Source organism: Aegilops tauschii, chromosome 2, assembly GCF_002575655.3.
Source record: "Aegilops tauschii subsp. strangulata cultivar AL8/78 chromosome 2, Aet v6.0, whole genome shotgun sequence".
In the NCBI taxonomy this organism is placed as follows: domain Eukaryota; kingdom Viridiplantae; phylum Streptophyta; class Magnoliopsida; order Poales; family Poaceae; genus Aegilops; species Aegilops tauschii.
This window is the reverse complement of record NC_053036.3, coordinates 41,275,335-41,383,350: the sequence shown is the minus strand read 5'-3', so window position 1 is coordinate 41,383,350 and position 108,016 is coordinate 41,275,335. Positions and strand designations below refer to the sequence as shown.

General features: G+C 47.7%; 3 protein-coding genes across 3 annotated transcripts; 1 reads left to right on the top strand and 2 right to left on the bottom strand.

The window, feature by feature from the left end:
* Positions 1 to 57,696: 57,696 nt before the first annotated feature.
* LOC109775702 (omega-3 fatty acid desaturase, chloroplastic-like) lies at positions 57,697 to 58,101 on the bottom strand. Its single transcript, XM_020334413.1, has one exon. It carries the CDS (start codon positions 58,099 to 58,101, stop codon positions 57,697 to 57,699), a length of 405 nt encoding a protein of 134 aa, XP_020190002.1.
* Positions 58,102 to 88,383: 30,282 nt separating this feature from the next.
* On the top strand, positions 88,384 to 91,579 carry LOC109748184 (omega-3 fatty acid desaturase, chloroplastic). The gene is made up of 8 exons (XM_020307218.4): positions 88,384 to 88,917; positions 89,031 to 89,120; positions 89,249 to 89,315; positions 89,430 to 89,522; positions 89,649 to 89,834; positions 89,983 to 90,063; positions 90,723 to 90,860; positions 90,959 to 91,579. The coding sequence occupies exons 1-8, from the start codon at positions 88,442 to 88,444 to the stop codon at positions 91,145 to 91,147; spliced, it is 1,320 nt and encodes a 439-aa protein (XP_020162807.1). The 5' UTR covers positions 88,384 to 88,441; the 3' UTR covers positions 91,148 to 91,579.
* A 4,676-nt stretch (positions 91,580 to 96,255) lies between these two features.
* LOC109748186 (uncharacterized) lies at positions 96,256 to 97,284 on the bottom strand. The gene is made up of 2 exons (XM_020307219.4): positions 96,846 to 97,284; positions 96,256 to 96,732 (listed from the first exon to the last, which is right to left on the bottom strand). The coding sequence occupies exons 1-2, from the start codon at positions 97,126 to 97,128 to the stop codon at positions 96,407 to 96,409; spliced, it is 609 nt and encodes a 202-aa protein (XP_020162808.1). The 5' UTR covers positions 97,129 to 97,284; the 3' UTR covers positions 96,256 to 96,406.
* Positions 97,285 to 108,016: the final 10,732 nt, after the last annotated feature.

Sequence of the window (108,016 nt, the reverse complement as noted above, 5' to 3'; positions counted from 1 at the left end):
ACGTCTTGACCATATCACATCACAGCAAGCCCTGCAAAAACAAGTTAGAAGTCCTCTACTTTGTTGTTGCAAGTTTTACGTGGCTGCTATGGGCTTAGCAAGAACCGTTCTTACCTATGCATTAAACCCACAACGATTTTTCGTCAAGTGTGCTGTTTTAACCTTCAACAAGGACCGGGCGTAGTCACACTCGATTCAACTAAAGCTGGAGAAACAGACACCCACTAGCCACCTGTGTGCGAAGTGAAGGAAATATGCCCTAGAGGCAATAATAAAGTTGTTATTTATATTTCCTTATATCATGATAAATGTTTATGATTCATGCTAGAATTGTATTAACCAGAAACTTAGTACATGTGTGAATACACAGACAAACAGAGTATCACTAGTATGCCTCTACTTGACTAGCTCGTTAATCAAAGATGGTTAAGTTTCCTAGCCATAGACATGAGTTGTCATTTGATGAACGGGATCACATCATTAGAGAATGATGTGATTGACTTGACCCATTCCGTTAGCTTAGCACTTGATCGTTTAGTATGTTGCTATTGCTTTCTTCATGACTTATACATGTTCCTATGACTATGAGATTATGCAACTCCCGAATACCAGAGGAACACTTTGTGTGCTATCAAACGTCACAGCGTAATAGGGTGATTATAAAGATGCTCTACAGGTGTCTCCGATGGTGTTTGTTGAGTTGGCATAGATCGAGATTAGGATTTGTCACTCCGATTGTCGGAGAGGTATCTCTGGGCCCTCTCGGTAATGCATATCACTATAAGCCTTGCAAGCAATGTGACTAATGAGTTAGTTACGGGATGATGCATTACGGAACGAGTAAAGAGACTTGCTGGTAACGAGATTGAACTAGGTATTGAGATACCGACGATCGAATCTCGGAAAAGTAACATACCGATGACAAAGGGAACAATGTATGTTGTTATGCGGTTTGACCGATAAAGATCTTCGTAGAATATGTGGGAGACAATATGAACATCCAGGTTCCGCTATTGGTTATTGACCGGAGACGTGTCTCGGTCATGTCTACATAGTTCTCGAACCCGTAGGGTCCTCACGCTTAACGTTCGGTGACGATCGGTATTATGAGTTTATGTGTTTTGATGTACCGAAGGTAGTTCGGAGTCTCGGATATGATCACGGAAATGATGAGGAGTCTCGAAATGGTCAAGACATGAAGATTGATATATTGGACGGCTATATTCGGACACCGAAAGTGTTCCGGGTGATTTCGGAGAAAACCGGAGTGCCGGAGGGTTACCGGAACCCCCCGGGGAACTAGTGGGCCTAGATGGGCCTTAGTGGAGAGAGAGGGGCTGCCAGGGCAGGCCGCGCACCCCCTCCCCCTGAGTCTGAATTGGACTAGGAGGGGGGTCGCGCCCCCCCTTTTCCTTCCCCTCTCCCAGTCCTTCCTTCCCCCTCCTAGTAGGACTAGGAAAGGGGGAGTCCTACTCCTACTAGGAGGAGGACTCCTCGCCTCCTTGGCACGCCCTAGGGCCGGCCGGCCTCCCCCTTGCTCCTTTATATACGGGGGCAGGGGGCACCCTAGAACACACAAGTTGAATTGTCTTAGCCGTGTGCGGTGCCCCCCTCCACCATAATCCACCTCGGTCATATCGTTGCAGTGCTTAGGCGAAGCCCTGCGCCGGTAACCTCATCATCACCGTCATCACACCGTGGTGCTGACGAAGCTCTCCCTTGACACTCAGCTGGATCGAGAGTTCGTGGGACGTCACTGAGCTGAACGTGTGCAGATCGCGGAGGTGCCGTACTTTCGGTACTAGGATCAGTCGGATCGTGAAGACGTACGGCTACATCAACCGCGTTGGCATAACGCTTCCGCTTACGGTCTACGAGGGTACGTAGACAACACTCTCCCCTCTCATTGCTATGCATCACCTAGATAGATCTTGCGCGTGCGTAGGATTATTTTTGAAATTACTACGTTCCCCAATAGTGGCATCCGAGCCAGGTCTATGCGTAGATGTTATATGCACGAGTAGAACACAAATGAGTTGTGGGCGATAATAGTCATACTGCTTACCAGCATGTCATACTTTGATTCCGCGGTATTGTTGGATGAAGCGGCCCGAACCGACATTACGCGTACACTTACGCGAGATTGGTTCTACCGACGTGCTTCGCACACAGTTGGCTGGCGGGTGTCAGTTTCTCCAACTTTAGTTGAATCGAGTGTGGCTACGCCCGGTCCTTGTTGAAGGTTAAAACAGCACACTTGACAAAAAATCGTTGTGGTTTTGATGCGTAGGCAAGAACGGTTCTTGCTCAGCCCGTAGTAGCCACGTAAAACTTGCAACAACAAAGTAGAGGACGTCTAACTTGTTTTTGCAGGGCATGTTGTGATGTGATATGGTCAAGACATGATGCTAAATTTTATTGTATGAGATGATCATGTTTTGTAACAGAGTTATCGGCAACTGGCAGGAGCCATATGGTTGTCGCTTTATTGTATGCAATGCAATCGCCCTGTAATTGTTTCTACTTTATCACTAAGCTATAGCGATAGTCGTAGAAACAATAGTTGCCGAGATGACAACGATGCTATGATGGAGATCAAGGTGTCGCGCCGGTGACGATGGTGATCATGACGGTGCTTTGGAGATGGTGATCAAAGGCACAAGATGATGATGGCCATATCATATCACTTATATTGATTGCATGTGATGTTTATCCTTTATGCATCTTATTTCGCTTTGATTGACGGTAGCATTATAAGATGATCTCTCACTAAATTTCAAGGTACAAGTGTTCTCCCTGAGTATGCACCATTGCGAAAGTTTGTCGTGCCGAGACACCACGTGATGATCGGGTGTGATAGGCTCTACGTTCACATACAATGGGTGCAAGCCAGTTTTGCACACGCAGAATGCTCGGGTTAAACTTGACGAGCCTAGCATATGCAGATATGGCCTCGGAACACTGAGACCGAAAGGTCGAGCGTGAATCATATAGTAGATATGATCAACATAGTGATGTTCACCATTGAAAACTACTCCATCTCACGTGATGATCGGACATGGTTTAGTTGATTTGGATCACGTGATCACTTAGATGATTAGAGGGATGTCTATCTAAGTGGGAGTTCTTAAGTAATATGATTAATTGAACTTTAATTTATCATGAACTTAGTACCTGATAGTATTTTGCATGTCTATGTTGTTGTAGATCAATGGCTCGTGCTACTATTCCTTTGAATTTTAATGCGTTCCTAGAGAAAGCTAAGTTGAAATATGATGGTAGCAATTACACGGACTGGGTCCATAACTTGAGGATTATCCTCATTGCTGCACAGAAGAATTACGTCCTGGAAGCACCGCTAGGTGCAACACCCGTTGCAGGAGCAACGCCGGACGTTGTGAACGTCTGGCAGAGCAAAGCTGATGACTACTCGATAGTTCAGTGTGCCATGCTTTACGGTTTAGAACCGGGACTTCAACGACGTTTTGAACGTCATGGAGCATATGAGATGTTCCAGGAGTTGAAGTTAGTATTTCAAGCAAATGCCCGGATTGAGAGATATGAAGTCTCCAATAAGTTCTATAGCTGCAAGATGGAGGAGAATAGTTCTGTCAGTGAACATATACTCAAAATGTCTGGGTATAACAACCACTTGATTCAGCTGGGAGTTAATCTTCCCGATGATAGTGTCATTGACAGAATTCTTCAATCACTGCCACCAAGTTACAAGAGCTTCGTGATGAACTATAATATGCAAGGGATGAACAAGACAATTCCCGAGCTCTTCGCGATGCTAAAAGCCGCGGAGGTAGAAATCAAGAAGGAGCATCAAGTGTTGATGGTCAACAAGACCACCAGTTTCAAGAAAAAGGGTAAAGGCAAGAAGGGGAACTTCAAGAAGAACGACAAACAAGTTGCTTCTCAAGTGAAGAAGCCCAAGTCTAGACCTAAGCCTAAGACTGAGTGCTTCTACTGCAAAGGGACTGGTCACTGGAAGCGGAACTGCCCCAAGTATTTGGCGGATAAGAAGGATGGCAAGGTGAACAAAGGTATATGTGATATACATGTTATTGATGTGTACCTTACTAATGCTCGCAGTAGTGCCTGGGTATTTGATACTGGTTCTTTTGCTAATATTTGCAACTCGAAACTGGACTACAGATTAAGTGAAGATTGGCTAAGGACGAGGTGACGATGCGCGTGGGAAATGGTTCCAAAGTCGATGTGATCGCCGTCGGCACGCTACCTCTACATCTACCTTCGGGATTAGTTTTAGACCTGAATAATTGTTATTTGGTGCCATCGTTAAGCCTGAACATTATACCTGGATCTTGTTTGATGCGAGATGGTTATTCATTTAAATCCGAGAATAATGGTTGTTCTATTTATATGAGTAATATCTTTTATGGTCATGCACCCTTGAAGAGTGGTCTATTTTTGTTGAATCTCGATAGTAGTGACACACATATTCATAATATTGAAGCCAAAAGATGCAGAGTTGATAATGATAGTGCAACTTATTTGTGGCACTGCCGTTTGGGTCATATTGGTGTAAAGCGCATGAAGAAACTACATTCTGGTGGACTTTTGGAATCACTTGATTATGAATCACTTGGTACTTGCGAACCATGCCTCATGGGCAAGCTGACTAAAACTCCGTTCTCCGGAACAATGGAGCAAGCAACAAATTTATTGGAAATCATAGATACTGATGTATGTGGTCCGATGAATATCGAGGCTCGCGGCGGGTATCGTTATTTTCTGACCTTCACCGATGATTTGAGCAGATATGGGTATATCTACTTGATGAAACATAAGTCTGAAACATTTGAAAAGTTCAAAGAATTTCAGAGTGAAGTGGAAAATCATCGTAACAAGAAAATAAAGTTTCTACGATCTGATTGTGGAGGAGAATATTTGAGTTGCGAGTTTGGTCTTCATTTGAAACAATGCAGAATAGTTTCGCAACTCACGCCACCCGGAACACCACAGCGTAATGGTGTGTCCGAACGTCGTAACCGCACTTTATTAGATATGGTGTGATCTATGATGTCTCTTACTGATTTACCGCTATCGTTTTGGGGTCATGCTTTAGAGACGACTACATTCACGTTAAATAGGGCACCATCTAAATCCATTGAGACGACACCTTATGAACTGTGGTTTGGCAAGAAACCCAAGTTGTCGTTTCTGAACATTTGGGGTTGTGATGCTTATGTGAAAAAAGTTCAACCTTATAAGCTCGAACCCAAATCGGAGAAATATGTCTTCATAGGATACCCAAAGGAGACTGTTGGGTACACCTTCTATCACAGATCCGAAGGCAAGACATTTGTTGCTAAGAATGGATCCTTTCTAGAGAAGGAGTTTCTCTCGAAAGAAGTGAGTGGGAGGAAAGTAGAACTTGATGAGGTAACTGTACCTGCTCCCTTATTGGAAAGTAGTTCATCACAGCATCAGCTCCAGTGATTCCTACACCAGTAAGTGAGGAAGCTAATGATGATGATCATGAAACATCTGATCAAGTTACTACTGAACCTCGTAGGTCAACCAGAGTAAGATCCGCACCAGAGTGGTACGGTAATCCTGTTCTGGAAGTCATGTTGCTTGACCATGACGAACCTACGAACTATGAGGAAGCGATGATGAGCCCAGATTCTGCGAAATGGCTTGAGGCCATGAAATCTGAGATGGGATCCATGTATGAGAACAAAGTGTGGACTTCAGTTGACTTGCCCGATGATCGGCAAGCCATAGAGAATAAATGGATCTTCAAGAAGAAGACTGACGCTGACGGTAATGTTACTGTCTACAAAGCTCGACTTGTCGCAAAAGGTTTTTGACAAGTTCAAGGAGTTGACTACGATGAGACTTTCTCACCCGTAGCGATGCTTAAGTCCGTCAGAATCATGTTAGCAATTGCTGCATTTTATGATTATGAAAGTTGGCAAATGGATGTAAAGACTGCGTTCCTGAATGGATTTCTGGAAGAAGAGTTGTATATGATGCAACCCGAAGGTTTTGTCGATCCAGAGGATGCTAACAAAGTGTGCAAGCTCCAGCGATCCATTTATGGACTGGTGCAAGCATCTCGGAGTTGGAATAAACGTTTTGATAGTGTGATCAAAGCATATGGTTTTATACAGACTTTTGGAGAAGCCTGTATTTACAAGAAAGTGAGTGGTAGCTCTGTAGCATTTCTAATATTATATGTGGATGACATATTGTTGATTGGAAATGATATAGAATTTCTGGATAGCATAAAAGGATATTTGAACAAGAGTTTTTCAATGACAGACCTCGATGAAGCTGCTTATATATTGGGCATCAAGATCTATAGAGATAGATCAAGACGCCTAATTGGACTTTCACAAAGCACATACCTTGATAAAGTTTTGAAGAAGTTCAAAATAGATAAAGCAAAGAAAGGGTTCTTGCCTGTATTACAAGGTGTGAAGTTGAGTCAGACTCAATGCACTACAAAAAAATACACTTCCGTGATGATACATGTTTGTCACAGCAGGTCGCGTTCTTTGTCATGCATGTACATCCATGACAAATTTATGACAGAATCAAGATAGTCATACTTGTGTTGTCGTAGAAGTGTTCCATGACATTACCAAAATTATCATCACGAAAGTGTCCACTTCCATGACGATAAATCGCACGTCACAGAAGTGCTTTCGTCAAGGGTGACCGACACGTGGCATCCACCGTAACGGAACGCCGTTAAGCTATCGGGTCGGGTTTTGGATCCGATAACCCGTTAACAGCCCCGACCAATGGGGATTTTCCACGTGTAAAATCATCATTGGCTAGAGGAAACATGTGTCGGCTCATCGTTGGGACAGATGTCATCCACTCACTGGACAGAAGGCGCCTATGATACGTCGACACGTGGCACGGCCCAACAGTGGCCCATTCATGTGAAAAGGCCGGCCCGTTTGACTTGGTCAAAAGCTGGCGGGCCGGCCCATGGAAAGCCTGTTAACGGCCTGTTCGCATATAGCCCATTTACAGCCCGCTAACCCAAGGCCCATTACGCCCTATCCGAATTAGGCCCAGTAGCGTCATCTGGGCCATCCAATATGATTCCAGCCCGTTTTCACTTCTGGCCCATGTATAGCCCATGACGTCTTTCGGCCCATATGAGGCCCTTTGTAACTCTTGGCCCATTAGCGGCCCGTGCTGAAACTGGCTCGTAATGAACAGTGTATTACTTTACACCCATTAACGGCCCGTGGTGAAACTGGCCCGTAATGAACAGTGTATCACTTTATACCCATTAACGACCCGTTATTCCGTTGGGCCGTTTCCAACCCAAGTTAACTTTCGGCCTTCTGAGGGCCCATTTATTCTTGGGCTCATTTGCAGCATTCGGTTACTTACGACCCGTTACTGTCATTTTCTGCTTGTGGGCCAAATTCAGCCCGCCGTTACAGTCGGCCCATTTGTGGACCGTTAGTCTGTTGGGCCATTTTTATAGCATCACCAAATACGGCCTATTAACGATGGCCCGTTATGGTCGGCCCATGAACAGACGATTCCAACTCTAGCCCGTTTACGGCCATAATGCGATCTGTTTGGCCCATGTTTGGCCAATCGATCATACGGCCCGTATAAGGCCCATTGATGATACGACCCGCAGAAGGCCCATTGTTTCTACGGCCCGTAGAAGGCCCATTGTTTCTACGGACCATAGAAGGCCCACTGTTTCTACGGCCAGTAGGAGGCCCAGTGTCACTACAGTAAATATTAGCCCATGGTTATTGTGGCCTAGTTTTAAAAAATAGGTTATTGCAGCCACTAGCTAACCGCGGAAAAAGAACTGCAATGGCTACAAGCAAACAAATAAACAAGACAACAAGGAAATAAATAAGCAAGCAACTAATGCTAGGCTATCACGGCTATTACACATATTACATCCACTGGGCATCAAAGTTCGCCACCAGTGCAAATATAGGGAACAAAGCAGCATATCATATACACTGGTTGTCAAAGTTGGTGATCAGCGCAAATAAACGCCGCAGCAAAACAAATCCAGAACTGAAACCACTTCAGAAGATCTCAAGAAACAATATCATGGGTACCCATAATGCTGGCAAGATGCTTAGCAAGCTTATTAACTTTCTCTTGTTTGGCGCTTAAATCCTCCAGCGCTTGCTGTTGCACCAGAAAATATGCATCTGAATTCTGCAGGGACTTCCTCAGTCCTTCAGCTTCCTGTCGCAGCACATCTGATCGATGTCTTTCAACTTGAAGTTGAGACTCAAGAAGACGAACTGATTCAGGCAGCGAGTTCGAAGAGCTTGTGCCAGCAGTAGTGGCCAGTAACTCGAACACTACATCAAGACAGGACTTTTGGGTTCCCTCACTGTCGTTAAGATAGTTTTTATCAGCTTTCTTGGAGACCAACAGGGATGTCTCACTATCTTGAACCTTATCTGCATTACTTCCTTTACCATTGGATAACGCGGTACTGTTCTCCAATATTTTGTCCGCATTCTAAAAGAGAAACAAGCAGACACATCACATGTTTACCATGTTGTATATGAAACTCATTTTGGTAAATGAGTTCAGTAGTAAAGTGGACAGGATAACAGCATGAAACAAACATATATCTATGTACCATGGTCACTTTATGGTCTATATCATTCTAGTTTTTGTTGCCAAATCAAGATAGAGACACAGTTCAAATAATATTTGTTCAAGACAAAGCAAAATAGACAGAATATAAGTGTGGGTAACTATAGAGCAATAACAACACTTGTAATGTGCATGACATGAGAACATAACTGTTTATTCAACTGAAACTGAAATCAACATAGAGTAGGTTACAACAACAAACCAGTTAAAGAAACAGGTTTAAAACATACCTGTTGCGCCATTGGAGTTTCAATTCCATCATTCAAATTTGAAAATAGTTGGTATGAGTAAATACAGTAATGCAAGAGCAAAGGAGTATGAACCATAGCTACAGAACCTGACCTGAGAACAAATCTTCTTCTCTTGTAAGCGTTGAGTTGGGATTCGGAGTGGTGGTCCTCGTGCTTTGGGCACTGCAGTTCCCTTACTAACTGCTCGTGTTTGGGTGCTCTGTGGTGGAGACGGTGATGTGTCAACTGGAACTGGGTTACTATCTGCCGGGGTTGGGGTTAGATGGGGTGTAGCTGGTTCTCTGTCCAACTGGGTAGGGGTACAATCTGCGAGAGTCTGGGTTATGTGTGGTGGATCTGGTCCTTGGGCAAGTACAACCGTGGTTCTATCTGCATCAGCTGGTAGCACTATCTTTTTTGAAGACCGTGTTGTTACTCCCTTAGATACTGCCATCACGCTCTCCAATTCAAATGGCTAATAAACAAGAAAAGTAATTGAAAGTATAGACATTGTATGATAGACAGGTGCAATGGTTAGTGGGGAATAAAAGAGGGCATGAAATAATTCATATTTATGTTGTCTAACCAAACAGGATAGCATGACACAATTTCACATATATGATGGCTAACTAAACAGGATAGCATGACACAATTTTACATTATGATGGCTAACTAAAAAAGATGGAAAGACATAGTTCAAAATATGAGACTATGTAAACAGGATGACATGACATAACTATATAATGTGTTTATTAAATAGGTTGGCATGCCACAATTCACATACATTCACGGATAGAATGCCATAATTCAAAATATGATGACTGTAAACACTAAACAGGATGAGATGATATAACTATATGATGTCTTTATTAAATGGGTTGCCATGCCATAATTCAGATAGATGATGTGTATGTACTATGTAAACATGATGACATGATATAATTCAAATATATGATTTATATAGTAAGCAAGTAAGCAGATGGCAATCCATATATGATGTAAAAACTAAGCAATGCAAGACAACATGCATGACATGGGTAATATAACCCTGCCAAGTTTGAGCATAGACCTCAGGGGGGGAATAGGACTGGTCATCAGTCTCTGAATCCTCCTCTGAGGAGCTCCCTGTAACCAGCAAGATGTCTGCTTCAGCAGGTAGCATTGTCTGCTCTGAATACCTTGTTTTCACTCCAGATACTTCCATCACCGCTTCAAATGGCTGATGCACAGGAAGAGTAGTTGAATATACAAACGTTGTCGACAAATGGAACACGTAATACAAAAAAATGATAGCATGATATAATTCACATACATGATGATTGGCTAAACAGCATGGCATTGCATAATTCACATATATAATGCCTTTGCAACAAGATAGCATTGTATAATTCACATATATAATGTCTTGCAACAAGATGGCAATGCATAATTCACATATATGGTAATTAGACACTGAACAGGTGGCATTCACACAAAGCATGTCTGAACTAATCAAATGACATAGCAATGCGAGACACCATACGCACGATATGAGCAACATAACCCTGCCAAGTTAGAGCATACACCTGGGGGGGGGGGAATAGGACTGGTCATCTGTCTCTGAATCCTCCTCTGAGGAGCTATCCGTAACCAGCGAGATATGTGCTTCGTCAGATAGCATAGTCTGCTCTGAAGACCTTGTTTTCACTCCAGAATTTGCCATCACCGTGTCAAATGGTTGATGCACACGAAGAGCAGTTGAATGTACTAACATTGTTGACAAATGTAGTATGTAACAAAAAAAGGATGGCCTGATATAATTTACATATAAGATGACTGGCTAAGCAGGATGGCATTGCAAAATTCACATATATGATGCCTGGCTAAACAAGATGGCATTGCATAATTCACATAAACGATGAATAAACTAAACAGATGGCATTCGCACAAAGGATGTCTAAACTAAGCAGATGACATATTTGATGTATAAAGTAAGCAATGCAAGACACCATATGCATGATATAACCAACATCAGCATGCCAAGTTAGAGCGAAGACCTCAGGGGGTAAATAGGAGTTGTCTTCTCCTTCTGAATCCCCCTCAGAACAGATATCTTCCTCTCGATTACAATCCGAAATGCGTGGAGGGGGGGCTGCCTTTGCGCCTACCATGGAGCGACGTCTGCATGAAATTTTACTGCCACGCAAGGCTCGTCTCTTTGCTCTACATGTTCAGTTCCATTGTTTACAATAACTGTCATGCATAGGAATAAAACATAGTGAGATTATGTAAGGAGTGCATGCAGAAATCCAGAGTGATTGTAGCAACCTGTGGATAGACCCAAAACCAATAATAGCAGGCAGATAATGGCTTCAGTTAAAAATACAGATAATGGCTTCTTTACTGTTTGTTTCCCACCCAACGTGAAACTCGTAGTAGACACCGGAGATTAACCAGATAGTAGATAGATACTATTGATAGCGGCCCCGATATGTACCCCACAACCATTTAAAAAATCAAGTTTGACCATTAGTTTGGAGCTGACTCAGAGTCTAATCGGTGAACAGGACGATAAAGTAGCATGTAATATTAAGCGATGCATAACGTAAGCAGACACAAAAGAGTGCGACCTCTCTTGCGGACCCATGTAGTCCTCGAGGTCATCTGCTCGGTTGATGATGGTAATGCAGTTTTCATGGCTGCCAGCGGCGGGGAAGAAGATATGAGGTGGCGAAAGACAATCTGGAGGCCGGATCCCTGCTGTGCTGGACCCTTCTGTCGTTGGAGCAGCTGAGCTGGGGTGGACGACGGCGCAATAGGAGCGGGACAAACCACGCAAGGTTTTCTTTGACAACTATCTGTAAGAGAAGTTATTCTGTAAGGGCTCGTTTGAATTGGAGGATTCCAACAATGCAGGGATAGGAAATAGACAGGAATAGGATAGGAATGCACGTGCAAAACAGAGAATTTAAAAACACAGGATTTCTGCCAATCTGGGTGTTTGATTCACAATAATTGGAAGATCACAGGATGCAAAGAAGCATGGTGATTAAGTCAAACCACAAGAAAATGTACGGTTATAATGCTATTATGCTACTATCTCTTAGTCTTGTGCTTCATGAATAGGAATTTGAAAAGGAGGACAAGTGAAAATTAAAATTCCTACGTTTTTTCTTTCAAGGAGACACTAAAGGAACAAATCCGTGTGCTCAGTGGAAAATATATATAACATGTAGAGTAAAAAAGAGATGCAACAAGTGTACAACCTCTTTGGCGAAGCCATGTCGATCTCAGCGTGACTGGGTTGGCCGGTGAGGATGCTCCGGCTGACTTTGCTGTCGGAGGAGGGGAATAAGATCTTAGGCGTCTGGAGATGGAGCCTGAGGTACTGCTCCGCTGTGATGGAGGGTTTCGTCGTTGGAGCAACTCCGGTGAGTTGTACGACGCCGAGGCTGAAGCAGGACAAGAGAGACAACGAACAACGTTAACCTGAGTGGAATTCTAATAGCATCTCCAATACATGACGTAAAATACATAACCACAAAGTGCTAGATGTAAAATACATCAGCCGCTCATCTCTGAACTTAACTGTCGAAACTGAACTTAACTGTCGAAACTGAATTTTGCTGTCGAAACTGAATTTTGCTGTCGAAACTGAACGCACTAGCAAGGTGAGGCTACACGTCGGTCGACTGACTTTTTCATCTCTGGTCAGTCGATTTTGCAGCCGTTGGATACAAAATCAAGGGCCTGCGGTTCATCTTCAACCTCCACCCCCCTGAGCCGCCAGCCACCACCGGCCAAACAGCAGCCCCCCGCCGCCCGCAGCCGGTGGTGCACCGCCCCGTCCGCCCCGAAAACACTCCCCACCGCCGGTCCGCCGCCGCCCCGGCCATCCCTCTAGGCCCCCACGTGCCGAGCTTTTTCTCCGGCGATCCCCACGCCACCGCCCCGCCAACGCCCCGCCACCGCCGGCGAGCACCGCTCCCATCCTGAACCCTAAGATAGATATTGGGGTACCTCTCCGGCGAGCCCCCTCCCCGCTGCGGCTGGTTCTTCCTTCACCCCGGCGAGCCCCCCCACCCCCTGAAAATCGACTGACCCAAAAGTCCATTCAGTCGACTGAAGTGTAGCTAAATCGGAGCAGCATCGCAAGCAAGAGCAAGAGCGAGAGCAGCAGCGCGAGCAAGAGCAATAGCAAGAGCAGACCAGGCAGGGGACCGAGAGCAAGAGCAGAGCAGCAGCGCGAGCGAGAGCTAAAGCAGCAGCAGCTCCTACTGATGTGGACGTCACCGCCGAGGGAGCGACGCTGTGGAGGAAGTGGCCGGCGACGCCGCCGTGGATGGAGTCGCGCCGTGTCGGCTTGGGACCGAGCGCCGACAGCACCGTGAGATCGAATCAAGAAGAAAATGCGGCGATTATTGTACAACCTCTTTGGTGGCGCCGATTAGGCCGCAGGTTCATCCGAGGAAAGGGTGATGATGATGCTCTTCCGGTGGTGCAGGTGAAGACGGCGGTGTGGGAATGGAGGTGGCGCAAAAGACGAGGGGAACGTCGGGGCAGCTCCTTGGAGGTGGAGGACGGGGTGGCTGAACCGGCGGGACGATGAGATCGACGACGGATCCTCATCCGGTACGGTGGATGAGGGACGTCGAGGTGTTGTTATGGACGACGTCGTCGGGGAAGAGGCTCCGGCTGGGTGGCGGATGGAGCAGGCTGTGGGGTTTCGTCGCGGGTTTTCGCGGCCTCGGTGTACGAATGGGTGGGCGGATGGGATGGCAGTGGGGAACCATGGCTTAGAGACGCGCTTGTCCGAAATGTGGGGTAAGTTACGAAAGTACCCCCACCGATTTGAGGCGGTTCTTTCGGTTCAGGGGTACCACGGGCATTTCGCATGTCGGGATTTCACAGGAGGTGGGAGTTTTCGCGCGCGTTGTAATTTCAGAATAGCAAGGCGCGGGTTGAGATGGAGGGAGTTGTCGGAGCACAACGAGACAAAGATATATCTTAAATATTTCGGGCTAACAAGGCGCAGGTTGAAATTTCCGGACAAGCCTAACGTGTACTGTACCAAATCAATGCGCACTACGAATGTCATTCAAAACTTTGAATTCATGTTATGTTCAATTAAAATATTTCACTACGTGTATAATGCATGCAACCTACTACTCAAATGAACGTTTTAGTGCATTCCAGACGTATATACTACTGCTTCAATATGAACTAAATTTGAATTCATTTCTCTATTTGAATAAGATCTACAGTAATGATTGTTGTGAATTCAAAGCATTTGAATTCGTTTCGTTGTTTTAATAAGATCTACAATCATCATTACTGTCAAGTTAAACCATCGTTTGTGTATTATCTTCACAGCACACCACATGATTAGTCTCGAGTTACATATGAACTATGTGTACTATATGAACTCAAACTAGATTTTTTGAATCCACTTTATTTTCATTTCAAATCACATTACATTTCTAGCTCTAGCTAGATCTTCATAATCTAAACCATGTCTCATATGTATAATGTGTTTATCACATTATGTATGGTGCCCCGCCCCCTACGCCTACAAGTATTTAGATGTGAGTTGCAAACACCACACATTACCACAAATTCAAATAAAATGTGAGAATGTTCGATATATAGTATTGTTTAGATTGTTCGATATTTAGTTGTAAGCTGCAAACGCCACACATTATCACAAATTCAAATAAAATGTGAGATTGTTTGATGTATAGTATGGTTTAGATTGTTCGACATTTAGCTGTGAGTTGCAAATGCCATGCATTATCACATTATGGTATAACATGTGCACAACACGTGTATCACCGCTATATTCATGCATGCAATGTTTAAAACACTATGATCTCCTATTCAAATATATGAATCCGCTTTCATATCAAATTATGATCTTTGTTAGTCTCTTACACCCACACAATCCTCTAACCTTTGTAGCTACCACTAACTTTCTCTCGTGCATGCACACGCCCTCCTCGCCCTTCCCCTCCCTCGGCATTCTATCCACCGGGCACATTCATTTTTTTCTTTAGGTCGTTCTCCCAGAGTCTCCACAACTCCTTTCTGACACACATCGATCGATAAACCTCTCCAGCGATGCCTGCCTACAACATACACACACACCTTCAATCTCCTCCTTTATGTGTCCTTGCCTCGTGTCTCTCATACGGTCAGACACATGTGTAAACTCTCGCCCCTCTTTTCATCGATCTCACAACCACACACTCCTCCCCCTATCTAGCTAGTAGTTGGGCCTCTCGCACCACCTCCTAGCTCCATTCTCTCTGTCTATCCGTCTCGCTGGGCCTTATTTGCCTCTAACAAATGGATGTACACCGACCGATCTCTCGCTATACATATAGCTAGCTAGGTCCTTATAACTCGTTTTTACCCACACGTCAATCGATCTACCTCATTAGTTGTGTCTCTGCCTTCCTCCGACAAACAACAATTGATCTACCGATCTAGTTAGGTTTGCTTACCAAACACATGGTTCCCCTTCATCATCCATGGACGCGTCCCGACAGATCTATCACGCACAGGCACACACAGAAACACATCCCCACTCTTATTGATAACATTGCAGTTCCACCCTCAGTTTGTCTAGTAGGCCTCTCCCACCATCTTCGAGAAGCAACTCCATCACCCATCCAGCACTCCCTCCCTCTCCCTCCCTCTCCCTCCCTCTCTCTCTCCTCTCTCTCTCTGTCCCATCATATTTCCCGTCCTTCAGTTATGTATGGATGTCGACCGATCTCCCTCAAGACATAGCTGGGTCTCTCCTTCTCAACACATATACGAGTCGTTCTACCTCTATAGTTAGGCCTCTGCCTACCCCTCCCCCCACCCCCTCCCCCCCCACACACCGATACATCGAGCGCTCTAGTCATGTCTCCCTGCCACACACAAACTTGACATGTGCCCTCTAACGTTCCGGTAGGCCAATCGCCCTATATCTTTGACTTGCACACACACACAATTTCGATGGCTCTCTTCATCGATCTCGCACCCACCCACTTGATCCTCTCTTCGACTCTATCGATAGCTATGACCGCTCCCTCTCTTCTCGTGGATTGCCCGACCCTCTATGTATGATATGGATAGGCCTCCATTTCACACACACTGCATGCAAAATTTTGTTTGAGATATCATCGACACATATCCCCACAAATAATTCACGAAATCAACCCCCACCCCAAAACAAAAAACACTCACGAACGCGGTTTGTATCTCTCACACACACCCACGTAGGTGGGGGACGTGCACGAAGAGAAGAGGTGCATGCACGGCGCACGTACTCCCGTCTCTTTCCCAACCACACCCGCGCGGGTACACGGTGGAGCTCATTTCTGTACGAAAAAGGCAGCCCACGTGGTAATTTGGCACGTGTACTGGTTGTCCACTTGGTGGAGGGAGGATCATCTACCACGGGTGAACAAACAAATTGCGACTTGACGTGTTATGTTAAAAAAAGAGGCAAACCATGTGGGGCCTACCTTAGAGGCAAGGCTCTATACACTGGAGTACTTTTGATGTGTCCCGTCAACTCGCAGAACGAGGATAAGCTTGCTTATTACGCCGTCTCCCCCGCTCACGGGCGCGGTGGCTCGCAGGATGAGGTGAAGCTTGCTCCGCCTTACGCCCGCTCCCTCGCCCATGGGCGCGGTGGCTCGCAGGACGAGGAGAAAAATTTACTACTCCCTCCGTTTACTCCTCGTCCCTACTACCTTGGTTATAGAGATTATATCATATTGTTTGGAATATATATGTCCTTTAGTAGATTTCAATATGAACTACTAGTACATACTCCAAACACTGATGTATATAGACGTATTTTAGAGTGTAGATTCACTCATTTTGCTCCGTATGTAGCACTCTCCCTCGCCCCTCGACCCTCGCCCACGTGGTGGACGTGCAGCAATTCATTCGGTCTCATATAGCCAGAACGATATATACTGCACTACCATTATTGCTCGACTTCCCGAAGAGGCGAAGAGCTAATCGCAAGGTTAATATTTTGGAGATGCCAAGTGCAAGGTTATAGGAGAACGAGTAGTAGGTGCCGCGTCATTTATAAATAAAGTTTTTTCTTCTTCAGTGGCACGTACGCAATATGATAGGTTCATATGGAGAGAAAAGGAAACCGCTCCACTATATACATAGTCAGGACGGGCCAGCCTACACGGTTGCTTGCTGGGGTTGCTCTCTTCACACTCTCTCGCACAAAACGACTGTGGCCACATCTCTAACATCCCGGCGGATCACGTCCGCTTGGGGAAGGGGTGGATGCTTAGTGTAGATGCGGTGGCCGTCGCCGACGGCGAAAACCCACTGTCGGCACGTCCCGATCAGGGGTCCCCGCCGTTCTCTCTCACAAAGCCGGTGAGGTTGCCTTTGTCCCTTGCTCACTGCCGCGACGTGGGCAGTTGCCGCCTCTCGCTGCCCTCCTCAAGGTTGAGCTACGTCCCTCATGTACAACTCCCTTTACAGCCGGCTTGCACCACTGCTCTAGCTGCCCACATCACTCCCTGTGGATATTTCTCTACTTCTTTGCCCCGCACATACCTCTACTGGCTTCTACGTACTGTATTTGTGATGAGTTTATGTCTCATCAACTAGTCCCAGTAATCTTATTCTAATCACGCTTCTCAATTTCTTTGCCACAGGGATGCTTATCTCGATTTTGGTGAAATTGCACAAAATGATCCGATGGTCAAAAGGTTGCAAACTTCATTGATTAGGAAGCTCGAACGTTGCCAGCAAATTGAAGCCTGGTCAGGGTTCACGGTTCAAGGGCTAGGGACTACATGGATCGTTTTTTCTTTAGCTGCCTCTGTTCCAAAATAAGTGTCAACTTTAGTAGTAGTACAACTTTGTACTAAAGTTTGCACAAAGTTGAGACACTTATTTTGGAACGGAGGGAGTACATATTTGCTATGATCTGTCAATCATTGAGATGCAATAGCATGCATGTTAGTCTCCTTTGTATTTGATGAAATGTTGCAACGGGCAACCTTGGACGCAAGATACATGTAACAGAAGCTGGAAGCTTCATAGCATTGTACAAAATTATCTCGCTGATAAATTACAGTACGTACTATACTAGTACTTCCTCCGTTCCTAAATATAAGTCTTTGTAGAGATTTCACCATGAACCACATGCGGATGTATATAGATGCATTTTAAGTGTAGATTCATTCATTTTGTTCCGTATGTAGTGGAATCTCTACAAAGACTTATCTACTAGATAGCTAGCCCCCACTACTAGGAATTCTCTATCCTCTCCTTGAGCTACATCATCAAAATTGATGTAGCCGTTAGATGAAGTAAATCAGTCCATAATAGCCGTCTGATCTAGACGTTGAGAGGCTCCACACTAAGCCACATGCAAGCATGCAGAAATACCGTGGCACATGCATGTGAGTGGGTTTTAAATCACATCAACATGTCTGCATGCAAGCATGCACCGGTTGCATGCATGTAAGTGAGCTTTTAAGTCCCATTAACATGTCAAAAAGAAAAATATAATCCCATTATGCAGTAGGAGTTGGCTGATCTTTTTTCCTTACGTGGGATGATCTAAATGATGATGGGAGTTTAGTTAATTTGGTTACCACATTTGTCATGTGGTTATAGAGTTTTTTTAGTTCTATGAAATCGATAATTTTGCGCAGAGAGATATACCGCTGTTCCGCGGCAACGCGCGGGGACTCATCTAGTAATATTTAGGAACGGAGGGAGTACTATGTAAAGAGTTAGGTGTCGCACGGTGATAGTGTGAGGTGGGCCATGTAATCACTGAGCCTGCGTGTTTTCACTGCTCTTGCACGCCTCCGCTGTAAGAATGGAGAAAATTGTAATCTAGTAGTAGTACCTCCTTTCGCCGAAAGCGTGGGACATCCAGCAGTCCTACCACCTCAGTAATAAAGACCAATGAGCCATCAAATCACATAGACCCAACAGTAAGTTGGACGGATGAAGCAACCATCACTCTTGCGCCAGTGAGAGGTCGCGTCCGCTCTGCCCAGGCATGAATGCGGCACCGATTCTTTAGAGCGGCGCTAACCGTTTCAGGCGGGAAGCGCGCGTGGGCGATGGAGGGGCTTTGGGTGGGCCAGGCTGGTCAGGAGCGGGCGTGGCAGCTGTCCGCATGGCCCTACCGGACACGCCCGGAAACGAGAGGATGCACTGACTCTCGCGGCTAAAATCGTACACTACACAACATCTCTCTGTAGGAGTAGGTCGATCTGTCGCTCTCTCTAACACACACATGCTGTTAAACACACACACACACACACACGCACACGCACGCACCTTGGTCCCGTTGCACCTTCTAACGTGACTTATTACACCTAGACGGAGGGAGTAGTAAGTATACGAGATACGGTGGCACACTGACTTAAGTCGAATACAAGTGCCCAAAATTTGTGTGCATGTTATAATAAGGATTCACTTAAAATAGTACGTGAGCGAACAGAGGAATCAATTGGACAGTGTTCCCGAGCAGTAGCGAGATGTGTGAGGTAAGATACACCGCTGGCGCTTTTAATTTTTCTTATTAATTTGTTTGTTTCACCCTCTGACTGGTGGGACCCAGCGTACTACATGGAGAGAGGTAAGGTGACTAAGGCTGCATTATTTCTGCACCACTGTGGATAGTCTTACCACCAAAGCCACATGACACGATTATGATTGAAATCCCAATGACTCCCACACAAAAAAAACACGGCATGCTTGTCACACGAATGCAGGAATGTATAAAAGCTTATTTCCCTCTCGTTGAACATAACGGGAGGGTTGTGTAGCTGGTTAGCCTGTTCGCTCATCAAACTTGAGGTCTCGGGTTCGATAACTACACTTGAGCATAATTTGTGCCAGGAGGATTCTTTGACTGGTCAAAAATGTTTTCTAGGGTTTGCACGCTTCACACTCTCTCTCAAGTATATATATACACGCCGGAGCCTCAGCGCTTGTAGTTGCTCTCTTCACACTCTCTCGCCCTCTCCAGATCTAAACAAGACTTCGTTGGCCTCTCTCTCCCCTCACTGCTGCTCAAAGAGCCGGCAGGATCCGTCCGCCGGGAAGGGAAGGAGGCTTAACGCTGTCGCCGTCGGCGAGGGACTACCGGCGCAGCTGTTCACTTTCCACCCAGCGGCGGCGCGGGAGGGCCTCCGACCCCTTCTTCTTCGCCGCCGTCCCGTCGCCCACCGAACCACGCCCCAAGAACCTTAAGGTATAATTTACTTACTCCACATGCATTGCTCTAGCTGCATGTATACCATGAATCTAGGACGTGGTTCAAAGAGGAAAGGTGTGGGGGAAAGTAGTGGGAAAAGTTGTATATGGCATGAATCTAGGACGTGGTTCAAAGAAGAAATGAAGGGGGAAAGTTGTATAGCATGAATCTAGGACGTGGTTCAAAGAGGAAAGGAATGGGGGAAAGTAGTGGGGAAAGTTGTATCGCATAAATCTAGGACGTGGTTCAAAGAGGAAAGGAAGGGGCGAAAGTACTAGTTCAAAAAGGAAAGGAAGGGACAAGGCCGTAGAGTTTGAGCAGGACTAGATTTGCTGCGCTCACATAGGGAAAGGTGTCTAATGATAACAAAACTGGGACCAACACAAATATGCTCCTTGGTTGTTTGTTCTTTGTTGCAACAGACAGTGCATGACCACAGTACATCGGTAGATGCACATGGTGCTGGTGCGTCCACTGTCCCGTGCAACTCATTAGCTGTTGTTAATCTAAGGCCCTGTTTGGTTAAAAACTCCCTAGTCCCTACCTGCTTGGTTCCAGGGACTAAACATGGACTAGAGGTTATTAAATGACATGCTAAAAGACCATGTTACCCCTAGTAATGAACTAATAGAGACAAGGTGCGATGCGTGGCAGGGGCAACTGTTGGAAAAAGTCCCAAAAAGACTCCCTCAGGGTCTTCTTTCTTTAGTCCCAAATGCCCACTTTTAGTCCCTAAAAGTCCCTCCTGTTTGGTTTAGATGGGACTGACACGGAGATTTTTTAGTCCCTACACCAAAATGTCCCTGTAAACAAACACCCTCTAATAATGCCGCTGGAAAATTGATGCAATGCCACAGTTAAAATGTAACATCCCAATTTTTATTAAATTTGGATGTTAATAGAATCATTCAATGCATACCATATTTCTTTGCATTTTGGAGTTTTTGGAAATATTCAAATAATATTTTTCCACTCGAGAAAAACAAATGGGAGGGGATAAGATGACTTCCTCAAATTTATAAAAGAGTGGGAAATTTTATTTTGAATATTATTTGAAGTTTTGGAGTTTATTGGTATTTATTTTATTTGCAAAAAGTGCATTAATTGCATTAGCAAAATATTTTCAATATATTATGTGCTTAAGTTAATGTTCATTAGGTTCTAAATATTGTATAGTTATTTTAGAAATTATTGTGGTGTTTTTATTAATTCATTTGAATTATTTAGGGCCACTTTACTGTTCGGTTAAAACAACGCACGCACGCACTCACCGCAGCCTGGACCGAAACTGGGTTCGGCCCAGGAGCGCCCCAACCGGCCCAGCTGGCCATTTGGCCCAAGGCCTGCGCCCGCGCGCCCGACGCCTTCGCCCGGTCGACCGCCCGCGCCCGCCCTCTCTCGCCTCCTCTCGCTGCCGCTGCCAGGCGGGCCCCGCCCGTCAGGCCGTCCCCAACCTCCCGCACCGCGCGGGATAAACATCCGCGCCTCGCCGCCCGCAACCGCCGGCCGCCTCGCGCTCGGATAGAGCTTATTCGCAGCTCTCGTGCCCTCTGCCCTCGCCTATAAAAGCCCCTCGACCCCCTCTTCCACCCTCGCTGTCCCGCTTCTTCCCACGCCGCTCACAGCCGCCGCGCTGCTCGTTCGCATCTCGCCGGAGCCACGCAACTCGCCGGAGCATTTCGTCGCCCGTGACCACTCCGACCCTCCTTTTTATGTATTTTTTCTTAGCTCGCCGAGGCGCATCCGTTTGACATAATTTTTTCCCCTAGGTCCCGTCGGAGCCGCCGCACCGTCGACGCCGGAGCCGCCGGAGCACCGAAGGCCGCCGTCTTCACCCCGCCCCGTTCGGACGCCGCCGACGCACGCCACCACCACCATCCGGACGCCCACGCCACGCCGCACCTCCCCGTCTTCTTCCCCGACGCCGAGGACCGCCGTAGCCGCTGCCCCGCCACCGCCCGACGCCGCGCCGCCGTCCTCTACTCGTCGCCGACGTCGCCAGCCGCTGTAAGCCGCTGCCCCACTCCCGCCCGTTAGATCGATCACCGACGGCCCAGATTAGATTAGGTTCGTTTTTTTATTTTGCGAAGAGGTACGCGGTTAACCGCGGTTTCCTTAGACCGTGCGGTTTTATTTAAACTGAGCGTCGGTTTTTCTTTAGTTAGCCATCGCCGTTGTTTTTTCTATTTAGCGGCCGTTCGCCGTATAGCCTCCGCAGCGGACGCTGCTCGGCCAGCCAGGAGCCGCCACGTGGCCAGGGACTTGGTTGCGATAGTTTTCTTCTCTGTTTAGTCCCTGTAATTAGCAGATTAGTCCCTGAACTTCAAGTAGCCATAACTCTTTAACCGTAGATCCAAACTTGATGAAACCAGCGGCAAATTCTTCGTATTGTTTAGATCTATCCAGTGGTATCCTTTTTGCAAACTTTTGTCAGATTCAAATTTGAATTTATTCAGATTCGAATTCGAACTTCAAATGGCCATATCTCTCAAACCGAAGCTTCGATTAAGTTGATTCTTTTTGCACTTTGTCACCATAGCCAAACCCTATCACCTGGACCTTTGTCACAATAATTTTCACACACTAGAATCTGTCCATTAATATTTTTACTAGTATGCATAGTATGCACTATAGTTCACATCACTTCTTGAACCATAGGCCTATGTTGTTTTGCACTTAGAATATTTTCGTGCAAATTAAGTGTTGTTTGTTCATTTGGTTTTTCCGAGACTTCTTGCTTTGCACGTTCTTCTTGGTTCTCTAAAATGTTTGCTTATGTTTGTTTATCTTCTTTGCGATAGATTGCGTGGAGTGCGAAGCAGAATATTACCAGTCTTTAGAATTCAACCAGCAGTACCAAGGCAAGTTGCATCTTGATCATGTTTCATTACCTATGTTTTTGTTATGCACTTAGTTCTTTGCGGTAGGACTGCATGGTAGGAATTGATGCCGCCTGACTATGCTTTTCACCCAGTAGTTCATTGAGGTAGGTCTGAACCTTATAACATTGTCGTCATCGTTTTACATATGTTGCTTCGCTAAGTAGACGTGGATTGGCGAGTGATCATTGTAAAGTATGAGTGACAATGTAGTAAATAGGACCTAAGATAATTAATGAACTACCTAGGCGGAAACTTGTTGGAATGGTGGCGAAGTACAGTGGGGCACGCATGGGAAATCCATGGTGGTGCACCACTAGTGGACCGTCCGCTCAGGCTCAAAGAGATCAATCGTATTCTCATGTCTAGAAGCTTACGTGTGCAGCCACAAGCCAATATGGGCTCTGGCTTAGTTGAGTAGTTAGTGTGACCCCTTCCGGGATGGGCTAGCAGATGTAGAATGATGTAGGTGTACCGGCCTATCCGTGGGTTAAGGGGGAACATTTCGAAAGACTATGTCTTGATCTTCCGATCATGGAGGTGGTCGAGTCTTGTGGGGAAAAGTGCGCAACCTCTGCAGAGTGTCAACCTAATCGATTAGTCGTGTCCCCGGTTACGGTCAAGTTGAGCATCTAGTAGTGGAAATGCCGGGTGATCTCCTCACCTTTAATTAAACAGTTGGGTTTTAAATGAAACTTGGGAACGGATGAAGTTGGATTTGCCAACTCATCCTATGCAAATGTGTAGTAGTAGAATAACATCTTTTCTAATAGGGAAAAACTAGCTTTATGCAAAAAACTAAACTTAGAGCTTTCCACCAGCCAAATTGCATGTACAAGTAGGTTCTTTACACTTATGATGTGACTTGCCAGTACATTCAATGTACTGACCTATATGGCTGCAACTTATCACGTTGCAGATATATCCGACGAGGATTAAGGTGCGATAGGTCGATGTTCTACACTCAATGTTGCTCGTGGAGTTGGACTCATTTACTACTTTGCTTCCGCAGTATTTGTTTATTTTCTCTATGCCCTATTTTGTAATAAATGTATTGCTCCTGGACTATCGATGTAATAAAGAGATGTGTGTTATTTCTGTTATTTCATCGAGTACTGTGTGTGCTAGCAAGTCGATCCAGGGACTAGCACGGTAAGCACAGAGACTTCGACTCTTACCGAGTCGGGTCGCTACATGATGGTATCAGAGCACACGTTGACTGTAGGAGGCAACCCCTAGAAAATGGAAAAGCCATAGGATAAAAAGCTATATTTTTCACTTTCCCTATATATCCTTTGGTCTCGTACCTTCTCTACTTCGGTACTAATTTCTTCTCTCTTTCAAAATGTAGATGTCGTCCGCCATTGTTGAGTTTGAGCAGCCCGATGAGACCATGCCCTTTGTACGGCAGCTGATGAAGATCATGAAGCACCTGAAGATTGGGCTTCCCACATTCACTGGAACTTTCACTGCCACCTTGCCCGAGGAGACGCGTTGGAGGATTGATGCCCATATCCCCGGACGTATCCTCGGAAACCGCACCAAGCCCATTGATTTCCATGTGGATACTTCAACATGGGGCTTGGGCAGGGGCATCGCTGCTCACATTGCTCTCGGACGCATTCGGGAGGAGTATGACGAGGACCTCAAGAAGACCTCCTTCGTGATGTACGGACGCCGCGACGCAAATGGAGATGTGGTGCGTACCCTGGAGGACGAGACGATAGCATCCCATATCCAGGACATGGAGGATCACATTCGTATGATGGAGCTGGAGCTGTCTGACAACATGATCGTCACCAAGAACCTCATGACTCGCAAGGCCGATCTCGAGGAGGAACTCCAGGACGCTCGCATTGAGCATGAGGGAGAGCTGGACGCACTACAGGAGAAGATCGACGACCTGAAGCTTGAGCTTGAGGAGGCCAAGGAGAAGCTGGATGAGGGAGAAAACATCCAGGAGGATCACTCTTATTGAGATTACGTCAGCCAGGACAAGGACCAGGATGATGAGCTTGGAGATGACGACACAAACAGTGATGCAAGGACACCTGATGTCAACATGGTTGACCGCTCTTCATCCGATGAGAGTTAGATTTTATACCACCATGAGAGTTAGATTTCGTTATCCGATTAGTTTTACTTCATTTGTAAGACCTTGTCAAATCTTGTGACATGGCTTACCTTAGGTTTGATTATTTGTGTGAACCTCTTTGTTTGAAATTGAATTGGGGTGATTTGAGGTTTTATTGCTATCATGTGCATATGGGTAGTGTGATTTTACTCACTAGGCCTTATTCTATTCTAACTCCTCATCCACTCTAAACCCATCAGATGCCTCCAAGACGTGACCCCGGATTCAACTTTCCGCCGGAGCTCACGCAATTGATCCAGTGGCAGAATGCTCTTATGCAGATGCTCATTCAGAACCAGAACCAGAACAACAACAACAACAACAACAACAACCCACCGCCGCCACCCCCAGTTGACAGTCTTACCCGTTTTCTGAGGCTGAACCCACCCGTGTTCTCCAGCAGCACGGAGCTGATTGTCACAGATGACTGGCTCCGCAAGATAGGAAGGGAGCTGGCCACGGCAGGATGCAATGATGCTGAGAAGGTGAAGTTTGCCGCCCATCAGCTGGATGGCCTGGCCGCTGCTTGGTGGGAGAACTACACCACCACATACCCCTTGGAGAGTGTGACTTGGACTCAGTTCCAGCAGGCGTTCCGCACTGCTCATGTCTCAGCTGGAGCCATGAGTCTGAAGAAGGAGTTCCGCAGCTTGCGCCAGGGAGGACGCACGGTATCCCAGTATGTTGATGAGTTCAGTAAGTTGGCCCGTTATGCCCCAGAGGACGTGGCCACTGATGCAGCCAAGCAAGAGAAGTTTCTGGAGGGACTGAACGATGAGTTGGGAGTTCAGTTGACTGTGGCGACCTTTGCGAACTATCAGGAGCTGGTTGATAAGGCTACCATTCTCGAAGGCAAGCACCAGCAGATGGAGAATCGTAAGAGGAAGTACGGTCACGGGAAGTATAACTCTGGAGTTCAACAGAAACCCCGCTACAGCCCATACTCAGGAAGTTCTGGATCAGGCACTAGCAAGTTTGGAGGGAATCATCATAACCATGGAGGCCACATTCAGCATGGAGGAAATGGACACAACCACCATGGTCACAAGCATGGAAATGGCAATGGAGGGAATGGCAACCAGCAGCATTTCAACTCTTCTACACCAATGAAGAAAGATCTGAGTCACATCACTTGCTTCAAATGCAAAAAGACAGGGCACTACTCCAATGAGTGTCCCGAGCAGCAGAATGGGAATGGAAATGGGAATTCTGGAGGCAAGAAGCCTAATCTTTTCACTAAGGGGCATGTGAATCATGTCAATGTGGAGGAGGTTTATGAGTAGCCTGACACAGTGATTGGTAAGTTCTTGGTTAATTCATTTCCAGCACTCATTCTTTTTGACACTGGTGCATCGCATTCAGTCATATCAAGGCGATTCGTGGATAAACATAAGTTGCCTACCATAGCTCTCAAGTCACCCATTCTAGTGAGTTCCCCAGGAGCCGAGTCTATGGCTAGTCAGGGATGTTTCCAGTTGCCTTTGAACATAGGGGGACATGTTCTTCCCATAGACATGATCATACTAGAGTCGCAAGGGTTGGATGTAATCCTAGGGATGGATTGGATGTCCAAGTATGAGGGGAACATTGATTGTGCTAGTAGATCAATTTTTCTCACCACCCCAAAGAAGAAGAGGATCAAGTATGTATCTAGGCTTAAGCCTAAGAGGACTCAGGTGAACTCTCTTACCGGAGTTGTCCAGGAAGAAGTACCAGTGGTGAAGGATTATCCCAATGTATTTTCGGAGGAGTTACCAGGTATGCCGCTAGATTGGGAGATTGAGTTGCTGCCAGGTACAGGACCTATCTCCAAGAGGCCGTATTGGATGCCCGCTATTGATTTGGAGGAAGTCAAGAAACAGATTAAGGAGTTGCTAGAGAAAGGGTATATTCGCCCGAGTTCATCACCTTGGGGAGCCCCAGTACTCTTAGTGGAGAAGAAGGATGGAACCTTGAGGATGTGTGTGGATTACCGCTCTTTGAACGAGGTGACCATCAAGAACAAGTATCCCCTGCCGATGATCAATGACTTGTTTGACCAGCTAGAAGGAGCTAGTGTTTTCTCCAAGATCGATCTTCGACCGGGTTATCACCAATTGAAGATCCGTGAGAAGTATATACCCAAGACCGCTTTTACCACAAGGTATGGGCTTTATGAGTATACAGTCATGTCCTTTGGTTTGACTAATGCCCCTGCTTATTTTATGAGCATGATGAACAAGGTGTTCATGGAGTTCTTGGATAAGTTCGTTGTGGTATTCATTGATGACATATTGGTTTTCTCCAAAAATGAGGAGGAACACGCTGAACATTTGCGCTTAGTTTTGGAGAAGCTCAGAGAACATCAACTTTATGCCAAGTTCAGCAAGTGTGAGTTTTGGCTCAAGGAAGTCAGATTCCTTGGACATGTAGTGTCAGGTGAAGGGATTGCAATGGACCCTACCAAGGTAGAGTCAGTCACAGAATGGAATGCACCCACCACAGTTGGCGAGATTCGTAGTTTCCTTGGACTTGCTGGATATTACCGAAGATTTATTGAAAATTTCTCCAAGATTGCAAGGCCCATGACAACGTTGTTGAAGAAGGACACCAAGTTCGTTTGGACTGAAGAGTGTGAAGCCAGCTTTCAAGAGTTGAAGAAGCGTTTGGTCACAGCCCCAGTGCTAATCTTGCCTGACGTGCACAAGGACTTTCAGGTGTATTGTGATGCTTCACGTCTGGGACTTGGAGGTGTTCTTATGCAAGAGGGAAAGGTTGTAGCTTATGCTTCACGACAGCTTCGACCTCATGAGTTGAACTATGCCACGCATGATTTGGAGTTGGCAGCCGTAGTGCATGCGCTCAAGACATGGAGACACTATCTTATTGGGAATCGTTGTGATGTTTACACGGATCACAAGAGTTTGAAGTACATTTTCACGCAGAAGGAGTTGAATCTCAGGCAAAGGAGATGGTTGGAACTTATAAAGGATTATGACATGAGTCTGCATTATCATCCAGGAAAAGCCAATGTTGTGGCGGATGCTTTGAGCCGTAAGAGTTATGTTAATACCCTTACAGCAGGAGGTTTACCTCAGGAGTTATGTGATGAGCTTAGAGACCTTCAGTTGGAAATAGTTCCAAGAGGTTATGTTGCCGCACTCGACGTACAGTCCACCTTGTTGGGAAGAATCAGAGAGGCCCAGAAGTTGGACCAAGGTATTGCTGAGATAAAGGAGACGATGAGCAAAAGGAAAGCAGAAGGATTCCGTGAGGACGAACATGGAACCATATGGTTTGAGCAACAGATTTGTTTACCCAATGACCCGGAGATCAGGAAGTTGATTCTTCAGGAGGCTCATGACTCACCATATTCGATACACCCAGGCAACACCAAGATGTACTTGGACTTGAAGGAAAGTTTTTGGTGGGCCGGTATGAAGAGAGAGATTGCCGAGTATGTGGCAATATGTGATGTATGTCAGAGAGTAAAGGCGGAGCATCAGAAACCAGCAGGTTTACTTCAGCCGTTGCCGATACCTGATTGGAAATGGGATAAACTTGGTATGGACTTTATCACGGGGTTACCCAGGACCCGTTTAGGTTATGATTCCATTTGGGTGATAGTGGATCGTTTGACCAAGGTTGCTCACTTCATTCCAGTGAAGACCACCTATACAAGTGCTAAGCTGGCAAAGATATATATGAGCAGGATCGTATGTCTGCATGGAGTTCCGAGGAGCATCGTATCATATAGAGGAACACGGTTTACCTCAAAGTTTTGGAATCAGTTGCATGAAACTTTGGGTACCTTGCTAGAGTTCAGTATAGCCTTCCATCCACAGACTGATGGGCAGACAGAGAGAGTCAATCAGATTCTGGAGGACATGCTGAGAGCTTGTGCGCTAGACTATGGGTCTAGTTGGGATGATAACTTACCCTACGTAGAGTTCTCGTACAACAACAGCTACCAAGCCAGTTTGCAGATGGCCCCTTTCGAGGCATTGTATGGCAGGAAATGCAGGACACCTTTGATGTGGGATGGAGTTGGAGATCGCAAATTGTTTGGACCTGATTTGATTAGGGATTCTGAGGAGAAGGTCAAGTTGATTCATGACAGACTTAAGATAGCTCAGTCAAGGCAGAAAAGTTATGCCGATGCTAAACGCAAGGAAGTGATCTATGAAGTGGGAGATAGAGCATATCTTCGAGTGTCTCCACTCCGAGGTATTAAGAGATTTGGAGTCAAAGGAAAGTTAGCACCACGGTTTGTGGGACCGTACAGACTTCTAGAACGTAGAGGAGAGCTTGCATATCAGCTGGAATTACCAGAGGCTTTGTCGGGAGTTCATGATGTGTTTCATGTTTCCCAGCTGAAGAAGTGTCATGCAGAGATGGCGCACATTTTTTTGAGAGATACAGTGCCACTGGAGGCAATTCAGTTGGAGAATGATCTGACTTATGAGGAGAAACCTATTAAGATTCTTGAGACTGCAGAGAGAATCACTCGTACCAAGATCATCAAGTTCTGCAAGGTTCAGTGGAGTCACCACACCGAGGAGGAAGCTACTTGGGAACGAGAGGAAGATCTTAGACTGTTGGAAAAAGTTCCAAAAAGACTCCCTCAGGGTCTTCTTTCTTTAGTCCCAAATGCCCACTTTTAGTCCCTAAAAGTCCCTCCTGTTTGGTTTAGATGGGACTGACACGGAGTTTTTTTAGTCCCTACACCAAAATGTCCCTGTAAACAAACACCCTCTAATAATGCCGCTGGAAAATTGATGCAATGCCACAGTTAAAAGAAAATTACATGTTTAATGAATTTTATTGTTAATATAATCTCTATGTTAATATTAATCAATGCCACCGTTTGAGAAATGCTATTGTCTTGCTTTCTTTCCCATTTAGATAAGGTAGATGCTTCTTTTTGTTGGCTTCTGTGTCATCCACCGTTATTGACCACTAATTGTTTCCTTTGCACCTCTGTGTAAACAGGGTTATCTACTTCACCTCGTTGCCATTGTGACCTTTTGTTGCACTTCACGAAACACTTTTGTTTTAAGAGTGTTTTGTGCAGTTCAACCAAAATGTCACACCGACAATGTTGCTTGATTGCTTGATCTTAGTGGAACTGCACAAGAGGAGATCTTACTTCCTATCCGTTAAGGCGAATTTGGTTCAGATCTTCTTCTTGTGAGTTGTTTGAATTCCACATCATGAGAGGTCAGTACTAGCCTTCTTTCACATGATTCTGCAGTGTGCTTTCATATGTTGTGCTACTTGTACAATAATGTTGCTTGATTTTAGTGAACTGCACAAATGGAGACAAGACTTCCAATCTGTATGTGCACCGTAATATCCCATTGAGGTAAGATAAGGATATTTCACAACTGCTGGCCTGTATTTTGCCACTTTCATCAGAAAATTAAGTTTAGTACTATACTTGTGCTCCCTAATTGACATGCCAAATCTTACATTGAAGGCGAAGCTTGTCTGTTATTGAACCAAGTGATGAAGGGGAAGAACAAGCGGAAGAAAAACAAAAATCAACTCCCGGTGCTGTAATGAAGCTCTAGAACTGTGATGACACAAGTAATGATATAGTTTTGCATCTTAATTTATTGCTATGGCTGGAACGAGCAATTGTTTTGCCACTGATTTGATGCCACTCTTAATGTAATATGTAATTATCTCTACTTGTGCAAACAGGGATCTTCTTTGAAGATACCATATATTTTAGTGGAACTGCACAAGAAGATGTTGGAAACATTAATCTAATCGAGGAGTATATAGTAAGCATGGCCACCACCGTAGATAGCAATAGATGGTTCCGGAGAAGTGCTTCATCTGTATGCTCTACACAATAAGCCTCCTGACAAAGGTTGGTACTCGCCCACTGATTTCATCCATATGATTGAGCTTTGTCATCTCTATTGGTGTTGTGCTACTGTTTAGATACTGTCATGAAAAAGTGGTATTGTCCTTGAGAAGTGCTTCATCTGTGCTGTTTTAAATATTTCCTTTCCTTTTTTTTCGAGCAAACAGGGATGCTAGCATTTAGTAGTCCTCTTGTCTTTGCACAACAGGATCATCTTCCTCTGAAGAAGAATATGGAGCACGTGAAGTGACTAGTTCCGATTATGCCAGGATGAAGAAGCCCTGTCTATCTTCTCATCAGAAGGAGCAGTTGAAGGATGGTTACATTACTCCCCACAAGACCAAACTAACTTCAGCTCAGAAGAACTGACAAATCTCCATTTTTTTGCTGTGATGCGCGAGTACAATGTTGTTCTAGGATTCTTTCTGGTGAGTTCCATTTTTCTAAAAGTGTGCTCTACATGGACCATGTATGTACCTGTTGAAACTGTCAATTCATAGTACAGTTTGCTTTATACTAATCACTTTTTTGTATTTGTGCAAACAGGGGTGCTCAGCTTGATTTCAATGGGAACTGCACAAAATGTTCATGAATACATCGAATCATTCATTTCCACCACAAGAAAGGAGGTGCCGATAAGTTCAAGGCGTTGCAACATATAAGGGCGAAATCATACAAGCTACGCGCGAATTTGGTTGATTTTGGTGGAACTGCACAAAAAGAACAGCTGGTTTATTTAGCACGAGGTGCCATGTCAATGTCCGAACTAATAGCAAACCCTGCCCATTCCACAATCGTAGGCATTTGATATTTTGGAATGGGACAACCTTGTCAAATTTTGCTCATTGATTTTAGCAAGACATGCGTTTGATATTTTTAAATGGGACGCCCTTTGCTGTCAGCAGCGTCGATCAATTTATTCTTTATTCTTTAGTTGTGAAGTAAATATTGCCTCTGACATGTGAGTCGCTGAGATGCATAATCATCGATTGTTTTGAATGTTCTCTATGAATTGTCAGGCTTGTGTGTTTGATTGCAATGTACAGAAATGCTAAAAAGCTGCCCAAACTCTTTGTACTCCTTCTGTTCCTTTTTACTTTGCACATTGTGAAAGTGCATACTTTTTTGTATAAGATTGGTCAAAGTAGAGATACTTTGACTGCAGACAAAACTTGTATGCACGACTAGAAAGGACTGGAGGGAGTACATGTGAAACTGCTGCAAACGAGGTGATCACCCTGGGAATAATGCTAGTATGTATTGTTTTGCATGTTCATCCAATGCCAGTGATACAGGAATTCGAACTAATCGAAATAAATTCATTCATACACGGTCGGATTTCATATAAACATGCCGAATTTCATTTCATACATTCTTCAACTAAAAAGGGGTGCGCTGGAGGTATAATTAATTAACCAAAGCTACCCACCTGTGTCCCGCTGAGCCGAACAAAAGCTTCAGTGACTTAACTGCAGGTGCAGCTGCGTAACTGACATGTGGCCTGTTGGGCCCACGTGTCAGTCAGCCAACTGCACCGGCAGTTAAGTAGAAACAGTGTTCTTCTCCAGCGCAGCTCTCCGACTCCACGTCGCCGCCAAGAAGCTAACCGGCCGTCAATGGTCAACCCGCCTAGCTTGGCTTCAACCGGAGGGTAGCAGCGGTGGCCTTACTTGGACCCGAGCGGCGGCGACCTACCATGTTCTACTCTTCCTCGTTTTCTGTGTGGCGCGGCCTCGTTGGTAACGAGGCGGGGCCTCGGCGGAGCCGGCGATGTCCTCTGTCTCGTTGCCGACGGGCGGCGCCTCAGCGGAGCGGTGGAAATCCTCCCCCACGTTGCCGGCAGGGTGGGGCCTCGGCTGAGCCGGTGATGTCCTCTGCCTCGTTGTTGGCAGGGCGGGGCCTCGGCGGAGCCGGCGGTGTCCTCTGCCTCGTTGTTGGCGCCGCGGGGCCTCGGCGGAGCAGGGCCTCGTCGACGCCAGCGGAGCGGGGACTCGTCGGAGCCGGCATTGTCCTCTGCCTCGTCCTCGAACTTGCTAAACAGCGCCTCGCCCGCTTCATCGCCCTCTTTGCTAGCCTCTTTGTAGGCGGCCGCAGCCTCCGCCACCCGCATGCGGTACCGCCAGCGCTCGAGGCGGCCCTTGCGGGCAGAGCGGTATGAGTCGAGCAGCGCCTCCTGCTCCGCCCGCTCCGTGGCGATCTGCTCCTCCGCCTGCAGGTGCTCCTGGAGGAGATGGTGGTTGTAGGCGGCGTCGGCCTGCGCCTCCCGGAACTGCTCCTCACGCATCTGCCTCACCCTGTCCATATATTGGGCACGGGCCTCGCCGATGGTCATGGTGCAATGCACCAGCGAGGATGGCGTGGATGAGGGGGTTGGCGCCGGATCGTCGACTACCATGTTCTCCATTGGGACGTCGTCATCCTCCGGCTGCCTGCCGGCCAGCCGGTCGGCAGCAATGGCTGCCATCTCTTTGTGGTCCGTCGTCCGCCCGTCCCGAAGAGCGCTGGAGCGCGAGGAAGCCATGGTGGGCAGATAAAGTAATCACGTGTTTGGTGCATTTTTTATAGTTACTGCCCAGTTTTTATAATTACATCCCATTTATTATTTCTTAAAGCCCATTTTCTTGTTAAGTCTAATGCATCCCTCCTAGGAAAGATTTGCAGCCCAGCGGGGCGGAGAATAACAACTTGACCTTGCCTGGGTATTCCTAAAGAAAAGTATAGCTGGGCTAGCCATTTTCAGCTTGAAAAAAATTAATATCTGGGCTGGATATCTGGCCTGGGCTAGACGGGCCACAGCCCGCCCAGTTAATACCTGCAACGATGTTTTCGTTGTTGTTCAGAGGAGAAAAATTAATATCTGGGCTAAACATCGAAAAACTCTGCAGTGCTCACACCTCAAAAACACAAATACAGCTCGAGCTGCTTGGTCCCAGTTGTCGGCCGCTTCTTGTGCAATTCTCTCGTTTATTGACTACTACATAGGTTGACAATGGTGTGGGACCGTGATGTCAGGAAACCAGGAGGAAGCAAAATAAATTATAGTTATATATATATATATATATAAAATTAGGAGGCACTTGCGTACGTGAGGCTATGGACCTGGTGGGTCCCCATTGTCATCCTCTCCAAGTAAAGTCATCTCCTCGCCCGCGCGCGCTTTCTACCCGAAACAGTCAGCGCCGCCCGCCCCGCTTCCCGGTGCAGGCGATTGCTCCGCCTTCAAACGACACAAGTGCCGTCCGTCCGTCCATCTGCCGCCCACATTAATGATACGCGGTTGCCGAGGCGGCTACTCCGGCGCCACACGTCCGTCCCTCCGCCCGCCCAGCATTGCTATATAAACTGCCGCGCCGGCCATAGCCGCAGTCATCCGCATCCGTTCCCTAACATGGCCAAAGAAAGTTCATCCCTACAAAATCATATAGTTTAGTCATGCTCCATTTTCGTCACACAAGAATGCTCTCATCATGCACAACCCCGATGACAAGCCAAGCAATTGTTTCATACTTTAGTAATCTCAAACTTTTTCAACCTTCACGCAATACATGAGCGTGAGCCATGGATATAGCACTATGGTGGAATAGAATATAATGATGGGGGTTATGTGGAGAAGACAAAAAAGGAGAAAGCCTCACATCAATGAGGATAATCAATGATCTATGGAGATGCCCATCGATTGATGTTAATGCAAGGAGTAGGGATTGCCATGCAACGGATATATGCACTAGAGCTATAAATATATGAAAGCTCAACAAAAGAAACTAAGTGGGTGTGCACCCAATTTGCTTGCTCACGAAGACCTAGGGCATTTGAGAAAGCCCATTGTTGGAATATACAAGCCAAGTTCTATAATGAAAAGTTCCCACTAGTATATGAAAGTGACAAAACAAGAGACTCCCTATCATGAAGATTATGGTGCTAATTTGAAGCACAAGTGTGGTAAAAAGGATAGTAACATTGTCCCTTCTCTCTTTTTTCTCTCATCATTTTTTTGGGCCTTCTCTTTTTTTTGGCATTTCTTCTCTTTTTTTTACCTCACTTGGGACAATGCTCTAGAAAATGATGATCATCACACTTCTATTCATTTACAGCTCAGTGATTACAACTCGATACTAGAACAATGTATGACTCTATATGAATGCCTCCGGCGGTGTACCGGGATATGAATGAACCAAGAGTGACATGTATGGAAGAATTATGAATGGTGGCTTTGCCACAAATACTATGTCAACTACATGATCATGCAAAGCAATATGGCAATGATGAACGTGTCATGAGAAACGGAATGGTGGAAAGTTGCATGGCAATATATTTCGGGATGGCTATGGAAATGCCATAATAGGTAGGTATGGTGGCTGTTTTGAGGAAGATATAAGGAGGTTCATGTGTGAAAGAGCGTATCATATCACGGGGTTTGGATGCACCGGCGAAGTTTGCACCAACTCTCAATGTGAGAAAGGGCAATGCACGGTACCGAAGAGGCTAGCAATGATGGAAAGGTGAGAGTGCGTATAATCCATGGACTCAACATTAGTCATAAAGAACTCACATACTTATTGCAAAAATCTAGAAGTCATAAAAAACCAAGCACTACGCGCATGCTCCTAGGGGGATAGATTGGTAGGAAAAGACCATAGCTCGTCCCCGACCGCCACTCATAAGGAGGACAATCAAAGAACACCTCATGTTTCAAATTTGTTACATAACGTTTACCATACGTGCATGCTACGGGACTTGCAAACTTCAACACAAGTATTTCTCAAATTCACAACTACTCAACTAGCACAACTTTAATATCACTATCTCCATATCTCAAAACAATCATCAAGCATCAAACTTCTCTTAGTATTCAACACACTCATAAGAAAGTTTTTACTAGACTTGAATACCTAGCATATTAGGATCATTTAAGCAAATTACCATGCTATTTAAGACTCTCAAAATAATCTAAGTGAAGCATGAGAGAATAATAGTTTCTATAAAACAAAAGTTACCACCGTGCTCTAAAAGATATAAGTGAAGTACTAGAGCAAAAACTATATAGCTCAAAAGATATAAGTGAAGCACATAGAGTATTCTAATAATTTCCTAATCATGTGTGTCTCTCTCAAAAGGTGTCGGTGTACAAAAAGAGGGGCGCACTTTTGTACCCCTTTACATGTGCACGGGCAGTCGAAGCCGCGCCCATGGTCACACCAAGTAGAACAGGGGAGGTGAGACAAGGTAAGACCGAAGCCCAAGATACTCAGAGCAACGCCAAGGCCAAGACCACAAAGAGCTGAGGGACGAAGCAGGTTCCCCCGGCAAGACCCTTGCCGGGGTAGCTCGCCCCACACCAACAGAGCGAGCCACCCTTGAGCCCACGGTCTCCAACATCACGTTGGGCCAGGGCTCGGGAGGCACCTCCATGATGGCATGCAGATCTTTGTGAAGACAAGGAACACTCAAGATCAGATGAGGATTAGAAGACGACGATCCTCGGCAAGATCCTTGCCGAGGAAGGCCACCAGACCCCCGGCAAGGTCCTTGCCGGGGACGACAGCGCGCCACAGCAAGACCCTTGCCGGGCCACACGGCAAGACCCTTGTCGAGCCACCCGGCAAGGCTCCCACCAAGGACGCCAGCGGGGCCACCGCCAGGCCCGCGCCAACCAAGTTTCTACCGCCGCTCACATGCAGCTGCCATCCCAACCAGCTGGGCAGGCACCTGCGTGGCAACATGCAGCTCGCAGACCAACTCATCAAGCACCTGCGTGGCGGCATGCAGATCTTCATGGAGGCTCCACCACCGCGCCACCTCAGCTGCCTGCCTGCCTACGTGACGCCGCATGCGTCGCTGGCCAGGGCGCGTGTCGAAGCAAGGAGGAGCGGCAACGGACGGGACGGGCCTCGCCCCCGTCCCCAATAAAGCAAGGGGACACCTAAGCTACGCATTAAATGCGTCTTGTCCTGTAATACGAGCGATAAGCTCATAGCACCGTACGCCTTTCCACCTCCTGTGTGCTACTATGGCAACCCCTTTCGACTATAATAGGAGGCCATGGCATACTGGAGAAGGATTCGGCTTTTTCGAACCACGCACTCACCACAACTAGTTCGAGAGCTCAAGAACTCTCTGAAATACACCCACCAAAGCAGGACTAGGGTTTTAGGCATCCTCGTGGCCCGAACCTGGGTAAACGATCCTTGTGCTGGTTACTAAGCCTGCTCTTCTCCCAACCCCGCGCCCCGGCAACCGTAATAGGGATTCTTGTGATCCCATAGGTGTCGTTCCACACCGACATCTTTGGCGCGCCAGGTAGGGGGGCGCAATTGTGAGAATCTGGTCTAGTAGTTAGCCTAGCAGTTCTTCGTCGCCATGGCTCCTAAGAAGAAGACGGCCACGGCGATCGGCTCGTTGGGAGCCGAACGGCCCGTGCCGGTGCGGACAAGCAGTGGACCGGTCGCGGACAGGACCCGGGCCGCGGTCCGCGAGCACCAGCATCGCCCTGGCGGTCAGAGCCTGGCGAGCGGCGTCGTTCGCACGCCAGACGACTGGCCGCACATTGCTGGATCCGAAGACAGAGCTGGGCCCCCCGCAGGCGGCGCAGGGCCCTCCAGGGGTGTCGTTGTGCCACCTCCGGGCGGCGCCACGACCTCCAAGATGCCCACACCGGCGACCACTCCGCGCTCTTCCCATGGTGTGTGCGCCGAGCAGCGTCACCACGCTGGCGACCCTGGGCACCGCCGTGGGAAGAGCCCTGTGCGTCATCCGCGAGATGAAGGGGTTCAGCATGCCCGCCGAAGTGCTGGCGAAAATGGCACGCAGCCGCGGGGTCGTAACGGAGCTCCTTCTAACGTAGTTAGAAGTCGAAGCGCGCCGCGATCCACGCAGCTGTCGCTGCCGCCCACACCAGCAGAAGCTTTGGCATGCGCGCAGCTGCTCCTCGACTTCCCTCCTGCTGCAGAGAAGCTCGACGAGTGGAGGGCCACCATCCAGAGCCTTGTCGCCATCGCCAACAAAGACGATCCGCGGCCGGCAGGGCCCTCGGGTCGGCACTCCACCGAGCCACCACATGCTGGCACTGGGAGGACCGGGGGAGCTGCGGCCACGGTGCACTCTCCTCCTCCTTGCCAGCCGCCGCGGGCGTCGGCCCGTCGTGACGACGCTTGTGATAATATCTCCATAGCGTCGTCCGACCCGCGGACCCCCCGCGACCAGCGCCAGGTTCTTCGGGAACGAGCTCACGAAGACGCTCGGACCACCGTCGAGCGCCGGCGCGAAACGTGCTGCTAGTCGGACAAGCGGGCGGGACCCGCTATGGACCACCCAGCACCGGGGGGATCCTGCGGCCTACCTTACGAGGTGGGCTGCCCGGCCTTCACCCGTGAGCTGCGGAAGTTCCAGTGGCCGTCCCACCGCACGTTCAAGCCCGACATCGGCGAGAAGTACACTGGCAAGACCCATCCGTCCGAGTTCCTCAGCATCTACACCATCGCGATGCGGGCTGCTGGAGCTTGCGACGACAAGGTGCTTGCCAACTATTTCCCGCTGGCGCTGAAGCCCAATGTTATGTCTTGGTTGATGCACTTGCCGGTGGATTCCATTTCTTCTTGGTCGGATCTGTGCCATGAGTTCATTGGCGCTTTCACAGGAGGCCACCAGGCTCATGGCCAGGCCAGTGATCTGCATATCATTCCCTAGAAGGAAGGGGAAACCCTGCGCAAGTACATCCAGAGATTCAGCCGGGTGCAGTACAACATCCCCGACGTTCATCCCGCCGCTGTGATCAGTGCGTTCCACCAGAACGTGCGCAACCGCAAGATGCGCGAAGAGCTGGCGATGACCAAGGTTAAGGATGTGGCCGAGCTCTACGTTCTGGCCGATAGGTGCGCTCGGGCTGAAGAGGGAAGGAAGTACCCCGGCGAAGACGCCGGTGCGGAAACCGACTCTACCGATGAAGACGCCGCCACCCCGACGAAGAAGGGCCGGCGTCGCAACAGGAAACGCAAAGACAAGGCCGTGCTTGCCGTTGAAGGATCTGATGACACCGGTGCCGGCAAGAATGTCAAGGCAGACGCCCCCAGCAAGGAGATTGCCGGGTGCGCCGCCTGCTGGGCCTTGGCGGCTACCGACAAGCCAGGAAGCTCCGGCAAGCAATACTGCAAGATCCACCGCACCAAGGGCACGACCTCCAGAACTGCCGACAAGTCGAGCTGCTTGCTGAGAAGCAAAAAGCTGAGTACGAGAGGCGGGACAAGGAGAAGGACCAGGACAGTACTGAGGGATCCGGCAAGAAGCGTGGCAGCCAAGGAAGCCGCCCCGGCAAGGACAACCAGCAAGAGAGGCCCGCCCGGGGCCGTGACAAGAAACAAGAAGACGATGATCACGACGAGGACGATGAGTCCGGTGAGCAAGGGTTCCAGAAGGCTACGAAGGTCATGTGCGTCGATGGCGGCGCCTCGCTGCATACTTCTCACCGCCAGCTCAAGCAGTGGGCGCGTGAGAGTACAGCAGCGGAGCCGTCGTTCAACGCTCAGAAGCCGCTGAAGTGGTCCAGCACGCCCCTCATCTTTGACGCCGAGGACCACCCTGACCGCACAACCGCGGTCGGGTGTTTTCCATTGTTGGTCTCGCCAATGATACGCAACCTCAGGGTGAACAAGATGTTGGTTGACGGCGGGGCCGGCCTGAACCTGATCATGCCTGTCGTGATAAAAAGATTGCAAATCCCTGATGGAGACCTCGAGGAAACGGGCACGTTTCAAGGGGTCAATCCGGGGAGGAGCCAGCCGAAGGGGAAGGTCACACTGCCCGTGACGTTTGGAGGGGAGTTGAACTAGAGAACGGAGAGGATCACCTTCGACGTGGCCGAGATCCCCTTGCCCTACAACGGTATCCTCGGCCGCCCGGCACTAGCCAAGTTCATGGCAGCATCACACTACGCCTACAACATGCTAAAGATGCCCGGGCCGTTGACCATCATCTCCGTCCCCCCCCCCCCCAACAAGAAGGACGCGCTGATCTGCGCCGACCAACTCTACCGGGAAGCAGTTGCACCAGCTGCCGTCAAGGCGCCTGCTCCTGCCGCTGAAGGCCCAGGAGGGAAGAAGAAGCCCGGCAAGACCTCTCGCACCCACTCCGGCAAGCGCACCTCCTCGGAGTGTTGTGCTACCGTCAAGGATGTGCCAGAGAGCTCTACCGACAAGAGCAAGAAATCCAGAGTTGAGCCGCCGCAGACCAAGAGGGTGTCCGCCAGAGAGGATGGCACGGGAGGGGCCTTCACCATAGGCTCCACCTGTCGTGGTATTCTCACGGGGGGGGGGGGGTGCGAGTCGACAGATGCCACAAGGGCTTTGTGTGAGGGTAAGACTGCTGCTGATAGGACCGGGAGCGGGTATGCGAGTAGCACGCGCTAGTTTACCCAGGTTCGGGGCTCTCCGGAGAGATAATACCCCTACTCCTGCATGTCTGAGCATATATATCTGGGGTGTACATCGGGCAATACAAAGTGCTCCTAGAGCTGTATCTGGGGGCAGTGCCATGGGCATCTGCCTCCATATATGTGTGCACAAGGCACGCTTTAGTGGCCGGCCATGAGCATGGCCGTATGTGTGCTTGGGCATGCTTGCCCGTGGGAATGGATGGATGGATGGCTAGCTAGCTCTCTTGCTAGCTAGCTTGCTTGTTGTGTACGTGTGAGTCCATCCATGGATGGATGGATGTGTGTCTCCTTTTATAGGAGAGGGTAGCTTAGTATGTAAGCTAGCTAGTGGGCATGGGTAAGGCATGGTGCATGTCATGCTTGTCCCCTGGGTCACTTCATAAATAGTGCCAGGAGACAAGTGACACTATACATGATGGCGGGGATGACACGTGAATAGTGCTCGGGTACGACCGTCTCGTCGGTGTCTTGTCGATGCCGGGTCGGACTGCAGTCGGCAGCTGGCTAGTCGATGCAGTCGGTCAGCTGGCAGCCGGCCGGGTGGAGCAGTCGGACTGAGGAGCCGGCAGGAGCGGCCGGGCAGTCGGACTGAGGGGCTTTGCTAGCCCCGATGTCTTGAAATGTTGTCTTGTCGTCTTCGGGATACCCATGTCCAATTACTCCGACAGTAGCCCCCAAGCCTCCGGGCAACTTGGCAAAGTCGGGCGGAGGTTTTTTCGCGAGTGTTCATGGAAATGATCATGCAAAAGAGAAAGTTAGTCCATGCAGATATGTCAAGTGATTGCTTTTTAGCACTGCAAGTTTTATGCGGAGGGTGCCGACTCGGTTTCGTCCGAGCCCCCTTTCATCTCTTTCATGTTCCCTCCGCTCTTTGGCTTGTGCTCTCGCTTGCCGGACAGCCGCTCTGCGGTCTGTGGCTGAGAGTGGGCCGCAGAGTGGAGTGTACAATACTCAGACTCTGGGAGCGAATTTAACCGAGTAGATACTCATAAAGAAAACGGTCGGGTCGCCCGAAGCGTTTTTCTTCCCGGACGTTTTTCGCGTGGGTGGCCTTCAGCTTTCACTCTTGCCAGTCGGACAGCCGCTCTGCGGTCTGTGACTAAGAGTGGGCTTTTCATACCACGCACGCTACTAAGCCGTCTGCGGGAACTAACATCTCAGGCCAAGCGGCCAGCCCCCGGGCCAACTCTGGCTGGCGCCGGGGCGAATAGTGATGCAACTGTAATGAAATGCGGAGATAGCCCCCGAGCATCGCTCGAGGTTATCCGTGCTCTCGCGGTGAAAAAACCTGCGGGTGAGGAGCTCACATTGGTTTTCGTGTAGCCGAGGCGGAGTTTGCCGAAGAGAGCCAGCGCACCCGCTGGGTGTAGCCATCACACCCAGTGGGTGTAGCCTTCGAGCCCCCGATCGCTCGAAGGAGGGTCCCGGCCGGTCAGGCTCGACCGGCTAGGCGGCGAGGCGTCTTACAGCACCCGTTTTCTTCTTCTGCCGGCTGCTGGCAGCCGGACGAAACTCTTCTCTTGTCTCTGTGGGGGCGCGCCAGCGCACCCACTGGGTGTAGCCCCCGAGATTCGGGCCGACTGCTGAGCAGTCGGGCCGGATCTTCCGGCAACTACTTTGTCTTCTTTCCTCGCGGGGCGCGTCAGCGCACCCGCTGGGTGTAGCCCCCGAGATTCGGGCCGAGTGCTGAGCAGTCGGGCCGGATCTCCCGGCAACTACTTTGTCTTCTCTCCTCGCGGGGGCGCGTCAGCGCACCCGCTGGGTGTAGCCCCCGAGATTCGGGCCGACTGCTGAGCAGTCGGGCCGGATCTCCCGGCAACTACTTTGTCTTCTCTTTCTTCGCGGGGGCGCGTCAGCACACCCGCTGGGTGTAGCCCCCGAGATTCGGGCCGACTGCTGAGCAGTCGCCGGATCTCTCGGCGACTACTTTGTCTTCTCTCCTCGCGGGGGCGCGTCAGCGCACCCGCTGGGTGTGCCGTCGGAACAGGAGCCAGACCAGCCGGCTTGGCACTACCGACAGCGTGGGTCACGACTGACCGTCCGAGTGGCGAAGCAGGCGGACGAATCATCCGGACGGGTGTTTCTTTTCTTCTCTTTGTCCCAGCCGACTTCTTTCTCTCTCTTTTTTTTTCTATCTTTTCCTTCTCTCCAGCCGGCCAGGGGAACTCGCGGTATACAACCGGCGTGGGCGCGGCGAGAGGCGGAGCAGTCGGCGCGTGGCGGCATCCCGGCGGGCGGAGCTGGCGGGGCGCGGGAGCTGAAGCCGGCAAGGGGCGGAGCAGCGGCCGGGAGCTGGCGCTGCGGCGCGAGGTGGAGGAGGAGGCCTGGAGGGGCCGACCCGCGGGGAACAGGCGGAACCGGCCCATGGGGCAGCGAGGCCGGCCAGCGGCGAGGCGGCCTCGAGGCAAGCGAGGCCGGCCAGCGCGGGAGCTGGCTCTCGGAAGAGCGAGGCGTCGCCGAAGCGCGCTATGAGGGCCGGATGCGGCGGGGACCCGCAGCATGGGGAGGCGGCCGTAGAGGCGCGTGGGGGAGCCAGCCCGTCCAGGTGGAGGCGGCAGCTGGGTACTGGAGCCATGGGGATGGCGGGCCGGCGTCGGAGAGCTCGGACGCAGGGGCGGGAGGCGGAGCCGGCTACGGGCGCGGAGCACCCAGCCGGAGCGGCGAGGCACGGGAAGCCGGCCACCGGACGGGAGGAGCCTGGCGCGCAGGCGAGGCCGAGCGGAGCGGAGGCCGGCAGGCGCGGCGGGAGGCGGCCAGGCACGGGCGAAGGCGGAGATGCCGGGGCGCGGGGTCGGTGCAGCGGGACGGACGCCGGCTAGCGGGGCAAGGCGGCCGTGGCAAGGCGAAGCCGGCCCGCGGGAGCCGGCGGGCGGGCGAGGCGGCCTGGCAGGGGCGGAGCAGTGGCCAGCACGGGAGTGGCGGTGCTCGGGAGCCGGCCGGGTCGGAGCCGGAGCCGGCGCGGGCGGTAGGCGACCGGTCGGAGCCAGCAGCCGGCCCGGGCGGGGAGCCGGCCACGAGCACGGTCCGGGTCGTGGACGCGCGCGGGGCGGCCGGACGGAGGCGCGGCGCAGCGCCTGAGAGGCGCGGGGGCGCGAAGGGGAGAGCCGGGCGCGAGCTCGGCAAAGCCGGCCAGCTCGTCGGAGCCGTGGAGGAGCGAGGCGGCGGGATGCGCGGCCGCGGGACAGAGCAGGCGGAGGGCGACGGGGCCGGCGCCGTGGTGCCGTTGGAGGAGAGGTGGCCGGAGCGGTGCAGAGCCGGCGCACTCGGGCGCTCAGGTGCGGAGCGAGGCGTGCGGAACGGGAGCCAACCCCGAGCAGTGCCTGGCCGGAGGCGGAGGCGCGAGGCGCGCGGTAGAGGCGTCCGGGCCTGCAGGCGGCCGGAGCCGGCCAGCCGACCAGCCGGCGTGGGAGCTGCGGGTGCGGACCCGGCGGTGGCGGAGAGCCGGACGAGCGGGATGCGGCCGCGGCGGGAGCGGAAGCCGGCCACCGCAGCGGCGGCCGACGCGGGCGGGGAGGCACGCGAGGGGAGCAAAGGCACGGCGCGCTGCGGGGCTCGGGAGGGAGAGCTCGCACGCAGGGGCGGGTAGTGTACTTCTTGTATCCGGCCAGTGTCTGACTGCCGTCCGGCTAGTGTGTATGCTGTGTACGAGCAATATCTGGGACGTGTTTGGCCATTGACTGGCATTATCTGACCATAGGTAAGGAAGTGTACGACCATGGTATGAGGATTGACTGGCTTGCTGGCTAGCGTGTATGAAGGAGCGACCGCGCACTACGGCCACAGCTAGACGAGCATGGAGGGGAGCAGACGCGAGCGACGTGGCACGGCGCGCGCACCGATACGGCCGACCGAAGCGAGGCACCGCACGCGCGGCGCGTGTGCGGACGGACGATCGGCGTTGCAATGGTGATGATGACGGAGGCGGCGAGGCCGACGACGAGGATGCGCCGTCCCTCGCGGCCGCTCCGGGGGCGGGTCGAAGTCGAGCCCCCGAGCGCTACCGGAGAGACGGCGCGACGCCGCGGCGGTGATGGCGAAGATGGTCCCGACGGCGAGGACGCGCCGCCCCTCGCGGCCATTCCGAGGGTGTGTCGATATCGAGCCCTCGACCGCTATCGGAGGGACGGCGCGACGCCGCAGTGATGATGACGAAGGCGAGGCCTACGGCAAGGATGCGCCGCCCCTCGCGGCCATTCCGAGGGTGTGTCGATATCGAGCCCTCGACCGCTATCGGAGGGACGGTGCGACGCCGCGGTGGTGATGGCGAAGATGGTCCCGCCCGGACTACGAAACCAGCAGCAGCGCGGTAGCATAGTACCGCCCCACGGTGGGCGCCAACTGTCGTGGTATTCTCACGGGGGGGGTGCGAGTCGACAGATGCCACAAGGGCTTTGTGTGAGGGTAAGACTGCTGCTGATAGGACCGGGAGCGGGTATGCGAGTAGCACGCGCTAGTTTACCCAGGTTCGGGGCTCTCCGGAGAGATAATACCCCTACTCCTGCATGTCTGAGCATATATATCTGGGGTGTACATCGGGCAATACAAAGTGCTCCTAGAGCTGTATCTGGGGGCAGTGCCATGGGCATCTGCCTCCATATATGTGTGCACAAGGCACGCTTTAGTGGCCGGCCATGAGCATGGCCGTATGTGTGCTTGGGCATGCTTGCCCGTGGGAATGGATGGATGGATGGCTAGCTAGCTCTCTTGCTAGCTAGCTTGCTTGTTGTGTACGTGTGAGTCCATCCATGGATGGATGGATGTGTGTCTCCTTTTATAGGAGAGGGTAGCTTAGTATGTAAGCTAGCTAGTGGGCATGGGTAAGGCATGGTGCATGTCATGCTTGTCCCCTGGGTCACTTCATAAATAGTGCCAGGAGACAAGTGACACTATACATGATGGCGGGGATGACACGTGAATAGTGCTCGGGTACGACCGTCTCGTCGGTGTCTTGTCGATGCCGGGTCGGACTGCAGTCGGCAGCCGGCTAGTCGATGCAGTCGGTCAGCTGGCAGCCGGCCGGGTGGAGCAGTCGGACTGAGGAGCCGGCAGGAGCGGCCGGGCAGTCGGACTGAGGGGCTTTGCTAGCCCCGATGTCTTGAAATGTTGTCTTGTCGTCTTCGGGATACCCGTGTCCAATTACTCCGACACCACCCTTGACAGCAAATAGGAAGGCGCGCTCGTCACCTTCCTGCGGGCGAATGTCGACGTGTTTGTGTGGCAAGCATCTGACATCCCCGGTGTTCCCAGGGAGGTGATCGAGCACCACCTAGCTGTCTGCCCTCATGCGCGGCCCGTCAAGCAGAAGGCCAGAAAGGAGGCTCTGGAGAGGCAGGAGTTCATCACAGAGGAGATCAGGAAGTTGGAAGCGGCAGGTTTGGTGAGAGGAGTGCTCCACCCAACGTGGTTGGCCAATCCGGTAGTGGTGCGCAAGGCGAATGGGAAGTGGAGGCTGTGTATTGATTACACAGATATCAATAAGGCTTGTCCCAAGGACCCCTTCCCGTTGCCGCGCATCGACCAGATTGTTGACTCCACGGCCGGGTGTGATCTGTTATCATTCCTCGATGCCTACTCGGGCTACCACCAAATCTTCATGACAAAAGAGGATGAAGAAAAGACAGCATTCATCACCCCATGTGGTACGTATTGCTTTTTACGGATGCCTTTCGGCTTGAAGAGTGCTGGCTCCACGTTTGCAAGAGTAGTCCAGATTGGTTTTGAACCCCAGCTCCATAGAAATATGAAGGCATACATGGATGACATAGTGGTCAAAACCAAGGATGGGCCAACTCTTGTGCAAGATCTGGAGAGACATTTGCCAACCTGCGCAAGATCAACCTCAAACTGAACCCTGAGAAGTGTGTCTTCGGCGTTCCGTCCGGCAAGCTTCTCGGGTTCTTTGTGTCACAACGCGGGATCGAGGCAAACCCAAACAAAATCAAGGCTATCGAGCAGATTGAGGCGCCCAAGCGGATCAAGGATGTGCGTCGGCTCACCGGCTGCGTCGCCGCCATGAGCTGATTCATCTCCAAGTCCGCCGAGAGCGCCCTTCCTTTCTTTAAAATCTTGAAGAAGGCAGGCCCAATGGAGTGGATCCCAGAAGCCGAGGCAGCATTGCAGGATCTGAAGAAATACCTTTCCTCCACGCCAATACTGGTTGCGCCTAAACCACAAGAGCTGTTGCTGCTGTATCTAGCGGCGACGAATCAAGTGGTCAGTGCCACACTGGTGGCGCAGAGAGAGGTTGACGAAGAGGCAGTGGTGGCGGCAGAACCAGCGGATGGAAAGCCAAAGATCCCCCCGGCAGGGCCTGGTGCTGGCAAGGCAGGGCCCTCGGCAGGATCTGGTGCCACCGAGGCAGTGCTCGCGCAGTCATGCGAGGTGGTGCAGAAGAAGAAGATGATGCAACACCCAGTTTACTTTGTCAGCTCCCTCTTGCAGGGGGCTAGGTCGAGGTATTCCGGTGTGCAAAAATTGCTCTTCGGCCTCCTTATGGTCTCGAGGAATCTGCGTCATTACTTCCAAGCCCACGAGATCACTGTTGTCACCCGCCCCCCATTGCAACGGATACTGCATAACTCAGATGCGACCGGAAGGATTGTGGAATGGGCCTTGGAATTGTCAAGCTTTGGTTTAAAGTTTGAGAGTTCCTCGACAATCCAGAGCAGATTCTTGGTGGAGTTCATTGCAGAATGGACCTCGACGCCTAACGAAGAAATCCAGGAGACCAGTCTCCCCGGCAAGGAAGCAGACCGCGACTGGATCATGTACTTTGATGGGGCTTTCTCGCTGCAAGGCACCGGTGCTGGTGTGCTGCTCGTCGCACCCACTGGAGAGCACCTCTAGTACGTGATCCAGATGAACTTCCCCAGGGAGATGTCCACCAACAACACTGCTAAGTACGAGGGATTGCTTGCCGGTCTCAGGATCGCGGCAGACCTCGGGGTTCAGAAGCTCATCGTCAGGGGTGACTCGCAGCTCGTTGTCAGACAGGTCAACAAATATTATCAGAGCCCATTGATGGAGGCTTACGTAGATGAGGTGAGGAAGCTAGAGGAATGCTTTGACGGTATCCAAGCGGAGCACGTCCCCCGAATGGAGAACGACATTGCCGATTACCTGTCAAAGCGTGCCGCATTCAAGCTACCTATGGAACCAGGTACCTTTTTGCTCCGGTTAACTCAACCATCCGTCGAACCATCAACAGGGCAGAACAAGCGGAGGAAGTCAGGTCCCGGCAAGTACTTTCCTACCGAGCCCCCTGGGGCCACCGGCAAGGGTGCTGCCGCGGACGCTGAGCCTGCCCAAGAGCAACTGGCTCCGGCAGGGCGTCAAGCCCTGGCCGCAGAGACAGCCGCTCCCATGGCGGGAGAGATGCCTTTGGTCCTTGCCGTCGAGCCCCAGGCTCCGGCATGGGCGCAGCATACTGTCCAATTTCTCCAAACAGGGGAGCTTCCTGAGGAGCAGGAAGAAGCGGAGAAAGTAGCCCATCGGTCCGCCCTGTACCAGTTCGTCGACGATGTCCTGTACAGAAGAAGGCCGAATGACGTGAAATTGAAGTGCATCCCCCGGGAGGAAGGACTAGAGCTGTTGGCAGAGATACATGGAGGCATATGTGGCTCCCACATAGGGTCGAGGGCCCTTGCCGGAAAGGCGTCCCGGCAAGGTTTCTTTTGGCCCACCGCCCTCCAGGATGCGACGGCACTAGTAACCAAGTGTGAAGCGTGTCAGTTCCATTCAAAGAAGCTTCATCAACCAGCTCAAGCCCTTCAAACAATCCCTCTCTCCTGGCCATTATCGGTCTGGGGGCTCGATATACTGGGCCCTTTCCCCTGCGCTGTTGGGGGCTTTGAGTACTTGTACGTTGCAATCGACAAGTTCACAAAGTGGCCGGAGGTGGAAGCAGTGATAAAGGTGACTGCTCAGTCAGCTGTCAAGTTTTTCAAAGGACTGGTCTGCCGTTTTGGTGTGCCAAACAGAGTCATCACCGACAACGGCACGTAGTTCACAAGCCACACCTTCATGCAATACATCCAAGACCTCGGCATCAAGGTCTGTTTTGCTTTTGTGGCACACCCACGGAGCAACGGCCAAGCGGAGAGGGCAAATGCTAAAGTGTTGCAAGGCCTAAGAACAAAGACTTTTGACAAGCTGCGCAAGAGTGGAAGGCGCTGGATTGATGAATTGCCGGCGGTTCTTTGGTCGATCAGGACGACGCCAAATCGAGCCACCAGCCAGACACCTTTTGCCCTGGTATACGGGGCAGAAGCAGTTCTCCCCACGGAACTCATATACGGGTCACCTCGAGTGCTCACTTATGATGAGCTTGAGCAAGAGCAGTTGCACCAAGATGACGCAACGCCCCTTGAGGAAGATCGTCTTCGGGCGGCTGTGAGAGCAGCGCGCTACCAGCAAGCCTTGCGCCGCTACCATAGCCGCAAGGTTCATGCCCGAAGCTTTGAGGAAGGCGACCTTGTTCTTCGGCGCACGGCCAAGAATTCCACCAAGTTGACGCCAAAGTGGGAAGGCCCTTATCGGGTAATACGAGTCACCAGGCCCGGCGCAGTCCGCCTGGAGACCGAAGATGTTGTCCTAGTGAGCAACTCCTGGAACATCGAGCATCTTCGCAAGTTTTACCCGTAAGGCGCGGCTTGCCGGGCCTCCCGGCAAGCCACCTTTTGTACAAGCTTTGCCGGCAAGGCATGTAACCCTTTGTACAAAGCCAGGCGCAGACCCTGAGCATAAATAAATGAAGCGCTGGCACCCTAAGTTATAGCATGCATGCTAGGTCGAGTCTCTTCCTTGGTTAGGGTTGATAGTGCTTAGCGGCGACTAACCCCTAGCCTAGAGGTCGAGTGCACGTCTATCTGTTTCTTTTCTGTCCTCCTTTGGTTCGCAGGGCACATGAGCACTTCTGCTGAGCTACTTGGAAGAAGGGAAACCGACCGGCGTCCCGACCCCGGCAAACCAGAGTTGCCGGGGGCTGCAAGCACAAGGATCCAACCGCGGCAAGACAAGGTTGCCGGGGGCTGCAGATCCAGATAAGTCTTTCATCCTCTATCATGCATTTCGGAACGGAACTGGGGTATGTGAAACCTCGTTTTATTTCTAGGCCACCGTGCTCCCCTTTTCTATACCCAAGGATTATCTCCTGGGCCTGGATTTGGTTGTAGTCACGGTGGCAAGGAAGTAGAACGAGGAGCCTAAGCCCGCTTCATCCGTGCCTCCGCCAAGGGCGCGAGAATGGTCGAGCGAAGTAGGGGGACGGCAAGGCCTGTTGCCAGGTGAAAACGTTTATCTTAAATTGTAACAAGGATTCGTTCCTTGTCGCGGGGGTTTGCCCACGAACGAAAACCCCGGCAAACATCCCTTTTTCATTAAAAGCATCCCACACAGGTATAGTCCGTACGGAATGAAAAACATGCACAAAGGGGATTACAAGCTTTAAAACTTAACAAGGCCCGAAGGCTTACAGATTAAAAAAGAGATAAGATGCCCGTGATCCATTTCTTGTCTCTCTCCTCAGGAGGCAGGTTAAGAAGGCGAGAGGGCAAAAGGGGCGCCTAGGCGAGCTACGAGCAGCAGAAAGCACCAAGAGAACACCTCGGTGGCCGCCCACGGGTGGGCCGGTGATGACGGTGCCGGGAAATGAGGTGGAAGACGAGGCGGCAGGACCGACAGTACGCGACGAAGGCGTCGGTGCCCGCGTACTCCGAGTTGACAGCCATGCCGCCCGCCCTCTTCCTCTTTAGCAGCCTCCCGACGCCAGCCGCCCAAGGAGACGGCCCCGAGAAGTTCAAGGAGCTGGCCCCACCCCCGGCAAAACCCTGCCGGAGGAGCGGCCAGGTGCAGATGCTGCTGCTGCCGCACCCGCCCAAGCGCGGGGCGTCCGACGCCTAGTCGGACTCGTCCTCGTCATCTGCCCCGCTGTCCTCCTCATCACTTTCGCTCGAGGAAGAGCTTCCATCGTCGGAATCTCCATCGAAGGAGCTCTCCACGCAGCACTTCAGGCGAGTTCCGAAGTCTCCAAAGACCTTGACGGAGAGCAGGCCGTCCTCCATTAATTTGAAGTAGAGGACGAGCCCCGCCGTCAGGCTCTGGATGCGAGCGAACGTCTTCCACCTGCGACGAAGGTACATGACCCGAGGAGCCGGGAAGTCGACGTCGACCCGCGTGCCCCCATTCCCACAACCCGTCATGTGCAATCTGAGGGATTGGGGCGGGTCACGCTCCATCTCCCGAGCAAACGGGGCGGGAAGACGAAGACGGCGACGTGGAGGCCGGCGTAGCCTGATGAAGAACTCGCGGGGCTGGTCTCCAACATGGCCTTCCATCGGAAAAGGCATCATTGGCGGGGGCAAGGCCGGCGCGCCGCCCCGTCCTCCTCTTCCCTGAGCACTACGACCTCTGCCCCGGCCTCGCCCCCTCCCCCTTCCCCTCGCGGCCGGTTCCACCACCGCGGGCTCAGGAGGAGGAGGGACGCGCTGTCGTGCGGTGACCCTCGCCGCCACCGTCGAGGGACCAGGATTCCTCTTCTCCATGGCGAGTGAAAGGAAGAAGCAAAAGCGAGAGGAGATAGATGACAGAAGAGTGCGGGACGCCATCCCCCCTTCCCCCTCTTTATAAAGGGGCGGGGTCGGGGCTCGGCCGCCCCGCTCGGCCAATCCAGCCACCAAAGGCGCAGGGAATTAGGACCGACCCGCTGCCCCAACCAGCGACGGCCCGGTTTCCCGCCTCCACCGCTTGCCACCCTAGGCGCATGAAGGACGCGTGGGGGACGTGCAGAATCGAGGGGACGGGTGAAGCGACCTCTCCCCACCCCGTGATCTTGGGGAGTGTATGCCTTGAAGACCGCGACCCGGCCCAATTCAGTAAATGAGCCGCGCCTCCACGCCTCCCTCTTTTTACGGGGAAGGCGTGAGCCGCCTCTTTACTGCGATGTGACGCATGCGTGTGGAAACCGCCCCACGCATGCCGCCCACGTCACGCGCACCCCTCCATGCCGCGCCGCGCGCGCGGGTCATGGAAAGCGCATCGCGCGAAAAGTTTTACCGCGGTAAAAACCGCCCCGCCTGCCCGCGCACCGTTTTGGGCCTGGCCCAACAACGTGTCGCGCTTATGTGTGGCCCAGGCCCGGGGGCTCCTGTCGGTGTACAAAAAGAGGGGCGCACTTTTGTACCCCTTTACCTGTGCACGGGCAGTCGGAGCCGTGCCCACGGTCACACCAAGCAGAACAGGGGAGGTGAGCCAAGGTAAGACCGAAGCCCAAGATAATCAGAGCAACTCCAAGGCCAAGACCACAAGGAGCAGAGGGACGAAGCAGGTTCCCCCGGCAAGACCCTTGCCGGGGCAGCTCGCCCCACACCAACAGAGCGAGCCACCCTTGAGCCCACGGTCTCCAACATCACGTTGGGCCAGGGCTCGGGAGGCACCTCCATGATGGCATGCAGATCTTTGTGAAGACAAGGAACACTCAAGATCAGATGAGGATTAGAAGACGACAATCCTCGGCAAGATCCTTGCCGAGGAAGGCCACCAGACCCCCGGCAAGGTCCTTGCCGGGGACGACAGCGCGCCACGGCAAGACCCTTGTCGGGCCACACGGCAAGACCCTTGCCGAGCCACCCGGCAAGGCTCTCACCAAGGACGCCAGCGGGGCCACCGCCAGGCCCGCGCCAACCAAGTTTCTACCGCCGCTCACATGAAGCTGCCAGCCCAACCAGCTGGGCAGGCACCTGCGTGGCAACATGCAGCTCCCAGACCAACTCATCAAGCGCCTGCGTGGCGGCATGCAGATCTTCGTGGAGGCTCCACCACCGCGCCACCTCAGCTGCCTGCCTGCCTATGTGACGCCGCATCCGTCGCTGGCCAGGGCGCGTGTCGAAGCAAGGAGCAGTGGCGACGGACGGGACGGGCCTCGCCCCCGTCCCCAATAAAGCAAGGGACACCTAAGCTACGCATTAAATGCGTCTTGTCCTGTAATACGAGCGATAAGCTCATAGCACTGTACGCCTTTCCACCTCCTGTGTGCCACTATGGCAACCCCTTTCGACTATAAAAGGAGGCCCATGGCATACTGGAGAAGGATTCGGCTTTTTCAAACCACGCACTCACCACAGCTAGTTTGAGAGCTCAAGAACTCTCTGAAATACACCCACCAAAGCAGGACTAGGGTTTTACGCATCCTCGCGGCCCGAACCTGGGTAAACGATCCTTGTGCTGGTTACTAATCCTGCTCTTCTCGCAACCCCGCGCCCCGGCAACCGTAGTAGGGATTCTTGTGATCCCATAGGTGTCGTTCCACACCGACAAAAGGTGTGTACAGCAAGGATGATTGTGGTAAACTAAAAAGCAAAGACTCAAATCATACAAGACGCTCCAAGCAAAACACATATCATGTGGTGAATAAAAATATAGCTCCAAGTAAAATTACCGATGGAAGTAGACGAAAGAGGGGATGCCTTCCAGGGCATCCCCAAGCTTTGGCTTTTTGGTGTCCTTAGATTATCTTGGGGTGCCATGGGCATCCCCAAGCTTAGGCTCTTGCCACTCCTTGTTCCATAATCCATCAAATCTTTCACCCAAAACTTGAAAACTTCACAACACAAAACTTAACAGAAAATCTCGTGAGCTCCGTTAGCGAAAGAAAACAAAACACCACTTCAAGGTACTGTAATGAACTCATTCTTTATTTATATTGGTGTTAAACCTACTGTATTCCAACTTCTCTATGGTTTATAAACTATTTTAGTAGTCATAGATTCATCAAAATAAGCAAACAACACACGAAAAACAGAATCTGTCAAAAACAGAACAGTCTGTAGTAATCTGTAACTAGCGCAAACTTCTGGAACTCCAAAAATTCAGCCAAAATAGGACGACCTAGACAATGTTTTTATTGATCAGCAGCAATTGGAATCAATATTTTATCACGTTCTGGTGATTCTTAACAATTATTTTCGTGAACAGAAAGTGTGTGGAATTTTCTGCAAGATCAAATAACTATCATCCAAGAAGATCCTATAGGTTTAACTTGGCACAAACACTAATTAAAACATAAAAACAAGTCTAACCAGAGGCTAGATCAAAGATTATTCCTAAACAGAAGCAAAAAGCAAAAAACTAAAAATAAAATTGGGTTGCCTCCCAACAAGCGCTATCGTTTAACGCCCCTAGCTAGGCATTCAGATTTCAATGATGCTCACATGAAAGACAAGAATTGAAGCACAAAGAGAGCGTCATATAGCATGTGAAAAACACATCTAAGTCTAACATACTTCCTATGCATAGGCATTTTATAAGCAAACAAAATATCAAGGCAAGCAAAAACTAGCATATGCATGGAAGAAGGAAGAAACAATAGCAATCTCAACATAACGAGAGGTAATTTGGTGACATGAAAATTTCTACAACCATATTTTCCTCTCTCATAATAATTACATGTAGGATCATAAGCAAATTCAACAAAATATCTATCAGATAACAAATTCTGAACACGATCCACATGCATGCAAAGTTGACACTCTTCCAAAATAGTGGGATTAACATTAACTGAAGTCATGACCTCTCCAAACCCACTTTTATCAAAAACGTCATAAGATTGAACATTCTCCAAGTATGTGGGATCTAAAGTTGACACTCTTCCAAACCTACTTTCAATATCATTGCAAACACTATTATCAATCTCATATTCATCATGGGGCTTAAATAAATTTTTAAGATCAAAAGAAGAATCACCCCAATCATGATCATTGCAACAAATAGTAGTCATAACAAAACTAGCATCCCCAAGCTTGATGTTTTGCATATCATTAACACAATTGACATTAAGAGAGTTTATAATAACATCATTGCAATCATGCTTTTCATCGAAGGAACTATCAAGTATGGGTGCAATAGCAACGATCTCATGTTTAACGTAAGGAACTATAGCAAATTCATCTTCATAAATATTTGCATCATGGCCACAAGAATCGCAAGCATCATGTTTATCAAGGGATATTTAAATCAAATCACCGGAATCATAATTATCCATAGATTCATGCATATCATTATTTTCTTCCAAAGCAACGGTCATTCTTTCAATAAATTCTTTGACATAGACATTATGAGCATAGTTTTCATAGCAATATTTAAGTATGTAAAAATTTTCAGATTCGTAGAGAGTAATATCATACTTTTCAATCAAAGAAGCAACTTCATAAGCACCCTTAAAAGCAACAAATTCTTCAATTTGTTCGATATCGTAGTAACTATAAACACCCCTTGCATAAGAAGATAAGATTTCATTATCATTAAACTCACATAGGTAGGGGAGGTGTTTTTTAGGGTTCTTAGAGTAACAAGTAAAATTACAAATTTCACAAAGATTCCAAGCATAACACAACAATCTGTTTATTTGACCCCATAAGAGTCTCCCTTTTTCAGACAAACGGTGACGCACAAAATGAGCATGCTCGTCTAAAGATTTCCCATCAACTAGGCTAGTTGGGGTTTCAGCACGAGCGCATAAGGATCGAAGATGATCCAAGTAGAACAATTTAAGTGGATCCATAACAATAGATTTTCAGCAAGCAAATAGAAGGCACATGGAACATACGGGAGAAGGCGAAGAAAAGAGGGCGAATAAAGCGGCAAGGGTGAAGTGGGGGAGAGGAAAACGAGAGGCAAATGGCAAATAATGTAATGCGAGGGATAAGAGTTTGTGATGGGTACTTGGTATGTAGACTTTTGCGTAGACTCCCCGGCAATGGCGCCAGAAATCCTTCTTGCTACCTCTTGAGCACTGCGTTGGTTTTCCCTTGAAGAGGAAAGGGTGATGCAGCAAAGTAGCGTAAGTATTTCCCTCAGTTTTTGAGAACCAAGGTATCAATCCAGTAGGAGGCCACGCACGAGTCCCTCGCACCTACACAAACAAATAAATCCTCGCAACCAACGCAATAAAGGGCTTGTCAATCCCTTCACGATCACTTACGAGAGTGAGATCTGATAGATATGATAGGATAATATTTTTGGTATTTTTATGATAAATATGCAAAGTAAAGAAAGTAAAATAAAAACGGCACCAGAAATAGCTTGTTGTCAGGAGATTAATATGATGGAAAATAGGCCCGGGGGGCATAGGTTTCACTAGTGGCTTCTCTCAAGAGCATAAGTATTTACGGTGGGTGAACAAATTACTATTGAGCAATTGACAGAATTGAGCATAGTTATGAGAATATCTAGGTATGATCATGTATATAGGCATCACGTCCGAGACAAGTAGACCGACTCCTGCCTGCATCTACTACTATTACTCCACACATCGACCGCTATCCAGCATGCATCTAGAGTATTAAGTTCATAAGAACAGAGTAACGCTTTAAGCAAGATGACATGATGTAGAGGGATAAACTCATGCAATATGATATAAACCCCATCTTGTTATCCTCGATGGCAACAACACAATACGTGCCTTGCTGCCCCTACTGTCACTGGGAAAGGACACCGCAAGATTGAACCCAAAGCTAAGCACTTCTCCCATTGCAAGAAAGATCAATCTAGTAGGCCAAACCAAACTGATAATTCGAAGAGACTTGCAAAGATAACCAATCATACATAAAAGAATTCAGAGAAGATTCAAATATTGTTCATAGATAAACTTGATCATAAACCCACAATTCATCGGTCTCAACACACCGCAAAAGAAGATTACATCAAATAGATCTCCACGAGAGAGGCGGAGAACATTGTATTGAGGTCCAAAAAGAGAGAAGAAGTCATCTAGCTAATAACTATGGACCCGAAGGTCTGAGGTAAACTACTCACGCTTCATCGGAGAGGCTATGGTGTTGATGTAGAAGCCCTCCGTGATCGATGCCCCCTCCGGCGGAGCTCCGGAACAGGCCCCAAGATGGGATCTCACGGGTACAGAAGGTTGCGGTGGTGGAATTAGTTTTTTGGCTCCGTATCTAGTAGTTTGGGGGTACGTAGGTATATATAGGAGGAAGAAGTACGTCGGTGGAGCAACGTGGGGCCCACGAGGGTGGAGGGCGCGTCCAGGGGGTAGGTGCGCCCCCTACCTCGTGGCTTCCTGGTTGATGTCTTGACGTAGGGTCCAAGTCCTCTGGATCACGTTCGTTCCGAAAATCATGTTCCCGTAGGTTTCATTCCGTTTGGACTCCGTTTGATATTCTTTTTCTGCGAAACTCTGAAATAGGCAAAAAACATCAATTCTGGGATGGGCCTCCGGTTAATAGGTTAGTCCCAAAAATAATATAAAAGTGTATAATAAAGCCCAATAATGTCCAAAACAGAATATAATATAGCATGGAGCAATCAAAAATATGTTGGAGACGTATCATGCATCTTTTCAACATTATCAATATCTTGGCTAACACTTGCTTGAATTTTGTGCCGTTCATCCTAACCGAGCTACTGCATAAGCCTTTACTTGTAGGTGTGAGAAAACAAAACCCGGTACCAATTCTCCTATTATAGCATTTTGTTGAGTGATACTCGATACATCCTCAATCTTCGGAAAAGTTAACGTTGGTATTGTTCTCTCATTTTCCTACTCATCACCATTTGGTTATGATGGATAGGACAAGTTCTTCGGCGAACCCACTCTTCGAGGATAAAGATGACGAACGCGACTACGTCACCAAAAATCACTTCTTCGTCGCCCAATGAGCTCTCCATCAAGAAAGTGAAGCTTTGAGCTATCGCATCGAGCAACTCGCCACCGACCTATGCCAATCACTTCGGGACTATCTTGATGCCAAGCTCAACACTCAAATGGAGGAATTTCACAACATGATTGTGAGCCGCGCATCCTTCACAACTTCTTCATCAAGACGACGCCACTCAAGTCGACACTCTTCGGCCTACTCTTCTTCCGATGCAAATCCTCCTTGAGCTCGCTCACCTCTTTGCAATGAAAACCAAAATCCATTCCATGGCAATGGTTTGCGAGACCGAGTCCGAGCACATGAAAAAGTGTGACACCAAGAACAAGACGCCGTGGACCAAGAGCAACCGCGACAACCACAACGTCCACGTCAAACACCTCAAGACGACAACACACTGCGACAAGAGCAACAAAGCCGTGAAGAATAAGCACTTGAAGCACAACACGCACTCCACGAGGCCACTTGAGCCGTCAACGAACGCAGCTGTCAAGTGCGTGAACAAGAAGAAGCGCTTCACAAAGAACAACAAGATGAAGCCGCTCGCCATGGAGAGCAACAAGAAAGAAGGAATCGAGCACAGATGCATCAACCTAATCGGTGCCCTGGGCAGCCCAGTAGACGGGTCAGGCGAGCCAGCTGTCGAGGCGGGCGGCGGCGGCGGCGAGGGCGAGCACAGCGACGACGTCGCGCACTACGTACCCCATGGAGCGCCACGGGTCCTTGACCCAGCAGCGCTTGGGGATGGCGGCGCGGATGTCAGCCAGCCCGAATGGCGGCGGCACCCCTAGGTCGAACCGGCCGGAGGTCTCCTCCCCTTTCTGAGCCGCGACGTCCCGGGAGGAGGAGCCGTCGTCCTCAGCGGTGATGAGGCAGGCGGGCGCGACGACGGCCACGCGGAGCGAGAGCGTGCGGGGGGCGCGGTGGAGAAGGTGAGGAGGGACGGCGGGGGAGGGAGCGCGACGGCGCGACACAGGAGGGGGCAGGGGCATGAGGCCGCAACAGCATTGGTGGAGGAGCAGGCGCACCATTGTTGCGCCAGCGGGTTTTGAGGATTAAGCCAGTTTTATTACTCAAAGTCCACAGAGAGTGGATACAAGCTAGGTCATGGGGTTGGCCAAGCCAAACATGGCGCCCTGGACCCCTTCTGAGACAATCTGGCTAAACTATGTGCTTCATAATTCACAGCACGACACTCAAAAGAAAAAATACATTGAAATTGAGTAGCTCGGAGATTGATCTCGTTCACTATTGCACCATATTTGCCCCCGACTGCCTTTAGTAATATCCGAGACGACTTGCTTGCAATCAGAGGCAATCACAAAGTTGTTAAGGAGAAGATCCTCTGCCAAAGCCATTGCCTCCCTGCATGCCATTGCTTCCAGTGAAGCTGGGTCATCAACGCCTTCGACCACTAGGGCAGAGCTCCCCAAATAATTGCCGCTGGAGTCGCGACATACCGCTGCGGCAGAACCTCCCCTCCCTTGCCTGACTGCAACATCGACATGTATCTTCGCATAGCCCATCGGAGGTGCTTTAGGTCGCTGCGGCGCTGCCTGGCCAGAGTTAGATACCACCTCATGCACCACCTTTGGCTTTATCATGTTCATCTCATCGCAGTATCTTCTGCTAAAATTTTGAACTGCTTGAGGGCTCTGAAAAATTCCCTCATGGATCGCCTTACGCCTCGCATACCATATCGACCAAAGTTATTGATAGGAGGACAAACTGATCATGTGTAAGAGATTCCATCAGTGCAAAAAGCCATGGCTTCGCTTTTGGTTCTTCAAGCACCAACATTTTATGTGCGAGGTCTTCATCCACCAACGCCCATATGCACCTAGACAGTGTGCACTGCAAGAGGGAGTGTTTCCACGAATCCGGCATTCCGCATAAACCACATGTGCTAGTAGTAGACATATGACGGCGGGCCCGCACATCCTCAGTAGATAGCGAGTGTTTCGAAAGCCTCCACATGAACATACGAACCTTGACTGGTACCTCGGTGTTCCAAAGTTTCTTCCACATCCCCTCCTCGGCATTTAAAGTTGACGTTCCTGGCAAACCCTCAAGCCATGCCTCGCGGCGTTGCTTGGTCGTGACCAACATCCTGCATGCAGATTTTACTGAGAAAGAGCCATTGTTCTCAAAGTTCCAGCACCAAAAATCATATATATTGCGTGTGCATAGAGGAATGCCCAATATGATCTTAGCGTCCATAGGCATAAAAACTTCGCTCACCCTTTGTCTGTTCCAACTGGCCGAGGCTGCGCCGGCGGGTGAGGCTGTCGTATCCGAGCATATAGTAGTAGTGGGTGGCCACGGCTCGGTGGGCCGGGCTACGTGGGCCTCGGCATCCCGCGACCACGAGCCGGACACGAGGGCCTCCCCGGTCTGTGTGGCTCACACCGGTGGTGGTGCTGGTTTGGTGTTGGTATCTGAATCCAAATATCAAAGCTAGTCACAACAAATGGAATGGACCAAACGCAACTGCTTGGAGTGGAAACCATGGCATTTTATTGTTTTCGTCCTTGTCGACGACGGAATAAGATGCAACTGCACCCACACGTGAAGATCGACGAATTGGGGGGAAACGACAACATGCGCATCGCAGCTTGAGAGCCAACAGTGCAACATGTTAGGGAAAAATGTGTCAACATCAGACACAACCAACTACCCCAATGCATGTCACCTACTTTGCTCGAGAGGGCTCTTGAGCAATTTGATTAACCCTGCACTGCACAACGATGCTTTCGCAAAATGCGAGCAGTTCAATTTGTTTTCTCCTTTTATCTTTTCTTACAGGAAAGCCAAACGGAATGACCACGGAAGAGAAAAATCAATCTACGGTAAGTAGGCTGTAGGTTGCGCCTCATTCTTCCACCCTTGGTCGCTCAGCTTGCTCTATGCTGCAAAGCGATTGGCTAATGAGACTGGTCTTGTTAAAGAAACGCTTGCGGAAGAAGACGAGCGTTGACCAAAAAAGTAAGAAATTGTTGTGCGTAAGAGCGCGTTATGAAATTCGTTCTTTTACCTCAAGTTTTGTCCTGCCGATATATTAAGAAATCCATTAGGGTGGCTTATTCTCCCGTAGCTTTGCTTCACTACCCCTACCCTTCCGCCACCCCACCCCTCCCCCCTCCCCTAAAAGCTTTACGGATTAGTGGTCGACATAAGGGTAGTATCTTTTTGTTTAACCAGTCCGTTTATCTCTCCCTTTCTCTCTCCTAAACTCTCATTTTCTTCTTCTCATTCGGCACAACAGCGGCAAATCACCACATATTCTTCCACCGCCGACGTTGCTCACACAAATTAACTAATTCTAGCCCCCTCTCATTATTGGGAGTGGTTCTTAATCTTGGATTCCTTGTTTATTACTACCTCTGATCCATTGTAAGTGGCGTGGTTTTGAACTAGGAGTTTTGAACTAACCCCACTTCAAAACTGCGACACTTATTTTGGATCGTAGGGAGTACTAAGTTTATTTGGGCATCCATTATTTGTGTCTTCTGTCGTTCCCAATGCCACTGCTAGAGGAACATGTTGTTTTAGTAGAAAAATAAAATGTTTCATCAAATGAGAACAGATAGGATTGTTGCTTCAATCATGTTAGAAGAAATCTCTAGCCATAGCTCGACGGGTCTTGACCCTTAGTTTGGTGCCTTGCACGGTCGTCGGCACTCGTGGTAGTGGGATATCCGAATTTTAAGGCAAAATTTGTAAATACACAATTACTATTTATACAGTGTATTTTGAGATCCCTAAACTTACTTAGGGGGAGGGGGTTGAACAAAAGCAAACCTCATCTAATAAGACACTAGAAAGCATATCACGATATTTTTGCTAGACTGTAAGCATTGGAGGTCGCAACCGAGATAATTAGGGATATCAAAATACACACACAACACACACACACGCGCGCACGCACGCACGCGCACGCACACACACACACACACTTATATATATATCTACCCTCAAAGACCGACAGACCTCGGGTAGGGGGCCCCCAAGCTATGAGATCGGATCGATGGGTAACAGGAGACAATGGACACAGCGTTTCTACCCAGGTTCGAGCCCTCTCGAAGAGGTAAAACCCTACGTCCTGCTCTGGCTTATATTATGTATATATCAATGTATAGAGTTCATCTACCTCAACATCGTAAGTTGTGGACTAAACCCTAAGGCTAGTATGGATGATGGTAATGAATGAATGAGATCACCTTTACGGGCTCAACCCTCCGGTTTATATAGGCACCGAGGGTATCTAGGGTTACATAAGATTGGTTGTCGACTAGAGATCACATGCCGAACGTAGTAGTTATCCTTGGAGTACACGTCAAGTCATCGGCGGTGTTCGATACATCGCGGGTTTGAGGCCTCCGAAGTTCTTTCTTTATCATGGGTCGTCAGCTTGGCCCAGGGCCAAGATCAGCTAAGCTAGGACCCCCTAGTCCATGACACCATCACCAGCCCTCCCTCGTCGCTCGGCGGTTCGCTCGTATTCCCATGCAATACAGTTTGAGTCGACGTAGGTCCCCACAACCTTCGTGCCTACATGCCGGCCGAATCTTCGGCCAGTCGCACCACGTCGCTCGCTTAAGTTTTCTCTCCACATTAGCATTTGGGCCCACCCACCGCTTATCTCTTCACGATGCAGTACAACCATTCATTCCCCTCACAGCTCTCTCCCCTCAATAGCTATCTCGCCAGCCATGGGCCACGACACAACAATCTTCCCGGCGAGCGGCTCCTGCCATGGTGCTTGTGCGACTCCTACCTCCCGATGGCTGCGACGCTCACGCGGCTCCTTCCTCTCCCACGAATACGGGGGTAGTGTGGTGGGCAGTGCTGCAACTCAAGGGCGCCCGCATCCATGGTTTGTTTTGTGACAGGCGGTGCAGCGAGGTAGCAGCTGCAACGGTGTTGCAACTAGCAGTAGCTTGTGATGGAGATGACGACCCCTTGTGAAAGGATCGATATAGTTGACTAGAGGGGGGGTGAATAGGCAACTAACAATTTTTAGCTTTTCTTTACCAAATTAAAATTTGCATCAAAGTAGGTTGTCTAGATATGCAACTAGGTGAGCAACCTATATGATGCAACAACAACAAGCACACAAGCAAGCAAGGAATACAACACAATATAAGCTTGCACAAGTAAAGGTAAGAGATAACCAAGAGTGGAGCCGGTGGAGATGAGGATGTGTTACCGAAGTTCCTTCCCTTTGAGAGGAAGTATGTCTCCGTTAGAGCGGTGTGGAGGCACAATGCTCCCCAAGAGGCCACTAGGGCCACCGTATTCTCCTCACGCCCTCACACAATGTGAGATGCCGTGATTCCACTATTGGTGCCCTTGGAGGCGGCGACCGAACCTTTACAAACAAGGTTGGGGCAATCTCCACAACTTAATCGGAGGCTCCCAACGACACCACGAAGCTTCACCATAATGGAATATGGCTCCGCGGTGACCTCAACCGTCTAGGGTGCTCAAACACCCAAGAGTAACAAGATCCGCAAGGGATTAGTCGGGGGGAATCAATTTCTCTTGGTGGAAGTGTAGATCGGGGCCTTCTCAACCAATCCCTAGAAAATCAACAAGTTTGATTGGCTAGGGAGAGAGCTCGGGTGAAAATGGAGCTTTGAGCAACAATGGAGCTTTCGGGAGGGAAGAGGTAGTCTTCTTGGGGAAGAAGACCCTCTTTATATAGTGGGTGAAAAGATCCAACCGTTACCAACCCACTCAGCCCGCGACACGTGGTACTACCGCATACGCTCGCGGTACTACCGCAAGGGGTTGTGGTACTACCGCTTGAAGTTGCGGTAGCACCGCTCGCACGACAGAGACCAGTCGAGGCCCTGTTGCGTATAGCAACGAGCGGTAGAACCGTCGGAGCAGTACTGCCGCGCACCCTTGCGGTACTACCGCAAGGCCGGGCTCAACTGGGCTGGAAAGGCACGGACTAAATAATTTACGTCTGTGGCTACTTCCGCTGAGTTTAGGACTGTGCGAAAATCCGGCACAGTACTACCGGTCGCAGGGAGCGGTACTACCGCGTGGGGGCGGAAGTAAAAAAATTACTTCTGCACCTACTTCCGCACGCGCTAGTGTCAGGGCCAGAGCTAGTGGTACTACCGCTCACCAGGAGCGGTACTACCACTGGACCCTGCGGTACTACCGCTCCCTTGAGTGGTACTACCGCAAGGTCCTGTGGTACTACTGCTCCCTTGAGCCGTACTACCGCATGCCACAGACACTAAGCATTTGGAAGCCTTCATTTCGCAGAGACAAGGGTAAACGACCGGTGCTCCAAAGAAGCAAAGGAAAGGTGGTGCAAAGGAACAATGTGTACATGTTGATTCCACCCTAACCTTTCCGAAGCGGACCCCCTCTTAATAGTACGGCTTTCCTACGACTCGAATCCACCGAAAAGAAACATAGAAAACCGCCGTCTTCGATAGGCTCTGAGGGGCACCGAATCATCTTGTACCTAGACATGAGATCTTTGAAATGCTCAATGCACATGATTAGTCCGCAAATTCATTGTCATCAATCACCAAAACCACATATGGAGAAATATGCCCTTACAACTCCCCCTTTTTGGTGGATTGATGACAATACTGGATTTGCACATAAGGAAATAAAATGAACATAAGCAAACCCAACATCTATAAAATATAGACAGGCTCCCCTTAGATGTGTGCACTCTATAGATATGCTTTGGACTGCACGGCACACATACTAGGATCAACACTCCCCCTATATTTTATAGACAAGGCAAAACTTGCAACAATATAAGTGACAATAAGCATGGAGGCAAGGTAAAGTAAGTGAGCATGAAGTCAAGGGCACAAGATAGCAAAAGCTCACAATCTACTAAACATACTAGACAATAAGATAAGCATGGAGGCAAGGTAAAACTTGCAGCAATATAAGTGACAATAAGCATGGAGGCAAGGTAAAGTAAGTGAGCATGAAGTCAAGGGTACAAGATAGCATAAGCTCACAATCTACTAAACATGCTAGACAATAAGGTAAGCTTGAGGGTATATGTCTCACACCATATGATAGTCTCCTGGTCTCACACGAACACAACCACAAACCAACAAACAAAAGCAAAGCGACACAAGACTCGACACAAGACTCGCAAATCCTACACTCTCCCCCCCTTTGGCATCGAGACACAAAAAAGGCAGAGAGGACACCTACAACACAGGTGGTAGTAGAACTCCAAGGCATCACCAGTCATGTTCCTCCTCCTCACACTCCTCTACAGCACGGGATGAAGAGCGAACTCCAGTATCCTCCTCAGACTCACTCCACCGGCAGTGCTGTCTGGTCCTGAAGGAAATATGCCCTAGAGGCAATAATAAAGTTGTTATTTATATTTCCTTATATCATGATAAATGTTTATTATTCATGCTAGAATTGTATTAACCGGAAACTTAGTACGTGTGTGAATACATAGACAAACAGAGTGTCACTAGTATGCCTCTACATTGACTAGCTCGTTAATCAAAGATGGTTAAGTTTTCTAGCCATATACACGTGTTTTCATTTGATGAACGGGATCACATTATTAGAGAATGATGTGATTGACTTGACCCATCCGTTAGCTTAGCACTATGATCGTTTAGTTTATTGCTATTTCTTTCTTCATGACTTATACATGTTCCTATGACTATGAGATTATGCAACTCCCGAATACCGGAGGAACACTTAGTGTGCTATCAAACGTCACAACGTAACTGGGTGATTATAAAGATGCTCTACAGGTGTCTCCGATGGTGTTTGTTGGGTTGGCATAGATCGAGATTAGGATTTGTCACTCCGTGTTACGGAGAGGTATCTCTGGGCCCTCTCGGTAATGCACATCACTATAAGCCTTGCAAGCAATGTGACTAATGAGTTAGTTGCGGGATGATGCATTACGGAACGAGTAAAGAGACTTGCCGGTAACGAGATTGAACTAGGTATTGAGATACCGACAATCGAATCTCGGGCAAGTAACATAGCGATGACAAAGGTTTGACCGACAAAGATCTTCGTAGAATATGTAGGAACCAATATGAGCATCCAGGTTCCGCTATTGGTTATTGACCGGACGTGAGTCTCGGTCATGTCTCCATAGTTCTCGAACCCGTAGGGTCCGCACGCTTAATGTTCGGTGACGATCAGTATTATGAGTTTATGTGTTTTGATGTACCGAAGGTAGTTCAGAGTCCCGGATGTGATCATGGACATGACGAGGAGTCTCAAAATGGTCGAGACATAAAGACTGATATATTGGAAGGCTATGTTTGGACATCGGAAACAGGGGCGGGCCTAGGAATTGAAGACTGTGTATTCAAATTTTGAATTTCTTTTTGAAAGCCTATAGCCTTCCTTTTGGCGTGTATAACCGATTATAGTACGTAGTATATTGTACTAGTTCTAAACTATATAAAAGATATTTCATAATATTTTATATTCATCAAAATTGATCATAACTTGTATTGGTCAACATATAAAAGTAATTGTTCAACATATTGTGGCAAAATCTAAGATATATAGGGGATAGAAAATAGAAAAGGATAAGAAACCTTACAGATTACAGGAGTACTATTCTTTATAGATAATGTTCACTGTAGCAAAATCAAAATTTATAAACATTCCCACATTACAAATTTAAATGGGAAATTGCAAATTCTCATGTCTAAATAATTCACAATCGACTGCAAACAAGTTCTAATTTCACTATAATTAAATAGGCAGAGAAGTGTTCAAACTAACTTACTTTTGTTTGTATGTACTGTAGTGCATCCTCCTTAACAGCACGAGAAGAAAATTCTGCTCCTGCCTGCAGCGATATATTATTCAGTTGGACTGAATTGGCATGAGAAGAGAGCTCCCAATTTCAGAAGTGAAGGATTAATATATCTAATTAGCAATTATACCTGAATCTGTGGGTTGTGCCTTTGAAACTGAACCAATGCCTGCTGGCTGCTGCCCGCTGCTGGATCAGAACGAGGGTAAGCGGGGGATGAATTCGTCGCGCCGTCCGGGCCGCCGTTCGCACATCCAATCGCCGAGCAGGCGATGGCAACCGCCGTGGCCTCCTGGCGGCTCGCCGCTCGCGTGGGAAGAGAACAGGGCAAGGTGTCAGTTCGTCTCCGTCTGACCTGATCGATAGATTTTTTTGAGGGCCGATGGTCGACAGATCGATGGTCTGCATGCGTGCGCGCGCTACAGCCACTTGGGCCAATGGGCCAAGTCGCGGAGTCGTGGAGTTTTGGGCTGAAATACTTAACTAGCAAGTTTGACTGTACAGTTTCGTTTTTCCTTATATATACGCAGTATATACATTATATATATATATTTTGGCAAAATTAATGGGTATTCAACTGAATACCCTTGAATTGAGGTGGGCCCGCCCTTGGTCGGAAAGGTTCCGGGTGGTTCGGGCATTTTTTCGGAGTACCGGGAGGTTACCGGAACCCCCCGAGGAGTTAATGGGCCTTAATGTGCCAAGGTGGAAGAGAGGAGGCGGCGGCCAAGGTGGGGGCGCGCCCCCCACAAGCCCAATCCGAATTGGGAGAGGGGCCGACCCCCCCTTTCCTTCTCTCCCTCTCCCTCTTCCTTCTTCTCCTACTCCAACTAGGGAAGGGAGGAAACCTACTCCTACTGGGAGTAGGACTCCCCCCTTGGGCGCGCCATGAGAGGGCCGGCCCTCCCCTCCTCCACTCCTTTATATACGGGGGAGGGGGCACCCCATAGAGACACAAGTTGATTGTTTAGCCGTGTGCGGTGCCCCCCCCCCACAGATTTCCACCTCGGTCATATCGTTGTAGTGCTTAGGCGAAGCCCTGCGTCGGTAACTTCATCATCACCGTCATCACGCCGTCGTGCTGACGAAACACTCCCTCGACCTCAGCTGGATCTAGAGTTCCTGGGACGTCACCGAGCTGAACGTGTGCAGATCGCGGAGGTGCCGTACCTTCGGTGCTAGGATCGTGAAGATGTACAACTACATCAACCGCGTTGTCATAATGCTTTCGCTTTCGGTCTACGAGGGTACGTAGACAACACTCTCCCCTCTCGTTGCTATGCATCACCTAGATAGATCTTGCGTGATCGGAGGAATTTTTTTGAAATTACTGCGTTCCCCAACAGTGGCATCCGAGCTAGGTCTATGCGTAGATGATATATGCATTAGTAGAACACAAAGAGTTGTGGGCGATAATAGTCATAGTACTTACCAGCATGTCATACTTTGATTCGGCGATATTTGATACGTCTTCGTCGTATCTACTTTTCCAAACACTTTTGCCCTTGTTTTGGACTCTAACTTGCATGATTTGAATGGAACTAACCCGGACTGACGTTGTTTTCAACAGACTTTTCATGGTGTTATTTATGTGCAGAAACAAAAGTTCTCGGAATGACCTGAAACTCCACATAACATCTTTTTGGAAAATATTAAAAATACTGGAAGAAAAATCCATGTCAGGGGCCCACACCCTGTCCACGAGGGTGGGGGCGCGCCCCCTGCCTCGTGGGCCCCCTGACGCTCCACCGACCTCAACTCCAACTCCATATATTCACTTTCGGGGAGAAAAAAATCAGAGAGAAGGATTCATCGCGTTTTACGATATGGAGCCGCCGCCAAGCCCTAAAACCTCTCGAGAGGGCTGATCTGGAGTCCGTTCGGGGCTCCGGAGAGGGGGATTCGTCGCCGTCGTCATCATCAACCATCCGCCATCACCAATTTCATGATGCTCACCGCCGTGCGTGAGTAATTCCATCGTAGGCTTGCTGGACGGTGATGGGTTGGATGAGATCTATCATGTAATCGAGTTAGTTTTGTTAGGGTTTGATCCCTAGTATCCACTATGTTCTGAGATTGATGTTGCTATGACTTTGCTATGCTTAATGCTTGTCACTAGGGCCCGAGTGCCATGATTTCAGATCTGAACCTATTATGTTTTCATGAATATATGTGAGTTCTTGATCCTATCTTGCAAGTCTATAGTCACCTACTATGTGTTATGATCCGGCAACCCCGAAGTGACAATAATCGGGACCACTCCCGGTGATGACCATAGTTTGAGGAGTTCATGTATTCACTATGTGTTAATGCTTTGTTCCGGTACTCTATTAAAAGGAGGCCTTAATATCCCTTAGTTTCCATTAGGACCCCGCTGCCACGGGAGGGTAGGACAAAAGATGTCATGCAAGTTCTTTTCCATAAGCACGTATGACTATATTCGGAATACATGCCTACATTACATTGATGAATTGGAGCTAGTTCTGTGTCACCCTATGTTATGACTGTTACATGACGAACCACATCCGGCATAATTCTCCATCACCGATCCAATGCCTACGAGCTTTTCACATATTGTTCTTCGCTTATTTACTTTTCCGTTGCTACTGTTACAATCACTACAAAACACCAAAAATATTACTTTTGCTACCGTTACTTTTGTTACCGTTACCACTACTATCATATTACTTTGCTACTAAATACTTTGCTGCAGATACTAAGTTATCCAGGTGTGGCTGAATTGACAACTCAGTTGCTAATACTTGAGAATATTCTTTGGCTCCCCTTGTGTCGAATCAATAAACTTGGGTTGAATACTCTACCCTCGAAAACTGTTGCGATCCCCTATACTTGTGGGTTATCAAGACCATTTGCTGGCGCCGTTGCCGGGGAGCATAGCTCTATTCTTTGAGTGACTTGGGATTTATATCTGCTGGTTACTATGAAGAACTTGAAAGACGAGAAACCAAAAATCTATCCCTCAACTACGAGGGGAGGTAAGGAACTGCCATCTAGCTCTGCACTTGATTCACCTTCTGTTTTGAGTAAGCTTGCGACACCTAAGCCTACTTCTGCTATTCGTTCCGATATGTCGCATGTTATTGATGATGCCACTTCTGCTATGCATGATACTTATGATGAAACTACTTCTATGCTTGATACTACTGTGCCACTTGGTGAATTTCTTGATGAACAACTTGCTAGGGTTAGAGAGAATGAAATTATTGAAACTGATAACATTGATGAAAGTGATGATGAAGACTCTCCCCCTAATAAATATGAATCGCCTGTTGTTCCTGAGGGTTATGTTTTGGAAAAAGAAGCTGCTATAGCTATTTTAGCTTGCAAAGATAGATACGAGCTCAAGAGGTTATTAGCTAAATGGAAGCAGCAATCTCTTAATGCTAGAATGAAACCTGACCCTGCTTTTGCTACTTCACCTATCTGTGTTACTGATAAGGATTATGAATTTTCTGTTGATCCTGATATAATTACTTTGGTTGAATCTGATCCTTTTCATGGCTATGAATCTGAAACTGTTGTGGCACATCTTACTAAATTAAATGATATAGCCACCCTGTTCGCCAATGATGAGAAATCTCGCTACCTTTATATCCTAAAAATATTTCCGTTCTCATTAAAGGGTGATGCTAAGATATGGTTTAATTCTCTTGATCCTGGTTGTGTGCGTAGTCCCCAGGATATGATTTATTACTTCTCTGCTAAATATTTCCCTGCTCATAAGAAACAAGCTGCTTTAAAGGAAATATATAATTTTGTGCAAATTGAAAAAGAGAGTCTCCCACAAGCTTGGGGGAGGCTTCTCCAATTACTTAATGCTTTGCCTGATCATCCGCTTAAGAAAAATGAAATATTTGATATCTTTTATAATGGACTAACCGATGCTTCCAGAGATTACCTGGATAGTTGTGCTGGTTCTGTTTTCAGGGAAAGAACACCGGGTGAAGCTGAAATTCTATTGAATAATATGTTGACAAATGAAAATAATTGGACACTTCCTGAGCCAATTCCTGAGCCTATTCCTAAATCAACTCCGAAGAAGAGGGGTGTTCTATTTCTTAGTCCTGAAGATATGCAAGAGGCAAAGAAATCTATTAAAGAAAAAGGTATTAAAGCTGAAGATGTTAAGAATTTACCTTCTATTGAAGAAATACATGGTCTTAATTCACCGCATGTTGAAGAAACATATGATCATAATCCATTACCTATTGAAGAAACTCATGGTCTTGATAACCCGACACAGGTAGTAAAGGTAAATTCTCTCTATAGATATGATAAAGCTGAAATCCCTCCAATTAAGTTTGCTAGCCAATGTTTGGATGAGTTTGATAACTTTATGGTTAAGAAAGAAGATTTCAATGCTTATTTTGGTAGACAGTTAAAACAAAATGCTTATATGATTGAACACTTGGGTGATTATATGTCTAGAGTTAAAGGTGAAATTAAACTTATTAGTAAACATGCTTCTATGGTCACCACTCAAGTAGAACAAGTACTTAAGGCTCAAAATGATTTGCTCAATGAATTGAATAGTAAAAATAATGATTATGCTGTTAGAGTGGCTACTAGAACTGGTAAAATGACCCAGGAACCTTTGTATCCTGAAGGCCACCCTAAGAGAATTGAACAAGATTCTCAGAGAAATAATATTGATGCACCTAGTCCTTCTAAAAGGAAGAAAAAGAAAATTGATAGGACTTTGCATGCTTCTAGTGAACCTATTGCTGAACCACGTGAGAATCCAAATGATATTTCTATTTCCGATGCTGAAACACAATCTGGTAATGAACATGAACCTAATGAAAATGCTAATGATGATGTTCATGATGATGCTCAACCTAGCAATGATAATGATGTAGAAATTGAACCTGCTGTTGATCTTGATAACCCACAATCAAAGAATCAATGTTATGATAAGAGAGACTTTGTTGCTAGGAAACATGGTAAAGAAAGAGAACCATGGGTTCAGAAACCCATGCCTTTTCCTCCAAACCATCCACGAAAAAGGATGATGAGGATTTTGAGCGCTTTGCTGAAATGATTAGACCTATCTTTTGTGTATGCGATTAACTGATATGCTCAAAATGAATCCTTATGCTAAGTATATGAAAGATATTGTTACTAATAAAAGAAAGATACCGGAAGCTGAAATTTCCACCATGCTTGCTAATTATACTTTTAAGGGTGGAATACCAAAGAAACTTGGAGATCCAGGAGTACTTACTATACCATGCTCCATTAAAAGAAATTGTGTTAAAACTGCTTTATGTGATCTTGGAGCCGGTGTTAGTGTTATGCCTCTCTCTTTATATCGTAGACTTGATCTGAATAAGTTGACACCTACTGAAATATCTTTGCAAATGGCTGATAAATCAACTGCTATACCTGTCGGTATTTGTGAGGATGTGCCTGTTGTGGTTGCAAACGTTACTATTTTAACGGACATTGTTATTCTTGATATTCCCGAGGACGATAGTATGTCTATTATTCTTGGAAGACCCTTTTTGAATACTGCAGGGGCTGTTATTGATTGCAACAAAGGCAATGTCACTTTTCATGCTAATGGTAATGAGCATACGGTATACTTTCCGAGGAAACAACCTCAAGTTCATAGTATCAATTTTATTGGAAAAATTCCATCGATTATTTTTGGAGGTTTTGAATTTCCTCTTCCTACTGTCAAGAAGAAATATGATATTCTTATTATAGGGGATGTGCATATCCCCGTTGAGGTAACATAGTGTCATTCGAAATTTCTCCGGTTCCATGTTATTCGGAATGAGTTTGTTAACAAGACTTGATCAACCTTGTTAATGGATTCCTTTTGATGAGCATGAGATGGATGAAACTAGAAGGCACAACCTTCTGTACCCTCTTTCTACTTTCTGTTATTTAGTTGAAATAAAGTAAAAATAGTATTTTTCTGTCTGTTTTCTGATTTATCCGTGCAATATAAAAATACCCCGAAAATAAAAGTTCTCCAAATGCCCTGAAAAATGGAATATGATTTTTTATGGAATATTTGGGAATATCTGGCACTGAGAACACAGCAGGGGGAGCAAGCACCTGGCCACGAGGGTCCAGGGCGCGCCCACCCCTACAGGGCGTGCCCCCTGCCTCGTGGGCCCACGGTGGCCCCCTCCACTTATTCCTGCACCCACACACTTCTTCTTCCTCCCAAAAAATCACCATCCAGCTCAAGCACGAGTTCTAGCTCATTTTGCTGCGATTTTCGATCTCCTTGCTCAAAGCACCTCTCACAAAACTGCTTGGGGGATTGTTCCTTGGTATGTGACTCCTCCATTGGTCCAATTAGTTTTTGTTCTAGTGCTCTATTCATTGCAAATTTGTGCTGCCTAGGTGACCATGTTCTTGAGCTTGCATGTCAAATTTATATGGTTCCAAGTAGTTATAATGCATGATATAGCCTCTAGGCACTTGTAGGAGTAGTTGCTATCAATTTTGTTGAGCTTGGTTCACTTTTGTTTGAAGTTACTAAAAATTTCAGAAATTTTTTAGAGGAAGAAATATGCTTAGGAAAATGTACCAAGGTGGTTCTTCAAGGAAGCAAGGACCCAAGCCTGCAATGCGTGATGCTGACGATGAGCCACCAAGGGACGCTCCAGTGCGGCCCTGTGAATGGCCTTCAGAAAAATATATGGATCGAGCGGGAATCAAGGAAGAATTTAACGCATATTTACGTAACGCTGATCTTGTGAGCTTCGAGGAAGAAAAGTGCCCTCAGTACCACTATCTCACCAGTTCCTTTGTGAGGAGGTTTGAATTTTCATCTTCACGTAATTCTCCAACTGTCCTGTTTGATCTTTATGAAAAATCCTATACGATGGACTTAGAGGATTTTACTACTGCTTGCAAACTCCGACAATGGGATAGAGCTAGTGAACCCCGCAAATCTGAATTTAGAAATTTTCTTGCTAGTACAACTGTGGGGGAATCTAGAGATATAGCACAAGCTACCATTGGGAGCATTCATTTTCCTGCTATACATTAGTTTGCTCTCTTCATAGGTAGGTGCATAAATGGTAAAGATGAAGCATGTCATATGTGTGTCCCCGACCTCAGTATTCTTAGGAGTGCTGTGTTAGGAGACAAATCTTATAATTTGGGAGCCATTGTTGCACGTAGGTTGCATAATAATAGATTTAATGGAGATTTCTTCGGTGGAATTTATGCAACCCGCTTAGCTGATTTTCTTGGTGTAACCATACGTAATGATGATATTGAATTGCCCCCTGCTTACCTAGACTTTAATGCTATGGTTCACCACCAGTTTGTCGAGAGGAATGAATCACCTCTCCAGTATCGCTTAATCTTTGACAGACGTCGTGCTGTCCGTATTACTCTCCCTGCTCCTGCCTTCTTTGATTATCAGGCAAAAGGAAGATATGTTATTACCAGAGAGGAGGCAGATGAGTACGAGAGGAGGGCGAAGGCAGCTCGCCGCCACGCTGCAGCTCAGGAGGCGATAGCCGCTGCATCTCAGTACGACCCCGACTACAACTATGGATATGCGCCAGGCCACCCGTGGCAATAAACCAACTTAGGCCAAAAGCCTAAGCTTGGGGGAGTACGTATTTCCCACCGACATTACATTCATGTTCACACACACTCATTGCTAGATGTCGGTGCTCATACTCTTTCACTATAATATCGATGCTAGTTTATTTTCTTTTTCTTGCTTTCCTCTTGTGTGTTTGATAAACCTTAAGAAAAACCAAAAAAAATAGTGTAGCTTTTATCTAGTTTACTTTTCTTGCTGTAGTAGTAATAATTAAAAGAAAACCCAAAAAGATTTCCCGTTCTTCTTTTGCTTGTTGGGAGCTTTCCCGTGTAAATAGTTTTATTTATTTTCTTTTCTTTGGGGGTCAATAGGAGAAGACCATAATTAAATTGTTGAAGTGGCTCTTATATGCATTATTGTTGATTTAACCAAGAGCCCATATTGCCTTGTCTTCTCCTGTTTATTGAATGCTCGCAGATTCCAGCTTAGTCCAATGCACGTGCACTCTTATTATTATTCACATCGTTCGGTCGTGCAAGTGAAAGGCAATTATGACGATATATGATGGACTGACTGAGATGAGAGAAGCTGGTATGAACTCGACCTCTCTTGTTTTTGTAAATATGATTAGTTCATTGTTCCTCATTCAGCCTATTATGAATGAACATGTTTGCAATGACAATTAGAGATTAGAGTTGCTCGTGCCATGCTTGATTAGCTATGAGTTATAATGGTTTACCTTGCGTGCCAACATGCTATTAAAATGGTTGTGATGTGGTATAGTGGGGTGGTATCCTCCTTTGAATGAATTAAGTGACTCGAGTTGGCACATGTTCACACATGTAGTTGAAACAAATCAACATAGCCTTCACGATATTTATGTTCATGGTGGATTATATCCTACTCTTGCTTGTACTCAATGTTTAATTTTAGTGCATGTTCATGACTGTTGTCGCTCTCTAGTTGGTCGCTTCCCAGTCTTTTGCTAGCCTTCACTTGTACTAAGCGGGAATACTGCTTGTGCATCCAACCCCTTAAACCCCAAAGTTATTCCAGATGGGTCCACCATACCTTCCTATATGCGGTATCTACCTGCCGTTCCAAGTAAACTTGTATGTGCCAAACTCTAAACCTTCAAATGAAATTCTGTTTTGTATGCTCGCTCATGTATCAACTAGGGATGTCCGTATCTTTCATGCTAGGCGGGTTATTCTCAAGAGGAGTGGACTCCGCTCCTCATTCACGAGAAAATGGCTGGTCACCGGGATTCCCAGTCCCATGCTTTATGCAAACTAAATCAAAATTAATTGCAAACAAAACTCCCCCAGGGCTGTTGCTAGTTGGAGGCACTCGTTGTTTCGAGCAAGCCATGGATTGATGCTTGTTGGTGGAGGGGGAGTATAAACTTTACCATTCTGTTTGGGAATCGCCAATAATGTGTGTAGCATGGAAGATATCGCCATCTCTTGGTTGTTATGTTGACAATGAAAGTATGCCGCTCAAAATATTTTTTATCTCTATTTCAAAATCGAGCTCTGGCACCTCTGCAAATCCCTGCTTCCCTCTGCGAAGAGCCCATCTATTTACTTTTATGTTGAGTCATCACCCTCTTATTAAAGAGCACTAGCTGGAGAGCGCAGCTGTCATTTGCATCCATTATTATTAATTTATATTGGGTATGACTATGATTGGATCTCTTTTACCATGAATTACAATGTCTAGTCAGCCCTTGATCTTTAAAGGTGCTCTGCATTTATGTTTTGTGGTCTCAGAAAGGGCTAGCGAGATACCATCTTATTATATCATATCATGATTGTTTTGAGAAAGTGTTGTCATCCGAGATTTATTATTATGGCTCGCTAGTTGACTATGCCATTGATATGAGTAAACATGAGACATAAGAGTTGTTGTGAATAAGGTTAGTCATAATCTTTGCTGAAAACTTGAATGCTGGCTTTACATATTTACAACAACAAGAGCAAACAGAGTTTGTAAAAGTTTTTCTTTATTACTTTCAGTTTATCAACTGAATTGCTTGAGGACAAGCAAAGGTTTAAGCTTGGGGGAGTTGATACGTCTCCGTCGTATCTACTTTTCCAAACACTTTTGCCCTTATTTTGGACTCTAACTTGCATGATTTGAATGGAACTAACTCGGACTGACGCTGTTTTCAGCAGACTTTCCATGGTGTTATTTATGTGCAGAAACAAAAGTTCTCGGAATGACCTGAAACTCCACAGAACATCTTTTTGGAAAATATTAAAAATACTGGAAGAAAAATCCACGTCAGGGGGCCCACACCCTGTCCACGAGGGTGGGGGCGCGCCTGCCCCCCTGGGTGCGCCCCCTGCCTCATGGGCCCCTTGACGCTCCACCGACCTCAACCCCAACTCCATATATTCACTTTCGGGGAGAAAAAAATCAGAGAGAAGGATTCATCACATTTTACGATACGGAGCCGCCGCCAAGCCCTAAAACCTCTCGAGAGGGCTGATCTGGAGTCCCTCCGGGGCTCCGGAGAGGGGGATTCGTCGCCGTCGTCATCATCAACCATCCTCCATCACCAATTTCATGATGCTCACTGCCGTGCGTGAGTAATTCCATCGTAGGCTTGCTGGACGGTGATGGGTTGGATGAGATCTATCATGTAATCGAGTTAGTTTTGTTAGGGTTTGATCCCTAGTATCCACTATGTTCTGAGATTGATGTTGCTATGACTTTGCTATGCTTAATGCTTGTCACTAGGGCCCGAGTGCCATGATTTCAGATCTGAACCTATTATGTTTTCATGAATATATGTGAGTTCTTGATCCTATCTTGCAAGTCTATAGTCACCTACTATGTGTTATGATCCGGCAACCCCGAAGTGACAATAATCGGGACCACTCCCGGTGGTGACCATAGTTTGAGGAGTTCATGTATTCACTATGTGTTAATGCTTTGTTCCGGTACTCTATTAAAAGGAGGCCTTGATATCCCTTAGTTTCCATTAGGACCCCGCTGCCACGGGAGGGTAGGACAAAAGATGTCATGCAAGTTCTTTTCCATAAGCACGTATGACTATATTCGGAATACATGCCTACATTACATTGATGAATTGGAGCTAGTTCTATGTCACCCTATGTTATGACTGTTACATGATGAACCGCATCCGACATAATTCTCCATCACTGATCCAATGCCTACGAGCTTTTCACATATTGTTCTTCGCTTATTTACTTTTCCGTTGCTACTGTTACAATCACTACAAAACACCAAAAATATTACTTTTGCTACCGTTACTTTTGTTACCGTTACCACTACTATCAAATTACTTTGCTACTAAATACTTTGCTGCAGATACTAAGTTATCTAGGTGTGGCTGAATTGACAACTCAGTTGCTAATACTTGAGAATATTCTTTGGCTCCCCTTGTGTGGAATCAATAAATTTGGGTTGAATACTCTACCCTCGAAAATTGTTGCGATCCCCTATACTTGTGGGTTATCAGTATTGTTGGATGAAGCGGCCCAGACCAACATTACATGACCGCGTTTATGAGACTGGTTCTACCGACGTGCTTCGTGTTGGGGAACACAGTAATTTCAAAAAAATTCCTACGCACACGCAAGATCTATCTAGGTGATGCATAGCAACAGAGGGGAGAGTGTTGTCTACGTACCCTCGTAGACCGTAAGCGGAAGCGTTATGACAACGCGGTTGGTCTAGTCGTATGTCTTCACGATCCGACTGGTCCTAGTACCGAAAGTACTTTCTTTACTTTGCATCTTTATCATAAAAATACCAAAAATATTATCCTATCATATCTATCAGATCTCACTCTCGTAAGTGACCGTGAAGGGATTGACAAGTCCTTTATTGCGTTGGTTGCGAGGATTTATTTGTTTGTGTAGGTGCGAGGGACTCGTGCGTGGCCTCCTACTGGATTGATACCTTGGTTCTCAAAAACTGAGGGAAATACTTACGCTACTTTGCTGCATCACCCTTTCCTCTTCAAGGGAAAACCAACGCAGTGCTCAAGAGGTAGCAATGCACAAATCGCAAGTAAGACAAATAGACCAAACCCACAAGGTATCACTAGGAACTCTCACACGGAAGATAAGTGGGATCCACACAACGAATGAATGAGCTCAAAATGTGGAACCTTGGAAAATGCTCTTGTTGTACGGATACTAGAGAGACGCTAGCTCGATTGCTCAAATGGGCTAGATATGCTTGTGCACCAACCTATGAGGGAAACGTGTCGTCTACAATCCCAAGTATGCTTATGTATGAATTGACCAAGATGATGGAACTATGCAAAATGGCTCAATGCTATGGCTTGCAAGCTCTTTGTTTCTCCTTTCTTTTGCTTAAAAGTTTTTTTTCACTATGCCACGATGCTTGATGCGCGAGCCGGAATATGAGACAACAAGTATGATATGCACGGGATAGATTTATGGCACAATTATGATAGCAAGATGATTGCACGCTAAATGTAGCTATGCGGGATAGGCATATCACTAAAGGTGCATAAATAGCGTGGCCCGGCAACTTTCAACTCGCTAGTCTCAATTGGTAAGTGACGCAAAATGGCTCGAGGCTATCAATGTAATGTCAAGGTGAGGTTACCGCCCATGCTTACGGTTAGTATGAAGATGAAACGGTCGATGTTGATGTGGACTCTGAGGCAATGATGAGTGGCGGTGATGTCAAAGTCGAACCGTCCCTAAGTAGCCGAAACACCTTAGGACACGGTGCACCGCGACCCAAAATCTCAAACACCAACGGGGTGTAATGTGGTGCGGCTTGAACTACGTCGGTATTTCCCCAAAGAGGAAGGGATGATGCAGCACAGTGACGGTAGGTATTTACCTCAGTGATGAGACCAAGGTTATAGAACCATTAGGAGAATCACGCAACACTACATGAATGGCACCTGCACACAAAGAACAAATACTTGCAACCCAACGTAAAAGAGGGGTTGTCAATCCCTCCCGGGTAAAGGATATGTAAAAATTGTAGTAGATTGGATAAATAGATCTCGCAGGAACGCGAGATAAAATAAATAACAATAAATTGCAGCAAGGTATTTTTGGGTTTTTGGATTAATAGATCCGAAAATAAACGCGAATAAAAATATATCTCAAAGGCAAATATGATAAAGAAGAGACCCGGGGGCCGTAGATTTCACTAGCGGCTTCTCTCGAGAAAAATAGCATATGGCGGGTAAACAAATTATTGTTGGGCAATTGATAGAACTTCAAATAATCATGACGATATCCAGGCAATGATCATTATATAGGCATCACATCCAAGACTAGTAGACCGACTCCTGCAAGCATCTACTACTGTTACTCCACACATCGACCGCTATCCAGCATGTATCTAGTGTATTAAGTTCATGGAAACGGAGTAATGCAATAAGAACGATGACATGATGTTGACAAGATCTATTTATGTAGAAATAGACCCCATCTTGTTATCCTTAATAGCAACGATGCATACGTGTCGGTTCCCCTTCTGTCACTAGGATCAAGCACCGTAAGATCGAACCCATCACAAAGTACCTCTTCCCATGGAAAGAAAAATCGATCTAGTTTGCCTAACTAAACCAAAGATTCAAAGAAGAAATACGAGGCTATAAGTAATCATGCATATAAGAGATCAAAAGAAACTCAAATAACTTTCATGGATAAAAATATAGATCTGATCATAAACTCAAAGTTCATCGGATCCCAACAAACACATCGCAAAAAGAGTTACATCAAATAGATCTCCAAGAGACCATTGTATTGATAATCAAGAGAGAGAGAGAGGAAGCCATCTAGCTACTAACTACGGACCCATAGGTCTACAATAAACTACTCACACATCATCGGAGAGGCACCAAGAGGATGATGAACCCCTCTATGATGGTGTCTAGATTGGATCTGGTGGTTCTGGAACTTGGGGCGGATGGAATTGATTTTAGTCGACTCCCCTAGGGTTTCTGGAATATTGGGGTATTTATAGAGCGAAGAGGCGATGCGGGAGGCCACCGAGGTTGGCACAACCCACCTGGGTGCGCCTGGGCCCCCAGGCGCGCCCTGGTGGGTTGTGCTCCCCTCGGAGCCCCCCTCTGGTACTTCTTTGGCCCAACAGGTGTCTTCTGGTCCAGAAAAAATCTCCAAAAAGTTTCGCTGCGTTTAGACTCCGTTTGGTATTGATTTTCTGTGAAGTATAAGCAAAAAACAGCAACTGGCACTGGACACTATGTCAATAGGTTAGTCCCAAAAAATGATATAAAGTTGCTATAAAATGATTGTAAAATATCCAAGAATGATAATATAACAGCATGGAACAATAAAAAATTATAGATACGTTGGAGACGTATCAGCATTCCCAAGCTTAATTCTTGCTCGTCCTCGAGTAGGTAAATGATAAAAACAGAATATTTGATGTGGAATGCTGCCTAACATGTTCATCACATATTCTTTTCTTTGTAGCATGGGCATTTGGACTTTTATATGATTCAAAGCAATAGTCTAGTTTTGACATAAAGATTTCAATACTCAAGCATATCAACAAGCAACCATGTCTTTCAAAATATCAACACTAAAGCAAGTTATCCCTAGCCCATTATGCTCTATCATTGATCCATTCATGAAACACACTCGCATATTAGCTACACCCAATGCTCAAGTACGATCATAGTGCCCCTTAGTTGGTGCTTTATAAGAGAAGATGAAGACTCAAATAAAAATAAAAATTGCATAAAGTAAATACAAAGGCCCTTCGCGGAGGGAAGTAGGGATTTGTAGAGGTGCCAGAGCTCAAAGCAAAAAAGATATAGATAAAAACATTTTGGGTGGCATGCCTTTCCTGTCAACGAAAATGATCGAGTAGTTCCCAATACTTTCCATGCTAGATATATCGTAGGCGGTTCCCAAACAGAAAATAAAGTTTATTCCTTTTTCCACCATACTTTCACATTCCCACGGCTAACCGAATCCACGGGTGCCGTCCATACCAACACTTTTCAAGGAATTTATTATTTGACAACATAAACTAAATTCATTTTTTTTATTTTGGGACTGGGCATCCCTAATACCTTTAACGTACTCTCGTGCAATGACAAGTGAATAAATACTCATCTTGAGAATACCACATCTAGCATGGAAAAATATCAGCCACCCCCTACCATTTCATGAGCGGTACGAGCATACAAAAGAGAAATTTATTTTGAAAATTTAGAGATGGCACATACAAATTTGCTTAGAATGGCAAAAGAATACCGCATATAGGTAGGTATAGTGGACTCATATGGCAAAACTGGTTTAAGGATTTTGGATGTACAAGTAGTGATCATACTTAGTGCAAATGAAGGCTAGCAAAAGATTGAGAAGCATCCAACTAAGAAACAAAAAATCTCATAAGCGAGCATTAAACATAACTAACACCGAATAATGCATCACAAGTAGGATCTAATTTCATTGCATAACTATTGACTTTCGTGCTTGCATAGGGAATCACAAACCTTAACACCAATATTCTTACTAAAGCATAATTACTCATCAATATGAGTCACATATTATATCATCATATCGCAAAACTAGTACAAGGGATCAAGTTTATTTTGTCCAAGGATCTTCATGAAAGTTTCATATATCATGTTGCACAAGCTAATACGTTGAAGTACCTTCGAGCCAATTTTATATATCATGTTGCACAAGCTAATACGTCAAAGTTGAGTGGAAAAGGATTGGTTTTGAGGCCTAGCGAATAAGAAGAATGAACATTTTTAAACCTTCTCGTGATTCCTCCCGATTGAGGACCCACAATATAACATTTTTAACTTCCTCATGGCATATTTCCTAGATTTTTGTAATATATGTGTTGGCGGGGGGGGGGGGGGGATCCAACCCTATTGTTTTTTCTAGGGAACATTTGAAATAATACATGCTTCACATCCTCAAATGATGCAGCAGCAATAAGTCCTACCTAGGTTATTCCGATGCAGCGAAAGCACCAAGCCCCTCACTTCCAAGATTCTTCCCTAGGCAGCAGCAACCTTCAACTTCCACCCATCAACAACAACTTAGTGCGGAAACTACGTCATATTGAGAATTTAAGTAACACACATCAAAAAATCTAACCTAAAAAACATGTTCTCAAAGGAGACTATCGATTGTGAGAAGGAGGGAGCTAAAATAAATATTATTTATACTAAACTTTTATATTTTCTTACAATTTATTATCAACCTATGATCTTACTGGTATATTTTTTCATTCTTAGTTGGCATATTTTTCCATGTAACAATACTACTAAATATTAGGATACATCTATTTATATAGTATCATTTTAATGTTTTATTATTAACAAAAACTAGAAATATACCTGTGCTAAAACTATATTTATAGCAAACCTTATGTAATTTTTTCTATTTTGAGAGGTTGCAATTTAAAAATATATTTAAACCAAACGAAACCCTTTAAATGTGAGTGAAATCAACGTGGCATGCATTTTGTGGATCAATTTGTGACACTTCCATGAATAATGATGTGTGTGTGTGTGTGTGTGTTTGTTTTGATATCCTTAAATATCTCGACTGCGATCTTCAAGACTTATTGTCTAGCAAAAATATATTCATATACGTTTTAGTGTGTTATTATACAAGGTTTGTTCCTGTCCAACTCCCTCCCCCCTTAAAAAAGTGTATGGGTCTTAAAACATACTCCTTCTATCCGGAAATACTTGTCGGGGGAATGGATGTATCTAGATGCATTTTAGTTCTAGATACATCTATTTTTATCAGAGTAGGCTCACCTTCCACGAATAGTGGTAAGGTCGAAGTGTGACAAGTCCCCCGCAGAAAAAGTGTCAAATGTCATGTAGGGCACCACACTAAAGGGTCAAGACCCGTCGAGCTATTGCAAGAGAATTTTAACATGGTTGAAGCAACAATCCTATCTATTGTGAGTTGTCAAAACATTTTCCTTTTCTAATAAAATAACATGTTCCTCTAGCAGTGGCATTGGGAATTACAAAAGACAAGAAAAGTGGATGCCCACACAAATTAGAAATTAGTAAAGAAGGAATCAAAGATTAAGAACCATTCTCGATATTAAGAGAGGGCTAGAATCAGTAGATTTGTGTGAGCAACATTAGTGGTGGAAGAATCCATGGTGATTTGTTGTTGTTGTTGTGCCGAAGGAGAAGGAGAAAACGAGAGATTAGAAGAGAGAAATGGAGAGATAAACGGAATGCTTAAACAAAAAGACTATACTACCCTTATGTCGACCACTAATCGATATGGAATACCGTAAAGCTTTATGGGGGGGTAGGGGTAGTGAAGCAAACCTACAGTGGGAGAATAAGCCAACCTTATGGATTTCTTAATACATCGGCAGGAGAAAACTCAAGGTAAAAGAATGAATTTCATAATGCACTCTTATGGACAACAACTTCTTACTTTTTTTGCCAACTCTCATCTTGTTTCGCAACCGCTTTTTTAACAAGAGCAGTCTCATTAGCTAATCTCGTTTGTACCATAAAATAAGCTGACTGGCGCAACCTACCTATTGTAGATGGGTTTTCTCTTGTGTGGTCATTCCTTTTTGTTGTAAAAAATGATAAAAGGAGAAAATAAATTTAACTGCTCACATTGTGAAAAAGGAAAGCACAGCGGGACACTGTTATACTAGTTGATTGTGTCTCATGTTGGCACATTTTCTCCTTTTTAGGGTTGTTGACACATTTTCTCTCACATGTTAAACTGTGGCTCTCAAGTTGCGATGCACTCATGCACATGTCGTCATTTTCCCCCGATTCCTCGATCTTCACATGTGAGTACAATTGCATTTTATTTCATCAACAACAAGAACAAAAATAAAATAAAATGCCATGATTTCCACTCCAAGCAGTTGTGTTTGGTCCATTCCATTTGTTGTGACTGGCTTTGATATTTGGATTCAGATACCACAACAACACCACCAAGTGCTCCTCCGGTGTGAGCCACACAGACCAGGGAGGCCATCGTGCCCGGCTCGAGGAGGGCTTGCATCGGAAGAAGAGTAGGCCCAAGAGTGTCGACTTGATTGGCGCCGTCTTGACGAAGAAGTTGTGAAGGATGCGCGGCTAACGATCATGTTGCGAAATTCCTCCATTTGAGTGTTGAGCTTGGCATCAAGATAGTCCCAGTGTCTTGCTTCGGATTGGCGTAGGTCGGTGGCGAGTTGCTCGATGCGACCGCTTAAAACTTCACTTTCTTAATGGAGAGCTCGTTGGGCGACGAAGAAGTGAATTTTGGTGACGTAGTTGCGTTCATCGTCATCTTTATCCTCGAAGAGTGGGTTCGCCGAAGAACTTGGCCTATCCATCATAACCAAATGGTGGTGAGTAGGAAAATGAGAAAACAATACCAAAGTTATCTTTTCTGAAGATTGAGGATGTATCGAGTATCACTCAACGGAATGATATAATAGGAGAACTGGTACCGGGTTTTGTTTTATCACACCTACAAGTAAAGGCTTATGCAGTAGCTCGGTTAGGATGAGCGGCACAAAATTCAAGCAACTGTTAGCCAAGATATTGATAATGTTGAAAAGATGCACAAATTGCAGGTAAGACAAATAGACCAAACCCACAAGGTATCACTAGGAACACACACACAGAAGATAAGTGGGATCCGCACATCCAAGGAATGAGCTCAAAATGTGGAACCATGAAAAATGCTCTTGTTGTACGGATACTAGAGAGAAGCTAGCTCGATTGCTCAAATGGGCTAGATACGCTTGTGCACCAACCTATGAGAGAAACATGTCGTCTACAATCCCAAGTATGCTAATGTAAGTATTGAACAAGATCATGGAACTATGCAAAATGGCTCAATGCTATTGCTTACAAGCTCTTTGTTTCTCTTTTCTTTTGCTTAAAACTCTTTTTTCACTATGCCACGATGCTTGATGCGCGAGCCGGAATATGAGACAAGTATGATATGCACAGGAGAGACTTATGGCACAAGTATGATAGCGAGATGATTGCATGCTAAATGTAGATATGTGGGATAGGCTTATCACTAAAGGTACACAAATAGCGTGGCCCGACAATTCTCAACTTGCTAGTCTCTATGGGTAAGTGACGCAAAATGGCTCGAGGCTATCAATGCAATGGTAAGGTATGAGTACAAGATGTCGTCGAGGCTACCGTCCTTGCTTATGGTTAGTATGAAGATGAAACGGTCGATGTCGATGTGGACTCTGAGGCGATGATGAGTGGCGGTGATGTTGAAGTCGAACCGTCCCTAAGTAGCCGAAACACCTTAGGACACGGTGCACCGCAACCCAAAATATCAAACACCAACGAGGCGTAATGCAGAAGGCAAATGGCAGTGGTACGATGGCAAAAATATGCAAAATGGCATATGGCCGAACTGTACAGAGGGGGCCGTGCACACGGGGTAAGTTGTGCCCGTGTGCTCGGGGTCCCGATGGCCCGCGCGCATGCGGTGTTCTGCCTGCGCAAGAACACTCCCGGATCCGAGGGTAATCTCCAAAATTCCCCCAAATTCAATGGTGGGATGGCTAGGGGATGGTGGTAAGGGGTAGATCCACTTGTCAAACACGGAATTCGCGGACCAAATCAACAAAATCTCACAAGATCCAACAAATTGCAAGAAAGTTTTTGGGGCTATTGTTGTGGGGATTTTTGAATTGGGACAAAAAGCAACAAAATTAGGCTAGAATATGGGGGGTAGGGACTCCAAGATGTGAATCAACCATGGCTCATGATACCAAGATGTTGTAGGGTGGAACCATAAGTGAAGATCTTTTCACACTTGGAGGGGGAGAAGGGATGAACACAAGAACACAAAGAGGAAATTCACTCAAACAAAATCCAATCATACATCCACTAGAATAGCATAGTTGAGGTCCACAAGAATACAAGAGCAATCCAAGGAAACAAGTACAAAGGTGAGGTTCTTCCCACTCCTATGGAGGTGAGGTCTTGATGATAGTCTTCTCCAAGAGGAGGTCTTGATATCCACTTGCGGTCTTCCCCTAGGAGGTCTTGATCTCCAAGAGGAGTGGTAGAAGGAGAAAATCTCTATCAATGTATCACATATACTTTGCTAACCCTAAAAAATGTCTTAGACACAAAATATATAGCTAGAGGGAGGTAGGGGATGACTTGGGAGGCCAGACAGGGCATCCTCGGCTGAAACCTGGGAGACCCGTGCGAACGGGGGTCCCGTGTGCACGGTACACGCCCTTGCACACGGGGTGCTACAGCGGTGAGGGCCCGTGCGCCCGGGTTCTGGAGGTCGTGCGCACGGGGGTGTGCGTGTCGGTTACAGAAGCCTCCTGGGATGCCCGTGCACACGAGGTCTTGGGGGCCCGTGGGCACGGGGTCGCCTGGGAGGTGCTGAGTTGATCTTGCTGGGCTCCTCTTCTTCCTCGTGGCCTTGGGTCCTTCTCCTACTCCTTCGGGGTGTCCCTTAGCTGCTTGGTGGCGTTCGTCTTCGTACCTAATGACACATAGCATGTTTTGGTGAGGTAGCATCCAAGTTCCATTCATATCCATATCGATCTCAAGTAGGAGTGAGTTCACCTCAGTTTCGATGGCGCGTGCTCAAGCTCTTGTCATAGGTCCACATGGTGCTTGATGAGTTGTAGTAGAGTCCATGGGGATGATGGTAGGATGCTCTGCATCACTGATCTTCAAAAATAATCTCTGGAAGGATTAGTATCAACTGCTTAGCAAGTACCTTCGAGCCAATTTTATATATCATGTTGCACAACCTAATACGTCGAATTTGAGTGGAAAAGGATTGGTTTTGATGCCTAGCGAATAAGAACGATGAACATTTGAAATAATACATGTTTCACATTCTCAAATGATGCAGCAGCAATAAGTCCTACCTAGATTATTCTGATGTAGCCGAAGCACCAAGCCCCTCACTTCCAAGATTCTTCCCTAGGCAGCAGCAACCTTCAACTTCCGCCCATCAACAACAGCTTAGTGTGGAGACTATGTCTTATTGAAGCTTTAAGTACCACACACTGAAAAATCTAACCTAAAAAACATGTTCTCAAAAGAGACTATCGATTGTGAGAAGGAGGGAGCTAAAATAAATATTATTTATACTAAACTTTTATATTTTTTTTACAATTTATTATCTATCTATGATCTTACTGGTATATTTTTTCATTCTTAGTTGGCATATTTATCCATGTAACAATACTACTAAATATTATGATACATCTATTTATACAGTATCATTTTAATGCTTTATTATTAGCGAAAACTAAAAATATACCTGTGCTAAAACTATATTTTATAGCAAACCTTATGTAATTTTTTTATTTTGAGAGGTTGCAATTTTAAAATATATTTAGACCAAACGAAACCCTTCAAATGTGAGTGAAATCAACATGGGCATGCATGTTGTGGATTAATTTGTGACACTTCCATGAATAATGATGTGTGTGTGTGTTTTGATATCCTTAAATATCTTGACTATGATCTTCAAGGCTTATTGTCTAGCAAAAATATCTTGATATACATTTTAGTGTGTTATTATACAAGGTTTGTTCCAGTCCAACTCCCTTCCCCCTTAAAAAGGTGTATGGGTCTTAAAACATACTCTCTCTGTCTGGAAATACTTGTTGGAGGAATGGATGTATATAGATGTATTTTAATTCTAGATACATCCATTTTTATCAGAGTAGGCTCACCTGCCACGAATAGCGGTAAGGTCGAAGTGTCAAAAGTCCCCCCCAAATGAAAAAGTGTGAAAAGTCGTGTAGGGCACCACACTAAAGGGTCAAGACCCATCGAGCTATTGCAAGGGAATTTTAACATGGTTGAAGCAACAGTCCTATCTATTGTCAGTTGTCGAAATATTTTCCTTTTCTAATAAAATAACATGTTCCTCTAGCAATGGCATTGAGAACTACAAAAGACAGGAAAAATGGATGCCCACACAAATTAGAAATTAGCAAACAAGGAATCGAAGATTAAGAACCATTCTCGATATTAAGAGAGGGGCTAGAATCAGTTGATTTGTGTGAGCAACATTGGTGGTGGAAGAATCCGTGGTGATTTGCCGCTGTTCTGGCGAAGGAGAAGGAGAAAATGAGAGATTAAGACAGAGATAAACAGACTGGTTAAGCAAAATAACTATACTAGTCTTATTATACTACTCTTATGTCGACCACTAACCGATATGGAATACCGTAAAGCTTTTAGTGGGGTAGGAGTAGTGAAGCAAGCCAACAGGAGAATAAGCCACCCTTATGGATTTCATAATACGCCGGCAGGAGAAACTCGAGGTAAAAGAACGAATTTCATAATGCATTCTTATGCACAACAAGTTCTTATTTTTTTTGCTAGCTCTCATCTTCTTTCACAACCGTTTCTTTACCACGAGCAGTCTCGTCAGCTAGTCGCATTTGTACCAGAGAGAGAATAAGCCAATGGGCCATAGGTGAACCTGCTCTTTTTTGTGTGTTGACAAACAGAGACGAACCTAGTCACTACAGATGGGCTTTCTCTTCCGCTGTTCATTCTTTTCCGCTGTAAAGATAAAAGAAGAATTCCTTTTTGAACTGCTTACATTGGGAAACAGCAAAGAGCGGTGTGACATTGTTATGGTTGGTTGCATCAGATGTTGACACCTTCTCTCTAACATGTTGCACTGTTGGCTCTCAAGTTGCGATGCGCATGTCGTCGTTCCCCCCGATTCGTCGATCTTCACGTGTTATCAACAAGGATGAAAAGAAAATGCCATGGTTTCCATCCCAAGCAGTTGTGTTTGGTCTATTCCATTTGCTGTGAGTGGCCCTGCCACAATATTTTTGGATTCAGAAGATACCACACCAACACCACCAAGTTGTGTGAGCCACACAGACGGAAAGGAGCCCTCGTGTCCGGCTCGTGGTCGCGGGATGGCGAGGCCCACGCAGCCCGGCCCACCGCGCCGTGGCCACCCACTATTATATGCTCGGATACGGCCGCCTCACCCCACCCGCCGGCGCAGCAAGCAGAGCGGCAGCAGCAGCAATGGCGCGCCTGCTCCTCCCCCAATGCTGCTGCGGCCTCACGCCCCTGCCCCTCCCGCGCCGCGCCGTCGCGCTCCCTCCCCCGGCCCTATTTCCCTCCTCCTCCGGCGCCGCCGCGTCCCGCCGCGCGCTCTCCCTCCGCGTGGCCGTCGCCGCGCCCGCCCGCCTCGCCACCGCCGAGGACGACGGCTCCGGCTCCCGGGCCGCCGGGGCCCAGGGTGGTGACGAGGGGCCCGCTGACGGGTTCGACCCGGGCGCGCCGCCGCCGTTCGGGCTGGCGGACATCCGGGCCGCCATCCCCAAGCACTGCTGGGTCAAGGACCCCTGGCGCTCCATGGGCTACGTGGTGCGCGACGTCGTCGTCGTGCTCGCGCTCGCCGCCGCCGCCGCCCGCCTCGACAGCTGGCTCGCCTGGCCCGTCTACTGGGCCGCCCAGGGCACCATGTTCTGGGCGCTCTTCGTCCTCGGACACGACTGGTGCGTCGCCTCTCCGGCTTCAGTTTCTCCGTCCTTGAAAAATTAAATCTCGCTGTCCAGAGGAGCTCACCGTCTCTGTCTCTCTCTTTCCATGGTGGTGGTTGCTGCTGCAGCGGCCATGGGAGCTTCTCCAACAACGCCAAGCTCAACAGCGTCGTGGGCCACATCCTCCACTCCTCCATCCTCGTGCCTTACAATGGCTGGTACGCGCGCATCAACACCTTCTCACACCTTACACCTCGATCCTCTTCTTGCTGATAATAAATGTTCCAATAGCTGTGAGTTTATTATGGTGTCAGTAAAAATGTCTCTTTTCCAATCAAACCTGCAGGAGGATTAGCCACAGGACGCACCACCAGAACCACGGCCACGTCGAGAATGACGAGTCCTGGCATCCGGTATGTGGGCTGCATAGATTCCAAGCTGTTGCTGCTTACTTTGCTCATGTTCTTGAGCAATTTGATTAACCCTGCGCAACGATGTCTTGAACAAATTTTTGCTGCAAATTGCAGCTCCCGGAGAAGCTGTACAGGAGCCTGGACAGTTCCACCCGGAAGCTTCGATTCGCGCTACCGTTCCCGATGCTCGCGTACCCATTCTACTTGGTGAGACCAAATAAGCCAAAAGAATTTTTGATCCTACTTACTTCTTCTGATTAATTTGCTCATGAGGTAACAGATGTTTGGTAAAATCTGGTTGCTGACTGTATTGTTTGTGTTCAACCTGTCCAGTGGTCGAGGAGTCCAGGGAAGTCAGGCTCGCATTTCCACCCGAGCAGCGATTTGTTCCAGCCGAACGAGAAGAAGGACATAGTGACGTCGACGACATGCTGGCTTGCCATGGCTGGCCTGCTCGCTGGGCTCACCGTCGTGATGGGGCCTCTTCAGATACTCAAGCTCTACGCCGTACCCTACTGGGTATGTGTGTGTGGTATCTGCTCTTGTTGCATCTGTAGCCTTACTTCCTGCCAAAAGTTCTGATTCTTGTGGATAGGTGGATTGGGTTGTGCCCTGTTGTGGGGGTGGCCAGCAGCTTACCAAGTTTCCTTGCTGAATTTTCCTGCAGATTTTTGTTATGTGGCTGGACTTTGTTACCTACCTGCACCACCACGGCCACAACGACAAGCTTCCCTGGTATCGTGGAAAGGTAAAATCAACAGAGCTACAATTCGTGGAATTGCAAGTCACATCGCTTAATCTGCATACCATTGTGCTAAAACTAGTGCGTTGATATAGTGTGATGTTTGAATAATTGCTGCTTGAAGATAACTCTTTAAGCTGTCAGAGTTGACCACAGTCCATATCAGATAAAAACTAGGATTGAACAGTCTGAATAAACAATAAACGTGGCCTCCTTTCCTTCATAAAAGTGGTTTTTTGGGGACAAGCATAAAAGAGGTGAAGTAGTCAAAATAGCAAAGTTACAGAGTTACAAAGTTTCAGAAGCCACCTTCTCAGCCTTCCATGACAATTGGAAGATAACGTAAGGCATATCTAGCCACAGAAATCACCAACTGTAGTCCATACGTTTGGCTGCATCTTTCACTGTCCATTTTCTGTATATATCTGTGATGTGTACATGTGTGGTAGTTATTGAAAGTAATACACTTTTTGTGTGGAAAAGACATACTTTACCGCCTTCTGTCACAGGGAAACTCTGAGCATTTCCATCTTCTCCCAAAAAGGGATGCCAGCTTCAGACTGAAAAAAAAAACAGATTCATATTTGTCATTGCTCAAATCCTTCAACTATTACTGCTCCTGTATGTGATCACTGAGATATTGTCTGTGTTGCTATGTGAACCAGGCATGGAGCTACCTGCGCGGGGGCCTGACGACGCTTGACAGGGACTACGGGTGGCTCAACAAAATCCACCACGACATCGGGACTCACGTGATCCACCATCTTTTCCCGCAAATCCCACATTACCATCTAGTGGAGGCGGTAAGAATCGAACCCATTGATGTTCCCTGCCTGCCTCGTTATCTTATCATGAACCTTGCCTAAACAAATCCATGGTCTTGGTTGTGCTTGTCTTGCAGACCGAGGCGGCGAAGCCAGTGCTGGGGAAGTACTACAGGGAGCCAGACAAGTCCGGCCCGTTCCCGTTCCACCTGTTTGGCGCGCTGGCACGGAGCATGAAGAGCGACCACTACGTTAGCGACACCGGAGACATAATCTACTACCAAACTGACCCAAAACTCGCCGCCGGTGCACACACATCCGATTAACAACATCAATCATACTCTTTGTGGGGATGCTGCTCTCTGCTATCACCTGACCGATTAGCCCTCTGCCGCCTCAGCTTGCCAAGTTCCTCAGCATCTAGCAAATCAAGCAGGTGGACGGCGCGGATGCTAGCCCGGCACACTGGATTTTTGGTTGTACAATAGGCTTGAAGCCACGGTAGAATAGATTATGTGCTTGAAAGAAACAAGTGATTCTTCGGACAAGAGCCAAAGCAGCTTGAAAGATTGGAAAGACTTGTCTGATTCAAGGGGCATTCATTGTTCGATTCTACATCACTGTTATTACAACTATAGAGCAGTATTTGTTTCAGCTGGTCCTTATGCATATACTACTGCAGTGAAGATCGCTGCTTAATTCCAGATCTTTGCACGGACATGTGAAATAGAATTTACGCGTGTTGTCGTTGTCGTGAATTTTGTTGTATCTGTCCTAGTGATTGGTCAGTTGTCCTCTTCAGAATGCAGTGTTGGCTCATTGCCGCCCACATGGTGTGGCTGTCTGCCTGCAGAAGTGGTCATATGGGTTCTGTGATCCTTGATCTTGGTTCTTGACTCTCTGTGGTCCTCTTTTTCTTCTTCTTAGAACGATCATCAGATTTATGTTGAAAGCTCACCATGCTCCCATTGAAATCCTAGCTGAGCTCTGTTTTATCAGTGAAGCCGAATTATTGTCGGAAACTCCAGATCTTGTAATGGTGGAGATGGTGGCAGACCCAATAAAAGTCTCCTGCGGTTCTTTTGATCCCGTCGGTTGTAGATTTCACGGACTGTCGTCTGGTGCTCAGACTTTCTTTGGTGGCGGCAGTTGTGGTGCCGAGTTTGGTTTGGTTGTATGGAATCCTTCTATACTGCTGAATATCATGCATTAAGCAAGCAAGATGAAAATGAAAATCATTGACATTAGGTTTTGCACAATGTTCTGCAAATTAAGCAATCTAACTCACGGTTCCGAAGATTGTAGGCAGGTGACAAGACCCCAGCCACATAACAAGACCAACGGGTTGGATGGCTCGTGTACATCTTTTCAAACCTGTTGATGTTAGTTTCTTCACCGGCCGTTTATTTTCACCGTACTATTTTCTAAATGAAAAAATACAGTGAATACAACCTTTTCTACTAATCCTATATGATAATGTCATCTTCCTAACAAGTAGAAGGCATAGGAAAACCATGCAACATCGCAAACGATTCCACAGTCAACAACAACACCACCAACGACAACAAAAGGTTAACAACATTATGCATTTATATAAGGTATAAATGATCTAATCCGACCGACTGATCTGCGTATCGAGTCTGCGGGGCATGCGAGCCTCGAGCATCGCTCTCTCCTTCACATCAGAACCGCATTTTTCTCTTCCCCGTCGAGACCATCCATCCGTGTGACGCATCACGTCGGGCCTGACATGTGGGACCACCTTTGGAAGAATGGCTAGAAAATTAAAAAGGCAAGACATTGCATAGGTGTGGTCAAAAGGGGGTAATCCTTGTAAAAATGACAAAAAAAATGGATAGTACTAGGATTAACTCTTAAACAAGTTTAAACGTATACAGGCAGTCAAAGAATTATTTGCATCTCGTCAAGATAAATGAAGGGAGTAATTGCTAGCGGTGCACCCATCAGTTTGTCATTGTTGAGCGAAGATTCACTGGTATTTCGACATGCTGGAGCTAGTACTAGTACAAGTTTGAATGGGGACTCGCTAGTATATTCAAACTGCCGGAGAGAACGATTTCCGAGGCTTTGTAATTTTAAATTAAAATAGGGGATCACTGTTTTATTTTTCACCATTGACCAGGCGGTCTGACCACTCATCTTGGAGAGGAATGAACTAGCTAGCATGCCTACCACTGTTCCCTCGTTCATGACCTCCCTAAAAGAATTCCTTATAACATCAAATTTGAAATAGTGCGAACTGAGAAATCTGAAGATGAGACTACCCTCAACCATGAACCCATGATACGCTGCTCTTTTGGTCTTTTCCGTCACCTTTTTTCAGGCTCTTTAGCCGTCATCATCACTTGACACCCATGAACTCCGCTAGTTAATTAGGCAAAGCACGCGTAAGCTTCACGGGTCAAGGACGGAAGGAGATCGGTAGCTAGGTTTTACTGCTTCGGGTGTCCACACAACGCCTTCACACACGCAAAAAAACGAAGCAAAATCATCTCATTCCTAACACACCCACAACTAACAAGCCCCGCCCATCATCAACCCGTGAGACCGCCGAGAACGTGCAAAAGAACCAACGCTTGACCGAATGCCAGCGGCAAAAACCAGTGAACAGTACAAAAATCGCATGCCAAATATCCGTACCGATTCCGTTGTTCTTTCATGTACTAGCAATTTTGGAACACAAATTTTCTTGAATCTGCGAAAGATCCGTTGGCAGTAGGCACAATTAATAGGTTTGCAGGAATGGATTCCTCTTATACTTCCCTCCGTCCTGAAATATAGTGCGTAATAGATTCTTTTTCAAAGTCAACTCTTTTAAACTTTGACCAAATTTATAGTAAAATCTAGCGACATCGAGAATACCAAACAATACCATTAAATTCACAATGAAAATATTATCGTATGATATTCGTTTGGTAATATAGGCATAGATAATTTTCTTACTCAATAAACTTGGTCAAAGTTTATGAAGATTGATTTTTATGAAAAACCAGTGTTCACTATGTATTATGAGATAATTTTCTCAATAAACTTGGTAACAGTTTATGAAGATTGATATTCGTTTCGTTCCTATCCTTAACATTTCCAAGGGAAAAACACTACTCCCTCTGTTCCTTATTATAGTGCGCATAGACTGTGGCTCTCATACCAACGAATGTGCTGGCCATTGTACTTTGGACAAGAATGCCCAGCCTTTACCGCATGTGACCCACCACCCCACGTGCATGCTGCTGCGGGAGTGACTCCTCCAGCGATTTGAGTGGAGTTTAGTTTGGTCCAAAATTGCAAACGCGCACTACAATATGGAATTTTAGCAAAAAAGTTATACGCACTATAATAAGGAACGGAGGGAGTACTTCAGACCTAATGAAAAAAAATACATCATATGAACCAAAGGACGTCTCTTTTCCTATAAGATTTAAGATACATATCATCCCCCTTCAAGTTTCTATTTCTTGTGATATTTCTATCCTACAAACCGAAGGAGACCTTATACTTGTCAAGAAAGTAGGGCGGAAAAATTTATGGAGGCACAATAAAAGAAATCTATTAATCATCGATAGATTTCTAGCAACGTTCACAGAGAACCTGCATAAATATATTTGCTCAAGAACCAAATAAAGGGGGCAAACATAAATTACTAAGCTTCGGGGGCCAATTAGAATTATTTTTCTATTTTCATATGTAAATTTGAAGGGTATATGAAGAATTTTATCAAACATGTTGGTGTGTGTGTGTGTGTGGGTGTGTGTGTGTGTGTGGGGGGGGGGGGGGGTGTTGGCGGGAGGATTGCCCCCTGCCCCTTGCACCTTCACTACATTGGCCTAAATCAAATCAAGTTGCCGAGAGGTAGAACCTGGCCTTATTTACTATCTGGTAATTTACGGTCACGTTCGAGGACATGGGATGGGAGCCAGGAGAGCGCACTTGATATTCTTGCGAACTAGCTGCCACAGCAGCACGAAACTTGAGGTATACGATCATGATATTCATTGCTTCGTAGGATTCACAACTAACGATTATTCTCTTATGGTAATTAGACATGTCGAACGCCATGAATATGTGAGGTGGGTGATGATGGTGCAACGCAGGGGAGGGGGGTGGGGGTGATATGTGCACTTTCTGTTTTGATTTTTTTTCCTTCCATCTCTGAATTTTTCCACCGGTTTGTCTTGAAAACCAACTCAACTATCGGACACCTTATTGACTTACCAAATAATATTATGTTTTCTTTAGTGAGGCAATAAGTTGCTTACCAACTAAGTATATACCAAATAAAATCATATTCTTTTTATACTATCACATTAATATGGACAAATAAATCAGGGGCTAGCGTACTAGCATATTTATATCCCCTTTGCAACGCACGAGCAACTATCTATCTTTCTTCTTTTGCGATAAATTACCTATCTTATTAATATGTAATGTTGTGCAGTCCTCTTGTCTTTCGTCCTAACGCCCCCTTTGCAAACGCTCTATTTATGCACATTATTTTTAGGAAACATGTAATGTACGCACGATGGATACCATCGATTCAAATACGAATGTGGAAGTATGTTCATAAATAAAAGCCTATGGGAGTATGTTTTTCCTTTTTGTCACGTGAAAGAGAGAGGCCTGAAGTTTTACTGGTTAGCAGCACAATTTGGTGGGCCATAAGCGTTGGGTTTTGCCCAAATTGAGGACCAAGTGGCGCCATGTGTCAAGGTGGCCCATCCGGTTGAGCTCATGTCAACGTACTCGTCATCATATATCCCTGCTTAAAAAATGGAGCAGGTAGTCAAAGCATGGGGTTGCGTCTTGCCAAAAGAAATGGAGGGAATAATCAAATCGTTAGCGGCGTGCCCATCAGCTCGCAGTTGTTGAATGGAGACTTGATCGCTAGGAGTACTATTCAACATGATGGAGCTAGTAGTAGTACTCCATTACAAGTTCCATAAGTACAATTTCTGGAATAAATTTGCTTGGGAAAGCGAATTCTTAGGCATGGCACTTTTAAAGTTTTTCAATCCATTGACCCGGCGGTCTGACCATTCATCTTAGTGAGAAACGTGCCCGCCACTTTGAAATCCTGAACTGAAAACTGAAACTTAAGTTGAATGGTGATGTACCGCGGGGTTCAGTGTCGGACCTGGTCCTGCATCAATGTAATGACATTTCTGCATCGATGTATATCCCCAATGAGCACAATAAAGACACATTGTAGTGACATATTTGAAACTGGAAACTTGTAATCTAGCAGTAAGGTAACACAATGAGCACACATCCGGCCTCCGCGTGACCACGAATAGCGCGTGCCGGATGGCGCGCGACCTGGATAAACCATTCGATCTCAACAGCAACTAGCCAGCACACTTGGCGATTCGGCGGCGGCACGAGTAATGCATGGTGCTGCATCACCAGAACGGATTCAGAAAGCAGGGCAGAGACCGATGGATGTATTTTCACGCACGTTCAGATCACTGTTCCATGGCTACAACGAAAGGGCAACTCTCTGGCGACGACGCCTTGCTGCTCCTCTCGCAAAATGTACACATTTCTAGCTCGCTCCTACCATTTCTGGCTCATTTAGATAGTATATCCTCGCAGTCGGCGTGTCCGCTCGACGACGACGACTCTGTGATGCTCTGCAGCGCCGGCCGCCAGTGCCGGCCTCTGCCTCCGCCGCGGGCGGCCGCCATGCTCCGGTGGTGCCGGTCCTTCTCCAGCCGCTTCCGTTCCTGGTGGTCGGCGGGCTGCCTCTGTTCTCCGCTGGCTGTGGTGGCTGGGTTGTCGCCTCTCGGCCTCGGCGGCTGCCGCCGCCGGTGCAGCCGCGGCCGCTCCTGCTCGGTCGCCTCGTCGCAGCTGCGCGTCCTCTCCTGCCTCCTCGTCTGCACGGCCTTGCTCACCTCTGCACGCACAAATTGATCGACTGATTAATCTCTGTGAGTAAAAGAGGGAACCGGAGAAGAAGCGAAAGGACCCAATCCAATGGCGGATTCAGAATATCAGGCACTGACTGACCTTGGGAGGTGATGAGGCGGTAGACCTGGCCGAGGTGGAGCGTGTCCCGGGGCTTGAGGAGCTTCACCTTGGTTATCCTGGCACCTCCTCCTTCTCCGACAACGGCGGGGTCGGGGTCAACGCCGCCAGAGACGTGATGGAGGACGACGAGCGCGACGTAGTGGCCGGGGTTCCTGCGCATGACGTCCGCCGCGGTGGCCGGCCAGTGGAGGCGCTCGACCTTGCCGTCACCCGGGTGCTGGATCACCACGGCCGCCCCGTCCGCCGCCTGGCAGTTCCCCATGCCCGGACGCGCGTTGATTCCTGTACCGCGGAGACCGCCGGCGGCTAGCTAGCTTATCGGCCCGTTGCTCGGTGGCGCGCGCGCGGCGGCTGCCGGAGTTTGTCGCGTGACTAATTTGGATTCTGACGAGAAGGACGGGCGGGGTTGGGATTATATGGGGGAGCCGAGAGGGAGAGGAGTACTGTGATTAGCGAGGTGGTAAACGAAGCCTGCCATTTTTTAATCTACTTGTGGACGTGTGATGTTGGTTGTTGCGAGGTGATAAACGAAGGGGTCAATCAACGCTCGTTGATTAATTTCTTAGGGTTCGTAGAAAATTTGCCGGCCGTGGGACAGAGTAAATTTAGTCTCTTCTTGCGCCATATGTCGACAATGCTCTGCAGGCTGCGGGCAGTTATACCAGCTGGACCATGAAAGAGTCGTCACATGTAAACTTGCATATATTTGAGGGCAGCTTGGGTTTTTTGTTTCATAAGTACCGGGTCCATGTGTCTCATAAACATGTCTCTGTTTAATCTCTGTGGGTCGCAGAGTTTCATAAACATGTACTTCTTATGAACCTTTATAATAGATCTCGTCTTTTTTTTTAACAAAAAGAGATTCCCCTAACAACACTAACTATTTCAAAATATATTGTATATTCATTTTGTCTCAATTCAATCTTCATAAAGTTTGACTAAATTTACTCAAGAAGAAGGAGAAAAAAGTCAACATCCATGACAAGTAATATCATTAGATGTATCATAGAATATATTTTTATAAGGTATATATTCCTATTATGGATATTAATATTCTTTCAACAAACATGTCAGACTATACAAAGTTTGACATGTGACAAAATTAATATGCAATGTATTTTTGAAATGGTGAGAGTATTTAGGAATGGCCCTATGCGTCATGAGCTCCTCACCATGTGGTGATAACAAAGGTGAAGGCACGGGGTACACATGTGTGGCACCGTGACATCATGGGCGGAGCAGGGTGGCAAGCACCACGGAGTTATGTGTTATCCAAGGGGGCCGCTCCCAACCCTCCCCTTGCCTTATCGAGCCTTTTGCCCCCATATCTTCAACTTTTCCGCTCCCCTCCTAGTTTTTGGCTAGCTCACACTCAGGGCCGCGTGGAGTTTTCTTACTCTTGCCTGTATATATTCTCTATTTCTCGTAGAGACAGATGTATCATAGACTAGTATTATCAGCGGTGGCTTGGATCCCAAATAGTGTCATAGAATAATATCATATTGTCAGTTCACTTACTTACTTGTAGAATCTCAAACACAAGCAAACCAACCTGTGTGGTTGAATGGTTAGGAGGACAATGATATCCCCAACCAATCAGGATGTCCTAGACTTGGCACCGGTGCTCGCATTTTCCTGGTTTATTTCACTCTTTCCAGCGATGTTCGTTCAGTGGGAGCCTGTTGGCTATGAGGTGTTTCGGTGACTTCGTCAATCTCAAGATGTTGTGCCGGACTCAGTATCTCGAAGGTGCTCATAGGGGTAGGGTGTGCTTTCCTACGTTCATAGGGGTGAGTGTATGTACGTGTTTGTGAGCATCTACGATTGTACCGAGTTAAAAACAATCTCAAATACAAAGTTGTGACTAGGATCTATATCTTATTAGTTTTTCTAATTTGTAACACTATGATACTGTAGCACAATATGATACTATAATCTTTTCACACATCTTTAATTGCACTAACACAACATCTTTTTGATTAAGTGGCACTGCATGATATTTTTACGATATTTGCACTATGAGAGACCTAATACTCCTACTGTACTACCAAAGATTCTTCATACATATTATATTTGCCGCACTACCCATAATGTAGGCCATCATGCCATAAGTGTGCTTAGTTACTATCCGAGAAAAACAACACGAGAGGTGATGTCACATTTTATCTAGACAAAAAGCATCATAGTATATTTGGAATAATGAAACTGCATCTCCTTTTGTAGGTTCTTAATTCATGTTTGTACACATTGGCTTTCAATTTTGTAGAGACCACAAAACATGAAGCTGTTTGTAGTGGTTTCCACCCAGTCAAGGGCGTTTTACCTAATATGGATGGCGGTTTAGTTTGTGGATCGTCACTCCAGCACCCTAGGCTTTTGGTATCCGCTTACATAAAACCTTGTCACATTTTTACATGTTCATTACGATTTTGGATGTACTGGGTTGTGTGTATCTGGTTATGCAGAGGCTGGGTTTGCATTTCGCATGGTTGCATCATCTTGAAGCGATGATTGAGTGAAGTTCGGTTTGTCAAAAAAAAATCCAACCATTTGAACTGTGCTACCATCTGTTTTGCACCAAACAACTTTCTTTGGGATTGTCTGTACCTGTAAATGACTAGGTAACATGTTGTTGGTAGATAGTCTGATGAGCATTTATGTTTGGGTGGCTTATTAACACAAGTTGTTTGTTGTTTCCATCACATTCTTATCTTCGGTTTCCTTTTCTCTTTCTTCTCCTTCTTTTGCTTGTGTATAGCTATCTGACTCGAAAGGAATGGAGACCAAAATGGAGTAAGGATTTTGGGTCTTAGACCACGCATTCCCAAGACCTATCAATTCTACTTGTGACTATATGTACTTGATGGATATCTCGTCAAAATATGTTTTTGTAGTTGACGGGCCCAATTGTAGGACTCACATTCCAATTATTTGCTTAGTGAGATTAATGATGATTTAGCTCGAACAATGACGTGTTCTAGTGACATCGCCCAACAACAACAAGCACATACTAACACAGTGGCCGGAGGAAAGAGAAATCAAGCTTATGTATGTGTGTGTGTGTCTAATGAAAGTGACTTAATTAATCCAAATCATTGACATCTCCCATAAGTGTTACCTAGGAAATTGACTCATGTAGTCACATTACAACATTGAAATAATTTAGATATGACATAACAAGGAGATATTAGAAATCAAAATTCATTCCACTTTGGTATATCTATAACGATTTATGCGGGGATATTAGAAATCAAGCTTATATATCAAAATTCATTCCACTTAGATATCATTAACCCTAAACCCTAAACCAGCATATAAAAGGTGCGAGCTAGAGTTTGATACAAATAATCTTAATCTTAGTCATTCAATCTTTTTCTAACCAATGGCATAAAAAGGTTAAGTTCGATATCTAATCATGTCTTGATTACATAATTTCTATTTTTTAAAGGAAACACCGTACATATGCAAATGCTCACATACGCTCATTGTTGACCTTAAGAATTTACAGCTCCATCTGATATGATGTTACCAGACATTATCAAAGTTCATGAGATTAAGTAAATTTTGCAGTGGAGCTCCAAGCTTATCGGCAACGCAAAGTTAGCACCACTTTTTTGTAAGATGAATCTCACAAGGGTCAATGATTTGGCCGTGTGTCTCAAATAACCTTGGAACACCATTCATTTTTTAGAGTGTGTGGATCCTGTCATGCATGGATGGATGAACCTACCGACCGGCCGGCAAGATCGCCTTGCTTCACTGACGCATATCAGAAGGCAAGGCACCTTACCACCATGACCAGATCGAAGAAACTCTGAAACGCCGAAATGCAGGGTTCACACTGACTCCTCCAACGATACAACCATAACCAGTTAACTATAGTAGTAGCATCATCTGCTAAGCACTATGCAACTAACACATATATCTCCTTATTAGCATGTTGATGAGGACAACTGGACACAGGAATCTTCCTGCGCATGGCTGGCCCTTGTCTCATTAGAGGACAAGGATCACAAATGGCCTCGGGGACTGCCCGAACGGAAGGGAACACTGGTTTGAGGCTCAAGGAATGGTTGGGGGGCATGGAGAGCATGGGTGACAGGATGAGAAAGTGTGTGTTCTGGGAAGGCAAAGAAAGCAAGCAACACATGGATCATCGATGGACTTGATCGATCTGATTATTAGTTAAGTACATACCGAAAAGTTGATGACAATGAGAGCTTTTTTTACTTGTGCATGCACATGGCGACTACGTGACTGAGAAACACTAGAGTACAACCGAGGCGCCTACCTGCTAATGCGGCTCCGTTTGTTTTGTCTGGTGAGATCGCTTATATCTTACTCATTTGTGCCAATGATGCATGGTTCAAACGAAGCGATCTTGCGCTACGGAATTGAAAAAGGGATCCGCATAGATATATTTGGGTTACATATATTTTGGTAGTCTAGGAGTTGTAATCCATCTTCTACCTTATCTCTAGGAGAGGCGTCTTGCCCTCCAAGCCTTATACTCAATACATACTCGCCCTCGAGGCTCAATAATACATTCATTATATTCCGCAATAATCTCTCTCTCCCTTCTAACATGGTATCAGCCTAATCACGATCCAAACCCTAGCCGCCGCCACTTCCGCACTCGCGCGCCGCCCCCGGGACGGTCGGCCTCCACGACCGTCGCCGGGGGCCGCGCCTCCCGTATCTAGGGTTCGTCCGCCGGCCGTGTTGGCCGGCTGCCCTAGAGAGTCTTTTTGCCGAGCCCTTGCTCCGGGTTTTTTCGCTCTCTCGCCGGTCGTTTTGATCGGCGTTTTTTTCTTTTTAGTTTTCCGATCTAATCTTGATTGGTTTGCGTCGCCCACCGCCGCCGTCGACCCCGAGCGCCTCTACTCCGACCCGGCGCGACCAGCCGGCCTCATCTCCGAGCCGGCGGCCACGCGCGCCGAGGCGTCCCGTTAGGGCCAGGCGCCGTCCGTGCGTCGGTCCGCTTGTCGCCCTGCGATGGCCGTCACCGCCCTGCTCTAACCGGGACACCTGCATCGCCCCGACCCGGCGGCCTCGCGCGCCGGCCCGCCCATCGATCCACATCACCCGCCTCCGCCGCGTCTGCACGGCGGCCGGGCGGTCTACCTCACCGGCCTCGTCCTCGGCCGCGTCAGGCTCGTCGGTTGCCTCAACTCGGGCGCCGCTGCTCCGTTGGTCGCTCGGGCCTCGCTGCCCGGGCGCCGGCGTTGCTTTGGCAGCCCGGATGCCGGTGCTGACAAGCTCGTCCGCACAACGTCCCACGCCGCCCATCGTCGTCGGCTTCATCTCGGACTCCGCCGCCACCACGCCTCCACCGAGCGGCGTCCCTGACCTCGCGTGCGATCGGGTTGATCACCCGCTCGCCGCCGCGATCCGCCTCATCTACGCCGCGCGGCCGACCTGGCCCGTCGGTTACGCGCGCCTCCGTAGGTCCCGTGAAGATCGTCCCCGAGTTCAGCGCGCCTCTCCACCGATCGAGCATCGGGCTGCCGCTGCGTCGCCCCGTCGGGCCGCAGCGCCGCCGCCCTGTGGTTCTCCTCGCGGCTGCATCGACTCGTGCGTCGCCGCTGCGTCGCCCCTTTGGGCCGTAGTGTCGCGATACGCGGTCCCCGCCGCCGCCCCGAGGCCGTCCCCGCGGTTGCACCGACTCGCAAACCACCGTTGTGTCGCCCCTTCGGGCCGCAGCGTCGCAGCCCGCTGTCCCCGCCGTTGCCCCGACCCGCCTGCCGCCGTTGCGTCGCCCCTTTCGGGCCGTAGCGCCATGGCCCGCGATTCGCTCCGTCGTCACCGCGCGTCGACCTCCCGTGGTATGCGCCGCGCCTTCTTTCTTGGCGCGGGAACGCCATCGTACGCGCCGGTCTTCGTCACGCTGTCAGGGTTCTTCGCCTACTTCGAGCACCACTGCCGCACTGCTAACCTAGCCGCCGCCGCCGTCAGGCCGCCGCCACCGCTCTTCTTTGGCCGCCGCCGCCTCTACCTCCATAGCCGCCGCCGCCCCCCGTCCACCCCCTTCGTCTTCGTCCAGCACCAGCTCGTCGCCAGCGTCGCCGTCATCTACCCCGACCGCTTCATCTACTCCGACAACCGCGGGCGACATTGGCCCCGCGCCGATTGGTGCCGCAACTGTCGTCGAGTCCTTCTCTGCTGGCCTCTCCGACTTCTCCGACATGGCGTACAGCTCGTGCAGGTCCCTCGTCTACGCATGCCCGGTGCTGGCAACACTGATGCGTGCCTTCATCCACGACGTGTCCCCGGGCCTGGCAAGCCTGGTCGGCGCTTCATCAACTTCGTCTTCGTCCGTCTACGCATGCCCGGTGCTGGCAACACCGGTGTGTGCCTTCGTCCACGATGTGTCCCCGGGCTTGGCAAACCCGCGACAACGCGTCGTCAACCACATTTTCTTCCCGGCGCACCCCTACTTCGACACCACTGCGCCTATGCTAACTCGGCGCCTCCTTGCGCCCGCGGCTCCACGGCGACTCCCTCTACACCGGCTACCCCGACTCGACATTGACCACGGCGTTCTTTGCACGGCTACCTCGACCACGGCTACACCACCCTACGCTCTCGGCTACATCGACATCGGCACAAAGGGTTATCATCCGCTTGAGCAACTCGTCGGCTTCCTCTACAGTCAACGCGTCTGCGATGCGACACCGTCCACGACGCTCCCGCTAGGATTGCGGGGGGATGTCAGTCCGTCGGCTGCTATTCTCTCCAGTCTGACCGTCCGCGTCGCTCCTGTTGTTTGCAACGCTATCGCTACGACTACGGGGGGATGTTAGAGATATATTTGGGTTACATATGCTTTGGTAGTCTAGGATTTGTAATCCATCTCCTACCTTATCTCTAGGAGAGGCGTCTTGCCCTCCAAGCCTTGTACTCAATATATACTCGCCCTCGAGACTCAATAATACATCCATTATATTTCACAACAATCTCTCTCTCCCCCTTCTAACAGCATCGACGACAGGCGGACTCCTGTCAGGAAGCACACACTTGTTCGCTGTTTTCCTGTCCTGCCTCCTGCGTCCGTCGATCTCCACGTGCATGTCAAGAAGGTCCCGACTAGCGTCGTCGTCGAGCCTGTCTGTTCCCGGATCCTCAAGGATTCCACGATTCAGCCACGATACAGTAGGGGCCTTCCCTCACTGTTTCCGGGTTGCAAAAAAGAAGTTTGTTCTCACGTGAGCTATAATTAAGCCTCCAAATGCCACAAACTATTGTGTCCCAATGACCAAGCAAGCGCAGCCTTCTTTTATTCTGTTGTTATGTTAAAATAAAATTAGCTTTATGAAGGCGCAGTGGTAGCTTGATCACGTAGGATTCACTTAAGTAGGCTCGTCCTGGTGGGGTCCGCGTATCCGTCGCGGTTGCTCCCTCCCTTTTGTGCTGCTCTAAGTGAAAACTTGATCTACAGCGTTGGGCGGTGGTGGCACTCCGGTGGCGTGCCTTTTTTGGAGGCACCGCCTTGGAGTTATAAAGCCTGTCGTTGTCCGGCTTCACCTCTTCATGGTGGCTAGCTCACAGAAGGTCTCCGTCGGCTCCAAACGGTTTATTTTGGTTCATATGTAGTGTGCCCGGTGGTCGACTGGGTGGTGTTGCGGTGCATTGGCACCCTTGTATCTTGTTTTGGGTGTGTGTTATGTGTGATGGTGATGTGTTGTTTGCAAGTGCTTATCTCTTTGGTCGTTGCTTTATACTCCCTCCATCCAGAAATACTTGTCGTAGAAATGCATAAAAATGGATGTATTTAGACCTAAAATACGTCTAGATACATCCATTCCTCCGATAAGTATTTCCGGACGGAGGGAGTATATGAAACGGAACAAATGCCTTTTTTTGGCATAAGTGAGTGGCGACAACGGTGCGTCATTGGCTCCTTTTGGCGGCTCTGATAAGTGAAGGGCGATAACGGTGCGTCACCGGCTCGTTCTGGCTACTCCGGTATGTGAGTGGCGACAGCGACACGTCGGCAACTCGTGATGGTGGTAGTGGTCGTTCGGTGGTTCAGGGACCTCGATGTAATTTTATTAGATATGGGATACTTCATACTTTCAATGAGCTTTTATAATAGATACATGTCTTCCGCGAATAAAAGGATCTAGTTAAGTAGGCTCGCCGGGCACTCCTCTCCCCTTCCCTCACTGATCACACTGACATCCACCTCATCCCATTGTTTTGCCACTCCAGCTGTGGCGGCCACCCCACCCCTCTCCTTCCTCCCTTAACTGGTGGACAATAAAAACGAAATACATCATAAGAATGAATAAACCAGCCATGTCGGCAAGCGAGGGCAAGAAGATAATTCAAGGATTAGCCATTTGTTGACACCTCACACATTCTAATTTCATGGTGGTTACTAGCAAGCTAGACAATTCTACCCAAAAATCTCTATTCGGATATTTTCTATACTCTTACAAAGTAAAAGCCTCTTTCTACATATTTAAAGATACTAAAATTAACAAAACAAGTTAGAAATAACCTACAACAATACATTTAAATGGAATGGATTATTCTAGTTATTTTAATATTTATATGATTTGCATACACAAGATGGCCAAACAAAATTGTATAATAAGACGTTTTCTCACAAAAATAGAGTTCTAGTTCAGCGCTATTGTCAGGGGCTGAAGACATGTCTGTGCTAACATGGCAATAGAGACTATTGTAGCTATGATGTTTCTATTTTTATTCTGTAGCTATTAAACTAAACTGTATAGTAAAGTTTGTACCAATGAAAAATATAACATATCATATTTGTAACAAGTGATCTATTTAAATAAGTAAAAATGTTTATTATAAATAAATAGGTGATGACCACGGTCAACGTGTCCGTCAACTGCGTTTCTCCTTTATTGTTTGGGCGTGCCATCGCTCTCTCCTTCACATCACGACTGCATTTCTCTCTTCCGCGTCGAGACCATCCATGTGACTCACCACGTCAACCCTGACATGTGGGAATGTACAGTTTTCAAATTGTTGGGGAGAGTGATTTCCAAGGCTTCTTTATTTCAAACTAACAAATTCGGACTATTTTTCCCAGCATTGTCCATGCGGTCTGACCATTCATCTTAGAGAGGAATGAGCCTACCTACCAATCTTTCATCTGCCCTGACATGTGGGACAACCTTTGCAGAATGTTCACAAAATTTGAAAAGGTAAACCATAGCACGGGTTGAACGGAACAATTTAGTTTAAAATGGTAATCCTTATAAAAAGTGATAAATGATGGGGTGAAAATGAATTAACTATTAAAGAAAATTAAACATACTCATATACCAGGTACTATTAGGTAGTCAAAATGTACTAATTGCGTCTTGTCAAAATAAACGAAGGAAATGTTGAACGGAGACTCGCTACTATATTCAATATGCTGAGCTGATAGTACAAGTTTGAATGGAGACTAGCTAGTATATTTAAAATTGCGGCAGAGAGCAAATTCCGAGACTTGGCAATTTTAAATTAACAAATCATAGTTTTTTCTTAACCATTGACTAGGCGGTCTCACAATACGTTCATATAAGGCTAACTACCACTGTTTCATCGATCATGACCTCCCTCAGAAATGTATCCCTGTCATTATACACGAGCACTATGTGACAACGCATTTTTCAGTTTTTTTTTCAGCCGTCCCATCATCGCCTTTTTTAGAAAAGGAGGATGACCCCCGGCTTTTGCATCTGGGCAATGCATACGGCCATTTTATTAATTATTCTCACAAGATCTTACAAAGTCATACAACAGTAAGACTAAAGTCGCCGTCTAAGCAACAAGCTGTTGCTACCACTATCCAGTTGATGAAGGGGGCAGATAGCCTGGGCCTAATACCAAACAGACATCGCAGCCAAGCCTAAAATCTAAGACCTGAGACCCTAACCTAGCCACTTGTCGGGTCTGGGGCACACACTGGTTTGACGTGCTCTCAGAGGCCGCCGCCGCCAACTGCCACTGCTCCACCTTCAGAACTGTACTGATGCATCAACCTTGCTCGGTCTAGCTATCGTCGACGCCACCACGGCGCCCAACGGCACCTCCTCCCTGCGCGCAAACAGCTGAGCACGTCGCGGTCGCCACTGATACACCTCAGCACCATGTTGCCAAGTACCACCAGCCGACACAGCTTGAAGTCCTTCGAAGATCTGTCGTGCGTAGCACCTGCTGACCAGGCATGACAAAGCGTAGCACCTGTCGGTCAGGCATGACTTGACATCTCCACCGAAGCTCCGTGCAAGACGAAGCTGCTCCACCTCCTGCCTCTGACTTCCAGCGCTGCTCCCCAAATGATGCTCCCAAGAGAGAAACGACACCGCAGTGCCGCCATCGTCCGATCTGGAACACCAGATCGTAGGGTTTCCCCCGGAGCAGCACGAGTGGGTCGACAGTACTTACACGACGATGCCTCCATCAAGGTAACGGCGAGAATGCCGCCATCGCCTGCCGTCGGCTCAGTTTTCACCGGCAACCATGTTTCCCCGACTCGTAGCCGGGGCTAGATGACGGATCTGGAAATCCGACCACCCAGCCTCAGGCCGACCACCTCCGACGGAGGAGATGACCACCACCGCCATGTCCCGCCTTCATGCCGAGAAGGGCCGTCGGACTCCACCGCCGTCAGTAGCTGCACATCAGCACAGCCACCAATAGCGCATCACGAGCACCCCGGGGATGCCTCCCCGACCTGCCTCGGCGCCGATCCAGAAGGCCGAGCGCAAGCAACAAGACGAATCCGGCGAGCAACCAGCAAAACCGCATGCACCACGAAAGCCAGCCCGAAGGGGATCTTGCCCGACTTTGCCTAGCACAGGTGCCACCGCCCCCGCGTCATCCAGATCCGGCAGATCGACCACCGGCCGCCGTAACCATCACCAGTACGCAGCCCGCCTCGTGCAACCCTCCACGCCCGCCACCCTAGCAGCCCAGCGTCGCCGCGCCCCGCAGAACATCGCGTTCCGGCCAGGGTAGATCGCCCCACGGCAATCCCGCCTCGCGAGAAGGAGAAAGCGCCCCGCCGTCGCCCATGCCGGGCGGGCTTCGCCCGCCGGCACGCCCTGGCGGCGACGGGGGGAGGGATGGGGAGAAGGTCGCGGTTCGGCGGCGGCTAGGGTTTCCTCGCCTGCCGCCCGTGGGAG

Bases quoted from the DNA above. Each gene is read 5' to 3' on its own strand.
- LOC109775702 (XM_020334413.1), bottom strand. From the start codon at position 58,101: ATGGTGCGCCTGCTCCTCCACCAATGCTGTTGCGGCCTCATGCCCCTG.
- LOC109748184 (XM_020307218.4), top strand. From the start codon at position 88,442: ATGGCGCGCCTGCTCCTCCCCCAATGCTGCTGCGGCCTCACGCCCCTG. The intron at 88,918-89,030 runs GTGCGTCGCCTC...TTGCTGCTGCAG, and splicing joins TTCGTCCTCGGACACGACTG to CGGCCATGGGAGCTTCTCCA. The intron at 89,316-89,429 runs GTATGTGGGCTG...TGCAAATTGCAG, and splicing joins ATGACGAGTCCTGGCATCCG to CTCCCGGAGAAGCTGTACAG.
- LOC109748186 (XM_020307219.4), bottom strand. From the start codon at position 97,128: ATGGGGAACTGCCAGGCGGCGGACGGGGCGGCCGTGGTGATCCAGCAC. The intron at 96,733-96,845 runs GTCAGTCAGTGC...TTGTGCGTGCAG, and splicing joins CCGCCTCATCACCTCCCAAG to AGGTGAGCAAGGCCGTGCAG.